The 121896-nt window shown below is 31.6% G+C and overlaps 1 protein-coding gene and 1 pseudogene across 2 annotated transcripts; both read right to left on the bottom strand.

Annotated features, from left to right (window-relative positions):
* Nucleotides 1-3243: 3243 nt before the first annotated feature.
* LOC146995095 (histone-lysine N-methyltransferase SETMAR pseudogene) lies at nt 3244-3690 on the bottom strand (annotated as a pseudogene).
* A 4415-nt stretch (nt 3691-8105) lies between these two features.
* On the bottom strand, nt 8106-71556 carry LOC118191744 (regulator of chromosome condensation-like). Of its 2 annotated transcripts, none has more exons than XM_035362587.2 (9): nt 71418-71556; nt 70572-70947; nt 61137-61330; nt 52352-52531; nt 43373-43592; nt 38709-38864; nt 36271-36384; nt 19434-19592; nt 8106-8653 (listed from the first exon to the last, which is right to left on the bottom strand). In XM_035362587.2, the coding sequence occupies exons 1-9, from the start codon at nt 71457-71459 to the stop codon at nt 8469-8471; spliced, it is 1626 nt and encodes a 541-aa protein (XP_035218478.1). In that variant the 5' UTR covers nt 71460-71556; the 3' UTR covers nt 8106-8468. The 2 variants fall into 2 exon arrangements, with proteins under 2 accessions (XP_035218478.1, XP_035218479.1); XM_035362588.2 differs by having other exon boundaries at nt 71372-71500.
* Between the last annotated feature and the right edge of the window lie 50340 nt (nt 71557-121896).

Below are 121896 nucleotides of genomic sequence, written 5' to 3'. Positions count from 1 at the left end.
ATTTAATTTATTAATGTGTTTGTACTATTATTTCACAGTCCTTTGGAAATACTTTTTGTGTTCTGAAAATGAATGTCTAATTTTTATTCTCTTTTCTCAGACAAATTCCAAAGAGGATATGAATTAAAGTCTTGATTGTGCAAAACACATCTTTGAAGCTAAATGTATTCTAAGTACAAAAAATGTAAACAAGATTTTGTCCCCCCCCCCAAATCAGTCATTTAAACTATTCCAACCGTTCAGGAAAACGATAAACATTGTGAACATAAAAATTTGCCCCTTTTTATGTATACTTCAATAAAAGGAAATGTGTTCCTTCTTTTAATATATATAAGAAAAGGAACCCATTTTCCTTTCTAAACATTTGAAAGTCGCCAACGCTTAAAAAATTATAAACTACGCCAAGGTAATAACCCGCCTTTAAAAAAAAAAAAAAAAAAATTACGCTACAACGCTTGGCAGTTTGCTTACGTAGAATCCGGTGTTTTCGATGGGTTCAAATGACGGATCCGACAATTCAATGCGCATGCATGGTTAATGTTGGTGCGAATATCTCAAGCGGCTAATCGCACCGCTGGTGCGAATAGCATCGGCCACTTTCAGCATGGTATGGCCGTATGATATCCAATTAAATTCATACTTTTATATTTGCTTTCTAGGTAACAGAGAAAGTTTTTTCACTTTTAAAGTGAGGTTTATCTATTATACGAAGACGTTTTTCAAATTACCACACGTTCATAGATAAAAATAATGATATAATCTTCTCAACTTCAGAAAGAATCTTGATGGTATAACGATTTAACTAAATAATGCTACTTCATCAATATGAAATATATATATATATAATAATTTTGATGCATAGTCGTACTGGCATAGTAGCAAGAAGAGACGAAGATGAGGAAACTAGATTCTAACAAATCACCAATCTTTATTATCAAGCATGTCCAATTAATTGGGCAGATACTTATTCAATCATAATTAAATAGGATAAATTGTTATGTACATTGCGAAAGAAAAGGGGGACTGTTCTATTTCTCCCGTTCTACTGCGCCGATTGACAAAATTCAAATTGCGTTTTTCATGTCTCTAAAAACGCGACTTAGGATATATATTAGATAGCATTGTTCTAACATAGCTATTTTGTCACAAAATCGGACTTTTTCTGAAATAACATTCCAATTTTTTTTCCATATTTCCATTCTACGTCTCAAATTATGCCTAGATATAAAACCACATTTGATGTTTCATCGCTTCCAACAAATATGCCAAATTTCAAAACGGGCCAATATATAAATTCACGTGTATCTTCGGAAATTTTGAATAAAAAATCGTAATTTTTTGCAGGTACGCTTAGAAATACGTCTACTTTAAGATGGTGGTAAAATTTTTATAGATTATAATTCAAAAATCTTTTTTAAAAATATATAACAATTATTTTAAAATTGCAAATTTTGAATGTATGAATTTGAAAATAGGTCAATGTGTACATGGATACTGAGTTTGTGCAATTCTTTGACGTGTTATTTTGGCTTTGTGTAGCGGCGATTTTAGCCCCAAAAATCGCTGCTACACAAAGCCAAAATAACAAGTCAAAGAATTGCACAAACTCGGTATCCATGTACAGCCAAGGGGTACTCGTAAATATACTTTTACCCTTTCCATATTACATAACACTTAGTGCAGATACCTCTTGTCCAATCAAAATCATTGTAAACCAAAACATTTTTAACTCAAACTGAAATATTTGGCTTCCTCCCTTTGGACTGCGGTGTCCACTTTCCCTTAAGCTCTCCATCTGGCAAAATGCTTTGTTGCTTCGCTTCTCAAACCCCTACGTCATTCCTTAAAAAAAAAAAAAAAAAAAAAAAAAAAAGAAAGAAAGAAAGAAAGAACACTGCGGGGGGGGGGGAAAGACAGTTTTGTATCTCCTGTTCTACTATGCCGATTGACGAAATTCAAATTGCGTTTTACATGTCTCGAAAGTGCACCTTAAGTTATATATTAGATTTATATAGAATTTCTCTAACGTAGACATTTTGATACAAAAATCGAACTTTTTCTGAAATAACATACCATTTTTTTTCATATTTTGATTCTACGTCTCAAATTGTGCCTAAATATTAAATTTTGTAATTTTAGTTGAAAAACTTATGGAGAAATTAAAAAATTTAGCTTGGCGAATTTTTATCGGTTTGTGCCAAGAATAATTCACTGGGCGAAGTTCTTAATTTATAGCAAACTATTTTCCTTTCCGTTTTCTTCATTGTCGACAAGCGGGAAAAAAAGAGATCATTCATACTTTCAAATAATTTTAATAAAGTGTCTAAACCACATTTTCGTTATTATCACTTATAAATATGCCAAATTTCAAAACACGCCAAAATGTAAGTTCACGTATATCTTAGGAAATTTTGAATAACAAACTCTAATTTTTTGTAGTTATGCTTAGAAATACATCTATTTTAAGATGATGTTAAAATTTCTCAGATTATAATTCAAACTGTTTTTCGAAAAATTTATATATTTATTTAAAAATACGAATTTTAAAAGTAAATTACAAAAAAAAAGGGCGAAATTTATTTGGAATGTACTTAAATTTCGAAACGTGAAAGAAAGAAATAAGTTTAATAAAAAAAAGAGATATTAATAAACATATACATCATACATTAACATATGAAAAATTAAATAATACTTTAAAAGTGCTTGGACACTTTATAGATATCTAAATTATTTTTTAGGTTTTAGATTTTCTAGGTTATAATTCAAAATATTTTTCAAAAAATGTATAATATTTAAAAATAGAAATTTTAAAATAAATTATAAAAAATAGATGGATTTTATTTGGAATGAACGTAAATTTCAAAATGTGAAAGGAAGAATAAAATAAGTTTAATAATAAAAAAAAAGAGACATTAATAAATATATATCAAACTCAATTAACATTGAGGAGCTAAATCGTTGAGAGATAATTTAAGAAAAAACTATTCATGCGATTTTTACAAAACTTTGCATAAATTATCGAAATATGGAAAAAAAATTCGCATGTCATTTCAGATTCAAAATATTGTATAATAAGTGACAGAAATGGAACTTTATTTTTCAACCTATATCTTTAAAGTATCATAACTCAACTCAAAAACAATTTTATTAATCAAAATAAGCACCAGCCGAATCAATGCATTTTTGCCAATGAGATATATGCCAGTAGAATAAAATTCTAGAGTTCTGGACGTGATAAAGTTGTCAAAGGCATTTTTGACCTCGTCTTGGTTTCCGAAGCATTTCTTCTGCAGAATGTTTGAAAAAGTGGTAATCGGTCAGCAAGAGGTCAGGCGAATATGGGGGAAGAGGGAGATTCTTGTATCCCAATTCGTCCGATTTCTGTAGGGTCAGTTGCAAGACGCGCAGCTGAGCATCATCATGGAGAAGAACTGGCCACTTACTGTTGACCAATGCTGAGCACATGCGTTGCAATTTTTGGTGCATTTTGTTCATTTGCTGACAGTACTTATCTGCTAAAATTGTTTCACACAGACTTAGGAAGCTGTGGTGGATGAGACTGGCCTCAGACCACCAAACAGTCACCACAATTTTCTTTTGGTGCAAATTTGGCTTTGGAAAGTGTTGTGGTATCTGACCACGGTCTAACCACTGAGCTGAATATTGCCAGTTGTTGGACAGAATCCACATTTCATCGCACGTAACAATTTGATACAGAAAAAGGTTATTTTTGTTGCAGAGAAGAAGAGCACTTCAAAACGGCGATTTTTTAAATTTTCGCTCAATTCTTTAGGCACCCACTTATTGAGCTTGACTTTCTTATATGATTCAAGTGATCAGAAATCGTTGTTTTGCGTACACCAAGCTCCTCCACAAGCTCTAGAACAGTTGTGCACGGGTTTGTTTCAACTCAACTAAAGTCTTCAAATCATCGTCATCAACAGCTGAAGAGCGTCCACAATGCTCTTGATCTTCCAGATCAAATTCTCCACAACGAAACTTTTGGTATCACCCTTGAACTATAGATTCATTAACTTTTCTCACCCCATACTTTGCTGACATTTTGAGCCGTTTGTGCTGTGCTGTGGCCTAGCTTGTACTCATAAAAGTAAATTTGTAGAAAATTCCGTTTTGACATCTAAACAAAAACCCCTAGTAAATATTTTTGAAAATAATTTTGGAACAAAATGATTATTATAGAAATATAGAGCTTCAAAATGATATATACACCAATGTAATTCAAAATATTTTTGTTGCTAAAAAAATGCAGGAAAAATAAACAATTGCAAAAACCTGCATTATTTTCCGGACAACCTGATACAATGTGTTAAAAAAAAGGTCGAAAAATTCCCAGATCTTGAAATTAAAACTTTTTTATAGAAACTGATTTTAAAATAGCCAAATTTAGAACCATTTAATAAAAGAATTTACAGCTCCAAAATCGAAAAGTTGTTTAAGAGCTCTTCATTAAAAAAAAAAAAAAAAAAAAAAAAAAAAAAAAAAAAAAAGAAAGAAAGAAAAGAAATAATTTAGAAATGCTTATCTTTCACTTCTACTCAGAAACTCGAGTATCCCACCATTTATATTGGAAATAGGAGCAAATTATAACCTATGAACCCATTCAAAAGATAACCATATTTGTTAAATCATCGTTAAACATATTCCTTTAAAATGCTAATTCACACTCAAAACGGCAATCGTAAAAACAGACAGAAATTTCAGATAATTAAAATAAAGGACCTTCAGCCGATTTGGGCTAAATTTAATCCAGAAGTGCAAAAATACATTGGTGATAGATCAGGAGATTTAGTAGGGATATGAGTGCAGGGTATGGCCTTGATACCCGTTTCTTGCTCCATTTTCCCCAGGAAATCAACAATAGATTTTGATGGGTTGCTTTGCCTTGATGCAGTTCTACTAATTGATTACTGTGTGTAAAGAGAAGATATTTCATATGTGAAAATGAGGTATAAAATATGTTTTTGATAATATGTGAAGTTGATCTTAACATTTCTCTCCACTCTCTTTATTTTTAATTTGCCGTTATATGAAAACCCGGCAACAATCATAAATCTCTCAGAAAAACCTTCTTCAGATACCTTGAACACCCTGTTTTAAGATTTTTTTCTCATCTTTGATGATAATAAATGGATCTCTTTTTATTGCAGCCATTTAAGTACACCTAAGATTAGTCTATTGTGACAACATTTTTCCATTTTTGTCTGGATAAATGTTTCTCATAAAGAATTCTGCAGTGCATTCTATGATATGCTGTGCAGAAAGACGATGCACTTTAGGTTTTTTTCCCACGTTTTCAAGATTCAAATTATCATTAGTCACTTTGTTTACAGTTGGCACTGAGCATTTTAATGATTTTGCAACCTTTGTCTTGGAGGATTTTCTTTTAACATTAAAAATCTTACTTTTGCAACAATTGAAATATTCTGTTTTTTCCTCAGATGACTATCTGGAACAATTTTTCCACTTGAAGCTAAATTATCACATTTTTTCCTTTGGTTATTGACAACATTACCTGTTGCAGCTTTAGATAAAAAAAAAAAAAAAGAGGAGGAGAGAGAGAGAGAAGAAAAACATGGCCTTTCACAACATTTTTTTATAAGCTAGATACAAATAATTTTCTTCGGAATGAACACAAACATAGCCTTCCACCCATTGCTTCTTTAAAAGCGACATTTTGCATGAAAACAAAACTCTCAAGCAACAGACGACAATTTACACTGTCAAAAATATAGCTACAGTTAAAAGAAGAAATTCCAAGCAGTTCCCCCCCCCAGCAAAGCAAAATTGTCTAAAAAATGTACAAACAACTTCTGTAATACATTCCTTTATCACAGATGATTGTTCATTTATACTTCACAACAGTACTTTATGCACTAGTTCATAATATAAAACAGATGAAAATCATTACATAAAAAAATATTAAACATATAAAAACTTAATTGAATTTTAAGATACATGGACAAAGAAGAGCATACAAAGTTGATGTCCTAAGTGGAAAACGACGAGAAAGATCTTATAGTTTCAATGTGAAATTTCCCTCCACAAAAATATCATAGTATGTATAAGACTCTGTAAGGGCCATCTTCTTTCATCTTTTCTTTGTCTCAAAGGCTATTAGATTCTGATTGAGATTCACTAGATCTCAGTTTCTCTCATAATTCGTCCACTGTGATTCGTTGCTATCTCAATTTTGTGATCCTCTAGTAATTTCTTCCTATCCCCTTTGATAACTTCCTAGCCCACATTTTATCTAGAAACACAATAATAATAATAATAAAAAACTAAATTTCAAAGTGTCTGCTTGCACTTCACGCCATAATTTTGTGCAGGCGAATGTCATGGTCCTGTACATGACTTCCTGTCAAATTTTGATAAATAGAGTTAAGCAATGTAAAATACTAAAACGATTTTCCCAGGTGTCAAGTGTTAATTATGTGGTATAAATTACCTCAAAACATTTTTGAAAATTGCATGTTGCCAACTTACTGGTGATTGTTAAATCCACAAGAGTGAATGAAGTTTAACTAAACTTGAGACGTCATTCCTTTCCAACATTATAATGTATATACATTATCTAAATGTTGTCGATAAAATTAAGGTATATAAAGGGATTAGAGTATGGAAATTTTTGAACAGGAATAGACTGGATATTAAACCAGAAGCTTTTAATTTTTGAATGAAAACCTAGCTATGTAAAATATTACAATTTGTAATAATCACAATGTACAAAGATTACAGTATAAGTAATATCATAATTTTCATTTGTTTCTTGTGTTTCTTTCATTCAACTTGGAAAATTTGGAGAACAATTTTTTTCCCAAAACTTTGATGATTAGGTCAGGGTATTCGAATATGATAAAGAACACCAGGGCTATCAGAAAGAGGGATGCCTGTGTGGATGACTTTTTAACAGGTACCTGTTTCATACGGGAAAGAAAAACCATGAAAATCAACATGCAGGAAACCCATTCACATGGGTTGAAACTACAGTATTCAGTGGTCTTAACCACTCGGCCTCAAGTAGTGCTAAAAAATTTGGAATATGAATATTTCTTACAAAGTCCTCAGTTTCTCATACTGTGGCATAAAAGCATCGCATAAGGAACTAAATTGTGTTTTTATTAAACTGGGGGAAAACTGTGAAAGCACTCTGCAGCCAGCCGTCTTAGTTGTCAAAACAAGATTAAGATTAAACTATTAGCATTCAGTGGCTTTATCTATTTGTAGTATCTCATACAAATAAAATTGTTTACTTGTTTCATTTTATATCTGCCAATTTGAAGAGAGAATCATGATTTCTGTAAAATATTCACAAAGGGATAAAGTAAACTGTACTCAGAAAACCAAATAAATCTGAACATTTTGAAGCATGAGAGAGCTCAGTTATCATATGAAAATGGAAAATTAGACAAATATTTTTATATACATAGCTTTTCTTTTCCATGCTAATACAGAATTTGAAACCTGTGTTTTGTAAGATCTATTGCATTCTTAAACTTGGCAATCAGGAAAATTGAAATTTTTTTTAAATCTTTAAGTTTTGAAATTTAAAGTCATCTTAAGTATCAGAGTAGGAAATAATAATAATAATAAAAAAACTTACGCAATTTCAATATACTACTTTTACTTTAAAAATTTTAAAATATTAATTATTTATTTAAAACGTTATCATACCAATATATTTTTAACTTAAATAAGTTTTGAATTTGCAAAATGAAAAATTTGAATTTTTCATTTTTTCATCAATGAATTTATTGATTCATTGATGAAAAAATGAAAAATTCAAATTCTCAACATAAAAGAAGTGATTTTTGATGCAATAAATGTGAGAGTAATCTAAATTCTGTCTAGAGTTTGCATTTAAAATAAGGATTTGACAGTTCATAGAAAATGGATCGAGTATATTTTGAACTGGAATAAATAATTTTTGTGTAAATCATGAAACACTTGCCAAATTTAGCAGGTATGCCATTTTATCTGATATACCTTTAACATACATCCTATGGTCTACTATAGGTGTATTTCCTATGTTTATCAAACAGCAGAAAATAAATGAGATTAGAATGCATGAATGACACTGCAAGCACTCAGATACACTTTTTTAATTCTTTTACACTTAATTTACGAAAATGCTGTTTGAAATCACATAAAACTGACTTTTATATAAAAATAATTTACATTTTCAGATGCAATTAAAATAATGAAAAACAGCTTATGGGACTTGAATTTTATATAATTCTTGTAAGCTGATATTAAAATGCTCCTTTTATAGTATTCTGAGTAAACTGTACATATGTTCCAAAGATGAATTCTGGTAAAAACAGTTAGTAAACAAGGCTTGGCAAAAATAATTTATACATGACAATCTCAAAATTTTCAAATATTTCTTAAAATTTTGTTACAGTTTTCTTAAAACTCAAAAGATTAAATAATAGGTTTTAAACTGCTTATTGCTTTTCTTCAGCATTATTTTTAGGACAAGCTAATATGAGTGTATGTTGTCCACCTCCAGACACTTTAATTACTTTCCAAGAAGTTAAGTTTCCTTCAATACGTCGAGGTACATGACAATCATCATCATTTCCATGTCCTAGTTGATGGTTGGTTCCCATACCCCAAGAAAATGCAGAACCTATATAAAAGAGATTAACTCGATGAAAAAATTAACGCAAAGGATTATAAAATCATTATGCATACATACCATTTAATTATAAAAAGTAAAACATAAAATTTTTCGAAGTGAAATCTGAAATTTACTGAAATGAATCAAAATGCAGTCAGTACTTCATATGAAATATGCAGTATTTATATATAAAATATCTAATGTGGACACCACATAACTTTCTTGTATGGTCTATTCAATTATAGACATTTTTTGCTGCAATTAATTTAAACATATTTCTTCGATTTCATTAGAGATATATTAATTGTGTTCTATCTTGTATTTGTATCTATCCAACAATGTTCATTCTATCTTGAATAGCCTCTAAAAAACATGGTGGCATCTTCGTCTTTTTTTCTTGGTCCCTTTCATCCTTTTTTAACAGATTTGATTCCCCCTTTCAGACAGACAGACATGTTTGAGCACTAATCTGTTCGAATATAAACACAAAAACAAAATTCTGGACCAAATCATCACTTGTGATGAAAAGTGGATTTACTTCAACAGCACAGGCTGAAAAGGGGGTTGATCTGCGCCCGGTGAGCCCCCCTGGCTGTGCCGCAATGCTCAAGTTGACTAACAAAAAGATCATGTCTTGCATCTGGTAGGATTGCCATGGAATTATCCACAAAGATGATCTGGAATAAGATAAAACCTTTGACAGCAATGATGTACAGTGAGATGCTAGTCAACGTTGATGCTGCTATTAACGAAAAACATTGAATTGAGTTCAGGCACAAAAAGGTAATGATCTATCAAGATAATACAAGACCACATGTGTCTGCATTCACCGGCTAGACTCTGTACAGATTCGAATGGAATCTTTAGACAAACTCACCATATAGCTCTGACATTGTGCCTTCGGACTTCTACCTCTTTCCATACCTGCACCAACTTCTTGCTGGCGCTATCTTCCATTCTGCAAAGGACATCTGAAATGAGGTTGATCTGTTTTTTTTTTTTTTTTTTTTTTTTTTTTTTTTTGACTTGCGACCACCAAGTTTATGGGCCAAATGCTTTGAAAAACTACCAAAACATCGGTTGAAAATCACAGATTTGGGTGGGGATTACTATCCACACTAAATTGACTGCTTTCATGCTTTTCTTCCTAACTTTATTTATTAAGAAAGTTTTTTTTGGCAGAAAGCGTTCATTATACCAGATGCCATGATTTGTTTGAGTACTTTACACTGTGAACCAATTTCAGAAAACAAAACAGTAGAGCAATCCAACATATGGAAAAATAAAAGCAAATAAAAATTTGATCCAAAAAATATGTAATAGAAGTAAAATAAATACAAGAGTTATTTCTTAAAATTTGTAAATATATTATATACTTCATATTGCGGTTCAGAAAATACAAACATGCGTTCTCTGCAGATATTGAAAAGGCCTTTCTCCAGATTGGAATCTCTGAAATTGACAGAGATGTATTGCGGTTTTTATACCTTGATAATAATTACATTTTGAAACATTGTAGAATGACACCCTTTCCTTTCGGTGTTTCATGTAGCCCTTTCATTCTGGCGTGCACTATAAAAAAAGAATATAAAGAAAAATAGATTTAGAAAATCCAGATATTTTTGAGATGTTGAACTGTTTGATCTACTTAGATGATGTTTTCTATGGGGCAGATTCCGTGGAACAGGCTTTTAAGTTAAGTACTAGAGCCTATTGCATGCTTAAAGATGCCGGAATGAATTTGCATCAGTTTAATACAGAGAAACTCAAAAAACATTGGGATGATTGTGGAGTAATTAAATCAGAAAGTGAAATAAATAGCTCCTTAAAAGTATTAGGGCTTAACTGGTGTACGAGATTAATGTACTGATGATGTAATTTCCTTGAACATAGATAACTTGTGTGAAACATTAAATAGTTGTAGAAACACCACAAAAAGAAATATATTAAAGATGACTGCTACTATTTTCAATCCAGTAGGTTTCTTGGCGCCATTTGTATTATGTGCAAAACTGATAATGCAAAACCTTTGGCACTTGGGTTTAGAATTTGACGACGAAGTTCCAACTGACTGTAAACAATTGTGGTCCAAATGGAGCCGTGAAATCGAAAAATTAAAGAAATTTGAAATAATTTGAGAATATTTCCCCGGCAAATTAAATCAAAATAAAGACATCAAACAGCATTTATTTTGTGATGCATCTATTAAAGCGTACGCAGTTGCATATTTTAGATCGGTTGAAGAAGGGCAGGTAGGATTCATTATAGCAAAATCTAGAATTGCAACAATAAAACAAAAACTCGCACTACCAAGGCAAGAGTTGTTAGGAACATTAACATCGGCAAGACTTGCTAAAAATTTAAAAGAGCTGTTTTCAATTCATGAAGAAAATATCTATCTGTAGACTGATAGTATTAAAGTGGTTCACTGGATTCATAGTGTTCCTGAACAATGGAAAATGTTTGTAAAAAATCAAGTATCTGAAATACAATCATTAACTTGCCCAAATAACTGGAGACACTGTAATGGGAAGTCCAATCCAGCGGACATTTTATCTCGAGGATGTTCAGACGAATATTTGTTGTCTTCCAGATTATGTCAGTTTGGACCAGACTGGTTAGTTGAATCAACGAGTGCTTGGCCTAGTAAATTTATTGCGACAACGGAATTTTCTGATGCTGAATTAGAGCGAAAAAAGTGTATAAATGATACCACAATACTACCATCTATTATTGCAGAAAAATCTAATTCTCTGTAGGATCTTGAAAAATATAGTAAATTAATTAGAGCTATTAGAGTGACTGCATGGATATTTAGATTTATCCACAATCTGAAAAATAAAACTGACAAGAAAACAGGACCCTTGATTGCAGAAGAACTCTTTGTCGTAGAATTACATTTGATAAAAGAAGTTCAATATGAAAATTTTTCTGATGAAATTAATAGTTTAAAGTCCGGACAGTTAATTTTAAAAAAATCAAAAATTTATGAACTGAATCCTTTTCTAAGTGAGGAAGGAGTTTTGTTAGTAGGAGGAAGACTACAAAAATCAAAAGTTTTTATGAACAGCATCCTATAATTATTCCTTCAAAAACTCATTTTACAAATCTTCTGATACGAGATGCACATGAACGAGTTCTTTACACAGGTGTAGCTAGTACTCTCATGTTCCTCCGTGAAAAATATTGGATAATTAGATCCAGACAAAATGTGAAACGTATCATAAGAAACTGTGAACTGTGTCGGCGTTAAAACTCCAGACCTATGCGACAAATCATAGCGCCATTACCCCCATCTAGGATTGAAAAAGCAAATCCTTTTGATGTTACAGGACTGGATTATGCAGGCCCACTTTTTGTGAAAAATGAAGATACAAAGTATTATATCCTATTATTTACCTGCGCAGTCAGTAACTAAAGGCATTCATCTTAAACTAACAAAAGATCTCACAACTAAATCTTTCCTACTTGCTTTTCGTCAATTCATATCAAGAAGAGGGCTGTGCTCTTTAATATACTCAGATAACATGCATACATTCAAGGCAGCTGATGCAATGCTCAGAAAGATGTGGCAGGTATTAAGCCATTCCGATGTCAAGAATTATTATGCAGCAAAGGGCATTCAATGGAGGTATATCATCGAAAGAGGAGCCTGGTGGGGTGGTGGATTTTACGAGAGATTTGTATGATCCGTCAAAATAATATTAAGAAAAATTCTTGGTAGTATATCACTGCTACCTGAAGAATTGGAAACTGTACTGACTGAAATTGACGCAGTGATAAATCGTCGACCCTTTACTTACGTCCAAGATAATGAGTCCCAAGTTCTGTTACCTGCTCATTTTCTGCTAGGGCAGAAACTTGCTATTTTGCCTCCTGTCAAATACACTCAAAGTATGCAGAAATTTTTTTAAAAGCTCTTTTATATTGTGAAAAATTATTAAATAACTTTTGGAAAATCTTTTATAAAGATTATTTGTTGAATCTGAAATCTGCAAATTGTGTGAACAATTACCGTGCAAAACACGACTTGAGTGTGAACGATATCGTCATAATACACGATGAACATTTACCACATAACATGTGGAGATTAGGAAAGGTTTTCAAAATTTTTACTGGTAGAGATGGACTAATTCACAGTTGTGAAAAAGGCATTATAAAGAGACCTTTACAGTTATTAGTTAAGATAGAATGCTAAGAGTATTAATATTGTGTGATAGTATATTTCCTACTGAAAATGTAATCTTAATGCTATTTAAAGTATTGTATATTTAATATTTAAAGAAATGTATATATTAGAAAATTTTAAGGTTGTAGAAATATATAAGTGTATTTAAAATTTAATTTAATTCTGAAAAAAAAAAAAAAAAAAGAGAGAGAGAGGTTTTTTGTAACAATTCTAGTATTTTCGTTAGATAATTGAAATGTTATTTGCTTAATATTATCCTGAGTTATATAAATTCTTGATTTAAATTCCTGATGCTTGAACAGGAATGTTATAACAATAATCCTTGATGAATGAAAATTTACTTGATATTCTTGAAACGTATGGTAAGTTTATATGTTCTTGATGTTTATGTGACATTTCTTGATTAAAAAAACTTGAATTTGTATTGAAATGTATAATGATTCTAGAAAATAATTCTTGAGAATGTTAATGTATCGCTGATAATCTTGATTATTCTGAACTACTGTTCAGCCGGGCCCAGTGTGTAAGAAATTTTACGTGGCAATATATTTTAATCACCAAAGAGGGCATAAATCTTTCATGATAAATACTTCTTGTTCTTGGATCTGGCACTACCAGTTGAATGCGTGTTAGACTTGAATAAACTTGCAAGTTTTGAAACCTGATTCGTAATGTTCACTTATCTTTGTGATGTTATGTGTAATTTGAATTAATGTTTCTTGAACCAGGATAACTTGCAATCTTGACGGTTATTATATTACTTTATATACCAGAGGTCGCCACCCTGCGGCTCTTTGAAGGATCATTTGCGGCTCTCAATAAATGTACCAGAGTTCCTTTTCAATTTTGTGTTATTCTATTAAAAAAAAAATTATTGTTCCGTATGTGTTTCAAAACGTCTTTTAAATTACTGACAACAAATATGAAAGACTAAGTGCAATGCTGTAACCAGTTTCATTTCCGTCCAAGTTAAGAATGATATGACTCATTGAAAACTGCACGAACGAACATAAACAGTAGCGTAACAGTTCTGTTCATTGGATTTTCTTCCCCTTCAACTGCATCGGGAATTATGAGAAACATATGGGAGTCAAGGCCTTGTCCAGCCGATTACTTCTCAATGAATGATGATCTACGTAATCGACCGACTCCAGACCGATTTTCAATTTGTAAACTTTCATTGCCATGGACAGTTGACATTGTGCTCTGGATTAAACAATTTGTATCACTCTTGCTACGGATATAATTTGCAATCTGGAATTTTTGGTAAGTTAACTATAATTTGTTTCATAGTATGTAACACGTGTTATTGTTTTAATAACACAAAACTTGTATTTTCTAAATTTCTTTCTTTATTTCTAGTTCTTTTAAAAATATGACAGAGAATGAAAATAAATAAATTAAAAAAAATACGAGCAAGAAAATAGAAGTTTTAAAGCATTATGTGTTATTTATAATTTTATAGTAAAAAATTATAAAGCTAGCAATTTACGTCAGCATTCTGAAACCAATCATCCTCAGTTTTCTACTCAGTATCCACAAAATTCCAAATTAAGATCAGATAAACTTGCTTCTTTAAAATCAAATTTAAATACACAACAGTCTATTTTGATGACCTTTAGCAATCAAGCTAATAATGTGACTGAAGCCAGTTTTGTTATTACCTGGAATACTGCTCGTGCAAAACGCCCGTATGGAAAGAGAGAGAGAGAGTTTATTAAAAAAAAAAAAAAAAAAAAAAAACTTGGAAGATGTACTTAAAGTTTTAGATCCAAATAATGCAGCATTGCACATTGCACAAAGTTGTTTCGCAAATTCCCATCTCGAGACACACAACCAAACGACGCATAACTGCAATTAATACATCTCTTGAATATAATTTTAAAATGATTTGAAGAACTGTATTGCATTCAGCTTAGCCCTTGACGAATCGACAGATCTTCACAGATCTTCTGCAATTGGCAGTTTTCATCCGTTTTGTTTCACCTAACTTCGTTGCTAAAGAAGAATTATTAGATTTAGTAGCACTTCAAGAGTCAACTCGCTGTGTCAATATTAAAAATGCATTAGATTCCATATTTAAAACTTTTGATGTGCCTCTTAATAAACTTGTAAGCATTGCAACCGATGGAGCTCCAACAATGCTGGGTAAAAAAATCGGTCTTATTGGGCTTTTAAGAGCTCAAATTCCATAATTCACACCAATTCACTGCATAATTCCCCGAGAACATACGATGATGAGTGGTTACAAACTTAATATTTTTGACTGATGTCATGGAACATTTGCAAACACTGAATTTACAATTGCAGGGAAAAGATAAAATAATATCTGACCTCTTTAGTTTTCAAAGTAAATTACAATTTTTTAAAAAAAGGACATTAAAAATAAAACATTTTGTCATTTTCCTCAAATTAAAAAAATTTTGTCCGATATTAAACAACAAAAACTCAACGAGTATATAAAAAAGCTAAAAGGAATATTGGCGGAATTCCAAAATAGATTTCAAGACTTGAAATATTTTAAACATCTCTAGATTTTTTTCTGAATCCATTTGAAATTAACATAATTCAAGGTGAGTTTTCCATTTTCCATATAATTATGACCCAAAAAGCATCTGGAGAATTAGAATTAATAGAGGCGCAAGAAGATAAAGCTTTACATTTAAAATATACGTCGAGGCCGATTACTGAATTTTGGAAATTTGTACTAGAATCGAAGCATCCTGAATTAAAAAAAGCTGCTTGTTGAATTATTTCAATATTCGGAACAACGCACTTATGTGAATCATTTTATTCCACTTTAAAATTCGTGAAATCCAAACACCGATCAGTATTAACTCACCAGCATCTCAAAGAATTACTGAGAAGTGCTGTCACCAATTATTCACCAAATTTCAAGAAAATTAAATTCAATTAAAGAATTATCAAGAGAAGTAAAATAAATGTGTTGAATTTTTAATATTTAAATTCAATACACATATTTTGTACTTTTATTTCTATGTTTTCAATAAATATAATTTCTGTAAAAAAATTTTTAATACCTTTTTTGCATACCTTTTAAATATGTATTTAATTGCAGCTCACGAAAAATCTCAAATTTTGGCCACCCCTGTTATATACATTACATAGCTAGATACTCTTGGTCATAGTAGGTTCACATGGTTATAATTTAAAACTTTTTTTTATTCCTAAAAAATATATATTAAAAAGCACTACAGCAGTTACAATTTATGATTTTAATTCCAAAATGACATTAATATAATAATTAAAAGTTACAAAATGCTTATGTCTTCTAGCAACAAAATGTTTATGCGTTTTTTCAATTCAGAAATTTTCCAAATATTTTATCTAATTTACATAAATTTCCTTCTTTTTAGCATCTTTTCTATTTGCTTCACTAAACAAATCAATGTTCCCACTAGTTTTTGCTTTATCTCCTAATATGTTAATGTTTAAAAAATATACCCTTTAAGAATAATTTTCTCTCCTTATAAGAGTAATTTCTTCTTCAATGAGTTTCCTCAACATTTTAAAATTTTCAGATTAATTAAAGATTATTATGTCTTATTCTAAAGAACTGACTCTACTTAGAATGTATTGAAGAAACTGTTGATTCTATTTCTTTAATATGAGAATTGAGAATAAATATGAAATGATATAAGGTCAAGATTGGCATTAGAAACAGAGTGGCAGAATTTTTAGAATTTAGTGAAGCACCGAGCAGCAAAACTTAGGAACAGCAAAATTTTTAAAATTTAGGGCAGGGACTGAGGTAGACATAGTGCACTGATACATATAAATATTTTAATAGATCATCGGTTTTCAACTTCTTTGCTGTTTATAATTGCTTGTGTCAAGATGAGAAAATAAAAGGAAGATAAACAAGTTAAGAGAAAGACTTCTGGGATCAAAATGAGATAATTCAAATAATTTTGTTTTGACTGTTCTTCCAAAAATAAAAACAAGTATGCTATAACAAGCCCATTGCATGTTAATACCATGAAGACACTTTTCATTTCATCATATTTTTCTGGAAACTGTAGATTTATAGATCTTGCTTTCAAATCCCTCTAAGCCTTTCGAAGTGCAAGGTCTAAAATTCAAAAGAAAACATAATAACAACCAATTCTGTAAGAGCAAAATGCTAGAAAATGTTTTTGGGAAAAAAAATCTGATGTTTACACCACGATTTCCTTGTACGGAATATTAAATTATACACATTTTTCCTGCATTTCATTTAAACTTATTGAATTAAATCTACTTTGTTAACAGCACATAAACTACAATCCAATAAATATGCTTTCTTAAATTAACTATATTAATTTACCATAACGATACTGTGGCGCTAGATTCACTTAACAGTGTTGCATACCATTCATTTTATAACTCAGAATCCACAAAATTTATATCATCTGAAGAATTATCTAATTGTTGCCACATGTTCTATTCAAATACTATAATAAATCTAAAGCGATGTATAAAAGAAATTAAACAATTTTCAAAGACTACTCAGCGCTGCTTACCTAATGCACATGCGCTACTCATAAACATTCTCCTCTGTCTGAAACAGACTGGCAACAGTGTATTTTCCTCTAATACACTTATTTTCTCGAATTTCATTAGAGATGTATTTCTCATTCAATTAATTCAGTTCTCACTTCGCGGCAAGGCAAAAAGAAATAAAAACACAAAATATCTCCAGTAAAAATTTAAAGATATAAAAAAACATAAATCGCCAAATACAGTTAAAATAATTTAAAAAAAAAATTACAACTAAAATTACAGTTTCTACACATAAACAAGCAATTCAGCCAGGGTGTAAGAAGACAGATTTTTCGGTGCACATAACTGAAAGTTTACATTTGGTCTCACTTCGCAAAAAGACACTGAAGGCGTAGAAATTGACTTCATTTGTTGTGAACGTTATGCTGAGTCAATATGTGGGATAATTTAATAACTTACATGATAATTCCAGAATGGATTAAGCATAATTTAATTTTCAATAATAAAAGAAGACGTTACTTTGTTGTTACGAAGCTTAGTTTCTCTAGATTGGCGACAAATCCACTATTCTGCTAAGTTTCAAATGTAAACAAATATAGCTGCTATGGCAAACTAAAATTAGGCTTAGCTAGCTGCACTTAAACAACTTTTCAATTGTTGATAATTCTACAGCTATAACATGCAGGTTAACTAAAGGCATAAGAACCTTAACTGGAAAATAAGAACATAATTCACTCATTTTTAAAGCAAAAAATGCACAATTTACATATAATGGACACATGCAACATATAAAAGAAAAAGAAACTGAGCTCCTGAAGCCGAGTAACAGAGTGAGTATATATATGTATATAAACTTTTGGTGTGGCCGTTTGCTACCAAAAAAGACGTGTACATCTATATGCACATAACGGTGCATATAGATGTACATACCATTTATTCACCGAATTTTAAAAAAAATTAAATTCAATTAAAGATACATTATAACAATCATTATAACAATACATTATAACAATCCTATATACAAAATTTCAACTTGAGGCTACCCATTTTTGAGTTATATGAGATACATACATACATACGTATGTAAAGACACCACGAAAAATTGTCTTCAGAGTACATTTTAAATCAGTTTTATAAATTTTTTGGGAGAAAGAGTCCTTTATTCTGTCCTTACATACAGATGTCATGCAAAAACATCGTTAAATTGCACTCGATAGCGGTCAGAATGGATATTTTCATTGAAATATGATACCAGAAATTTTTCGTGATTACAATACTTCCTTTTTATTTCATACAAGGAAGTAAAAAATGGCAGCCATAAAAAATAAATACAAATAAAAATTAGCTAGAAATGTCAGACAACTTATTTTTGTAAATATTTAGAATAAAAATCAGGTTATTGAAAAATATACACGCATAAAATGTTATAAGAGGGTTTACACGTATTTAATTATATGCTTGAATGAAACCATACTGTAGCACTACATAAGGGTTTCCCCAATTTTCTTATCACATAAGAGTGAAACCACATTATACGAGTGATACTGTACTTACTCACCTAAAACATCATAGCTACACTAAATCTGAGACAGGCATTTGTCTCAAATAAAAAATGGGAAGCAAACCAAAATTTAAATATAATAAATTAAATATTAACCCTTTCCAGATGGGCATCCCACACAAACCTCTTACAGTCCGGCACCCTACTCATGCACCACTGTAGATTGCTCTCACAGGACGGGTGATGCATACATGCATTTTAAGCTGATCTGTTTTTAAACACAACTACATGGCATCCTGTGTCCTTTTGAACTGAACACAGTTTTAAGATCTGTTGGAGGGAAGGAGAGGAAGCTAATGTAAACAAACATAGCTGGTCTCTTTAACTGGCCACTTACAACCAGACTTTCCACATTTGAACAATTAACATTCAAAAGTTAATGTAAAATTGCATTGCTGGCTTTAAGTACTAACAGTAAATAATTTGATCTAAATTTTAGTTGGTACAAATGAACTTAATTGTATTAAAATTTGATTAAAAGGTTAGTACCTAACACGGCAATCAACTTTTGTGATATGTAATAAACATTCATGTACCTTGGTTTGAGACAGCAAAGGACACACAGTTTCCACAAGATATGTCAGTACACTTTTCATTTTCTAATGTTGAAACTATTGTTGGATTGGATTTTTCATCACAATTTTCACCAAGTCCTAGTCTTCCATAATCATGACGCCCAAGAGCATAAACTAGACCTAAGTGGAGAAAATTATGACTACAATAACATATATTTTACAGGAAAAGTATGATAAAATAATTCATTAATATTTCTTTATCAAAGCGACTGATCAAAAATAAAATAATTATATTAATAAGTAAAACATTTTTATTAAAATTGCTTCAGAATTCACATTGTTTTATCTCAGAAATTCTGAAATGCAGCGACAACTGATAATTAAAATTTATTTTTAACTCCTTCTGATACTTCAGAAAATTAAGCTGTAACTAAAAGCATATATACTTGTATTAACAGCAAATAAAAAAATAAAAATCTGAAAGCTTTCAGATTTATACTACACCCAAAGGAGCACTTTTTTCATTTCATTCACACATACACATTTTGAAATATTAAATGGCTTATCTTAAGAATTTCCGATAGACAGTCTCACCCGATGGTGATAAAAATGCTTTTCTCTCATACGGTATCGCCAATGCTCACATTTAAATTACTGAGTTAACAAAATATGAAATAGGCAATAAAACAAATTCCACATTCGGGCTTCCAGGTTGCTCATATTTCAAATTTGATGGCTGCAGTGTTGAAATGGTTTTTCACAATGTGAGAAAGATACATACATTCATGCAGATTCCCCATTATTTAATTTCTTTAACTATAACACACGGTGATACTATTTCGTGGCAACAATCTGCAAAGTGATATAACACTTTTAGTAATTCAACACAAAATGCCATTTCAAGACTAATAGCCCTTCTGAGCTATAGCCCCTTTGGGCTAAAAAAATATTTTTATCTTTTGGCAACTCAGACCACAATTTATATATGCACTTATGAAAGCACACAAGCTAAGTTTAGCGAAAATGTAAATATTTAGTAACGAGTTTCCTTTTCCTAAAGAATAATACATTTAATTTTTTTTATAATGTATGCAAAAGTTTCTCTTTCTTAAAAAAAAAAAAAAAAAAAAAAAAAAAAAAAAAACTATACAATCATTACAAAAGAATATACAGTCAAGTCATTAATCCGGACTCGTCACGACTTCAGCGATTCCGGACTATCGATTTTTCCGCATTATAGATCATCAGTTTAAATCTGGTAAGATGGCATGCAGAAATTATAAAATTAAAAATATAAAACCGTAATTTATGAAATAAAGAACAATTATGATCTAAAGGGTATCAAAATTTACACACACACACACACACACACACACAAAAAAAAAAAAAAAAAAGCTTAATATTTATTTGTTTACTTTATTAAACATTTCTTTCAATGTAAGTTGTTTAAGTTGCTTCATTTTATGTGATAATACTTTTTCTTTTAATTCTATAAACAGACATAATTTCTTCTTCAGTTACGAAGTTCCGTTTGTTGAAGTCCTATAATTGCTGTGTCGAGAATACCGACTAATTTGTCAATCGAAATTTTTTTGTTTTCAATAACCTCTGTGTCACTTTCTTCACTATCGGAAGAAAATTATAATGACGAGGAATTTGATTTAAATCATATCAAAGAGAGTACATCGAGATGAAATACTACATTTCAAAGGAATTATAAGCCAAATAAAATAAAAACATCTGCCCCGAAGATAAGGATAGTGCTGACAGATCAACTTCCAATTCATTGCGCGCCGCGACGTTTCCCCCCCTCGCCGCAGAGCAGCGTGAAATTGATAAACAGATTTCGGAATGGTTAGATAAACAAAGGAATATGCCTTTATCCATTTTTTTGCAGCAATTCCACTTTTTGTTTAATGGACTGCTAAACATAGTTTCACTTTGTAGATCCTTTACATATCAGTAAATATATATCGGAAATTCTATTTGACATAATCGAAAGTTCAAGCTTACTTTTATAAAATTGCTCTAACAGTCTTCAAAAAATAAGCCGGATCCAATTCGAAGATTAAGGAACAACACAATCTGCAACATTAACTGAATTAGATAATTTGAGCTTAGCTTATACCCTCCGTTATACATTAAACGCACATGCGTAAACGTATTATGCGCATGCGCACACGCATATTCACAGTCGTAAAGGTCTTACGCGCATGCGTCGCGCAGAAAGTTTGTAGCTTTGAGGTCCGGATTATAGGTGTCTGAATTAACGACTTTTGACTGTATACTAAAAATTAAGGAAACGTCTCTTATCTGATTCAAGAATCAGGAAAACGGGAGTTTGTTTAATCTCATATTCTATTAGTTAATAAAAATTAATATGACATATTTTATATATATATGTGTGTTTGTGTGATAAAAAAAGAATTTTACAATATTGATGGTGTAGAATGTAGAAGGTTGAATCTGTAATGAAGGGCAAGAATTTTGATAGTCATATTTGTAGAATGCTAAGCCATAACGAACAAGAAACTGGCAACCAAGGCAGATTTATTTTCAGTAAGCATGCTGCAGCCGCAAACAACTTAGCACATTATTTTTGCCTATTTTCAAAATGTTTACATTTATGATAGATTTGCAATAAGGAAAGAGCAGCAGATAGCAGTCCAGCTAGTGAAAAGCAAGTGCATTATGTTCAGGATGAAATTTTAAATCAGACCGAGTTAGTTCTGGTTCTCACTACATTCAATAATTGCTGTAAAATTATTATTGGCTGTTTGAGTTTTAGTTCCGTTTACATCATCAGAATTATGTAAGTCATATGACATGGATTAATTTTAAAATAGCGCACTGCAAAGAGATATTACTATTTTTAGAATAGAGAAAAGAAATTAATTCACGTTGCTAATTTAAATTATTTTAAACTAGCAATAGCACCTTAATTCTCTTTTGATACATTCACATATATAACAGATCAGGCCTTGTCTTTTAAAAAATCTGGAAGTAACGCTATTTCTTTTTGTCAGAAATTCCTTTTGCACAACATCTCTTTTCAAAAAATATAAAATACATATCCATGGGAAGATCTTTTTGGGGATCAAATATCAGACAGGCAAATTTATCCTTATCTATGGACACAATTTCCGATTTTTCATGGGACATTTTTAAGGTCTGAGATCTAGTCTTCATTTACAATTTAGTCAAAACTCAGTAAATTCTTTAACTCATGCATATAAAAACAACGTTAAAAGCATTACAAATAAATCATGGAAAAACATTAAAAGTACATTATACAAAAATGAATTTCTGGTACTTACAAATTTTAGTCTGATATTTTCATCAAACAGTGCTTCCTTTTGTTAAAAACCAATATGTTAAGAAAATAACTTCACATGCTCAATTTCAGAATAAAATGAGTTACTAGGTTATTTATAATATAAATGTGATTTGGCGAAGCAATTCGAAATAATTTTCTCGCACCTACACTTGAAGCACATTGTTCAATCTTGCACCAGTGACAAAGAAAGTGAATTTACTCGGTGGAAGAGCTGAAGTAATGTAGGTTAATGAGCAGATAGCTAACCTTCAAAGCACTGGTTAAATCACTTAAATGATAAACATTGGCCTTTGAAAGCACTCATGAAATAATTTTGGTAGTTCAGGTACATTTTATTTTCCTTCACTTCTCACACATTGGTTTAGATTTAACTGAAATTGACAGGTAAGGTTTATTGCGTTAAAAATTTAAGACTTGAGTTGGCAATTTCCAACAGTTCAACAGATGACATCAAGATCATTAAAAAAGTACAGGTAATTATGTAAATATGAGAGACGAAATGTAACCACAAGGAAGGGGCGATGCTAACCACTTATGGGTTTTTCAAATGAAGTGTTTGTTGTTCCTGAAAAATAATTAAAACGATACACACAGTGGATACATGCAAGAAAAAGCTTAGAGTCAACAAATTTCAGAAGTGGGATGCCAATGTCATACTTGAATGCTATTGAAGGTCTGATGCAAAAATGGAAAAGGCAAATATTTCATTCTATTTTTAAAGCTTTCAAATGTATCTAAAACTTTTTTTTTCTTGGCAAAGGATATAAAAATGACTTAACTTGCGTAAGAAGTTGGGCCGAAGGTTCCACCAGACAGCACAGTGGTTACGATTAAAAACATCATCACTAATAGTACAAATTTTGATTGACTAATTGTAAAACAAGATTATTGAGGAAAGACTTAAGAAGAAAATGAAAGATTACAATTAATTGCAGAATAGGCAAAACAAAGACTGCAAGAATTTCAAGAGCGTGAAAAACAAATACAATTAGAAACTAAAGATATGATTAATAAATTTCTGGTGAAATTTTTTTGGGGCTTAACTTAAAATGACTTAAAATTTCATTAGGGAAAACAAAAGAATTTTGAATTGTAAAAACTAAAATTTTTAAATGAAAATAAAATATACTCTAAACATCATTGAAAAGTAATATAACCACACCAAAAAACTAGAAATGTACTGATTTGAAAAGTCTTATGCAAAAATTCGATTTAACGGATGGAGACGTATCTTCATTCTTAATAATATTCGAACGTCAAGCCAAATAGGTGGTGTAAATGAAGAACAAGCTAATGAATACGAATTTGTTAAGAACTTATAATTAAAGCATTTTAAGTTAAGCCCCAAAAAATTTCACCAGAAATTTATTAATCACATTAGGGATTAAAAAATACATGGGCAGATTTTGATTTCAAAATTTGTATCTTGATGAATGGTTAGCAGGGTTAAAAATAAATTATTTCAATCCTTTAAAAGAATTAGTTATGGTAATTAATTGAAAAAAAGGGGGGTTGCAAATTCTAAGAGGGAACTTTTTATTAATACGTACATAAATGGTACGTATGGTCTAAATATGTAAAGGTCAGGAATAAAAATAAGCAATGAAATTAAAAGCAGTTCTAAGTTATGGTCTTGGGATGATTCTATAAACATTCCGTGAGTGATAAATTATCGCAACTTGAGTGGATTTGATTCAAATAAAAATCAGAAAACAGAGATATGATGAGAAGACATAAATACTATGAAAAAGATATTGCACCTATGCATAAATACAGTCATAATAAAAAAATTATTTAATTTCTTCTCTTCAGAATAATCATGGTACACCTAAATATTTTGCATGTAATCTTTTTGGTCATATTCAAAGGACTGTCAGTATCCCTGTAAAATATGTGGAATGAAGGGGCATAAAAAAAATACTGCACTTAAAATACAAAGAAATTCCAGTAAATGTGCATGACCTTGATGATTCTTCTGTAGCAGCTGATATATACTTGAAGAATGCTTCAATTAATAATTCTCATATTATGTCTTTTTTGTTTAACACATGAGCATCAACATGTCTTCTTAGAGAAAGTTGCCAAAAGTCTGGGAATAAATATTTCATCTTGCAGAAAAGAGTATTTGGTTTTGGAAATCAAAACTATCTGATAAAAAGTCTTGGCACAGCATTTGCAGATTTAAAAATTGATGACATAATGACAAAAGATATTCCAGTATTAATAGAGCCAGATTCAACTCCCCTAGTTGATTTATTGATTGGACGAACATTCACAAATTTACCATATACAGTACAAAGTCTTTAATCCGGACTCGTCAGGACTTAGGCGATTCCAGATTATAGATCATCAATTTAAATCTGGTAAGCTGACACGCAGAAATTATACAATTAAAAATATGAAACCGTAATTTATGAAATAAAGAGCAATTATGATCTAAAGGATATCAAAATTTACACACACACAAAAAAAAAAAAAAAAAAAAAAAAAAAGCTTAATATTTATTTGTTTACTTTATTAAACATTTCTTTTAATGTAAGTTGTTTAAGTTGCTTCGTTTTATGTGCTAATACTTTCTCTTTAATTCTATAAACAGACATAATTTCTTGTTCAGTTACAAAGTTCCACTGTTCAAGCCCTGTAATTGCTGTGCCGCGAATACCGACTAACTTGTCAATCGAAATTTTTTTGTTTTCACTAACCTCTCTGTCACTTTCTTCACGCACTTTATCCATTTTTTGCAGCAATTCCACTTTTTGTTTGATGGACATCGAAACATGCTTTCGCTTTGTAGATCCTTTGGCAGCTCCAGAATCGGAAACTCTTTTTGACATAATCGAAATCTCCAAAATCAAAAACTCTTTTTGAATTTATGAAAAATCAAGCTTACTTTTTATAAAATTGCTCTAACAGTCTGCAAAAAATAATAAGCCAGATCCAATTAGAAGATTAAGGAACAGCGCAATCTGCAACATTAACTGAAATAGATAATTAGATAATTTTAGCCTAGCTTATACCGTCTGTTATACATTAAACGCACATGCGTAAACGCATGCGAAGAAAGTTTGTTGCTTTGAGGTCTGGATTATAGATCATTCCGGATTAAAGACTTTGTACTGCATCGCATATGCTAAAGTTGATGATACTTTGCATATCGGCTATGCAAAAGATTATTCATTTGTTGGGTTAGACTGCACTGAAGAAAGTTCATGTCTTAAATTAAATAAAGAAAATATTAAAAAAATAGGGTAATCTTTGTAAAGGTTAAAAAAAAAAAAAAACTAAACTTTTTAATACTGAAAAATCTGAAAGCTTTCAGATTTTACATTACATCAAAAAGGGGCGGTTTTTAATGCTTTATGGGCTACCTTTATTTTTTAAATATCTTGTTCTTTGCCCTTAAACCATACAATGCAGTTTAACAGCAATATTGCAAAATAATTTTAAAATGAGCATATATTTAGAATTTCCTATACACAGTCTCGTACGCTGGAGATAATTCCCCCCCTCGTATAGTGTTGCCATTGCTCACTTTGAAATTGTTGAGTTTGTTAATCAAAAATTCGTTAAAGTTTTACAAAATCTGAACTAGACAATAAAGCAAATTCCAAATTTGGGCTTCCGGATGCCCATATTCGGATGGAAACATACGTTATTCAAAATATGATATCTCTAGGTACTGTTGTTTTATCACAATGTGAGAAACATACATACATTTATGCAAATTCTTCATTTATTTAATTTGTTTAAATATAATACAGCGCTGTAATATTTGGTGGCAACAGTTTGAAAAGTGAACCGACATTTACAGTTTTCAACGCAATATGTCAAAGCGAAATTACTAGCTCTTCTGGGCTGACGACACCTTTTAGATTAATAAATAATGGATTAGCTATGATTCAGGGAAATGAGGGAAATTTTAATTCTTTTTTGGAAATAAAGGAAGGTAAAACTATTTTACCGACTGTCAATATTGAAAACAACATTTAAAGAAATTAAAACATAGGAAAAGCGGAGTTAGTATTTCCAAAGAATTAATAAATGTCATTATGAATAGGAAAGAAGTTAGCAATGAAATAAAAAAAAGTGGCAGGATGAAATAGAAATTCAGAGTGCTGTACGAAAATTCAAAACCGAGGCAAAAATGGAACCTAGAAAGAATTTTGTTCTTAATAATGCATACAAACACCCATTTGAAGAGATTGATCACAGGAAGAACTTCAAAGCAACCAAGAACTTAGCACGAACAAGCCAACAACTTGAAAGAATGAGATTACAAAGTCACTGCTAAGACATCACTTAAAGATAAATTTGAAGAGTACAAAGCAAGATATCTCCTAGGAATATTAAAAATATGGAAAAACATAAATGAAGAAGAGAAGAACAGATAGTGAAAATGAAACAAACTAAAGAATGCTTCAAATTGGACATAACAGAAAAATGAGCTTTTGAGAAAGAAAGCAGAAGAGCAAAGGAAAACCTTAGAGACAGACTTCTAATTAGAAGTGTTGCTTAGTAAGCTGAAGAAGAAAAGTTGAGCAATGGCAAAGAAAAAAAAAGGACAAATTCAAACTTACAAAGAAAGGCTGGACGAGCAGATTAATGCATAACTAGTTGTTCTTGAAATGCACCAAAAACTGGATGTAGCAGAGGAGCAAAAAGCGAAGCTTTTCAACAAAGCTAAATCAGAAATGACAACAGAACACAAGAAGGTTAAAAAAGAGTTGAATAAAGCTAAAGACAGTCATAGAAATCAAGAATCAAGTAGTACAGGCTTTTGCCAACCAAAGCGATATTCTAAAACCAAAAGAAGAAGCCCCATTGCAAAAAGCTAAAAGCTGAAAATCAATCAGTAAAGCTACTTGCAAATGGGTTTTTGTTTCTTTTCTCTTAGCAACTGCTTTAAGAATAATCTAAATCAAATGTTCTTTTCACTGACAAATTACTGCATTTCTACAAAATGTTTTAGAATTTAAGGCCAAAACAAAGATGCCAGCTTTTGATGAAAACCATCAGTAATATGTACAGCAATAATTAATTGACCAGCAATACTTGACATGACACTCAAGTGCTTCCCAGACTGCAGGGAAATTATTCAGTAGCACAAACACAATAACATATAAAAGGCACATTATTTACAGTTTTGCACAAGAAGCTAAGCATAAAAAAATTAAGACACGTGCTACCATTATCAACTCTGCTGCTATTGAAATTTTGAAGTAAATGTGGCCACTCTTCACTGTAACTGGCATACATTTTTGAAGAACATTCTGTTGCTTTTAAAACATGTTAAATATATTTAATACAACAGTTTTTAATTAAAAAAATATGCAAAAATCAGAGACATGTGGTTACAACTTCAAAAACTGAAAATATGTTTTAATGTACCATTTGGCACGGTTCTGTTCAGTGTTGGCTGAAGGATTACAACTCCAGGAGAGAGTGCAAGTGACAGTGGACAGGTACACCTGGTGGCTAACAAAGGTAAGCAAGTATCCATTCCGCATCCGCCACTTATCTAGAGGCATCAACTTCCTGCAGCTGCAAAAGTTTGCTTTAGGTGTTAATTGCAAACTACTTCAAAACTACATGGCCTAACAAAAGCTTAAGACAGTGCATAAAAATGAGCATTAAAGGTGCCGTGCTAAAAGAAATGAAATTTTTACAATTATCACAATTTTCCAACGCAAATTTCTTTATTGGTAACACAGCTTGTTGATGGCTGACAGAAATAACAAACACATAGCACATTCATTCAAACACCTTCAAACCATTTTTCAAACATTTAGACCCAATGAATCTATTTCGTTCACCAGTCTAACACAGGGTTCTTTCTTGCATCTCCAAAATTATGAAAAAGGTAGCTGTAAGTTCACTCACACTTGTCTTTTTCATAGCCATAATCCTTCCCTTAACAGGATTTAGTATTTACAGTATCTGCAGAAAAAACCAAAAAACATGACTACTTTGTTCGCAATTCTGTGCTTAAGAATGGTAATGATCACTTGTCAAATTCAATTCACATTACTATATTATTTTAAATATATCTCCTCTTGATTGGGGGACAACTGTCAATCAATAATCAATCCATCACACTACTGCACTTACATTTTTAATACCTTCCCCATCCAAGCTTCAGATACTGGTCAAGAACTAGTCAATCATTAATCAAACTTGAAGTTTACATATGAATGCACATACATCTCTGAATTTCTCCTCTCCCAAAACCATGAGCTTTAGATGCTCTCTAATTTTGAATATAAAGATAGCCAATGCTGGTGTGCTTATGGCCCACAACAAATTCTGTTGTGCAAGCTTGCCATTTTCCACAGCAATTTTCGCAAGATCTTGAATTCCACAATATTGGATAGAAACCAGTTTCAGAAAATCTTTTAATGCGATGTGTGTTCAAGGGAGTTAGTTTCATTTTGTTTTATTGCAGATGTATTGCTACTGACAGTGCTCCAAGCATATGCATAAGTTTTCCCTGTCCCTTACATTTCCACTAATCTGTTTGTGCTTTCAGTTTCTTGTAATCAGTAAAAATTTTTAAGCTTTCAGATGTGATTTAAATGCAGTTAACTAAAAACTTTTTACTTCTTTACTGAAATTTTACATATTCAATATTTTTGTCTCATGATGTTTTTTAGCATTATGTTTCTTAAATACAGTGACCATCTCTCTACAAATTAAACACTTTAATTTTGAATTCAGCATTGTGAAAAAATACTCTTTTTTCCAACGATCATTAAATTTCCTGTTTCATAAACAACTTTTCTTTTTTTAGAATTCATCCTTTCAGTTTCCGTTTTGTTCCAGTTCAAAACCGTAGTAAAAATACAAATATTTAATAACTTTTTTAAACTTAAACCCGACACTTGAAAACTTATAATAGCTTTTATCAATTTAACATTTTATTAAATTCTTACTAATTTTTTATTTCACTTGCATTAGTACAAATATACTCACTTGAATAAATTTTTATACTTTTTTTTGGATGTCTTCAGATGTCACTTTTATTTAACTATCAGCTCCATAAATAAAAAGCTTCACAAATGTGACCTACAACACTGGTTCGACAACTATTTTGCACATGCTCAAAAAGATATTAAGACTATCCAGCCAGTCCTACTTTGACAACTACTTTGTGCATGCACAAAATTGTATTAAGGGTGGATGGATAGCCAGCCTCTGTAAAGTAAACTTTGAGTATATTTTTCTCTCCTCAGTCTAACGAAGCCACTCCCGCATTGATGAAGCTTTCGTTCTTAACATACACATTCTCTGACAAAAATTCACTTGAAATAATAACTTTGCTCATGCAGTGGATAATGAAATGACAACAGACCCAAGCATGCGTAAAACTAGTGGCTCGAGTCAGCCTCAACTTCCAGCTTCCATACACAACCAAGATTACCCTTTGAATTTGAAATTACCTACTGGTGCAATTTATATTACTTTTTTTTAATGTGTTATATCTACAGTTAATTTAAAATTTAATTTTTGATCATTATTTCAGATTTTCATTTAATATTTATTCTACACATGGAATGAAAATAAAAGTTTCAAGAGATATCTAAAATTGCCTGGTGGGTCACAGAATTTAAGATGATGGGCAACATGTGATCCATGTGCTTGCCAGCCTGCTTTAAACTGCCAATGTTTTCTGAAGAATTTCAAGAACTATTTTGAGCAAACCTATTTCCCACCATTTAGGTTACCATGAGTTGTGGTGCTGTTTGAGTACAAAAACAATGTCCACAAAACCAAGTAACTTGACAGAATTTTGACATTTCTTACCCAATACAGTGATGAGGGACAGACATTTTTAGCAGGGTTCGTACAAATTTCTGCACGTGGAAATTAAATACTTTTAAGGACTATTAACGGAAAAAAAAAAATAAATAAAAAATAAGAAAATAAATAAAATAAAATAAAATAATGGACCTTTCAGCAAACTGGAACTGAATAAATTCAATTAAATATATTATCTATGCCTTAACTCCACTTCTGTAATATCATCCTAAGAATAAAATAGATCCATAAGTAGGATGCATTATTATTAAACATAATTATAAAACAAATTTGAGAACAAAATCAGTTTCATAAAATTTATCATGCAGCATTAGATATTTTACTCTTAAAATAGTTGGACATATTTGAAAGAAGCTTAGTGATAATTTTATTTATGCTTTACTAACAGCTATCTTTATGTTGTTTTTTTCTTTTATGTCTCATTTCGTCACATACTTCCTCAGTCTAGAGGTTCAATAAATAGTAGGCAGATTTTATGTCAAACGGCATATGTTAAAATGAGAAGCAAAATCATTATCAACTTGACTCCTAACAGAATATTTGCTGTTGCCACCACTGATGCTTGCCTAGAGAGAGACGTGCTGATGAGAACAGATCTGAATGCCTGATCTAGACACGGCTGCCAAGTTTTGAAAGTTAGCCATGCTCTATCCATACTTGCCAACCTATGACACTCAAAAATCAGGAGTTTTTTTAAGAAATCAGGAGATTTTTCACAATGTTAAAAAGACTTTTTAAATGATAAAAATATAGTTTTTAATAATGAATTAACTTTAAGTAGTAACTAACTCTTAAATGCAAGCAACACAAATACCTTATACACATAAAAAATTTTTTATTACACGCATCGTTTAAGAAAAAAGACACTTTAATCAGTTTTTGTACAAATGTTATAAACAGTGGCAGATTTTGCTCTCTTTAAGAAACTTCATCATTGTGCCACGTAGGCCTGCTTTCGCTAATAATAGTTTTTCTAATGTGCCATCTCTAATATTAGATCTAAATTTAGTCCTCGTTTCCGCAACAACACTGAGAATCCTCTCACACTCTGCATTACTATAGGGAACTGTCAAGATGGCCAACACAATTCTAGACAGTTCACTATATTTTAAAATTCCATCAGCACCTTTCAGTTTTGCAATTAAACTCCACTGGGTGTCAATCGTAGCTGATTTTATAACTTCATCCAAGTTTTCTAATTGTAAACTGCTGTTATGCAGCTGTTGGAACTGTTTCAATTTTTCCTTCCTTTTAGAACTCCTTTCAAGATAATAATAAATATCAACAATGTGTTCATCCACATTTACTGGTAAAGAAGTTGCCCCTTTTTCAGCTGCTAAATTTAAGAGGTGACAGGTGCACCTCATAATCTGAAAATCTGAATTTTCCTTTCTTAAGATGCCTGCAACACCAACCTTCCAAGCCTACCAATATTGGTGCATTATCGGCACCAAGTGCTAAGCAATTATTCAGAGTGCCTGCAGTTTTCTTTTAAAGTTTTAATAATTAGCTGTGCTATATTAAAGCCTGTCAAATGTCCTTCTAAAGGGGGAACAAAAAGTAAACTGCACTCAATTTCTGAAGACTGTGGATCAAAAAAGAAACAACAATTAGATACAGTTTTGAATCGGTATTATTGCTTCCATCAGTAGAGAGGCAGACCGGAGCTGTTTTAATGCAATCAATAACTGAAGATTTATTTTTCAAACCCATTTCTTTAACAATTGCACCTGTTTTGATTCTTGCACCTTGAGTATTTCTTAGCAATTTCACTATCGGGAAACATTTTTCTAAATAAAGCTGCAGCGTGATCCGATGCATTCAGTGGCAGGTTGTGCTCCAGTAAAAAGTCAGAGAACAGACATTCTGCATTAATAACTTTTTGGTCCTTTGTTTCCGAAGAAAAATTTAATTTTTCGTTTTTTTCAAAACAACTCATGTTATCCTTGTGTTTTTGTGTACGCACATGTTTGAGAACATCCGCCCTTCCAACATACAAAATCGAAAAATCGCAACGACAGGCGGTACACATCGCAAATTTATTACATTTCCTTGAGGAAATAATGGAAGGAAAGTCAACTGTGTACGATTTTTGAAACGTACACAAGTATTTCACCTTTCTCGCAGACGTAACAAAAGATGATAATTTCTAAAACTATTTCCCTAAGGCTCACACAACTCAGGACAAAATGAACGAAATAACTAAAAAGAACGTCCAAATGACAACTTGCTTTGTCCTCATTGGCTAATATATGCCAGCTGACACGCAGTGGAGCTCGAAGCCCATTGGAGAACTGGAGAATGACGTTTCTGAATACGTATAATGCTCTCACTCACAAAGCAGAAGCTATCTGATTCGCAAGGTTTTGTTTTAGGTATAATGTAGAGAAAATTCAATTGCTTTCAGACGTCCAAAAGCACTTTTTTTATTCATATAACAAAGTATTAAGCCAAGTTGCATAAAAATCGTGAGAAATTTTAAGAATAAGAAAAAGTCGGGAGAAATATATTGTAAATCGGGTTGGCGGGAGAGCGGTCGAAAATCAGGAGTCTCCCGCCTAAATCGGGAGAGTTGGCAACTCTGTCTATCTGTTTTGATGCAGTGTTGTAGCTTCATGTAGAGTTCCTGGGGTTGCAATCCATTTAATAGACTTTAACGGTTAAAGGATATTAAAATTAAAAAAAGCCACTAAAGCAACAAAAGGGATAAGCTGTTTTGCATTATTTTAAATCTCACTCGCTGCAAGTAATAAATTTTAAATTTAATTAATTTTACATTTTTGTGCTGTATCATGTAATGATTAATGAAAGGCAATAACTCACTTTAACATGTTGATATTTTAAGGGTTAGCACTTAATTAGAAATAACTAAATTAGGTTGTTAGCTACCCTTAGTCATTATAGATTTATACGGCCACTATTACATATTATTTAATTTTAAAAATATTTGTTTTAAAAGCACTGTTAAAATTGAAAAATTAATTTTTCAGAAAAAATTGATGCATATTCTGAGAAAAATGGAAAAATTTTTACCATAAAAATTTTTTAAAAAGCTACTTTTAATTAATTACATAGCTATTTTGCTTTTGCTAACTGTTTCATAAATTGCGCTTTATAGTATTTGTTACCTTGTTTATTTTTTAGATTCAAAATATTCTAAAACTAAGTCGCCAAAATGGAAAGCAATCACAGAGAAATATTTATAATATCACAGGGAAAAAAATGTTTTATTTTTATGTTATTTTTTTTTAATATAACTTCAATATGTTATCATTATTTTAATAAAATTTATAAAAATTTATAAATGTTATTAATGTTTTAACAAATCATTAAAAAAATCCCAGTCTCCAAATTAAAAATTTTCTATAGAAATTGATCTTAAAATCGCCAAAATGTTGACAAGTTGCCAAATTTAGAACTGTTTATTAAAAAAATTCATATCCCCAAAAGCGAAAGGTTATTTGAGAGCTGTCCATTAGAAAAAATGAAATAATTTCGAAATGCTTATGTTTCATTTCTTGCGCAGAAACTTGAGTATTGCACTGTTTACATTAGAAATAGGAATGAATTATAACCTATAAACTATTCAAAAGATAATCATATTTGTCAGTGAATCGCCAAAAATATTCCTCCAAAATGCTAATTTACACCCAAAATGGCAATCATAAAAACAGACAGAAATTTCAGTTGATTACAATTAAGGACCTTTTGCTGATTTTGGCCTAAATTAAGAACTGTATGAACCCTGTTTTAAGCAGTCAGTGATGGGTGAAGAGACATCGATTCATCATGTAGCCCCAGAATCAAAACAGCAGTCAATGGAAAGAAGACATACAAGATCTCCAAAAAGGTGAATATTCAAAACATTAATGTCAATCCAGAAAACTTGTGTATTGTGTTTTGGGATATGAGAGGGATTCTGGTAGTTGAATTTCTTCCTAAAGGTGAATCCGTTAATGTTGCTTGATACTGTGAGACTTCAAAAAGGTGTGTAATTCAAAAGAAAAGGAAAAGAGTGCTTAGTTAAAGAATTGGCTGGCTTCATGACAATGCTTAGCTCAATGCTGATGGTACGCAGACTGAGGAATTTAGTTGGCAGCAGTTCAATCATCTCCCCGACAGGCCACACTTGGTACCGTCTGACTACCATTTCTTCCTGCAGATGAAGCATCACCTGGAAGTCAGCTCTTTCAAAATAAGGACAATAAAAACACTGTGAAGAATGGTTGTCATCACCGGTAGAAACTTTCTTTGAGGAAGGTATTAGTAAGATGATCTCAACATCAACAGAAACTATGCAGAAAAATAGCTCAAGAAATGACCTTTAATGTGAAAACAACACTGGCTTGAAAAAACATTTGTGTCTCTTTTTCTACGAAGTTAAACTTACTTCCTGGATATGCCTCATATTTGGCATATCTTGAGAGAGGAGGCAGATGAAAATGATATAACAAAAAGAATGCATATGAAAATGGTGACATCTATTAAGATGAATGCATGAATACGTAAACACCAACGATGACTCAAAAATATCTGGCAAAAATGTAAAGGCAAGTAGAGGGGACAAAAATAAACAGATTTTATCATGAAATATGTATACAGAAAAGGTGCTGTTGAGTAGTAGGTATAAGACATTTCCTGGCATAAATTGCCATTTCCTGACTGGATTTTGATCATAAGGTATTGCTACAAAAACGTGGAACTCCCCTACATGCATTTTATATCTTGGGGTGTGGAGAGAGAAAAAATGGAGCAACTGCTCCATTTTCAACTGATACACTGATTTATAAGAAAATACAGCTATGAAACAGAATAATATGTTATTAGTTTATTTTGGTTAAAAAATAGGGATAGTTGATGATGACTGTATGTATTCTTCTGTTTTGAATTCAGACATATTCCACAGACCATTTTGTATTAAAATCTTCACAGAATTACATGCTGAACCTCAAATCTGTTTGGGATCAAATTTGCTTTATGATCCTTTTTCTTTAATAATGCTCTTTACAAAATTTTATGATATACCTTAGATATCAGCAATCTTAATCTATAATATGTTTTCAATCTTCAAAATGCTAATAATTGGTCCATTTTCCTCCGAAAAAAAATCTCGTAAAAACTGTATGAAAATTAATTCATAAAAAGTAAAAATAGACCTTCTAGCAATTTTCCTACAGATGCTTTAACACATAAATAAAACTGCTTTTTGAAAAACCACTTTTTAAAAAAATTATTTATGATTACTGTCAAATACAAAAATTATTTTTGAAAGAGATACTGTTGTCACATAAATATTTCTTAATTTGTTGATATAATAGAAAATAACAGAGGTATAACAAATAAATTGATAATAAAAAGATACATCGCTTCAACAGTAAAAAGAATAAAATTGAACAGCATCAAAAGTGTAATTTTAGTCAATGGATCTAATAGTTTGGCTAGGTATTATAATTTATCAGCTTTAAAATTAAAGGAAATAAGATCCTTAAATATGAATTTAGATTGGTCAAAACAAAAATTCCATGAACTTCTTGCTCAGCTTTCTGTCTGCGAGCACTGCATTAAATAAATAAGAAAATAAAATAAAATAAAAAAATTAAATTAAATTAAAAAATAAACCTAAGAATGAATCAATCAAAAGAAGAATATTTTCGGAATGTGGGCAGGGGATGAAAATTAATATACTATGCATTTACAGATACAAACCTTCAGAGTCTAGAGCTAGTGTATGATGCTGACCACCACTTATTTTCGACCATGATTTGCCATTAAAAGATGAGATTTGCTTCGGAATGTATATGACTCGTTGATTTGCATAACCTACAATAAAAGAAACAGCAGCTGACTTTCATACTTGCAAATAATGAGCACAAAGTAGATTGATTAATAAAAGAACTGAATATGGAAAAAAAAAGTTATGTAATTCGTAAGATATGAAAGCAAAAAATTCTATCTGAGCACTCAAAGATACAGAAATCAACCTGTTATGTACTAAATAAAAAACCACTACACTACAGCAGTTTAATTTTATTTTAACATAAAGATGTTAATACAGCCTAAATATAAGAATTCAGAACCAGAAGAATTATTGTTAACAGATTTTCTTTTTATGAACCAATTCTGCCATGGCAAATTTTCAAGGCCCATTTTCTTTCTTCTTTATATATTCATTCAAACTAATATTGCATTTTCCTCAAAAGAAAACTAACAGAAAAATTAATTAAATTACAAATTTAATTTAATGTTAACACTCTAAAAAGTACACATTGATAACTATATTGTCATTATTTCTATAATGAAAATATTTCTGTAGTGCACATTCTATCAGATCATATACATCACACATAAGTACACTGGCGTGCAAAAATTAAGAACGAGACAGAAAGCATAAACTAGCATAACTAGCATAAAGTGAAACAAGGCAACATAATGGGCTGAACGACCAATCAAGAGATAGTCTTGGGAGCAGTACAAATGTCACATGAATTAGGGGAAGAAGTGTTGGAAGAGAAGTTGCACATGGATGGTGTGTGCTCAACAATTTGGTGAACGCTATTAATAAAGCTAAGCTACAGTGATAAGTGTGACCAGTATAGCAGAGGAGTTCAGGCTCGCTCCCGGCAATGCTTTGCGAATATGGAAAGCATTTTAAATGGCAGGAATCTATTAGTTCAAGTGATCAGCAGTGGTCGCCCATGAACAACAATGGTGGTTGGTTACCAGTATCTTGTATTACTGATAAAAAGAGACAGGCAGAAGATATCACAACACACATATATAACAGAGTATTGAATGTCCAATATCACATTTTACCATGAACAGGAGATTGCACAAATGTGGTCTACATGCAGGATGACCAGTATGGTGTGTGCCATTGATGGCTGCTCATTGGAGATACCAGTTTTTGTGGTGCTAGGAACACAAGAAATGGAACATCAGGAGTTGAGTCAAGCACTCTTTATGGATGACAGCCAGTTTAGTCTGAAGAGTTATTCTGGACGTATATACATCTGGCGATAGAAGGGAACACCCTATATCAGGGATGGGCAAACTCCGGCCCGCCGGAAGGTTCTATCCGGCCCACGTTACATTTGAAAACTCATCATCCTTAAATTTTGGTGAACTTTCCTCTATACATTAAAAAAAAAAAAAAAAAAAAAGGGGGGGGGAAGGGCAGCCTGATTTTTCAAGTTTCAGCTTAATACTTGAACACTGATATACACTTACATTTATCTCTGCAGAATGAAATGTACGAAATTAAAGAACAAACTCAAATAATGAGAAACACTTATTTATGCCTTGTGCACATATACATCTAAATATGCAAAATTAAAAATATATAAACAATAAATTCTAACTTTAATTTGCAGTAGTCTCTTGAATCTCCATTTTAATTTAGATATTTCCTCTTTCTCCCCTAAAAATAGTAACGGATTATAACAAATTGCTCTAAATTATGTTATTTTAAAAATAATCCATGTCAAATGATTTTGGCATAATGCTAATGATGCAGGCATTTACATAAATCTTCAGCAAATAAGATTTTAAATTGAAATTTATTATTAACTATTAAATGCAAACCAAAATCAAATCGTTCAGAATTTTGCTTTCATCTTAAATATGATACATTCACTCTCTGCTTCTCTGTCTAGTTACATTACTGTTGCTGCTTTCCTTCTCACAGCAACATCTTGAAAAATGTAACAGGTTCTAAAACAACAAATTTGCTTACTGCACCTTTTTTATCCATGCTGATTCAAAAGTGTCTATCAATGAGAATAAAGAAATAATAAAATCAACCATGATTGCAACTACTTTTTCACATATGTCTATGTCAATAACTTCCATATTTCATATGTAGGAAAAAAAATACATAGCAAACTTTTAAACATATGTAAAGTTGCAGCAAGATAAAATAGTTAAGAGATTTAAGTTTACAGCTAAAATACACTATTTAATAATATTAACGTCCTTCACACTAGTTTGTAACAAGCTCATGGCAAATTCACACAAAGCTATAATGTCCTAAACTTGATCCATGTTTCTTTATCAACCTGTCTGCTAATCCATGTGGTCTATTAGCTTTAGCGAAAATTTTATTTTATCTATATAAATGTACAGAGGGAAAGAGAAGTGAGTCTTACCTAAATGATTGTAATTATTTAATCCAAATGCATAAATCAAACCAGACTGCTGAGCACGTAAAAATGTAGCATACGAACCAGTCCAAATGCTATCTATTAGAACAGGTCGTCGGGCAGATGCTGTAACAGGCACAGCACTGGGTTCCAATAAGACAGCTGGAATACAAAAAATATTCAATGGTAAAATAAATGTTAATTCATAAATCTGAAAAATGATAGATAGTAAATGACATTGGAACTGATATGTTATAGCAGTCTTAATGAGAAACAGATGATTTCTGATATATAAGGCACATCCGTAAAGTAACCGGACAGTTTTTTATAAATGGGAAAAAGATTATTATCCTTCATATAAATTTATCTCCTTCAAAATAATCGCCTGAAGAGTCTATACAATTTTTCCAATACATCTTCAGGTATTCAAAAAACTGTTTGCAACACATGCCTAACATTTTATTTAATATCTGATACGTTTTCCAGTCTCTGTCCTTTCATGACCATCTTAACACTCTGGCTGCTCATCGCGCGATTTCCATGGGCAACTCAAATATAGCAAAATCTGCTCATCCTGCGATTTCCGCGGGCATGTGTTTTTCGTCCTTTATTGAGGAGCGCATCCCGTTTTTTCCCCGTTTAACAACTGAAATAAATTATATACAGTAATAGACGTTTTGTTTATGCTTTGGCCAACAGATATTGTTAATTGTCCACTAAATTGAGGCGTTTGAAGTCACGTGGTATTACCGCTCAAACTCCACTTTTTTTTTACAGAATAGCTGCTAGAAAACATTCAGCGATTATCTTGATTATTTAATTAAATTATTGAATTATTAATTAGATTTATTTAATCTGGTGCAAAGACTGTGAAGTTGGACTTTGCCTTGAACCCTGTTTTAAACTCTATCATACTAAACTGCATTTCTAAGATATTTTTCCCTCAGTGCTTTATATTTTCTTAAATTTTATATATTTTACTTTTTTTATATTATGCAATAAATAGAAATTAACTGAAATTTCACTGAAATTTATTTAAAAAAAATTTTTTTTGGTGATAACATGCGAAATTGGTTTCTCTGCAACTTAGTTTCTCATGATAAAAATCTATATAAAAAAATATTTTCTAGAAAGGAAAAATGCATTTTTCAATTCTCCAATATATACAGATTTAAAATACGAGGAAAGAAAAAAGGGGGGAAGGAAAAACACTATTTTTGAAGCGATTTCGATCCACAAATTTGAGCAGTCAGAGGGTTAAGCTTTAGTAAAAAGTAAAAAATCAACGGGTGATAAACTGGGAGAATATGATGGGCAATTTATTAATGCAATTGAATACTTTGCAAGATACTGTTGTACAGACAATACTGTTCATGGATTACCATTACAGCGTAAAAGAAACCACTGGCAATAATCAAAATGTTCCTTCCCAACTCGCTTATGTTGTTTTTTAATCAAAAAGTATATCCCTGTAAAAATACTGATTAACTGATTGATTTTCTGAAATAAATTCATGGTGCCTATGTCCTTTATAATAAAGAAAGGTAATCAGTACCATAGCCTTTGATTTTGCCATCGGAGCTTTTTTTTGTACAGAAGATGGTCCTTTCCACTGTGCATTTTGTCTTTTGCTGAGTCATATTTGTAAACATCACGTCTCATCTCTCACTATCATACACAGGGTTCATAGCCACATTTTAGTTAAAAAAATAAGCACCTATAAGTACTTTTCAAGCACATTTTAAGAAAAAAATAAGCACCTGTCTAATTACATTATACACAACTGCATAACCTTAAAAATTAGACTTGTGATTTAAAATATGAGAAATGCAGTATTTATTAAGAGAGAATAAGCATTACCTCAACTATGGAAAATAATTACTTTTTTTTTTCTTTAATTTTAAATAACAGTTCAATTTACAGAACTAGTTTACAATGAGAGAAAAAAAAAACTATGCAGAACTAAATTATATTACAAGATTTAATGATGAAATTTCAGTTCAAAATGAGAAAATAAATAATAATATGGCATATTTATTGTATTCGCTTGGAACCTAATAATAAATACAATTTATTTTTCCACTCATATTGATATTTAAATAATTTAAATCTAAATTCTGAACATTTTCTAAATTTTAATTGTATATCAGTTTTCCCTTAACAGATATTGCAAGCAAAGTAATTTAAGTAAAAAAGAGTAACATTTCTGAAATCAGAAGACAGAAATTTGCTTAACAGTAAAAGCTTAACTAACCCGCATACTTGGAAATTGGCAAATATTCGGACAGTCGAGCGTAACTTAAAAAAGAGGAGCTGAAGGGGGTAGACTGTAGCTGCTCTTTAGATTTTTCCGCTAAATAAATGCTTTTGACATTTCGATATGTGCATCATATAAAAATAAACCAATGGAACTGAAAAATGTTCTGCTTAGCAAGCACAGTAAAACTCTCATAAACAAATCTCGGACAGAACATCAAAATTAATTATCTCTGCAAGATATCGCAAACGTTATTGCGCAATATGTGTGCCATAATTCTTTCCTATGTGATATTATGCAATCAGAATCAACAGCTGCCGGTACTGGGAGAATAAAGAATTAAATAACTGGGGTGTTTTTCATTCTAATTTTCAACAGACGGCGTTAAATTTCCAGAAAAGAATCATTCTTCGCTTAGGTTGGTAGACCACAGAACTTTTAGTCCTATTCAATCCAGATTGGAAAGTGATTAAAAAAAAAAAAAAAAAAAAAAAAAAAAAAAGTAAGTCCGTTGCTTGTTTTGCAGCGAACTGTAACAATTTCAATATTCAAGATTTTGCGGAGAAAGGGGAGAACCTTCCAATCCTCGTACTGTATAATGTATTGGCCAAAAAAATGAAATTCTTTTGACTATTCGATTACTTTCCCTTTATTTAAGCCATTCCGAATATTATTTCTTAGAAAGCTAATCTGTGTTAAAACACAATCATTTTTGGAAGTTTACTATACTTCAGCAGTTACTGCAACTATGTTATTATAAACATTCATACATACATATGCTCATAATATAAGCATAATGATCATAACGAACACGAATATGAACTGACCAAGCGGAACGAGAATGCAAATTATTAAGATCTTGATAGAAATTCAAACATGTATGATATTTGGGTGGGAGGAAAAGAATGCCGAATGTACCGGAATTTTCTACTGCTTTCGCAATTCTTTAACCAATAGAACGACAGGCACCTGCACCTGCCTGTACTCTTCGTGCACACCAAAGGTTATTATTAATGCAGAGAAAGGGGGAAAAGCTATTTCTGGGAGTATGATTCACCATCTGACATTCCATATTAGGAAGAAAAGTTGTTTATTTATTTTTGGCTTTGGTACTGCAAAAAATAGCGTGTTCATTAAAAAAAAAAAAAAAAAAAAAAAAAAAAAAAAAAAAAAAAAACCACTAAAAGCAAAAAATAAACTAAAACAAAAAAATAGCACTAAAAACAAAAAAATAAGGGCTTTATAGAAAAAGTAAGCACCTATAAGGGCTTTTATATTTTATTTTCAAATATAAGGACTTATAAGCACTTATAAGGACCGCTACGAACCCTGATACAGTTTATGAAATTGTTGTTTTGTCTCAATCAATTTTTCATAGCAAGCTTTAGAGCCTTCTTTTTGCTTTTCTGTCAAAATCCAAGGCATAAACACCACATTTTCCAGATTTTCAATTAACCTACAGATTCCTTTGCTTATTCCAAGCATGTTTGAAAGTTGCTGAGTTGTTACATATATATCTCAGCTTTAACCAAAGAGCCAATATTCTCCACATTTTCCTTATGCTCTAAAGTTGAAGGGTGCCATATCTTCGATTCATTTTCAATACTTTCGTCCCACTCATACACTTGTGTTCTTGACAACGATGCATCCCCATATACCATTCAAATCATCTCGAACATTTTGGTAGCAGATCTCGGTAAATGAAAATGACTTCACTGTTTTGATATACAAACTACAAAATAACCAGCTTAAACCGGCTTTAACAAGAATTGTAATGTCACTCTTTCTAAATATACATTTATTCCTTCACTTTATTTTATTTAATTTCTCCTGTTATTTTATGGGCACATGTAGTAATAAGCAATTCCTTTAATGTCTATGGTTTTCAATCTGCATATGTATACATAATTTATATTTCTTTAGCTCATGAAAATTTTCTCAGGTTTTTCATTCCTAAATATTTAGCATGCTCACTATTCTCAATCTTGTGTCTGACTGAAGGATCAGTGATATAGCAAAACAAATGCACAAATAAGGTTTGCCACAACTTAAGAGTCCTATCTAGCAGAGTTTATGTTCAGGCATCCCATCACCCCTGATATATGTTTGACATATTATTAGTAACAAATGCTGAACTTCAGCCATCAGAAAGTGTCCATTTAAGATGAATTTTGGGCACATTTTTATACGCTGTTTAATTAAATTGTTAACAATATCATATCAAATAAAATAAATCAGTCATCTTAAATTACTTCTGTGTGTACATTAAATAAATTGTGGACTGTAGACATTGAATGAACTGCTTCTGTATATAAATGATAACCATTAATTACTCACAAAAACTGCTACAACATAGAAGCCCCCTTGTTTTAAATATCTATAAAACATTTATGCATCAGACAATATCACTAACCTCTTCCTTTTCGACCTCCATGAAGGCAAGCTCGTTCAGGTAGTCTGCCTAACTGACCAGTTTCACCACAACCACAAGTATAAACAATACCTTTGTCTGACAGGCATACTATATGTTCATTTCCAGATGAAATCCTAACAATTTTAATATCTTTTAATAGTTTTACGGGTTTTATTTGCTTTGCACCATCTGCAGTTAAACCCATAGGTCCATCTCCACTCTGTAAAATCAAAATTGCTATATAAAAATAGTGTCATGTTACATAAAAGTTTGCATATGTATTTTAGATTTTATACTATTACACAGATTGTTAGGAAAAGATGACTACTTGCTTTATATCTCTAACTATTGATCCTAAATGCACATGTCCATTTACAAAGATTCTCAAATAAAATATAGAATTTCATGAAAATGATTTTAGCACAGGAAGGGGAAGGAGGCAAAAAGTCCAAATCATAAAAATATTCATTTCGAAATCTTAGTCAAATTCAATTTTTAATTTCCCTGATTAAGTATAAATTTTAGTTATTAAACTGAATAATTTACTGTGTTTACTACAAAATGCAAAGTAAGAATTAAAATTGTAAAAAATTATTATTGCAAAGAAATTGATTATTATTACTCACTTATTATTGGAAAGAAAATGAAAAAAAAAAAAAAAATGCATATGACAAGGGTAGCCAAAATGTATCACAATAGGAACCACATAGTAACGATCATGAAAGCTCATGAGCTGCAACTAGGCTTTCCTGCAGCCACAAAATGTATTTATATCACTTAAAAAAAAAAAAAAAAAAAAAAAACTTTTGAACTGATGAGAATTTTTCATTTTTTTATGCAATTAATATGGTTACATTTAAATGGAAATAAATACATCTTGTTTATTCATTTTTATGTTCAGAAAGATACAGCCCACGAAAATATAAATTTGAAACATATATTGTACAATTAAACAAAGCATTCCCTAGAGAGAAAAATCCAAGTTTTTTTTTTTTTTGGGGGGGGGGTTTCTTTATTCTTTTACATTTACAACAGTTGTTAGGTTTTATTAGAAGTAAACAGAAATTTATAGAATAAGTGTTGGTCTTTATGAATAAAATAATGTAAATTTTTTTCTTCCTTTGAGTAAAGCATAAATAAATTTTTAAAAACAGATTGAGTGTTGTGTATTATTTTTAAATCATATGCAGTCTTTTACAAAGAATAAAAATAGGATAGAAGAATATGGACAGCACACAATGCAGATAAACTGTTATTCAGTAAAGAAAAATCCTTTTAAAATAAGCTATCAGCTTTTTTAGGCTTTTGTATAAAAATTAATATCTTTTTTTAACCCATACAGCTGATATGAGGACCAAAACAGTGAGATCAAATCTAACTTTAGGCATTTAAATTAATTCACCAGATACGTACTGGATTAAAAGCTACATTTTTTACGGTACTTATGTATAAGCGAAAATTTCTTAGCACAGTTTGGGGAAATTTTACGGAGGTGAAAAGCAATGACATTTTGTTGTAAAACATTTATTATATACATACATACATACGAGGTAGGATTCAAAAGTTCCCGGACTGAGTCTATAACGTAAAAAACATTATGAATTAAACTGCAGAAACACATCCTCCTTCGAAATAAGACCCTTGTGCAACAATACACTTTTGCCAGCGGCTGTAAAGTTAATCGAAGCATGTCTGAAATCCATTTTTGGCCATGTCCTTTAATTCAGCCTGCGATGCACATTTCACTTCATCCGAAGAACCTGCAAGCGTCTTGCCAGTTTAGAAAATAGGAAGAAATCGCAGGTTGCGAGATCAAGTGAGTAAGGAGGAAAAAGCAAACAGCTGTTTTCATTTTTGCAAGAAAGTCATTGACGAGTAAAGATTGGTGAGCAGGAGTGTTGTCATGCAACGGCACCCATGACTGTTTAGCCCACATTTTTGGTCTCTTCTTCCGAATTGACTCATACAAATGATGCAGGATTTCGACGTAGAGTTCTTTGTTCACAGTGTGTCCTTCAGGGATAAATTCCAGATGCACAATGCCTTGGATATCAAAGAGTACCTCTAGCATGACTTTTCCTTCAGACTTGGTTTGCGGGTTGTACCAAAAACACAATTTCTCGTCTCCAGTAACAATTCTGCCAATCTTTGTCAATAACCGAGATTAAGTACCGCCGCAGACACCTTTTTGATGTTTTCATCAGTGCACAAAGTGATGGGACGGCCACAGGATTCATTGTCTTCAGCACTTTCCCTGCCGTCTCTGAAATGATGATGCCACTCAAAAGCTTGCATTCTCGATAACGTTTCACTTCCGTACACATGCTACACACGCTTCAACATTTCGAAAGTCTTTGTAGTAATCTTTCCCAAGCGAACACAAAATTCGATATTGATTCTCTGTTCAACTGACGCCATTTCTTTATATCGCCAGTTACTAAATGCACCTGCCTACAAAAAGCACTGTCGAAGCGAGCTTTTGACCATGTGATTTGGGACAAACCACTTCTAGAAAAGGTAAAGAATGTAGTAACACAAAAACATTCTTGTAGTCGCAATACTGCAGAAAAATTTTCTCATAATTTCGTTATAGACTCAGTCAGTAAAACTCATTCTAAACTCAGTCAGGGAACTTTTGAATCCTACAACGTATTAAGAGATAAATATTTTATGTTTCAACTATATATTTGTTTAAAAAAAAAACAATCAATAAACTTTTTTTGTTTTCTTCTTTCTGTGAAAATTTCATGTTAAAAAAAAAAAAAAAAAAAAAAAAAAAGAGCATATCTTTAGAATTTCCGATACACAGTCTCATGCGCTGGAGATAAAACTGTTTTTTCTGTATAATGTTCCCAATGCTCACTTTGAAATCCTTGATTTTGATAATCCAAAATTGGTTAAAGTTTTACAAAATACGAAATCGATAATAAAACAAATTCCAGATTTCAAATTTGGGCTTCCAGATGCCCATATTCGCAGTAGGATTAAGTCATTGGATGGCTCTATGTACCCTTTTTTTATCACAATGAGAGAAACCATTCATTAATTTCAAAATTCTTCATTATTTAATTTCTTCAAATATAATACAGGGCGACAATATTTGGTGGCAACAGTACGAAAAGTGAAACGGACATTCAGAGAGATTCGGCGCAAAACGAAAACAATAGTCCCTCAGGGACAAAGCTCCTTATATATATATTGGCGATGCTGATTATTAAAACTGAAGAAATGTCATATGCATAGTTGCCTGAAGAATTGTTATGTATGTGGTTATCAAAGTTTGGCAAATTCTGAAATTTTGATAAGGTAGCTGAGATAATATGCAAGTACCTTTCACCTCCAAGGTTGAACATTCGAATCTTTTATTCTTAAATTCCAGATCTTGAATCTTAGAGCTTTTCTTATTATTCGTATCTTTTGAAGCATAACCTAAAAATTATTAGATATTTAAAGTCAAACTCTGGAATGACTAGTTTTATTGGTTCCCAGTATGTATAGAGGAATTCACTAAAAAAGAATACGATTGGAATATCACTGGCAACTGATTCATCAGCATCATTTATGATGACCAAACACCGTTTCAGTTTGCATCCTACGAAATCTGCAGAGTTTTAAAGTAATTCATCAATGAAATTTCCCTAAATGATTCTCTAATTCTCTTGATCATTTTCTGGACATTGATAATACAGTAATTCATGACATGGTAAATAAATGCTGCACTGCTCACATATTACAAACAAATTTAGAAGCACTTATGTAGGAACACTGAGATGTAGAAACGTAGCAATGTTGTTTGGCAGAGAATGTAATATGGAAGCTTACCAAAAGAAGGTTTTGGTTTAGGTTCTCAAGATTTTAAGTTTCGAATAAGCTACGTCATCAGCGTTACACAAGCCATGTGACATAGATTAATCTAGAAATGGCGCAGTTCAGTTAGTATTATTTTAAGAAGTAAGAGAGGAAATCCCAAATTAAAAATGAGAAAGAAGTTATTGTCAAATTAAATTATAAAGCTGATTTACATATTTTTTATCTTCCATATATATCTACCAAACTATTTAGCCATAGCTGCCGAATTTTGAGCTGTCTTTCATATACACAGTATTCAAAATTAAAGGTACAGAAAGAAAACATGCACATGATTACTGTAATTAACTGACTTCAGAAATGGAGATTTAATAGTAAAACTTAATTCCTCAAATTTCTATGTACATGCACAAATGTTTGATGGAGGAGGCCTTTTCTGATATAGCAGATGTCTGCAAATTAATTTAGTTCCTAAGTTTTGTCACACAGGTGTCAGAATCAACCTTATTCCAGCTGTTAACTGCTGAGCCCATTAAGACCATAGCATGATTTACTGTCTCATCTTAAACAACTTCTTAGTAAAATATCTTTTACTCAGAAGAAAATTTAAAATAAAACTTTTTTTATTTAAATATCAGCCTAACAGTTATTCAACCCTTATATAAAAAATAAATATCCTCAGCTTGCAAGAAAATAAGAAACTACAGTTTAAGAAAAAAATAAAATATTACTTGCAAAACAAAGTGTGTTTGAAAGCTTCAGCTCAGGCCTGTGATTAGTCTGCCTTCAGTCTATTGACCATTCTCCACTTCATTCGCCAAATATTTGTGGCTATTGATTTACCTGATACTTTATAAAACTTGCCCAAATCTTGCATGAAACACGGTGAATGTCATGAAGGAGTATGAACACACAGATCACTGAAAAACCCTTGTGTACTTATATCCCCTCCATCTTCATAGCTCCACAGACACACACATGTACACTTATGTATTCGACTTTAAATATTTGCATAATGCTTTGGCAGCCTAATTAGAACCTCTGGTTTAGTACTTTTCTCTTAATTTTCAGACCACTGTGCATAATATATGCATCTCCCTCCTACCTTTTCATCTTGTTTCCTCTTTCATAGTGTTCATGAATTATGTTACATTTTCGGTGTAAGCCTGCTTGGATGGCAGACTAGCTAGACTGAATTCTAAATTTATTAGCAGTGCCCTCAAAATCTTCCAATCAATTTTTATAAATGCACTCCTATATTAATCTCTTGATAGCAGGACTTTAAAGCTGAATGTAAGTTTCCACTTAAGAATACATTTATTTTATTTAAAACTGAATGCAAATTTCCACTTGAGTTCTGCAGGGAATGGCATTTTGAAGTGAACAGCATTTGAATTGGAATCCGTAGGTGTATGGGAACAGTGCGAATTCAGAAACTTAAACCTTACACTACAGAAATGAACGTTTACAGCATTAAACTCAAACAGAAATTCAAAGTATATTACGTGAAATTTGTAGCGATCAGTTCGTGGTTTGTCTATTGGTCTAAATTTTTAGAAAAAGATGTATCAGGCGATGTGTCTTCAGAGATCAGGAAAATAATAAATATCAACAAATTAAAGAGAGAGGTATCAAAGCACCAGTTCTTAAACTGTGGTACAATTTTTACAATAAATAAATAAATAAATGTTCAAAATGAATGCAAAATTGTGCCCCTTTTAAAATTTTGTTTTAATCCTTATTATTCAAAAACAAATCTATTTTCTAAGTTTTTGACTTTTATGACTCTAGCTTTAATGTTGAAATGACGATTTTTCCAAAAGCTTCGAAGAATTTCCCGTCCAAGAATCAAAGTGGCACTCCAGTCGTAGTATACTTATTTATAATATTATTATAATTAAATAATATAAACTTAAAGGGTTTTATTCTTTGATTATATACACTCCATTTAGGATGCATTGATTTTTAATGGCGAAATGCTTTTATGGTGGTACATATATTTTTGTTTCATATTTATGTGGTACAAAATTTGAAAAGTTTGAGAACCCCTGCACCAGAGGCAGGACGATGGGTTCAAATGCACTGGGAGGCAATATTAAGGATTAAAAAAATTTAGAGGCACCAGGTGGCAAAAAAACTTGCGTTTGTGTTAACCTACTGTGATATTTGTTGTGGGCTAGAAAGAAAAAAGTTCGCCAAGCAACAAGCAGGAATACATCACAAGCTAAAGTGATTTTATCAGCTTCATTATTCCTTACCTTTTATGATGTTAAAGGGAGAAGTTTGTGCCCATTGGTCCTTTATTGCTCGATGCAACATTATCCAAGATTTGATGATGAAGGTGAAATATTTGCGAATCGAATAGAGGCAGTTGATAAAACGTGAATTAAAATTCTGACCAGAGTTGAAATTGTTATCAATCCACTGAAGAAGTCCATTCTCTGTGAAACTCTTAAATGCTCTTGGTGAAATATATGTGGACCTCTGTCTAGGATTATCAAGGAATTATCAGAAAATATGGAGTTTAGTGTCGACAAAAATGTAACAGCAGCATGATACTGCAATTGGTTGCAAAAATTTGAGAGGGAAAATGGGATATATTCTACAAAGAAAGAAAGATGTGACTTGTTTAGCAGTGAAGAATGAATTTTGAAGACATCAAAAAGTTGTGATAGTCCTTTAACCAAGCATGAGCTAGAAGATTTATCTCACGAAGCATAAAATAAATCCCCAGATTTTAAATTCTTCCCAAATTGAAAGAATTCCTGTGTGAACAATAGTTTTACTTCTTGAAAGAGGTTTCTTCAGCAATTACCCAAGCCATTCAAAGACTGAATGAAAATAGTGATTGATGCAACAGTGTTGAAACAAAGATTTAATAATGAAGGTGAAATATTTCCATGCTGAATAATGGAAATTGACAAAATGTGAATTAAAAACTTTCCCAGAATTAAAATCATTGTGTGGCCAGTGGAGATCAGTCAATCCATTCTCTTTGCAACCCCAAATTTTCAACATGCCCAACTAATGATGAATTAAATAATGATGTCTGCATAAGATTACCAAGAAATAATAACAAAACATATTTTCATGTAGAAAAAAAATGTATCTGCATTCTATTACTGTGAATAATTGTAAAATTGTGTAAAAATGACCTAATTTGCTTATGTAATTTGGAAGAAAACCTCATATCAGAAAGCTGTGATTGCTTTCCTAAGTACAACAAGGTTTATCTCACCACCAACAAAATCCCAGATTTCAAAATTTTACCCAACTCAAAAAGTCCCTGCATGGACAGTGATTTTTCCTTCTTGAAAGATGTTTCTTCAGCACTTTAGTCATTCAAGGACTGAATAATACTCTACAAGGAATAGCAAATCTTATGAGACATTGAATCACAACCTTTGCTGCAAAGCAATGGGGGTTAAACAGAAGGAATGTGAACAGAAACTGCCTGAAATAAAATTAGTCTGACAGGCAGGTCTGGGGGCAGGAGCTAGATTTGAAATTACTTTTTGTATTTGCATTTTGTGCTGTCCTGATGCTCATTATCTGCTCTGAAAATAAGAATTGGCTGAAACAGAGTTATTTGCAATCTTATTTGTTACTCTGATGATAAGTGAGTGGCAAACAGTTTGAAACTGATTAAATTATTACATGCATAAAATAATTTGCGAAATTAAATTAATGATTAAAAAAGGAATGTGTCATGCATGATTTCTACTGTAAAATGAAATTATAAAGGAAATATGCAGCTAAACTACTGGAAAGAGAAATCAGTATTTTTAAAAAGAAACAGCATACTGTCAGGAAAGGAGTGGGACAATTCTTTCCATATAAGAGATTCACAACAGTATATTTGGTGAACACAGTCACATTTTCAGGTGCTTGGATGGTTGCCCCATCCTGTGTAAAACTGTGTAGGGACCTTAACATAATGTTGAGGAGGAGAGGGAAATAGGAATAAGCCATTTCAGCCATGAAGTCAAACACACGAAGATATAACTCCAGAGTGAAATTGGTAGAGCGATTATGGCACATCATATGATAGGCAGGGGATGGATTAAAAAAATAAAAAAAAAAAAAAAAAAAAAAGAGAGAGAGATAGAAATAGCAAGCAGGAAAGAAAAACCCACCATAAATTCCAACGTCAAAATACAGAAAAAATCTTGAGAATCTAACTTGGTTACACCTACAGTTAGAAGTAGGTGTGAGGCAAACAGTCAGATGCAGTATAATACGTTCTTGGGAGGCTGAAAGGAGGACTGTAAAAACAGGCATTCAATGTGGGTGGAACTAATAAAAGAATCAAAGGTACTTTTGAATGAGTTGGCCAAAAATGTGTAAAATTAAAGAAAACAAAAACAAACTAAATTTGCAAGTAAGATAGTTAATGTGTAATAAAAATATTACCTATGCAGCAAGACTGCATCAGGATGTTTTATATTGAGAACATCTGTAATATCATAGTCCATGAGTGGGATGGATTTGTTGTTATAGTAAGACTAATCTTAATGAAATTTTTTTTAGCTATTCTTGCTGTGAATGCACTATGCGTTCAACATTTAATTCATCATGAATAGCAGAATTTCTCATAAATCATTTGCTTTTAGTAATTTGTCTTAATGTGACATTCTGAAGAGACTGTAGTCTATAAAATTGTGTATCACTAAGAAAATCCCAAACGGGGCAGGCATAGGTGATAGGTGATAATGGGACAGAACATGGTCTTGTACAGGATAAAATTATTGTCGAGATAGAACAGAGTTTTGAGAAATTAGGTTGGCGAGAGGAACGTAGGATTGCCTGAAATAAAGAGAGGCAGAATTGACACTGTTCTGACTACATTAAGTCGTTAAGAGCCATCTAGTGCGTGCACATGACAACTTTTAAAGCGAAAGTTGCTGCCCTGGTATGAACTGACGTATGTGGAAAGCACTTTTCTCCACGTTGCCGCTTTTTGCCCCAACGGACCAGTCTGAATGCAGCTTTAGAGTCAAGGAACTATGCCAATATAAAAAAAAGTGCCTAGCAACATGATTTAATGGAAAAGTACCTAGAAATTAATATCACAATAAAATTATTTTCTAGGTTTAAGCAGCAGTCCAAATAGTCATCAGCAAATGGCATTTATATATTTAAATAATAAATTATTTTATTGATAAAACTTACTCTGAAATTTCCCCAAATGTATACTTGACCAGATTCAGCCAAAGCTGCCGAATGAGAATCTCCTGCAGATATCTGTATCACTCTTTCTGGTATCTCTACTTTGCTAGGAATATATTCAGAACCTTCCTCTGTTGTGATTCGACCTAAAGCACCTTCATCATTACACCCAAAAGTTATGACCTAAAAAAAGTATATTATATAAGTAAACAAAAATATTTTGGCAATAAAAATTTGCACATTAATTTATTTTCCTTTTAAATTTCAAACAGTAAGACTTCTGTTTTAAGACAGTTGTGAAAATTTCAGGTAATGAAAAATGCAAATTAAAATCCTGATTAACTGGGGTAATATCACTTAAAATACCATTTAGTGATGAGATTGCTTGCTTTGCACTCACTGGTTGATATAGGTTAGAGAACAGGCAATGAGGTTCTCATTTGAGAACTCAAGCATGATGTGTTCAGACACACACAGAAGTAGTCCACCTTAGCACTTTACAAAATGGCCAAATTTTTAGACAAAATGGCTTTTTATGGGTAATCGGTGATAAAACTAAGCAATTTCAGGTGCTAAAAATAGAGGGCAAATAATAAAATCCCGAGCTGGGCTACATAAAAATCATACGAAATTTGAAAAATAAGATAAAACTGGGAGAAATACACAGTACAAAGTCCAAAATCTGGAACGATCTCATATAAATGCTTGTGAGACAATTGGAAGATGGGGACTCCCTAAAAAAAACACACCCTTTAAGTCTAAAAATGGAGAATGGAATAACAAAAGGAAACAGATGTGCTATAAATGGGATTTTCCCCCAGAATGAAATTCCTGCATGCCACTTTCAAACACCTGTTGACAAGGGAGTTGCACCATAATCAGTAACAGTGCATTGAATGACATTGTATTGATGGGTGCTATCTTTGTGGGTTCTAAATTCTGCTGCTTGGTACATTCCAAGATTCTAAAAATTTTGCTCCATGCCTAAATTTTACTGCATAGTACCTCTTAAATTCTGCTATCTGATTTTTGCACTTCTACATTCTGAGAACTAATGCGACTGGACTGGTTGCACCTGCTGTTGTGCTGCGAGCAGTTAGCATTTTTCTCTATGACCTAAACCAGGGTTTTTTAAACTTTTTTCAGTCATGACCCCTTTTTATTACTGAGATTTTTTCACGACCCCCCAGGACCTCATAATATTTACAAAAATTTTGTGAGACCCCCCATAAGTATTATGCAAATCCGACACACACGTGAGTGAAACTGTCAATTTTTTTACTTGTACTGTAATATACTATTGCAGTTTTACGCCCTTAACTTTAATTTCTAATTTTTAGATATAGAACAATCTGAAAATTTTAAATAAGTAACAGATGAAATGACAGCGTCACGTGCAAAGTAAGAAAAATGAACGTTTATATTATAAAAAGAATGCGCTGAAACATTTTCATTTTTTTTTCTTTGACTGTATTGTCTTATCTTTATCTATTTTCAGATACATTGTGTAAAAATATTTCAGTAAAGTTCATATCTATATTCAGTAAAGTTCATATCTCTGCATATTCAAGAACAAATTATTCATTAAATTTAAAGAACCAAAGTTTTCTTGCAGTAAAAATTTAATAGACACTATAATTAATTCCCTAAATGAAAACAAAACATCCTTATGATACTGCCAGTCAGTTAGATAATACTTTTAATATATCTCGATACTATACTGGATTCTAAGTGTGAGTATCTGAATTAAACGAGTTTGCTGTCGGTCTGAACTTGATGGAAACAAAAGCTGTAGAAATTTGTTAATAGCATATTAAGTTGTCTTCATTTCAACATCTATATCACATTTTCTCACTTTGCTTTGCTATATCCATGGAATATTTTTTTTTTTTTTTTTATCTTGGTGAAAAGACAGAGTGGTCAACATTTGACACAAGACGGCTACTGCCTTTAATGCTGTTCATCTTCTCCATGGAGGTTGTGAAAAAACTAAAAATGACTAGAAGATTTGTCAGCTGATAATGAACAGGAAGTAAATAAAACAATTGTTAAAGGATTAAGTGAAACAATAGACAAGTTTGAAACGATCTTCTGACAAGTCTTTGCAAACGAGTATTGAAATTGTGAACACTGAAGCTAAAATTGTATAGAGAACTGTTATTGAGAGTTGGAACATAATAAGTATTATAGCACAGCTGCAAAATGTGAACATAAGCCATTTGTGGCTTCAAATATTGAAAAAAAAAAAAAAAAAAAAAAAAAAAAAAAAAAAAACTACCTTTAAGAAACTAGGCACAAATCTAAAGAATATGAATGAAAAAGTTGTTGCAAACATTCAGATTTAAAGTATAACTAGATAATATTAGCCAGTTTCTAAATATGTTGGTTAGTAGAACTAGCCATTTGTTAAGTTCAAATTTTCAGGAACCACAAACAAATATATACTAATAAATAGGTTAAAAAAACTATTCATTAAATTAATCTTTACCACTTATAATACTCAAATTGACAAAAGACCAATTCTTCAGTGCCATAATATTCTAATGGTACATATCAAAGCTACTCTAGTTAAACCATTAACTTATTTAAAACTACAGTTTATTCAAAAGAAATAATTTAGCCAAAATTTTGGCTATAATAGTTTTAACTTCCAGTCAATATGAAGTGCAGTTTGCAAATCTTTTTGTCCAGATTGCAACTTTGAAAGCAGAATTCCCTTATCTTAAGATTAACTAAAGCAATCCTCTACAGCAGAGTTCTTAAGTAATTTTATTTCAGGGGTGAGGGGAATGCAGTTAGCCTTTTATTTAACTGTTAAGTATTTGGTTTTTGTTTATAAATATTAAAAACTACTTTTATTCAAATTTTGGTGTTCTTAAACATTTTCTACACTTCTTGTTGCTTAATTTTGTAGAGATTATTTTAATTTTCAAACAGTTATTTTAAATTTTGAAACCCTTTCCTTTAAATTCTTGTTTTCCACTCACAACTTCCTGACAGAATGCGATTTCAGTATAGTGTTTTATGTAAATGAAGTAGAACCAGTATTTAATAAGAAGTTCAGCCACTTAGAAGAGCTCAGAAGTTCTCAATACAGCATGTTCTGTCTTCGGGGTACATCGTTTCTTTAAGCTTATCTTACTATGTACAGCTGTAGTCTTATGTGTCTATTAGTATTCGATGGGTAATAAGTTTAATTATGGGCCAACTCGGTTAGTTATCTTTGCACAGCTTTAGCTAAGGTTTAGCTAGCTAGAATTAGTTTAGTTTCTTATTTTAAGTCTTAAGTTAAAGCCTGAGCCCCTTAAGTAAAGTGGAGGCTTTCCTGTAAGCCCGAGAGGGGCCGTCTTTTAGTATTTCTTTGAGTGAATAAAAGGGTATTTTAACCCTTCCTTGGATTTATATTTTATAGTTGTAAGTAGACCAGCGAATAGTCGCTACACACATCCCTAAAGCTCTAGTAGCCAAGGACATATAAATTAATTAGAACTTTAAAAAATCATCTAAATCTACAAACATAGAGGTAAAAATTTACGGTATCCCTTGGCGAATCGTTTCTTTTTTACACCAAGATCAGCGCCAGGAAGGATCAGCACCAATCTCAAGATGGCCGCTATACAAAACGAAAATAAGAAGTCAAACACTTATGTAAACACATCGACCTATTTTAACTTTAAAAAAAAAATCATAATTGCACAAACTAGGCATTGTGCATTGCCTTAACTTTGTCCATGTACATATCGATCTATTTTCACTCAAACAAAATCAGGAAGCTAAAACAAAGTTAAAACTATTATGGTAAATAGAAAAAAATTTGCCACTGTCTCAACACACAGAGACGAACAAATAACCAAAAATACAAAAACAGAGAGGAATAAATAACCAAAAAATACATATTTCCTAACATAAAAACATTAAACAACAAATCTTTTAACAAAAATTAACACACAGAGATGAATAAGTAAATGAGATGTCAATTTTTAACATATCTTTTTTTCACGTGCATATGTTTAGGCTTTCTACCACCATCCTCCAAGTAAGCAATTCAATTAAACAATTTGGCTCAATGATATCTATCAGCAATTAAACCAGCTTTCATGCAAAAATCAAGTGTCTTTCGTCCATGATCCAACCTATACAAAACCCTCAAATTCACAATTTCATCATAATCCAATCCATCAACATCATCCTCTTAGTCACCTCAGACATACTCAAATGATGGTACCCACAGCAAAATAATAGCACGTTCAAAATAAAAGACTATACCATGCACGTGCAACCACACACGCTAATTAAATAGAATGGTAAGAACCAAAAACACGGGTCCATGTGAAAGAGTTACTACAGTACAAAGTCCGAGATCCGGACTCGGGACTTCGGTGATTCTAGATTTGGGATTTTTCCGGATATTAGATCATCAGTCTAGTAAGATGGCATGTAGAAATTACAAGATTAAAAATATTAAATCGTGATTTATGAAATAATGAAGTATTTACGATCTAAAGGCTATCAAAATTTACAAAAAAAAAAAAAAAAAACTTAATACTTATTTGTTTACTTTATTAAACTTTTTTTTCAATGTAAGTTGTTTAAGTTGCTTCATTTTTTGTGCTAATACTTTGTCTTTAATTCTATAAACAGACATAATTTCTTGTTTATTTACAAAGTTCTATTGTTCAAGTTCTGTAACTGCTGTGTCGAGAATTCCGACTAACTTGTCAATCAAAATTTTTCGTTTTCAATAACCTCTCTGTCACTTTCAATACTATCAGCAGCGGTATTTTCTGGATCTAGAACCATACTACAAATTTCACTGTCCTTTGATTGAGTGATGACTGGGCATTGTCATAGCAATGAAAAACTTCTGTTATATCATCTTAATTTATTACCACTTCTCTACATTTCTTTACAAAATACACTAATTGGAAAATTTTCCTTTTGGTTTGCAATATTCGAAAACCTTCAAATTTGCGGCTGTCATCTTCATCATCCTCACCATGTTATAGGGTATCTGACCATAATTTATGCCAAGCATTTTTTAATGAATCTAAAGACGCATCATCCCACGATTTGCAATGCTCCACACAGCAGATTTTATGCTAAAATATTTCAGAAATTCTTGAATAGTCTTACCATTATTCGATAAATTTAACACGGATTTAAAAAATTCTACTTTATATTTACATCTCAGCAAGCACACTATTCCGATATCCATAGGCTGAATGATGGACGTAAAGTCCATCAGACTTTCTTCCTTTAAAAGGAGGAAAATCTTTCTTCCTTTAAAAGCACGAGGTCATGTATTTTTTCCATTACAAAATGTTTACACTTTTGCATTCATGGATCATTTGCACATACTAAAATTGTTAGCCTTGCTTTGGAATCTTTGACACCAGTTGGAGCCTTTTCTGTAGAGGTTTCCAAGGTATTTCGTGGTACATATTGCCAGAAAAAACCATTTTTATGAGAATTATAAATTTGTTCTGCGATATCTTTTCACTGTTAATGAGTTCAATGAATTCATCTGCAAATAGATCAGCAGCTTCAGTATTTTTCACCTGAAGTTTTTAATTGCCTTATACCAAGACAATTTTTAAATTTGATTAACCAAATATGTGCACTCAGTTTTTAGGTTCATTTCTTCATGAGATATTTTGGTTTGAGCCATTAGTATTGGACTTGTCAATGGCACGCCCTCGCTGCGACGCTGTCTGACCCAATCAAAATTGATGTCATGATAGTTGCTTTTAGCATACCAAATAATTAGTTGATTTTCCAATGCCATACTCCTCGCATAATTTTGAGATAGATATACCTTTATCCATTTTTTGCAGTAATTCCAAATTTTGTCTAATGGGCATCGAAACATGCTTTTCCTGTTGCAGCTCCAGAATTAGAAACTCTTTTCGACATAATTCAAAGTTCAAACTTTAATTTTCATAAAATTGCTGTATTAATAACAGCCAGCAAAAAATAATAAGCTGAATAAAATCAGAAAGTTAAGGAAGAGTGCAATCTGCTATATTAATTGAAATTTTTTGAAATCAGTAAAGTATAATTTTAGCCTAGCTTATTAGCACCTGCTATACATTATTCGCTATGTATCATGAGACAGACAATGAAAGTCAAGTTGTTCTGTTAAATTTTGTCTTGCTTCTATCGCAGACTGAGACAATTAAGCCTGAATTGTATTACCTTTAGTTATTTATTATACCTATGTCTATTTCTTGCATATGCTTAAGGCTTATCTGAGTCCTGAATAAATAAATTGCTACATATACTTAAGGCTTATCGGGGTCCGGCCCTAGATATCTCACTGCCTGATGCAGTCTCTGCGGGTCCTAAGTTCCACTCTTTTGTCATGTGACCAAACACATACGTCATTAAAACAGGTTTCGAAAATGGAAAAAAATTTGAGAAACTATTGTTATGAATTTCTTTTGTATTATTCCAAATAAGTAAACATCTATGAGTAAAAATAAATGATTTTTTGCATCGAGTCATACTGACCCAAACGATACATTAGGTATAAATTTAAAAATATTCCTTCGAAATACAAATAAACATAAATCCCTCTAGGAGTACATATTTATATTATTTACCAACAATGTCAAGAAGTTTCAAGAAAATATCCCTGTACTATATTTTTTTATGAACGTATAAATTTTATTTTGAGTCATATTGACTTGAACAGAACAGCAGGGTTAAATAATCTAATCTAAAATTACATTACAATGTTGTTAAATTTCTAATTTTAGAAATCTAGAAATGTAACAACATACGAAAGCTTGTTCATATACTGAAAATTTATGTATCCTTTTCAATGAATTAAAAAATATAACGGAATCAATATCTGTATTTGAATGAATTTATTAAACATATCCAGCTCACACACCTCGTGATTGTAAAAAAATAATGAAACACATGTTAAATTTATAGAAAATAAATTTGGATTATTTAGATAATTATTGGGCAAGCCTGTAAGAAAAGATGCCTTGGTGGCAGATAATCTACAGGAAAATGGTCTTTTATTTCAATCAAACCAACCCTCAGATAAAATTAATTTGGGGAACTTAAAATCAATTTCTCCCTAGTTTGAAATAACACTAAAAATTTTCATATGTATGGTGGCAACTTAACAGTATAAAAAATTCTGAAACTAATAAAAAATAAATTGTGCAGTGCATTGACACAAGAGAATTTAAATTTACTATTATCAGCCTGCACTGAAAGGCACACTTTAAAACTTTAAAGGAATTTTCAAGGAAGAAATTTTACCCAAAACTTACAGGAAATTAAATACAGTCAAAAGTCGTTAATCCGGACTCATAGGGACTTCGGCGATTCCGGATTATAGATAATCAAGTTTAAATCTGGTAAGATGGAATGCAGAAATTATACAATTAAAAATATGAAACCGTAATTTATGAAATAAAGAACAATTATAATCTAAAGGGTATCACAATTTACAAAAAAAAAAAAAAAAAAAAAAAAAAAAAAAACTTAATATTTATTTGTTTACTTTATTAAACATTTCTTTCAATGTAAGTTGTTTAAGTTGCTTCGTTTTATGTGATAACACTTTCTCTTTAATTCTATAAACAGACATAATTTCTTGTTCAGTTACAAAGTTCCGCTGTTCAAGTCCTATAATTGCTGTGTCGAGAATACCGACTAATTTGTCAATCGAAATTTTTTCGTTTTCAATAACCTCTGTGTCACTTTCTTCACTATCAGAAGCGAATTATAATGACGAGGAATTTGATTTAAATCATATCAAAGACAGAGTACATCAAGATGAAATACTACATTTAGTAAGGAATTATAAGCCAAATAAAATAAAAACATCTGCCCTGAAGATAAGGAGAGTGCTGACAGATTAACTTCCAATTCATTGCACGCTGCGGCGTCCCCCTTCAGAGTAGCGTGAAATTGATAAACAGATTTTGAAATGGTTAGAGAAACAAAGGATATGCCTTTATCCATTTTTTGCAGCAATTCCACTTTTTGTTTGATAGACTTCGAAACATACTTCCGCTTTGTAGATCCTTTGGGAGCTCCAGCATCGGAAATTCTATTTGACATAATCGAAAGTTCAAGCTTACTTTTATAAAATTGCTCTAACAGTCTGCAAAAAATAATAAGCCGGATCCAATTCAAAGATTAAGGAACAACGCAATCTGCAACATTAACTGAAATAGATAATTAGATAATTTTAGCTTATACCGTCCGTTATACATTAAATGTGCATGCGTAAACGCATTATGTGCATGCGCACACGCACAGCCGTAAAGGTCTTACGCGCATGCGTAAACGCCAAAAAGCGACGCATGCGCAGAAAGTTTGTAGCTTTGAGGTCCAGATTATAGATCATTCCGGATTATGGGTGTCCGAATTAACGACTTTTGACTGTATATATATCCCATTTTTGCAAATGTATTACTATTTTTGATAGGACTGCTGCAAGTAAGGGCACCTACAACACTGCACAAAATGCTTTGTGGTAACAACAGCATATTTTTTGATTGACTTAAGGAAGAAGTACATGATGGATTTATAGGAATTAAATACAAAATTATCTGTGTTTTCCTACAGGCTAGACATGCAAGCATTAGCTATAACTAGGTTAAATGCTAAAGCACAGGCTATTATTAACATTTATGATGATTAATGCCTTGTGGTTATGAAAAGTGTGATGCTTAAGCAATAGTGTGAAGGTATAGGTTATATACCAATAATTACATTATATTACATTCCATGATTGTATCAAATATGTGTTAGTACTTACTTCACCACTTTCAGTTAAACACACTGAATGCATTCCACCTGCTGCCACATCAATAACAGACTGAGATAATTCAAGAACAGTGGGTCTTTTTTTAACTTCAATGTCTTCACCAAGTCCCAGCTGACCAACATCATTTTCCCCAATTACAAACACTTTGCCTGATATTGTTTTTAGAGGAGGAATCTCCAGAAATACTGAAAATAAAATGTTTCAATTTTAAAATTTAAACAACTAAATCAGGGGGGATTGCAATCCCATTTTGAAATCCTGAAAACTGTGTAGTAAAGATGTTACATGATTTTTAATAATTACATCAATACAAAATAATGTTACAGAACAAAATTAGTTTGTATTTCCTAACATTATATCTAACAGTTGCTTACCTTTTGGTTAACACGTTGAGCGCGGCGCCTGACGACCGGCAGTGAACTTTCCGTGTGGCAGGCATCCGGAATTTTCGTTTGGCTGGCGTCGGTCCGCGGGACTGACAGTATTAAAGTTAAAAAATAAATATAGTCTCAATGAAATATGATCAAATTTAGTTTTAATGAAATGTATTGAAACATTCTAAACAAAAATGCGGCTTAGCTCGCTGCCGGCTGAACGGTAAGGACAGCAAATTTGGCGCCCCGCTCAACGTGTTAATCAATATTTTAATAATAACTACTGTGTTTAGCGAGCTTTCTTTTTGATGATGGTTTGATTTCTTGAAAACGCTGCACTAATACTTATATTTTTCTTTGCTAACAACTGAAAGTTCAGTAAGGCATTCTTACATTTTATCTTTTCACTTAACTCTTTAGATATTAGATTAGAACTTGAAGTATGCATATTAATAAGTGTTGGAGATGAGGGATTGCTAGAAAAAAGAGAATGGTCCATTAATTTGGTAAACTGTCCAGCAAACATTCTGTCATCATATCACTTTACATAATTAAATAAACTTTCCATAATGGATATAGTGAACAAGTTGAAAGTATGCCGAACAACAGATTTAATCAGTTTTATCAATACTGGGTATTTCTGCTTTTTATCTACTTTTAGCCTGAATTCTTCAGCTCCTACCCACCTTTTCTCAATAATCTAAAAGTTTTAAATTTATGTAATCTCTAAATGATATTTTTTCTAAAAGAAAATGTAAGAAAGATAAGTATATATTACACATAACCAGCAATTTCGAATTTCAGAAGCTTAACGAATCCAGAATTCTTGCTATATCCAGATCACAATCAACCTTGATAAATAAATAAAAAACAACCAGAATAAGTTTTTACAGGTATGTTTAATTACATAACAATTAAGCATTCAATTTGCTGCTTTTAAATTATTTTTAAATTTAGAAAATCTATTTTTCGCCTTTCAATTTTTAACCCTTTGGGTACATTTGACGAGTGAGATTCGTCATCTGCTTACTTGGGTGAAGTTACAGTGGATGAGTCTGACTCATCATCTGAATTTAAGAAACAAGCATTGATGTTTGTGGCATCCCCGCTAGTGGGTGCTGATCACAAACAATTGCCTGACATTTGTTTATGACATCTTACAGTTGCAAATAAGGTTAGTTCCACTTACCTTTATTATTACCTGTGTTTTCGATGTCTGAAATAAAAATTTTATTTTATGACTGCGAAAATAATAGTTCCAATGAAGTAGAGCTGTATGTTAACAGTGGTTACAGTGACTTGGATAGTGAAAATGATGAAAAGGATAAAGAATTGGAAAGTTGGTTCTTGTTCTACAAAAATATTTCTATTTTGTTTCATTTATACATTTATTTATATTTTGTAACTAAAATGCTGTTTCAAAAATATATTTATATCACCAATATAAGTATATTCTAAATAAAATGTATTACTTTTACATATTTTAATCCATATAGCGACAAATTAAATCTGTCCCATGGGCATTAAAATCCTCAAATAATTTAGTACTCCAAGGGTTAACAGCACTTTTAAATTCCAAAATTTAACTTGTAGGGAATTTATTTAATACAGAAAGTGAGTCTAATATGCAAGAGGTATCAAAAAAGTAAAATTCATTAGCAAATGAGACCTCCATAATGAACAATGGCAATGATGAATATACAATTTATTCCTCATCTACAAACAGAACCCAATTTTTGCAGGAATAAACTCTAAAGTAAATAGTGTCAAACTGATAGCATGAAGGCTGAATCTGGCCTCTGAAGCAATTTTACTTAGCCTATGAATGCATTTCAACTATGTATTTGTTAAAAATGTAATTCTTATTTACACTTTTAGAGACATAAAAAAAAAAAGCTCATCAAGATATTTTGCGGGTATCAGATTTATTACCTTCCTCGCATATAATTTAATAAAAAGGTGCAAGTTTTGTAGACAAAACCTATGTACGAGACTGTTACTGAAGGGGGGGGGAGAAAAAAAAAGGACAATGAATAGATTGAGGCATGTATTTATCATTACATAATATAATTTATAATGATTTTTATAAAGAAATGAAAAAAAGCAAATGTTTTGGAATAAAAATTTCTGGTAACAGCTTATTATTTGAAATGAGAAATACTGCCTAGCAGTTTTAAACTAATTCTTCTTTCAAAATGTTGCATGTAATGTAATTCAAAATGTTGCATGTCGGTGGATAAATTTTTGCAATTTTCAAAGAGATATATTCCTATTCCATTATTTAAAAAATTGTGAAATGCATAGTATTAAAAATTCTAAGTGCAAAATAAGCAACATTATTAATTACAAAGGGAAAAGTTCTCAGTCATTACTTCTACATGAAAAGAAGACTACAAATGAATACCCGAAAAAAGGTATGTACAGTTCCCAAAGTTTCTTAAATCATTGGTAAACAGAATAATCTGCCAATGCAGAAATCAATTCCATAGCCTCTATATACATCTGTATCAATAATAAATAAAATAATAAAACCAAAATTGGTTGATCTTTGGATTATGGTAACTTGGCGATTTTTTGGCGAAAATTTGGCGACCAACTCTGCTACAGCAACCCTCTATTTTTTTTTTTTGCCACCATTTTGTCTTCACGAAGTAAAGACATGTTTCTTTTCTTTTTATTTACTCAACACTTTTTCCAACAATCTACTAGCCGAATTACACTTATGCTAGAAATTTTATGTAACAAAACTGCTTAATCACGACAAATATTAACTGCAAAATTGGGAAAAAGTGCACAATCCCAAACTCCTTGCGCATTTTTCAGAATAGCACATACACGTAAACCATTTACACGTCGACTTATTTTTACTTAAAAAAAATCCCAGAATTGCACAAAAATGGCATTGCACACACTCTTAACTTTATCCATCCACACTGCTATTTTGTCATAAATTAAAAAAATTTGCACAAAAATGCAAAAAAATTCTGTGAATCTTTAAACTTGGTAAAAAGCACATATATGAAATTACCTGATCATGAAAAAGTATATATCCTTTCCAAGGATGAACATTTCCACGTATAAAATAAATAAAATATCCAAAAACTTTTACCTCTAAATTATCTATTATATTATAAATGTCACCAACGAATTCATACCGCAAACATTACAAATGGTTACAAATACTTAGTGTCAAATATTTAAATTATTTCCATGCACGTTTACTTTAACTGAAACGTATACCAAATTCCTACAAACATAAAATTCACAAAATAACTATCATTTAATTAAAATATCACTAAACCATGTACACGTCGACTTATTTTTACTTAAAAAAACATCCCAGAATTGCACAAAAATGGCATTGTGCACACTCTTCACTATATCCATGTACACTGCTTTTTTCTCATAAATTAGAAAAATTTCACAAAAATGCATGAAAATTTTGTGAATCTTTAAATCCGGTAAAAAGAACATATATGAAATTACCTGATCGCGGAAAAGTATATACCCTTTCCAAAGATGAACATTTCCACGTATAAAATAAATAAAATATCCAAAAACTTTTACCTCTAAATTATCTATTATATTATAAACGTCACCAACGAATTCATACCGCAAACATGACAAATGGTTATAAATACTTAGTGTCAAATATTTAAATTATTTCCATGCACGTTTACTTTCACTGAAACGTATACCAAATTCCTACAAACATATAATTCACAAAATAACTATCATTTAATTAAAATATAATTAAATTCAAGGTACAACTCTAATATACGCCCTAATTTCACCAAATGTGGCGATATGTGTTCTGCGCTGGTTTTTGGCATGATTGCGTGTTCTATGGCAACCCTGTTGACGTTGAAAAATCTTTCGCTGGAGCTCGTTGATTCGCCTCTGTTTTTGAGAAGATGGGAGATACTTGATAGATACTAGATCTGAGAAGATGGGAGATACAAGATAAAATGGTAGTTGTTGAATTGAAGTTCGGCAAAAGGAAATATCATTGTGGCTATCCTGTTGAGGGGTAGTGGGTATTTGGAAGTGTGGAAAGAGGGTCTGGGAGATTATTTTTAATGGCAGTGCATGATAGAAGTAGGGATTCATGATTTTATTTATTTGTGAACCATAGTATAAATTTTCTGGATAGTGTGTCTGGCTGTCATGTAAATACGATAGTGATTACGTGGCGGCATGTTAAAGGCGGTATGAAATTTATATTTCTGCTATTCGAAAACGCATTAATTCATGGTAAGTGCATCCTTGTTCTTATTTTGTAGAATGTTATGTTCATTGGTTCTTTAGTATGAATTTCTGTCGTTATTGTTGTTTTTTTAAATTGTTTGAAATTTATTTTAGTTTATTTTGTTGTTTAGTGTCTAGACTGTGCAATTCATAGATGTTTTTTATAGTTGAAACAGAACGCTGTGTACATGGTATTATTTGAAATTTATTGTTGTTATGTTATTTTATTAAAGCGAGGAGTGCGTAGATCGTAGATTCCTTCCTTGCCTAAATTGTGCAATTCGTAGAATTTTTTTAAAGTTTAAACAGGATGCTGTGTACATGGTATTCTTTGAAATTTATTGTTGTTATGTTAATTTATTAAAGCGAGGTGTGCGTAGTTTGTAGATTTGTTCGTTGCCTACATTGTGCCATTCGTAGATGTTTTTTTAAGTTAAAACATGTCGCTGTGTACATGGATTCTTGTCAAATATTTTTGGTTAGAAACTTTACGTTTTTGCTATCTAAATTTTTTGTTTTTGGATTTTTAGCTAAATTGTATGTTGAAAACATAGTTTTTGCATGTGCGAAAACCACATTTTTGGAGAACATTTCAGGCTAAAAGTTCGAAATGTAGACAAAAAATTTAGATAGTAATATGGCAACATGAAGTTTCTCGCCAAAAATATTTAGCGACTTGAGGGCGCATATCAGAGTAGTTCCAAATTCAAAAACACTACTTAAAATATAAATAAGCACATACATTAAATTAATAAAAATTAGCTTACAATCCTAATTACTTTAAACTAAATCATTGCTAATAACAATTTTCCAATAATACCATATTACTTTATTTACTCCTTACATTTAGAACAATGCATAAAAATAATATCCTCAAATTAAAAATACTAACTTACCTAATCTTCTTCAGAATCTTGATTATGTGGTGGATAAACTTTAATAAACTTCAGGATCTTTAAAATCATACTTATAGTTCACAGCAAGGTACCAGGTAAAATAAATAACTTAATAAAGCATCTTTACTTCTATTTCGCACAACCTTAAAAAAACACTTATTACTACCCCTTTCAATCCCACTAAATACCCATTTTGAATTCACTTTAGTTAGGGCCATGGGATCCAAAAATTAACCAACACTGTTTCACACAACACAGAATAAAGCTAAATACAAAATTTCCAGATTTTTTCCAGATTTCCCCCCTTCTCGGATTAAAGAACTGTAATTCGTCCATTAATGTCACATGACATATCTCATGATCTCTCATTTCCCTCACACAAAATAATGTGTAATCGGAACTGAGTACTTCTCACATTATTACCAAAGTCCTAGATAGTAACCTTTATCGCCTCCAAAATGTCCCATACTACCAGTTACCATATTCCAAAGATCAGCCCCAAAATTTATAATTTAAAAAGTTAAAAAACATAATGTTCTTCAGGTTTTGCTAAAGCACATGGCTCAATGCAAAACAATTTGTCGAACCCTGCATGAAAACTATTTAGCAGGAGATAAATGGAAATACATTGTGACCCTTTATAAAGCATGGGTTTATCTTAATAACTTGGGGAGAGGAAGACGGTTATTTATTATTGAAAAAAAAAAAAAAGAAAAAAGAAAAAAATGTACAAACCTAGTTCCATCGATGCAAAGAAGAGTTTCAGTTAAAGGGTAGAAATAAAAATAAGAGTGGGGAAAAAGTTAAATTCTACTCAACATACTATCAAAACAATTTAATATCTGATATTTACAGAAGAAATTCTATTTCTTTATGGCACTGACTTTCACGGAATTAATCCTAATGAAAACAAATCAACAAGTCACATTTCAAAAAGTACCTCTGCATTTTTGAAAAAATGAAGATTGATATGAATATTGCCTATATACCTTTTAAACATATTCATGGGAAGTAACCTGATGTTTCACCTATGGATTAATGTGGCTCTGGACTCTTGAAAGAAGAATGGAAATCAATATTACTAGACATTTTATGAAAAAAACTCCTATCATGGGAACCAAAATGCAAAAGGCTATCGGATCAAATACTTAAATATGCTCTTTATATTTTAAGCATTAATTAAATGGCCCGAAATCATTCCAGAAACATGCAAATACCCTCTGTATTTGCATCAATTATCTAGTACATTGGAGGAAAAAAAAAAAAAAAACACTGAAGTGGGGCTTCTGTAACAAGTTTTGCCATTAGCTTTAAATTTTGTTAATCGAGCTCTGTCTGCAGATCTTCATGACCCGTCATTCTGCATGTTTAAAGTAATTTAAAAAATTCAACACAGCATAAAGATATGATATGATGCTTGAATGCAAGGCCTGTAAAACTAGTAAATATTCAGAGTTAACTTTCTAAGGTGCAGAGGTATCACGGGAAAAGCAAAAGAAAAAAAAAAAAGGCTCATCAAGATATTTTGCGGGTATCAGATTTATTACCTTCCTTGCATATAATTTAATAAAAAGGTGCAAGTTTTGTTAAAACAAAAAATTAAATACCTTTAAAAACAAAAACACACACACAAGAGAAAAAAAGTACATATGATAACCTTTATAGATTTTTTACTATTAGATATAAAAATAGGAAGCAACTGATTATAGCTAGCCTTGCAGTCAATCTGCCTAAACATGTTAAGATTTTTCAGGTAATGATAAAATCCTATTTATGACAGAAAACATGAAGTGCATAGTTTTCAATCTGATGATGCATAAAAAATCTTTAACTTTGCTAATTTTTCCTTCGTACCAGGTACATCATATATGCAAATGTTATCTTATGGCCGGCTGAGTCATATATGAAATGCTGTTTAAATTCACTTTATAGCTGGGTGTATCACATATGAATTTTTAGATGGAAAATTTAATATTTTTTGTTACTACTAGATGTAGCTGTATGTTTATTACTATGAAATTTATTATTTAAGTGAAGTATGACGCATTAAACTTACTGAGTAAAAATTAAATCTTTGCAATGATTTTTGGCATTTTGTTTCAGAATGACAGCAAAGTTTGTAGGTTTTAAACAAGATTATAGCTCTTTAATGTGACAGTTGATATAAACATAAACATGTAGTTCTAGATGCTTCATAAGCAAAGTTTGTAGGTTTTAAACAAGATTATAGCTCTTTAATGTGACAGTTGATATAAACATAAACATGTAGTTCTAGATGCTTCATAACATTTTTTTTTCTGCAATATAGTGGGGTAGATGTTCAATCATATCAGAGGGTGTATTTATTCCTTTTAGATTCAATCTTCAGAGGGATAATTTGTATCATTTAGTGAACTACTTTTTATGACTAAATGGCAAAACAAAAACAGTATTTAACAGAAGAGGAGCATACATGAATGATAAATGAGTCTTTTTCTGACAATGATGACAGGAATGATATATGTGGTGCAGAATTGAAAAGTGACAGTTATAGCAATTCTAATACATATTAATTTAAGATAAGTCAAAAATTATGCATGCTGATTTTTTTATAAAAGAGATTTTTAATAATTTTTATTATTATTAATGTGTTAAATAAAATCTGTGATTGTTTATATATTTTTTCCACATATATTTATTTACGTCCAAAAATTATATTACTCTAGAATTGATTATTTTATAAAATTTTTATGGAAAACATACTGATAAAGTTTTAAAATTAGTTCTGATAACTATCTGAGAGCTCCTCTCATAATGAACCAAAATTTGAAATATCCAAAGTTAAGTTTAGCAATGCAAATTGCCCATCCCTAGTTTGGTGACTGATATGCCCAGCAGGAAAGCGTTATAAAAATGCACTTTTTATCAGTATGTAGAAGTAAATCATTTAAAAAAATTACCTTATATTATTAATTCAATAAATCAAATTTAATTATGCCTAGTATTATTTCTGTATGCTGTTATTTGCAATAAAAATCAGACGGTGGGGACGAAATTTTGTGATAACATTTAGATAGGAAATCTTTCTGTACATTTTTTACTCCTTTATTCAATCAATCATATACAGTTTTACACTTAAAGCTTGAGTATTTTTTTTTCCATATCATGTATAAAAGAAATATGAAAGAAAAAAAAAAATGTGGGGAAAGTGCAGAATCACCCGCTGCTTCGCACGTTTCTCAAAATCACCAACTTGAAAATAACAAGTCGAAGAATTGCACAAACTCGTTATCCATGTACACATCGACTTATTGTCACTTAAAAAAAATCAGAGAATTGCACAAACTTGGCATTGCGCACTTCCTTGACTTTGTCCACGTACACATCGATACACACCATATAAGTGGACGATTCTGCACTTTACCCAAAAATGTGGTTTAAAAATTACTTTTAAAACTGAAATTTTCCGCGAGTTACAATTTTATTCTACACAAAAATAGTCTTATCAGCTTGCAACAAGTGATATTTTGTTTGAGATATTTAATAAAACATTTTGCTGTGTGTAAAGGAGGAAAAAAAAACAACCCACAAATGTAACACAACTTTAAAAATTTGTTATGGTAAAAACTTTTTGAAGCTACTCAACTGCAATTTAAAGTATCCCCATATCCACTTTTTTTTTTTTTTTTTTCTTGTAGATGACTTTCTTCAGAAAATCTGCTTCCATTACATACCTGAACTTCATAAATAACCCAATTCTACATCAAGAATCCAAATATGTACAATCAAAAATCAATTCATTTTATGTGTATTTAGCATGCATTCAGATCATTAATTAAACAACTTACAATGTGTTATATAGAATTTATAACATATTAACAAGTTAAAGAAAAAAATTATTTTTTGAGGGTTAAAAACATTCTAATTACCTTTTGGTCGCTTTGCCTTTGATTTAGTAACTATTGTGACTTCTCTTGAAGTGCTGGGAACATCAAGCTTTTTTTCTTCCACAAACTTTCTTTTCTGTGATTGTTTTACATATGTTTTATTAGCTTCTTCAGATTTTGGTTCTATAATTTCATCTGGCACTGATTCTTGTGTTTCTTCAGCAGAAATTTCTTTATCTTTCGTAACATGTTTTTTCTCCAAGTCTTTGTCAGGATATCCATTCTGTAGCGAGGATGCTTTTTTAGCCCCTGTTCCTTTTTGGACAGTAGCTTTAGGTTTTAAACTAGATGATTTGGCCTTTGATTTCTGAGTTCTTTTAACCATATTGCCCAAATAAGTATGATTTACAAAACAAACCTAAAAGAGAATTAAAACTAATTAACTAAATGTAATTTAATATTACATTTAGTTACAGGGGCAACAAATATGTAACAAGTTTAAATCGTTGATATTTAACACAGCTAAAAATATATTAAACACTATATACAATGCAATGTGTAGATTTTGGAAAGAAATACAAACGCTCTAAAATATTTAATTTGCAAAAAATTACTATCCACATTTAAATTATAATTGAGGATACTGTGTACTTAAAATGATAACAAATATGAATGTTACTAAGCTTTACAATTGTTATAAAAATATATCACATGATATTCCCATATATTCAAAATAGGCTTAATATTAATTAATTTCACGGAATTTGTATAACATTAACACAAGACGAGAACATAACAATTTAAATACAGATCAAGTTAAGAATACAGGAAGATGTTCATACAATTTATCAGAATCAAACCGCATATATATGACGCTTAAAAACTAACCACGTCTTTTACGAATTGCACACGGTACCGCGCTGTAAACATTCAAAAGGCTACAGTGGTTGCCGTTTATAATTTTATAAATCAAGAAAATAAAAATATAAAATTTTGTCAAATTAACTAGGCTGCAATATTAAATTGCGTGAAATGCATTTTCTGGTTACTGATAAATTGCTAGAAAACAATCGCACAATAAAACCAGAAACGTATCCTGAATTGGTAAAAATATAATTACGGGTGCCCCTTGGCGATGATTGGCGGTACATGGACACCGAATTTGTGCAATTTTTTGACTTGTTATTTTGGCTTTGTGTAGCGGCGACTTTTGCGCCAGAAATTGCTGCTGCACAAATCCAAAATAACCGCAATTCTAGAACTTTAGGATCGGTATTACTGCCCCTTATATTCCACTTTAAAGCACAAATCCTCTAGAGGAGCAGTTACTTATTGATCCGTTGGCTTCTGGACTTCAGTAGCTCTGTTTGGGTGACGGTCCCTACGAGCTATTGATTCGCCTGTCTCGAATTTCATAGCATATACTAAAGCGCTTTTAGATTCTTCACTTTCGCCATTCGCAGGGCTTTCTGTATCTCAGCATCCCGGATGGCATCGATGAAGTACTGCAAGTATTGGCTTTCCCTAGCTTGGCAGTCCGAAAAGGGGAAATGAGATAGCCTTTCATCATCCTTGTCAAAGTTTTTCCGGGGTCTTCTTTTGGTAAGATTTCAACTGACGTCTGGCGTAGACTTTTAAGAACTTCTTTGCCATAGAGCAGCTCCGATACGTTGCATAGAGCTTCGAAATCTGGCCTCTTGTTTTGGGAATCCACTCCAATCTTGTTGGAAGTCTATCTTCTACGTCTGCTCTCATACAGTCGGCAAGATGGCAGGGCTTAGTGTCAGAATCCCATCACTTGCGTTTGCCACTAAAGAGAACTGAGTCTTGTACACTTGCCAAGAGGTTTTTTTTCTCTCATACGTGAATAGCTTTGGAGATGGTCGGGGAGACATAGGTACGAATTTAAAGACATCGGAATTGTGTCCAGCTGTCATTATGGACTTTTCCAAGCTTTCAACTTCCTTTGCTACAGCTGCAGAAACTCTGTATCCATTTGTTGTTCAGCAGCAGAAACTTTTTCTTCGATTTGTTGTTTGACAGGAGAAACTCTTGCTTCAGTTTTAAAAGCTTTATTTTTAACCATGCATATCCTGTCTTCCATAGCCTTAAACTATGGTAATAATTTCTGTTTCATTTCCTTTTGACCTGCTTCAATTTCTTCTTAGCCAGGTTCCATCCTCTGGTGATTTAACGGCCTCCCGCTTTTCTTTCTTCTTTAAGAGTCTTGACCGTCCGTTTCATATTCCGTACCTGAAATTCAGGAAAGGCTGTCACCAGCTGTCTCAGTTTCTCTTCCATCGCTTTTGTCACTATCATTCACTTCCATCCCTGACACAAAAATTGTTGCGTTCGTACCCGTTTGTAATGGACTGAATGCATATAGAACCGATGATTGCTTAACCCTTAGCCTGTCGAGTGATTTTCTGCGAATCCCTTTAAAACTGTCGCTAGTTTTGGACCGAACTTCCCGTAAAATGTCGCGAAAATAACCCTAAACCTCTGCAAATTGTCAAGCAGTTCTTTTGTTATTTCCCATCCCTCCCAGAATTTTACTTCAATGATTCCGCTAAGTGAGATTGATTACTATATATTGTTCGCATCTATGTGAGCTCTCAAAAGAATTGCAAAAGGCTAGACTCTCCGTGATGACCGTCTTAAGGGTCAGGGTACAGCTGCGAAACTTAAAAGTTTCCTTCCCTTAAACAATCTTATCTCTACATATCTTCTCTACATATAATAAAAGAAAGAGTCTGTCTGTGTGTGTGCCTTTCGTTCGCGCTGCGCGTAAGCTAATAGACCCACGGCTACGAAATCTGGTACATAGGTACATCTACACAAGAGCCAGTGCGAAGCGATTCGAATTTTTTTTATTTCATGTTTGGTGACGAAATCGTGTAATTTTGAAACATAATGGGCTATAGGAAAGCGAGATTTTACTCTACACACTCCATTTTTACATCGTCATGAAACGTAGGCACTTAGCTATTTTACGTACTTAAAATAAATTTCGTGTTTCAATAAATCGATTCAATACGAATTTATTTAACAAAGGGAGCTTAACACTTTTTCAATGGGATTTTTTCTAAAAAAGTTTATTTTTAAAAATGTACAGTTTATTTTTCTTTGATTTTTGGACACGTTAAACTTTCATCCTTGCGAATGCTTTTACAAAAAGAATTTTGGAAAAATGATAATATTTTGTATTTTTAAAAGATTTTTTAAATGAAACTTCCGAGTACACTTCTCACATCTCCCATCTTTAAAAATGTGATTTTGGCAACAATTTTCCTGTCTTATTGTTGTTGATAGATTTTTGATCAAATCGCATCATTTTGAATAGTTTCATTCTTTTAGAAATATGGGTTTGGCAACGTTGTTTCATCGTATTTCTTATGTCACTGTTTTTAAGAGATTGGTATATTTCATTTTCATTTTTATATAAATATATTTTTATTGATTTTTTTTTTGATAAAGTTGTTCTGTGGAGTAAAATTCTGCGCGGAATTTTGTTTTTTGAGTTGCTTTCATGTTATTTATTGCTTATTTCCCTGTTTATAAGATATTGAAAAGTTTTGCATGATTTTTGTTCTACGGAAAGTTGGTTAATTTTTTAATTAGGATAATTAATATTTGTATTAAGGGATATAGCTTATTTCATTGTAATTTTTTACCTTGAAAACATAAGATAAAATATCATTAATTATACTTTGCTTTTCAGAATTTTTTGTTTTTTGCATTCCTTTATTTTATTTATTGCTCATTTCACTGTTTTTAAGATATTGAAAAGTTTTGACTGATTTTTTTTAGGAAACAAAGTTCTTAACCTCCTTTATACCATTTGAGTTCTTAAGATTTTGCAAAGGGAATTTGGTTAATTTATTTATTAGGATAATTAATATTTGTATTAAGGGATATTGCTTATTTCATTGTAATTTTGTTATACGTAATAACTTTTTTATGAAGTTGTTCTGCAGAGTAAAATCCTACGCAGTTTTTAAATTTAACGTTTGGCGATTCCTTCAGCCATTTTTCCGGTACATTTAAAAGCCAGACGAAGGCTTGTAGCGAAGCTGCTAGTTTCAAATAAATTGGTTTTAAAATTTACCCGGTTATATTTTAAATTATAACGCATTTTTAACCTAAGTAACCTAAATCTGTATGTCACTGATTATCACCGGAATTTCAATGCAGACTGATTAAACTGCTATCACTAAAATTATATTCTCACAAATATCTGGTGCAACTTTCATTCCTTCTGAGATATTGCTGAAACATTTCGTATTATTTCCGATTTTCTGTATTTTTGTCATTAATTAAAAATCTTTAAAACCTTCAGCATTTTCTTATATTCTTCAACTGCATGCAACTAATAATTATTTTAAATAATTTCTTTTTTCCTTAATTGTTACGTAGTTTCCAGAGAGTAATAAGCGAAACATTTGGGTGTTTTTTAAGGGTGATAATATTAATATTAAATTTGCATTTTACTTTTTCATATACATTCAAGATATTCAGAAAGGGAATTAGAACTTGAGACCGTTTTCAGTGTATCATAAATTTATTGATTCAAAATAAAAATTCTTGCTTTCCTGTCCAAGAAACACTAGTAAATTTTATCTGAAATAGGAAAGATGAGACATATTAATAACAAACAAAGCAATTAATTTGGAAGTCAAAAAACAAAAATCAGCGTTATATTTTCAAATTTTCACAGGACTAGTTTCGATGGTTTTACCGAACCATCATCTTCAGCTGCAAAAGCGCCAATGAACGAGATAAGATATAATGAAAATTAGATTGTGAAAATTTGAAAATATAACGCTGATTTTAGTTGTTTGACTTTCAATTTAATGTTTGTTCGGCTTGTTATTATATCTTAATTAAACAAAGCAATGTTGTTACTTATTAGCTTACAATATAATTTATTCAGTATGGTATTTTTGTAAAGAAAGAGTGTTGCTGTACATTTGGTAAAGTATAAATAAGCCTTTCATTTAATAATTATAAAAGTTATTAATTATTTAATAATTAATCATAAGAATATGAATAATTAAATATTTTTTCGGAGATATATTTTCCGGCGATATTTTTTTTCTATATATTTTATTGTGTTTATTTTATTATATTTTCTATATATTTCTATATATTTTATTGTATATTTTATTTCTCTATATTTTCTATATATTTCTATATATTTTATTGTATATTTTATTTCTATATATTTTCTATATATTTCTATATATTTTATTGTTTATTGATATTTTGTTGTGTGCGTACGGGTTCGTTATGAAATGAATGCACAAGTCCGATGAAAAATGAACAAAAATTTATTATTATCACAACAGAAATGCTTAAATTTTCTCAAATTATCATGCAGTATCACAATATCTCACAGTAGTTATCTTTTAACTACTTAAATGTACAATAGAACGTAATTCAAAACAGCTAAAGAACGCTAATCCGCGAATTCGCTATAATCAACAACGGCAGTTTTCTAAACAACAACAAACTAAGCAACTACTACAAAATGAGATGTTTTCCTCCTTTTATAAGATTTTAAAATCACGCGCTAGAATTTTCCAGTACTTTCTCGAAATCAAAAAGAGATATTTATTTATTTAACGCACTCGCTCTTGTATTTTTAATTTTTCCGGCTTAGCTTTCTTTTAATATTCGTCACGCGCTGCACTGCGCGAGAAATAAAACCATTTAATTTATAATTGAACTAACATTAGCTTTTTTTTTAAATACCAAATTCGTAACACTGCCCCCTTCCCAAGGACTGCACGTCCCGGGCAGTACAATCCCTGGACAGGAAGCTAAACTTACAACTGTGGCATAAATGCAACTGAGGCATAAACATTACATTACAATATCAAACAATATAAACAATAAATGCAATAACTAACTTAAACAAATCAAATGCTATCAAATACTAAATACAAAACAAATACTAAATACAAATCAAATACTAAATGCAAATCAATTACTAAATACAAATCAAATACTAAATACACATTTATAAACAAAAAGGACCATGGTCTGATACTATTTACAATTATTTACATTACGTACTATGGCCATAGTAATGAGCTAACCTGTCGTAAGAGTTCGAAGATTCACGAATCCGAACCACGACGTCATTCGTGTTCAGCACTGTATATGGACCATCCAAAAGTGACTGTAATTTAGGACTCAGTCCTTTTCGTTGAATCGGGTTCCAGAACCACACCTTGTCTCCTTTGTTGGATCTATGTCTAGTAGCTCTTGTGTCGCATCTGGTCTTCATTTTCTCCGTCGCCAAGTTGACTCGCTTTCGTGCAGAACGATGCATCCTCTCAAACCGGGCCTGGGCATCTTGGATGTGTTCCTCAGGCGATGAAGGCGCCTCCGTAGGGCGACTAAACAGGCGGTCACAAGGCAGACGAAGGTCTTGACCGAAGAGCTTCTGAGATGGAGAATAGCTGGCAGTCTTGCGTTTCTTTTCGGCAGCTTCCCGAGCTCGATCTTTCGGACAAGGCGTCGACATTTCCAGGCAAGGATCCCTTTTGAGGATGGATAGTCATGCCATCAGATGCTGAAAGCAGCTTATTGTTTTTGAAATCTAAGGAAAAATTGTATTTCCTTAAAAAGTCCAATCCGAGTATGCATGGATCTGTAATATCCGCCACATATGCCGTGTGATGGTAGGCGGCACTTCCAAACGTGATGTTTACGTTTAACTTCCCAGTTATGTCGATCTTGTCACCAGACGCAGTCTGAAGGGTAACACAAGATGGCATCCAAATAAGTTTATCTTTAAACTGTTCAGCTAAATCTTTCCTAATGATGGTAACATTAGCTCCTGTGTCAATGATCATATTGCAAGGAACTCCATCCATATTCCCATTGATGGACAGTCCGTTATTGTTGCCACTCACTATAGAGATCTTAAGCGCTTTAAAACAGGGTTTTTCATTATCTGGCAACCTCCGTTCCTTGATATGGTCATTAATTTGTTTCCTGCGTCGTTGCTCAGAAATTGTCTCAATTTTCGTACCTTGGTGTGTTCTGCAATTCTTTCGTACGTGGCCTTCAGCTCCACAGTTCCAGCACTTTGATTTCTTGTCAGTCCTTTTCCTTCCTGTGACATTTAATTGTCTGTTTAAATCGTATGCCTTATTTTCCGTGCTCTGGGGAGTTCTGCAATTCCTTCGTAGGTGGCCTTCAACACCGCAATTCCAGCACTTTAGGGTCGGTTTCGTTTCACCACTATTTCGTCTTAAAGCATTCACTGGTCTTGTCAACTCATCCATTTTATTATCCGTGCCCTGGGGTGTTCTGCAATGCCGTCGTAGGTGACCTTCAGAACCACATCTCCAACATCTTACAGCCACTTTGTTCTCACTGCTACTCCGTATCAAAGCATCGACTTGTCTGGATAAATCATCTAAACGAGCCATCAATTGGTCCCCTGGGTCGTGGACCCTTGCACAGCTCTGACTGGGTAGCGATCCCTAAGAGTTGCTTGCTGGGCTGCCTCCAATTTCACGGCGTACAACAGAGCGCTTTTTACATCCTTTACATCTGCCATTCGCAGTGCTTTCTGTATTTCAGGGTCCCGGATGCCATCGATGAAATATTGCAGCGACAGAATTTCCCTCGTTTCTCTCGGGCACTCCGTAAATGCGAGGTGGGACAGCCTTTCAACATCCGTGGCGAGTTCCTGGAGTGATTCGGTGGGCTTCTGTTGACGGGATTTTAATTGAAGCCTGCTGTAGTCCTTTAAACACTTCTCCTCAAAGCGCAACTCCAAGGCGCCGGACAGAGCTTCGAAATCTAACCTTTTGTTTTAGGGAAGAGTCTGAAGGATATCCGCTGCGTCGGCTCTTAGAGAAGCGGCGAGATGACAGGCCTTAGCTTGGGAATCCCATCCATTCGCATCCGCAACGATAGAAAATTGTGTCCTATACACCTGCCAGGAGGTCTTCCCATCATATGTAGATAGTTTCAGAACGGAACGAGCAGGCATCGATAAAAATTTGAAACCTTCAGAATTGTTTCCTACCGTCGCTATGCACTTCTTTAGGCTGTCAACTTCTTTGGCGACGGCAGCAGAAACCCTATCATCAATTTGTTGTTCGACGGCAGAAACTCTCTCTTCTATATGTTCTTTTACAGAAGAAATTCTTTCTTCTACTTGTTCTTTTACCGAAGAAACTCTTTCTTCTATTTGTCCAACTTTAGTTTCAACCGCGTCTATTCTGCCTTCCATAGCCTCAAATTTATTTTCTATTACGCAGGTAATTTCTCTTTTCATTTCGTCCTGACCTGCTTTCATCTCATTTTTAAGAGATTTCATCTCTTCCTTAACGGATTCCTGGCCCAATTTCATTTCTCCTTTAACGGATTCCTGGCCCAACTTCATTTGTTCCTGTGCAGCTTTCATTTCTTCCTTGAGGGATTCCTGGCCCAATTTCATTTCTTCTTTAAATGAGGCAAAGGCTGATATTAAATGCCTTAATTGCTCTTCCATCGCTCTTGTTATTGGCATTCAAATCCCACTTCTGACACCAAAAATTGTTGTGTGCGTACGGGTTCGTTATGAAATGAATGCACAAGTCCGATGAAAAATGAACAAAAATTTATTATTATCACAACAGAAATGCTTAAATTTTCTCAAATTATCATGCAGTATCACAATATCTCACAGTAGTTATCTTTTAACTACTTAAATGTACAATAGAACGTAATTCAAAACAGCTAAAGAACGCTAATCCGCGAATTCGCTATAATCAACAACGGCAGTTTTCTAAACAACAACAAACTAAGCAACTACTACAAACTGAGATGTTTTCCTCCTTTTATAAGATTTTAAAATCACGCGCTAGAATTTTCCAGTACTTTCTCGAAATCAAAAAGAGATATTTATTTATTTAACGCACGCGCTCTTGTATTTTTAATTTTTCCGGCTTAGCTTTCTTTTAATATTCGTCACGCGCTGCACTGCGCGAGAAATAAAACCATTTAATTTATAATTGAACTAACATTAGCTTTTTTTTTAAATACCAATTTCGTAACAATATCTTAATTAAACAAAGCAATGTTGTTACTTATTAGCTTACAATATAATTTATTCAGTATGGTATTTTTGTAAAGAAAGAGTGTTGCTGTACATTTGGTAAAGTATAAATAAGCCTTTCATTTAATAATTATAAAAGTTATTAATTATTTAATAATTAATCATAAGAATATGAATAATTAAATATTTTTTCGGAGATATATTTTCCGGCGATATTTTTTTTCTAGGGCTCCCAGCATACATTTTTGAAGCATTATGCTCTAAATAAATGTCTTGTTTGAACATAGCATTTATTGTTGACAAATCTCCAACCAAAGGAAATACCTTACTAGGGAGGATATTCAAACAAAAATTTTTATTAGAATAAATATTTTCGTTATTTTAATACTACTAATAATATACAAACATTAGTTTAAGTTCACTATAGTTGAATGAATAAGATTGCTGGATGTTGGTAGTTTGTTGTTGGCAACCGAACAGTTTAGCTGCTTGCGGTCTTTATGATTTTCCCGATGCGTAACGTGAATTCAAGCTAATTTTATTTAGAAAATTGCCCACGAAGGTGTTCTCTTAAAGCAGAAAACCCATGACTTCTTAAAAACTGTAAAATATAATCTGTGGATATTTTCCGTTATACGATAACAAGAAGAAAATAATTTCCTATACGAAACATATGATCAGCGCTGTTATTGCGCGCCGTTTAATTAAACGCATCCATCTTATTCCTTACAATTAATTTTCCTTTTTCAAAGAAAGTTTGATTTCAGTAAAATGTACTATTTACAATGTGTCATTTTATTTTGCTCGATTTTTATGCAAATATTCAAATTCAGATAGATATTGCCTAAGTTCAGAAAGCCAACTAGTCTCCAAACGGTAAAATAGCTGAGCACCGGTAAATTCTAGCGGCTGCATGGGAGGGCTTAGGGGTTTTTCATAAGTACAATTGATTGTGAATTAACAGTTTGTTTCCCCCCCCCGAAAAAAAAATCTACCCTGAAGACTTCCTTTCCCTTAGACAAATAGGTCCTGTGGGCTTTATCATAATCCAAAATCTTAAGCGTATAAATCTTTTATCATATCCGATGATGACGATAAATTATTTTCTATCTGATGTGTCAAGTTAGCATAATTGTATGTTTCTAACGAAAATTGTTTGGCTCATGTTACCCTATAATGAAAAAAAGATTCAAATCGGTTTTTAGCTTAAAAGGTATTTTCATTATTAATTATATCACGAATTTTATCAATATCATTCTTAGTATTAATTGCAGGCATGTATTCAAGAATATAATATACACAAAGCTGTGTCTAATGATTACGGCTAATTTTTATATAAAATTTTATAGTATAAAAATTTAGGTTCATAGGTCAGCCATATTTGGGAAGAGTACTTGTGTATTATAAGGAAAGAGAGAGAGAAATTTAAGAATAAAAAAATTTACCACGAAGTAATATAAAAATGCAATAGAATACAAAAGAGTACAATACTATTTCATGTTTTGTGGATATACTTGAAGACAGAAACATGTTTCAGCTGTATTCGTTCATCGGAGAAAAACTTTTCATATGAAGCTATTTTTTTCAAATCTTTCACTGTACGAGTAATACAAAAGCAGTATAGGAATTTCTTTTCTTAATACCCAACCGAAGAGCTGAGGGGACGTACAATGATTAACATACAATGGGTGCCTTGAATTATTTTGCTTTACATGAAGTTTCCTTATATATGTAAAACAAAATAAACTTTCACCCATTCCAAGATTTCAAGAACTCACAGAGAGAGAGAGAGAGAGAAATATCTATAACAAATTTTATTGCTGTTTGACTGATTGCTTCGGGAACGTCTTCCAACTCAAGCTTTCTAGCTTCAAGCTATTCAAATACGAACGCTTCTCAGCAAAGCCATTTGGACCGCATCTGCTTTGTTAAAGAAAACCTTTTGGGGGTAAAATCATCCACTTCATCGGGTTTTTCAAACAAAGCAGTCAGTGGTCCTATTAACCTGCTGACCTAGAGAAATTTCTCAGAAACTTTTGTTCGAAAAAGACGAGTTTTATATTTTTAAGAATTTCCATTCTGACAGCAAGATTTTGTTATTTTTCATATATAGATGAAAAGAAACTAATTTGTTTTTAATAAAGAATAAAAAATTAATAAGCTTATTTAAATTTTTTACACAGCACCGAGTAAGGAGACGAAATTTAATTTTCTTTATAAATATTTTTCTCAGACAATACTTTAATGTTTTTCAAATTATGAGAATAGTGCGTTAGTGCATGCATTTTCAAATCAGATTTATTTAATTAATATATATGGATATACCGAACAAGCACACTTTCGCACACATACACTGTATATTACTACATACATAAAAATGAAATAAAATTTGAAAACAAGCAATTTAAAAACTACTGTATTGAAAAATTATTGAAAATTTGTTTTTACCTCATTTTTTTTTTTCGTTATATACATTTACTTCAGTTTTTTTATATGCATTTACTTAATTTTATTTTCTTATATGCATTTACTTAATTTTTGTTATATGCATTTACTTAATTTTTGTTATATGCATTTACTTAATTTTTGTTATATGCATCTGTTAGTTGTTTTTGAAAAATTTTTAGATTTTTTGAGTATGGCAAAGAAAACGAGACCTATCAGCTGAAGGCAATGAATGTCACCGTGGACGACTTTCTAAGTAAAACGTACTCATGTTCATGTTACACATAGGGGAAATCACAAAATTTAACCAGTTCGTTTGTTTGGGTTCGAATATGAGTCGAAATAGCGATAAGCAGATATCTTAGCCAGGAGGCCATTGATTGGGTTTGACAGATTTGGAAACCTAATAAATAGTATTTAATAAATATAATATTATTAAACGAATCGGATTTATATAAACCAAATAAAATTCTTATATCGAACACAACTAAAACTCGATATAACTTACACTCATAAACTGATGTGTAATAACACTGATAAATTAAAATACTAAACGGAATATACATTAATTCTACATAGATAATTTTTTGTAATGTATTTCGCTGGGAATGTCTGGCCGCAAAATCCTGATTATATATACCCTTATTTTAAGGTTGTCACATATCTGATGGTTTGACTTTTACCTCAAAACACAAAGAATCCACAAAATTCAGTAAAATTAATAACTTTATTTACCTGTTGAAAATTCTCTGAATCTTTTCAAATATAAAAGCACACGCGCCAAGCAGTTTGCTTTAAATAAATATATGCAGCAACGAGAAGATGCGCTTTTGACAGCAACTCGTTTCGAAAATGGAAAAATTTTCTAAATGTAAGAGATTTGTCGCTTAAATTAATTTTTCATTAAACAAAGAAACAAAATAGAATCGCATATTATTAAAAGAATTTTATTGATAATTCAGATTCTGAAAACAAGAACAATGTTGTTATAAAAAACAAAGAAAAAATAAACAACATACTTCATTCAACGGGGCCCAACTTTGGCGTATAAACTTTTCAACATAAAAATATTTGAAGCATGTTATGGATAAAGGTTTATTTGATTATGGCAAAGTACTCGATGGTTATTTGCCTAAGGTGAAGGATGCTTTCGTTCGAGGATTGCCTAACGGAAATTGGCTTGCATACATGTTACACATATGGAAAACTAAGAATATCATCCTGACAACCAGCCCGTTTGCCGGGATTCGAACCCCGGACAGAACCACCAGTTGTTCCGTTAGACTCCGCTCAGTCGCTGGTGGGCTGTCCGATAACGGAAAAGTTCAAAATTTCATATTAGAGGAAAAGTGGTAGCATAGTATAATTCGAAGTTATTGCCATTTCAATAATGTGAAGAGATTTCAAGAATGTTTAATTATTTTATTTAGCTTATGGCAAACTAAATAAAATAATTAAACATTCTTGGAATCGCTTCTCTTAACATACTGGTAGTTTGACCTGCATTCAAACCCCCGTGAACAAGCTGATTGCATGGGCGTTTTTATGGTTTTAAATTTTTGTAGTGCGAGATTGTTTCCCTTAGAAAATCTGTCACGAAAGCATACCCTCCCTTAGACAGATCGCCTTCACGTGCTTAATAATCTAACAAGCCAAACCAAACACAACCCGAGCGAGGACTCGTAGTCAAGGCACGTCATCATGAAAAGCTAACTAAAATTGGCTCATATTCACATTAAACATGGGCAGCAAAAATTCGCTAAAACTGGTATGCAGGCAATCCATTCGTCAGGATTTGAACCCGCTTCAAACTATTAGTATTCAACGATTTTACCGCTACTTCGTTGGCGGCCTTTTCTAGTATCTATAAGAAAAGTAATCGCAAAGACACAATCATTGCGTACCGACGGATGAATTAAGTTCGGAATTTAAAGAATAACTTTCATTCGCGCTATTGCTGTTAGCATTGACATTTGGACAGATGTTAATTTATTTTAAATTCTTTTAATGTAATTAATTCATATCTTTAAATAATTGATCTTCTGACTGTAATTTTTTGTGCGGAGTATATCTAACCCTTCCGTACACTAACTGTTTTAATTCATTTACACTCCATTAATTTTAAGAGATTTTATATCGATAGATTTCTTTCCAAAAATGTTTCAAGGATTACATATTTTTTCTTTAGATTTCAAAACATTTTGGATTTAAAATCTTAATAATAAAATTTTTAAAACAAACATTTCTAGAAATTCCTTCGGCGTATTCATTTATTCCATTTAGTTGCAGTTTCGAGTAGAATATCTTCCTTTCAACATTCATATAATTTTTATATGTCAGTTCGCCATTTCTACGGAGCATAGAGCCACACATACGAGTACAAAACTCAGGCATGCTGAAAGCACAGTTTTAACATTTAAGAATGTAAAAAGAAGAATATACCATTATAATAACGCGCATTTGAAATACGAAGGCAAACACGAAAGCTGGTTGCAACATTTTATATTTTTTCCTGACGAATCAGAAATTGTAATCATTTTTCAATACAAAAATAAAATATCTGATTCTATAACATATAGGCATAAAGGCGTCCTCCGTTACAATTCTTATTTTTTCTTGTTTCTACTAAAATTCGGCAATGTCCTTTAACAACGTCGGATCCTGTTTGACTTTCATTTGTATAAAGTACCACAAGGCAAACAGTTGTAAAACTATTTATCTTCTTTCGCAAACTTTTAGTCGGCACACAGATAATACATACCTGCTGTCTGACAAAGATACTTCACTCAAAGGAATTTTTCCTAAAGTGCTCTTTTCAAAGAGACTTCACACCCTATTAAGACTTTTGTGTCAACTGACAGCCGCCTGCAGAAAGGTAGGGGAAGGAAGACCAGATCGCGTCGTCTAAACACGTCTTAAGCAATCTTCGCAAAATTCAGGCTTCGTGTATACACGTCTTAAGCATTTTTCGTGCGATTTGAAATTCGTGTAAAGACGTCTTAAGCATTTTTAAAGAAATTCCAAAAACGTTTAAACACGTCTTAAGCAGTTAAAGGGTTAAGGAAATATAATTTTTCCTGAGACTTCAAAAACAACAAACTGCTTTTAGCATCTGAGGACATGACTATCCATCCTCAGAAGAGATCATCGCCTGGAAACGCCGACATCTCATGTGAAAGACCCTATTCAGGATGCTGCCGAAATCCTACTAGGGTCAGAGAGAAACAGACTACCGGGTATTCACCATCACAGATGCTCTCCGGTCGAGACCTTCGTCTGCCTTGTGACCGCAGTACGGATGCGCCTTCATCGCCTGAGGAACACATCCAAGATGTCCAGGCCCGTTTTGAAGTGATGCACCGTTCCGCACGAAAGCGAGTGAACTTGGCGACGGAGAAAGTGAAGACCAAATACAACGCGAGAGCTACTGGACATGGATTCAACAAAGGAGACAAGGTATGGTTGTGGAACTCGATTCGACGAAAAGGAGTCAGGCCTGAATTACAGTCACCTTGGGATGGTCCGCACACAGTCCTAAACAGGCTGAATAACCTCGTAGTTCGGATCCGTAAGTCTTCGAACTCTGAACCTAAAATCGTTCTTTCCGACAGGTTAGGTTAGCTCATTACTATGGCCATAGTACATAATGTAAATAATTGTAAATAGTGTAAGACCATGGTCCTTTTTGTTTCTAAATGTGTATTTAGTATTTGATTTGTATTTCGTATTTGATAGCATTTAATTTACTAATTCCGAAGTCAAACAACAAAAATCAGCGTTATATTTTCAAAATTTTCACAGGACTAGTTTCGATGGTTTTACCGAACCACCATCCTCAGCTACAAAACCGCAAATGAACAAGATAGGAAATAATGATTAGATAAGATAAGAAAGCCTGGACAAGAATAAGCAAGTGGCGCTATCTGTTGGTGAAACCAGAACTAAAACATAATTTCTTTAAAAAAGAAGTTCTGTTTTAGTTCTGGTTTCACCAAAAGATGGCGCCACTTGCTTGTCCAGGCTTTCTTCTTGTCCACGCACTTCCGTCTTAATGCCGCAGGGGGTACAGTTTCCTTCCCTTAAACAATCTTATCTCTACATATCTTCTCTACATATAATAAAAGAAAGAGTCTGTCTGTGTGTGTGTGCCTTTCGTTCGCTCTGCGCGTGAGCTAATAGACCCACGGCTACGAAATCTGGTACATAGGTACATCTACACAAGAGCCAGTGTACTTCGAAGCGATTTTTTCGAAATTCGAATTCGAATTTTTTTTATAAAATAAAAAAATTTCAAACATGAAATGTTGAAACACAAACATGAAACATGAATGTTGAAAATTTCAAACATGAAATGTTGTCACAAAACATGAAATGTGACGAAATCGTGTCATTTTGAAACATAATGGGCTATATGAACGCGAGATTTTACTCTACACACTCCATTTTCACATCGCCATGAAACGTAGGCACTTAGCTATTTTACGAACTTAAAATAAATTTCGTGTTTCAATAAATCGATTAAATACGAATTTATTTAACAAAGGGAGCTTAACACTTTTTCAATGGGATTTTTTCTAAAAAAGTTTATTTTTAAAAATGTACAGTTTATTTTTCTTTGATTTTTGAACACGTTAAACTTTCATCCTTGCGAATGCTTTCACAAAAAGAATTTTGGAAAAATGATGATATTTTGTATTTTTAAAAGATTTTTTAAATGAAGCTTGCGAGTACAGTTCTCACATCTCACATCTTTAAAAATGTGATTTTGGCAACAATTTTCCTGTCTTATTGTTGTTGATAGATTTTTGATGAAATCGCATCATTTTGAATAGTTTCATTCTTTTAGAAATATGGGTTTGGCAACAATTTTTCATCGTATTTCTTATGTCACTGTTTTTAAGAGATTGGCATATTTCATTATAATTTTTATATAAATATAATATATTTTTATTGATTTTTTTTTTTTTTTTTTTTTTTTTGATAAAGTTGTTCTGTGGAGTAAAATTCTACGCGGAATTTTATGTTTTTTGAGTTGTTTTCATGTTATTTTTTGCTGATTTCACTGTTTATAAGATATTGAGAAGTTTTGCATGATTTTTGTTCTTCTACGGAAAGTTGGTTAATTTTTTAATTAGGATAATTAATATTTGTATTAAGAGATATACCTTATTTCATTGTAATTTTTTCCCTTGAAAACATACGATAAAATATCATTAATTATACTTTGCTTTTCAGAATTTTTTGTTTTTTGCATTCCTTTATTTTATTAATTGCTCATTTCACTGTTTTTAAGATATTGAAAAGTTTTGACTGATTTTTTTAGGAAACAAAGTTCTTAACCTCCTTAATACCATTTGAGTTTTTAAGATTTTGCAACGGGAATTTGGTTAATTTATTTATTAGGATAATTAATATTTGTATTAAGGGATATTGCTTATTTCATTGTAATTTTGTTATACGTAATAACTTTTTTTTTATGAAGTTGTTCTGGAGAGTAAAATCCTACGCTGTTTTTAAATTTAACGTTTGGAGTTCCCTTCAGCCATTTTTCCGGTACATTTAAAAGCCAGACGAAGGCTCGCAGCGAAGCTGCTAGTTTTCAAATAAATTGGTTTTAAAATTTACCCGGTTAAATTTTAAATTATTACGCATTTTTAACCTAAGTAACCTAAATCTGTGTGTCACTGATTATCACCGGAATTTCAATGCAGACTGATTAAACTGCTATCACTAAAATTATATTCTGACAAACATCTGGTGCAACTTTAATTCCTTCAGAGGTATTGCTGAAACATTTCGTATTATTTCCGATTTTCTGTATTTTTGTCATTAATTAAAAATCTTTAAAACCTTCAGCATTTTCTTATATTCTTCAACTGCATGCAACTAATAATTATTTTAAATAATTTCTTTTTTCCTTAATTATTCCGTAGTTTTAAGAGAGTAATAAACGAAACATTTGGGTGTTTTTTAAGGGTGATAATATTAATATTAAATTTGCATTTTACATTTTCATATACATTCAAGATATTCAGAAAGGAAATTATAACTTGAAACCGTTTTCAGTGTATCATAAATTTATTGATTCAAATTAAAAATTCTTGCTTTCCTGTCCAAGAAACACTAGTAAATTTTATCTGAAATAGGAAAGATGAGACATATTAATAACAAACAAAGCAATTAATTTGGAAGTCAAAGAACAAAAAATCAGCGTTATATTTTCAAATTTTCACAGGACTAGTTTCGATGGTTTTACCGAACCATCATCTTCAGCTGCAAAAGCGCAAATGAACGAGATAAGATATAATGAAAATTAGATTGTGAAAATTTGAAAATATAACGCTGATTTTTGTTGTTTGACTTCCCATTTAATGTTTGTTCGGCTTGTTATTGTATCTTAATTAAACAAAGCAATGTTGTTACTTATTAGCTTACAATATAATTTATTCAATATGGTATTTTTGTAAAGAAAGAGTGTTGCTGTACATTTAGTAAAGTATAAATAAGCATTTCATTTAATAATTATAAAAGTTATTAATTATATAATAATTAATCATAAGAATATGAATAATTAAATATTTTTTCGGAGATATATTTTCCGGCGATATTTTTTTCTAGGGATCCCAGCATACATTTTTGAAGCATTATGCTCTAAATAAATATCTTATTTGAACATAGCATTTATTGTTGACAAATCTCAAACCAAAGGAAATACCTTACTAGGGAGGATATTCAAACAAAAATTTTTATTAGAATAAATATTTTCGTTATTTTAATACTACTAATAATATACAAACATTAGTTTAAGTTCACTATAGTTGAGTGAATAAGATTGTGGATGTTGGTAATTTGTTGTTGGCAACCGAACAGTTTAGCTGCTTGTGGTCTTTATGATTTTCCCGATGCGTAACGTGAATTCAAGCCAATTTTATTTAGGAAATTGCCCACGAATGTGTTCTCTTAAAGCAGATAACCCATGACTTCTTAAAAACTGTAAAATATATTCTGTGGATATTTTCCGTTATACGATAACACGAAGAAAATGATTTCCTATACGAAACATATGATCAGCGCTGTTATTGCCCGCCGTTTAATTAAATTCATCCATCTTATTCCTTACAATTAATTTTCCTTTTACAAAGAAAGTTTGATTTCAGTAAAATGTACTATTTACAATGTGTCATTTTATTTTACTCGTTTTTTATGCAAATATTCAAATTCAGATATATATCGCGTTAAGTTCAGAAAGCCAACTAGTCTTCAAGCGGTAAGATAGCTGAGCACCCGTAAATTCTAGCGGCTGCATGGGAGGTTTAGGTGTTTTTCATAAGTACAATTGATTGTTAATTAACAGTTTGTTTCCCGCAAAAAAAAAAAAAAAAAAAAAAAAAAAAAAATCTACTCTGAAGACTTCCTTTCCCTTAGACAAATAGGTCCTGTGTGCTTTATCATAATCCAAAATCTTAAGCGTAAAAAACTTTTATCATAGCCGTTGATGACGATAAAATATTTTCTATCTGATGTGTCAAGTTAGCATAATTGTATATTTCTAACGAAAATTGTTTGGCTGATGTTACCCTATAATGAAAAAAAGATTCAAATCGGTTTTTAGCTTAAACAGTATTTTCATTATTAATTATATCACGAATTTTATCAATAGTATTCTTAGTATTAATTGCAGGCATGTATTCAAGAATATAATATACACAAAGCTGTGTCTAATGATTACGGCTAATTTTTATATAAAATTTTATAGTATAAAAATTTAGGTTCATAGGTCAGCCATATTTGAAAGAGTACTTGTGTATTATAAGAAAAGAGAGAGAGAAATTTAAGAATCAAAAAATTTACCACGAAGTAATATAAAAATGCAATAGAATACAGAAGAGTACAATACTATTTCATGTTTTGTGGATATACTTGAAGACAGAAACATGTTTCAGCTATATTCGTTCATCGGAGAAAAACTTTTCATATGAAGCTATTTTTTTTCAAATCTTTCACTATACAAGTAATACAAAAGCAGTATAGGAATTTCTTTTCTTAATACCCAACCGAAGAGCTGAGGGGACGTACAATGATTAACATACAATGGGTGCCTTGAATTATTTTGCTTTACATGCAGTTTCCTTATATATGTAAAACAAAATAAATTTTCACCCATTCCAAGATTTCAAGAACTCACACACAGAGAGAGAGAGAGAAATATCTACAACAAATTTTATTGCTGTCTGAATGATTGCTTCGGGAACAATTAGTCTTGCAACTCAAGCTTTCAAGCTTCAAGCTATTCAAATACGAACGCTTCTCAGCAAAGCCATTTGGACCGCATCTGCTTTGTTAAAGAAAACCTTTTGGGGTAAAATCATCCACTTCATCGGGTTTTTCAAACAAAGCAGTCAGTGGTCCTGTTACAACCTGCTGACCTAGAGAAATTTCTCAGAAACTTTTATTCGAAAAAAACGAGTTTTATATTTTTAAGAATTTCCATTCTGACAGCAAGATTTTGTTATTTTTCATATATAGATGAAAAGAAACTACTTTGTTTTTAATAAAGAAGAAAAAAATTAATAAGCTTATTTAAATTTTTTACACAGCACCGAGTAAGGAGACGAAATTTAATTTTCTTTATAAATATTTTTCTCAGACAATACTTTAGTGTTTTTCAAATTACGAGAATAGCGCGTTAGTGCATGCATTTTCAAACCAGATTTATTTAATTAATATATATGGATACGCCGAACAAGCACACTTTCGCACACATACACTGTATTTTAGTACATACATAAAAATGAAATAAAATTTGAAAACAAGCAATTTAAAAACTACTGTATTGAAAAATTATTGAAAATTTGTTTTTACCTCATTTTTTTTTTTTTTTTCGTTATATACATTTACTTCAGTTCTTTTATATGCATTTACTTAATTTTATTTTCTTATATGCATCTGTTAGTCTTTTTGAAAAATTTTTAGATTTTTTGAGTATGGCAAAGGAAACGAGATCTATCAGCCGAAGGCAATGAATGTCTCCATGGACGACTTTCTAAGTAAAACGTACTCATGTTCATGTTACATATAGGGGAAATCACAAAATTCAACCAGTTCGTTTGTTTGGGTTCGAATATGAGTCGAAATAGCGATAATCAGATATCTTAGCCAGGAGGGCATTGATTGGGTTTGACAGATTTGGAAACTTAATAAATAGTATTTAATAAATATAATATTATTAAACGAATCGGATTTATATAAACCAAATAAAATTCTTATATCGAACACAACTAAAACTCGATATAACTTACACTGATAAACTGATGTGTAATAACACTGATAAATTGAAATACTAAACGGAATATACATTAATTCTACATAGATAATTTTTTGTAATGTATTTCGCTGGGAATGTCTGGCCGCAAAATCCTGATTATATATACCCTTATTTTAAGGTTATCACATATCTGATGGTTTGACTTTTACCTCAAAACACAAAGAATCCACAAAATTCAGTAAAATTAATAACTTTATTTCCCTGTTGAAAATTCTCTGAATCTTTTCAAATATAAAAGGACACGCGCCAAACAGTTTGCTTTAAATAAATACATGCAGCAACGAGAAGATGCGCTTTTGACAGCAACTCGTTTCGAAAATCGAAAATTTTTCTAAATGTAAGAGATTTGTCGCTTAAATTAATTTTTCATTAAACAAACAAAAAAAAAAAAAAAAAAAAAAAAAAAAAAAATAGAATCGCATATTATTAAAAGAATTTTATTGATAATTCAGATTCTGAAAACAAGAACCTTGTTGTTATAAAAAAACAAAGAAAAAATAAACAACATATTTCATTCAACGGGGGCCAAATTTGGCGCATGAACTTTTCAACATAAAAATATTTGAAGTATGTTATGGATAAAGGTTTATTTGATTATGGCAAAGTACTCATTGGTTATTTGCCTAAGGTGAAGGATGCTTTCGTTCGAGGATTGCCTAACGGAAATTGGCTTGCATACATGTTACACATATGGAAAACTAAGAATATCATCCTGGCAACCAGCCCGTTTGCCGGGATTCGAACCCCGGACAGAACCACCAGTTGTTCCGTTAGACTCCGCTCAGTCGCTGGTGGGCTGTCCAATAACGGAAAAGTTCAAAATTTCATATTAGAGGAAAAGTGGTAGCATAGTATAATTCGAAGTTATTGCCATTTTAGTAATGTGAAGAAATTTCAAGAATGTTTAATTATTTTATTTAGCTTATGACAAACTAAATAAAATAATTAGAAATTCTTGAAATCGCTTCTCTTAACATACTGGTAGTTTGACTTGCATTCCAACCCCCGTGAACAAGCTGATTGCATGGGCGTTTTTATGGTTTTAACTTTTTGTAGTGCGAGATTGTTTCCCTTAGAAAATCTGTCACGAAAGCATACCTCCCCTTAGACAGATCGCCTTCACGTGCTTAATAATCTAACAAGCCAAACCAAACACAACCCGAGTGAGAACTCGTAGTCAAGGCACGTCATCATGAAAAGCTAACTAAAATTGGCTCATATTCACATTAAACATGGGCAGCAAAAATTCGCTAAAACTGGTATGCAGGCAATCCATTCGTCAGGATTTGAACCCGCTTCAAACTATTAGTATTCAACGATTTTACCGCTACTTCGTTGGCGGCCTTTTGTAGTACCTATAAGAAAAGTAATCGCAAAGGCACAATTATTGCATACCTACGGATGAATAAAGTTCGGAATTTAAAGAATAACTTTCATTCGTGCTATTGCTGTTAGCATTGACATTTGGACAGATATTAATTTATTTTAAATTCTTTTAATGTAATTAATTTATATCTTTAAATAATTGATCTTCTGACTGTAAATTTTTGTGCGGAGTATATCTAACCCTTACGTACACTAACTGTTTTAATTAATTTACACTCCATTAATTTTAAGAGATTTTATATCGATAGATTTCTTTCTAAAAATGTTTCAAGGATTACATATTTTTTTCTTTAGATTTCAAACATTTTGGATTTAAAATCTTAATAATAAAATTTTTAAAACAAATATTTCTAGAAATTCCTTCGGCATATTCATTTATTCCATTTAATGAAGTTTCGAGTAGAATATCTTCCTTTCAACATTCATATAATTTTTATATGTCAGTTCGCCATTTCTACGAAGCATAGAGCCACACATACGAGTACAAAACTCAGGCATGCTGAAAGCACAGTTTTAACATTTAAGAATGTAAAAAGAAGAATATACCATTATAATATCGCGCATTTGAAATACGAAGGCAAACAAGAAAGCTGGTTGCAACATTTTATATTTTTTTCCTGACGAATCAGAAAATGTAATCATTTTTCAATACAAAAATAAAATATTTGATTCTATAACATATAGGCATAAAGGGGGTCCTCCGTTACAATTCTTATTTTTTCTTGTTTCTACTAAAATTCGGCAATGTCCTTTAACAACGTCGGATCCTGTTTGACTTTCATTTGTATAAAGTACCACAAGGCAAACAGTTGTAAAACGATTTATCTTCTTTCGCAAACTTTTAGTCGGCACACAGATAATACATACCTGCTGTATGACAAAGATACTTCACTCTAAGGACTTTTTCCTAAAGTGCTCTTTTCAAAGACACTTCACACCCTATTAAGAACTTTGTGTCAACTGACAGCCGCCTGCAGAAAGGTAGGGGAAGGAAGACCAGATCGCGTCGTCTAAACACGTCTTAGGCAATCTTCGCGAAATTCGGGCTTCGTGTATACACGTCTTAAGCATTTTTCGTGCGATTTGAAATTCGTGTAAAGACGTCTTAAGCATTTTTAAAGGAATTTCAAAAACGTTTAAACACGTCTTAAGCAGTTAAAGGGTTAATGGAATTTATTTTCTCAAAGAAGCACTTTACATTTCGAGAACTTTGCACAAAAGTACTCGTGCAGCCGTTATCAGCACCACAGAGCACAACCAGTAGTTACCACTTCAAATTACTAAGAATTTTGAACACAACGCAATGCAAAGCACATCTAGAGAGCGAAGCTCGCACAGAGATCTCTCAATAATCCGAAGTTTACGTTGAACTGAAAAACAGAGAACTGATGCTCTCTCCGGTCTTATATAGTTTTCCTCCAGCCACTGGGAAATCTCTAGTACCTCTCAATTCTCGAAATTACTGGAAGACGCATGCGATTAAAGTTACACATAGGGGACGCATACAGTTACAGTTGCAAATAGGAATCATTAGCAGTTATTCAGTTACAGTACCAATTGTAGTTATAAAGGGACCGTACCAAAATGTCGTCAAATAGTGGCCAAATTTGCCGACTTTTAGAGATTTCTTTCCATTGACAAAAATTAGTCACCAAAACTATGCTCACTGTTAAATAGACTTATCCTTGTACTCTTATTTTACCAATAAGGTTTCACTTTTAAAATTAGCAACAGTATTAAAGAGTGTTATAATAACAACAGCAGAATTTTTTAATAAGACCAAATGAATTGTTTTCCCTTCATTTCTTATTGGAAAAATTTGTTTGGTATACGTCTAAGGATCTGAAACGGATTAATGGCGTATACCAAGGTATCCCTGCAATGTTGGGAAAGAAGGGAAAAGAAGAAGAAAAGAAGGGAAAAAGGAAAGGGAAGAGAAGTCAAAAAGAACGGAAGACGTCCATGGAATATCAAATGTAGTCTGCCGTAGTATATTGGTAGAAATCTTTAAATAAAGTATATGCCTTAGTGTGTTAAAATACATAACGAAAAAAAATTAAATGAAATAAATAAGAAAATAAAAATGAAAAAATAAAAGAAAAGAAAAATTGCTTATGCGATTTTTAGAAATTACAGCTGCAAGAATGGAGTTTGTTTCTGATACATTTAAACAATATTCCGTACAGTACAGCATCAATTAGACGAACTCCGGTTCGCTAAGCTCTCTAGTTTTTAAGTTAGGCTAACACAATCGTGGCCGAAATTCGACAGGAGGGCTTCTGCTTGTATTTCTGATACCTCTGATTCTGACAGAACTATCATTATTCTTTTTATTACTCAAATAGCAGTAGACTCAAATATAAAATAAAAAAAGAAGAAAAAAAAAAAAAAGGCACTGTATAGGTATTTACATTACAAATACAAGAAATGCTAGCAAGTTTGATTAAATAAAAGCCCTTTATAAAGCCTTTCGCAAAGATGTTACTCCTCTTAGCTGGGTACCTTCATGTGATTTGCCATTCCAAATAACCTAATATAATCTTACAAAATAATAATTGGGACTTTATAAACGTTCTTATAGGACTTTATCGAAAATTTTGAACTAAAAAAATGCGTTTAGTTTCTAACGTCGTAAATTTTGTATTTCGTGTATTTTTTTTTTTTTTTTTTTCCTTTTTTTATTTTTTATGGAAGGTTTTAAACGCACTATTTTTATAAACAAGTTTCTGAATTTCTACAAAACTTTCGGCTAACTAATTTTCATTTAATTAATCTTATGTACTTTAGGACAAGTATTCGTAATAATAAAAATATCTACTACAGTTTTATTTTTTCATTTACTTACTTTTGACATAACCTTATAGTTACACTTAAAACTATGGTTTTGTTATTTATGACAATTCAGTCCTACGAGCAACAACAGATGGAGCCACGTTTACAGCGAACAATGACTTGTTTTGCAAATCAGGTCTTCAAATTATTGTTAATATTATCAATTGTTACTTTCGTAACTAAGCAATATTAACATTTCGTGTTAAGGCACAGCTTTAGTATTAGTCCTTTTTGGCGAGAAATTTGTTTGGCGACATTTTGGAGCGATAAATGAAAAATTATGATAACCTTGGTAACCCTAAATACTGAGCTTCAAACATGCCGCCATTTCTGTCCACGTAACTCTACGAATTTGATAGGTATCAGAGCTTTGATGGCAGGAGGGATAAATTGTGTGTTTTTCTTAAAGTTACTTTTGTGTTAGGAAAGCACAACATTTAAAATATTTTTTAAAAATCCAAATTTTTTGATAGTTAAAACTGGTGCTTTTAATATTACATCACATGAGTCGTGACATTTTTTCATATGTCAACTCTGCATATTATTATAAACGCCACCCCCCTCCTCAAGGGAAAAAAAAACACATTTTCAGTAGCATGAGGTAAACTCTTGGTGTTTCCTTTGCTAAGGAGATCAAAATTACCATGGTCTAAAAATACTTGTATATCTCATATTAGAACTATAGGGATGTGTAATTGCATGAATTCATAGGTTCAAATCAGGTTTCATTATTGCTTTTATAACATTTTCATAATTTGTCTGACTATAAAAAATATAATGTTGCTTAGATTATGGAATATATTGCTTATAATTTAGAGTTCTCAAATTTTGTAAATCTTACAACCTAACAGCTGTATATGAATAACCTTCACTGAGTATTATTACTTTCATTAATAGTATGTTGACATAACAGTCGACTTTTTATTTTAAATTTTCTGCAAATTTTCTACATTACTCAAACATTTTATCTAACAGAAATCTGAATTTTTTGTAATAAAAACTCTATAATAAAAGTACAATTTATATATAAAAATTTGACTACATGGCAAGCACTTAGATACTGATTTCAATGTCTTTAAATGTTATTATCATAAAGTTTAGATATATTCTTATTAAGTTAAGATATACTTTTATTCTGTTATAAAGTTTAGATGTACAGAACAGAAGGCACACTTTATACTTACGACTCGGTCAACCACTTGTGGCAAGATAACTTATGATAACAATTAAGTTCAAATGTAAAATTTAAATTCAAATAAATTTGTAGCCCAAAGGCTGCACAAATCAATTTAATGCAAAGTTGGTTAAAAACTTAACTGGCATGGAATTCAACTATCAGCAATTATAATGCAAGGCTGAAGACTACAAATCTTTTCTTATCTAGCAACCTATTAATGTGGCCTCAAAAGGCAAAACACGGTTTGTTTTACAAAATAAAAACTTCATTTGGATTCTGGTGAGAAAACGGATGGAGGAAATTGACAGTAAAGATCCCAAGAATAAAATAACTCTGGTTACAAAATAAAGGAACATTACAATATACTTTGTTCCTTGATTAATTATTCAGTACATGAGATAGTGTAATGCATTTTTGTTTGCATCACATACAAATTATTTAGTTTATTTAAATGCTTTCCAAAACTGACAGGATTTTGCAAACATACTGACCATATTTTTTGACCTATAGATGCAACACTTCTTCTCTTCAGAAGTAAGATTTAGAATTAAGAAATAAGAAAATAAGAGAGAATTATGAATAGAAAATAAATACATATGCTGCCTAGCAGAAGAAGGATGCCTTCATAAAGTACTTTTTAAGAGAAACTGGCTCAGATTCACATTACATCTACGGAAAACTACTAAAACTCTCATATAGCCAGCCTGAACTACCACTGTTCGGTGGCTATCACTCCACCATTAGTGGATTCCAATGATTGTTCGAATTTTTCACAGAAATCATCATTTACGATGATTGTTGTATTATTACCATTGGTACAAAATTTACTCATTATGATAATTTAATTTTAGCTTTTAAATTATGATCATAAATTACTTGTAATAAATTGAGGGATTAAAAAATACACATTTCTTAATATTTTTACCATTTACAATATTTAATCATAAAAAATATTTCTAACACTGGTACAAAACTTGCCCATTATAATTGAATTTGATTTCCTTCACTTTGAAATATTTTTTTTTTCTTTTAATAACAGAATCTAAGAAACTAAAGTAACATATACTAGTTTGAAATGCATTTATTAACCTTTTGTAAATTTCATTATTCATAAACATAAAAATTAACCTTTTGCAAATTTAAAATATTAGCTAAGTACTAATATAATAAAACATAAATATGAACTAGCTACTTAAAATATTAATGTTTAATACATTATATTTTGTAATTAAAAATATTAACATTTTGTAAATTTCATTACTCATAACATAATAATTGTCATAAATTCATTTACAGTAGTGTTTCAAGAATTTATCATAGCAGTACTAGAAATATTGAAAATTAGAGAAAGACTGTTTATTCTGATTAAGAGCTTATTTTTTAGGATTGTTATTTAGTCTAGATCGGGTTTTGTTGACAATCCGCCATTTTAATTCCTCTTTCCCGAAAAATTGTATAGATAAATTTTTTCCCTTGGATTTCATTGTTAGGAAAGGTCAAAATTTTCAAATGCATGGTAAGTACAATAATAATAAAAACACAAGTTATCTAACGATAACTAAAGGTGTAACCATCTTTAGAATCTGCATTCACGTTGCCAATTTTGGAAAGGCATTCTTAAAAACTTTTTTTATTATAACGACTTTAAACATAAACATTGGTGACTTCACATGAATCAATTTCTTGGCGAGTTTAGCAAACATTTGGTGGGAATTCCGGTCCCGATAACAAAACAGTACCAAAATTTCTTAAACTTTTCTTATATTCATAAACTAAAATTATATACTTACACGCAAGTTGAAGAATTTGTTCATCACTGTAAAAAAAAAGGTCGTTCTTTACTGGCAAAAGTTTTGTAAAGTTACAGAAATAAAAAAGTTACACAAGAATTTCCCGTAATGTGAACAGCTTCAAAGCGATCTGTGGCAACTACAGATGAATTGCCTGTAGCATTACAGATAATGTTTCAGAAGCCGCGCGGAAGAATCACGTGACTGACTGGAGATCAGCCAATCAGGAGAAAAGTGTTTGAAAGCTAGTCGCAGAAAAAAACCTGGCTGAATGTCTGTTGGTTGTATAACGGAGGTAAGTAAGAAAAATTTTACAATTACTGTTTGAAATATTTTTTGTTCATTTTATGCAGATTATTCTTATGCACTGGTATATGTATTGAGTAAGTATTTAAACGTTTAAGCTTTGCTATTAATTAATATCAGTGTTCGTAATGTCTAATGAGTTGAAAGAGTACAAAATATATATTCCAAATGCAGATCTAATAGTAGTATTTTGTCATTGTGCATCCGATAAATTACTCCTTAAATTGAACGTATTATTTATAACTAATTATTCCAAAATTTAATCACTGTTGTGGTATTTAATTGAAACAGTAATGTGGTTGTTGAAAACAAAATTAATCAAACATTACAAACAAAAGAAAACAAAATTAGCGTTCGTTTGCAATCGTCTGACCAAAGAACGTTTGACATCTTTTTCCCGGCAGGCCTTGCGAGAAAACTTTATGTAAACATTTAGAATTCTGAATGCAATGTATACTTATTAGCTTTAGTTTATTCTTTTTCTACGGTTACCTGATTAATTATACTTGGTTTATAATTCAGTCTAATATGTTTATGTACGAGATGTATTATGAATTAAAATTACAAAAACTTGAACAACACGGTCTTGCGAGAATCTCCTTTATTCTTTAGTGTAATAATATTATTTTTTCAGTAGTATTAATTTCTTACTATAATGTTATAATTCCAGAATGAAGTAATTATATTAATTAAAAATATGTCGCATCATACTTTTCGTAATGTTTTGTTTTTCTAATTAGATGCAACTTAATTATTCCATATATTTTAATATACCAATATCAAAAGGGAAAAGATGGAAATGACCTAAAATATATTTTCTAAAAATTTGTTAAACTAGTTGTAAACGAAAACTCAAATTTTGTACATTATTTCCAAAAATATCATTTCATTAACATTTTAGAAATGACAAAATTTATTATATTGTATATATAACTACCATTGCATACTTATAAGTTTTTAAACATTTAATGTAGAATTTATATTTATGTTTATTTTATTTTGCACAGTTTTAATACAGTTTTGAAGTACAGTGTCTCACAAAAGTGATGGGACACTTGTGCTTTACAAAAGGAAACTGTAATAAAATAAATTAAAAAAACATGTAAAAATTTTTTGTGGATGTGTTTCACACTTAAATTTAGTAACAATTATTACATAACATACTTTTTCTCAAAATATTAAAATAATAATTTAATAAAAATACAATTGTATAGAACGGAGCAAAAAATGGCTCATATAAGTGATGGGACACCATTAGATACTACTACGTACTACAATAAAAATATTTTTTTGGGTTTTTATTTTTACTCAAAAGCAATTAGCAATAATTTATAAAATCGTCTGCAGTCTTTCTCTTCAGTTTGTTCTGGAATTTTTGTGTTTTTTAGCTCTGTGCAGCCATGAATGCTAAACGGAAAGAAACTTTGCCTGACATTCGAAAGTTAGTTATTAATTTGCATATTGAACGTGAAAAATCTATTAGAGAAACTGCTGAAACAGTTAACATGAATCATTCAACAGTTTTCAATATCATTAAACGATATAAAAAGAATCATATGATTCAGGATAAAAGAAGACCTGGCCGACCATTAAAGCTATCCAATGGAATAAAGCGAATTATTGTTCAAAATATTAAAAAAAAAATCGAAGAATGAGTGCTCCTAAAGTTGCTGCTGATTTACAAGCATTATATGGAATAATTGTTAATCCTGAGAGTATTAGAAGAGCAATTCGATATGCTGGATATCACGGTAGAGCAGCTAGGAAAAAATTCTTCGTAAGTGAAAAGAATAGAAAACTCAGACTGGCTTTTGCAAAATCTAACATAAATAAGAACTCTGATTACTGGAATGAAGTTATATTTGCTGATGAGAGTAAATTTAATATATTTGGTTCTGACGGTAGAATCTTGGTGTAGAGAAAATCCAGGAAAGAATTTCGCAAACAGAACCCGAAAACATGGTGGAGGAGGAGTTATGGTATGGGGGTGTATGTCGTCCGCTGGAGTTGGTAATCTTGTTTTTATTGACAGTATAATAGATCAGTACAAGTATATTGACATTTTAAATCAAAATTTGAAATCTTCAGCACGAAAATTGACCCTTCAGAAAGATCTTAAATTCTACCAGGACAATGACCCCAAGCACACTGCTTTGAACGCTAGACTCTGGCTGCTGTATAACTGTCCTGAAATAATAAAAACACCACACAATCTCCAAACTTAAATCCCATAGAGAATATTTGGCAAGAATTAGAATCAAGAATTCGCAAACACACCATTTCTTCAAATCAACAATTAAAATCATTGCTTCAAGAAGAATGGGGTAAAATCACTCCAGAAATCGCAAAAAAATTAGTCGAATCCATCCCAAGAAGATTAAATCACGTTTTAAAAGTAAAAGGAAATCCAACAAAATATTAAAACATTTTAAGAAGTAAAATTTTTGGATAAATATTTGATGGGAAAGTAAGTGTCCCATCACTTATGTGAGCCATTTTTTGCTCCGTTCTAAACAATTGTATTTTTATTAACTTACTATTTTAATATTTTGAGAAAATGTATGTTATGTAATAATTGTTACTAAATTTAAGTATGAAACACACCCACAAAAAATTTTTACATGTTTTTTAAATTTATTTTACTAGTTTCCTTTCGTAAAGCACAAGTGTCCCATCACTTTTGTGAGACACTGTAGATAGTCTTGTTACTAGGATAGCATAAATCTGCTAATACAAGTTTAATACATTTTTTGACAAATTTTTCTCTCATTCATGTAGTATAAGGGCCTACCAGCGTCCGAGCGATAAAGTCGCTGAACGCTGGTAGTTCGAATCCTGCGAACGGGCTATCTGCATAGGTGTTTTCGTTGTTTTGCCCATGTGTAACGCATATATGAGCCAATTTCCTTTAGAAAGTCCTCCACGAAGGCATCCCTCCCCTTAGGCAGATAGCCCTCGAGGCTTTGCCGTAATTAAATAACCTACCTAATCATGTAGTATAATATATAAATCATAAAATAAGTTTTCTTAAAAATAAATTATGATTGTTTATTGGGATTTAAAACAATTCTGTATCTGTATGCTAGTATTAAAAAAAAAAAAAAAATAAAAATAAATTTTTAATGAAGCAATTGATTTTAGCATGGAAATGCAAGCTATTTTTCCTTACAAAGCCGTCCGTGAATATATACTTCCCTTTAGGCTGATAGCCTTTGCATGCTTTACCATATTCTATCAATCCAAATTATGCAAATATGCAAAAGTTTTTACTTTCTTTGAAAGTTAATGCAGGAAATAAAATTCAATGCATTTGTAAACTACATTAGTTCATAGCTTGGCATTTTAATTGCCCAATGATTTACTATTCCAAAGTAATGCAGAATTCAGGTATCGTTCAAATAAAAGAAAATTATGAAGGTCTGATTTTTAGAAGTATATATGAAGATTTATTTTTTTAATATTATTTTAAGTTAACCAAATTAAGAAAATTAAAGAAATAATATTGTGATACTAGTAGTTTATCCACGATTACTTTTTATTTGTTATATTCCTACTGTGATTGTGTCCTTTGGAAATTAAATTATTCCCCTAATTTTCCCCTCTCAATTTTCGGAAGATAAAATTAGTAAAAATAAGTGGGAATATGGCATCAAGAGCATTAGATATCCTCATTTTCTTGAAGCTGTTCAATATTATTATTTCATCTATGATACGCCATGCGCCCAAAATCCACTAGCAAATCAGTTAGTAAGATGAAAACGACCACTACGCGGACGAAAAACTTAAGAGTAACTCGTTTCGTGAGCGGCTTAGAAGACAAGCATTACCTGAATCATTAAAAGAATTTCAGAATCCTGTGCTAAAAGAAAGCTAGGGGGAAAATGTTGCCTGAGTCCTAGTGATTCATTTGGACCAATATGTAATATTGGTTTAGAAATTTAAGGTAATAAATGTAATATTTTTTTAATGCTAGAGCAGTTCGAGAAATTTATTCAAGTTATGAATTCTGAATATAAGTATAACTAATTAGTTATTTTATGAGGAATGCTGGTTAAATTTAAAAAGTGATTGACTGGGGTAGTTTGTCGTAATGAGACGGTTCACTGTAATCCAATTTTTTTAAGAAGTTAAGCTGTTTTTAATTACTTAAGATATTATAAAGAAATATAATTAAAAGTGTTATATAAGCACATGTTTAAAACATTATTAAAATAATTTTTATAAGCTTTTTAAGAGCATAATTATGATTTTAAAAGATTTTTTTTTTCTTTATTTAGGAGACATGGTTTACTTGTGCAAAGAGGGAAAAACCATTAATTTTTTCCAAGCAGTCGAAACGAATTTTTATGAAATGTTATATTGTGTTATTTTTTAATTATTTCTTTTTCATGTTTCATATAAAGTTTATGAATTAAGTAATAAATTATTTTTACTTCTTTATTTTAATTAGCATATTATTTGCTTCATAGTGTTTCACAATAAAATTATAAATTCAATAAACTTTCTTAATTAACATGCTGTAATATATATATATTTATAGGGCATAAAGTTTGTTTTCTGCTGTCATATGTATATTTCATAATTTTTTATGCAAATCTCGAAATTTATAATAGCTAGGAATACTTTTTAATATCACTTTCTAAATGCTAAATATTAAGCTTAGATTAATTACATATCATGTTTGTAAAATTATTGGTAAAATTAAAATGCATTAAATTTTAAGCTAAACTGAAGTATTAATTTTTTAAACAAATTTGTTAAAGGCATAATTTTATTAAGAATTTTAATGGAAGCGAGGCTTTAAAAATAAGGTCAGTTGGTGAAGTTTTATGCTTATTCAAAAAGCATGACGTTAGGTTTTTAATGGAAGACTTCTATCTGTTAATTCAAAGGAAATTATTTGAAGGTAAGGTAAAAAAGTTATGCATTTACCATCTATTATTTCAAACAATAGCAGACTGTTGACCAACACTGAGTGCAGATAAGAATAAAAAGATTAGTTGGACATTGTAATTCAAGCGTATGAAGAAAATTTCGAATTCCTTGTAGTAACAAAATGAAGTTCATTGCTATGTTGAATTCTTTGATTTACAGAAAATATAATTTTTTTCTAAAAATATCATTTTTTTCTAAAAAATGATATTTAGGAGAGAGTATAATATTTTTGAAACATAAAAAACAGCTGTTCTAAGTTCTTCATAGAAATATTTCACAAAATGTCTTTTACTGTAATAATATGATCATATCAACATGCAACACTTTATTCATATAAGTTAGATCTAAAGCAATATGTGTCTATTTTAGCTAAAATTACTAAAAAGGAAGTTATAGAACATATCTTATTAATTGACACTAAAACATGCAAATAAAACATACTTTTTTTTTCCAGCTATTTTACAGGACAAATATAAATTCCAGATGCCTTTCCATTATTTTATGTTGTAGAGACATTAGGATTTTTTGGAAAAGCCGGAGAGATGAAAAAGATGCAACATCTTCGCCGGGAATCGAACCGCGGACCTCTGGAATACCTGCCCAGTGTGCAGAGCCACTGCACCAAGAAGGTGGGAGAAATCCCTTATATAAACCCCCTTTTAAAGGGCGACTGGGGTTTTTAGGGAACCCAATCGCCAAATCCTGGGTGTGGAGAATCGTCATCCAACACCCTTTTAGTTCGGGCGCCACTGTAGAGACAATAGGATTTTTTGGGAAAGCCGGAGAGATGAAAAATATGCAACGCTTTCGCCGGGAATCGAACCGCGGACCTCTAGAATACCGGCTCATTGTGCAGAACTACTATACCGCGATGGCACGCCAAGAAGGTAGGAGAAATACCTTATCATGTAAAGGATATACTACATGTGATTTAATGTAAGGAGTAGCATAACAATTTGAATTTTTAAATTAATCAAAGTGATAATATGAAAGGCCTTTCAATAATATCCGACATAAGTTTATCTTCATAAAACAAAAATACTCTGCAACAGAATAAGTTACGTTTTGAAAAAGAACATTAAATGCTACTGAAAACACATTTTTTAAATTAATGCTATTCTGAGGTCAAATTGGCTAATTTAAAATACCAAACTATTATGTATATACAGATATCATTCTTTTACTCAAAACATGTTACATAATTACTTAATGTGATATTAGAGGGAAATAATCTGAAATCTTTACAGATACAACCATTGGAATTTTACATAAGAAAAGTATCTTCTACTCACATAATAACTTGCTGTAATAATACAAGCAAATAACCTGTAACGGTTACAGATATATCTGTTGAGATTTTCCATGTTCTTTTTACATACTTATTTGCTGTAACATTACACGAAAATAATCTGTAACCATTACAGATATATCGTTTGGGATTTTACATGAGAAAAATATGTTCTACTTCCATAACTATATCCTGTGATATTACAAGAAAAAGATCTGTAACCATTACAGGCAAAATTCTTGTAAAGTTACAAAGAATACACCTGTTTCTGTTACTCAAATAACTCATGGCATCCCAGTTTCCATGAGTTTTCTTAGTAACCCTACAGATTTTTTTTACAGTGATTCTAGGATCTGCGTCCCCTCAGCAAGTCCTATACCTGACCTCACTACTCTGTTGATATTCAAAATATAATATTCAACTTTGATATTAAAAAGGTCCCGGACCTTGATCGAATTACCAAAAACATGTTAAACAATTTACGTTCCAACACTATCCCTAAATTCACTGGAATTGTCAATGACTGTCTAACTCTAAGTTATTTTCCCAATCCTTGGAAAAGTGCCAAACTCTTTGTTCTCGCCAAACCTGGAAAGGACAACACCAAAATGGAGAATATTCACACCCATAAAAGTTTGTTTCCCAATTTCAGCAAAATTTACGCACGCATTATCCTAAAAAGAATGGATCCATATCTTCAGCTACTTCTTTCCGATTATTATGAATTCAGGAAGCAACTTTCTGCTAAGTGCCGATAGTCAGGCTGACTGAGTTTATCGCGGAGGCTCTGCGCTATAAGAAATGCACAATACTCCTTATGCTAGATATGGCGATAGCATTCGAGCGTGAGTAGCTGTAAAATGGGAGTTCTGCGCCAGAGGGTCGGGGACGTGGCCAAGGGCAACATCAACAGTGGCATCATATAGGGGGCGTAGCCAATAACGTCACGAGTAGAGTTGAGTTTTTTTAGGCTGATGGTTGAGTCGTAGACCTCCTGTTGCTAAAAGTTTTAATTTAAATTTAGCTTTTCAAAACTGGCAACGGGAAGATTGGGTACAAATGCTCATAGCACCCTCTAGGGACGAAAAAAGAAAATAATATATTTGGGAAATTTTTAAATTATTTAAATGATTCTCTGAAAACAATATATGAGAAAGAAAAAGCAACTTACCTTTAAAGAAAATCTCATAAAAATAAAATTATATTTGAAAAAAAAAAAATTTTTTTTTTGGATTGTTCACACCACTACCCGACGTTATAAACGTCGGAACGATTTTTTTTAATTAACCATCTTTTATATTTTTATGACCATGTGCATAGGAATGCACTCCATTATTCAGATTACGTTTATCATCAAAAGCAGAAAGAGCTAGTTTATTGATAGCAATGGGGTAAAAAGATGATGATTTTCACTTTGAATATTATACTATAATTTTCTGCTATATATAGACTCCTCTAGACATTCTCTATTATTTTTAAATTTTCATTTAATTATGTTACTATTTATACCTTTTACTACTTTCTTTTCACTTTCCTTCAACAGTAAAAAATACATTTTCGAACTCAGGCCTGTAAATTCCGATATCGGTTCTGAATTCATTTCGTCCTTGAAACACCCAATTTTCTTTTTATTATTGATATTGAATAAAGGATTACTCTTCGGATTATCTGATGCATCATACATTCGTATGTGTAAACTTGATATGCATCTTCAGTATCTTGATATACATCTTCAGTTGAAATCTGATACGTGAGAGAATCCGTATTTGTAAAGAGGAACTTTACTCTCTCTCCATGCTGTCTTTTGATATGATTGTAAGGAAAGTTATACATGTAGTATTTACTAAGCTCTAATATTACAAATCCTACACAAATGGGTCTATTTAAATTAACACAGTTTTTCAATATTTGTACTCCAACCAAGTCATTGTCAAAAATTTTGAAATTATGAAAGGTGCTACTAACTTCTTTGCTTTTTTCCAGTACTGACTAATTAAATATCAACATGTTTCCTCACGTTTTCGATCGTTTTACCGTATATACTAATATTCATTAATTAAAAAAAATCTTTTTCATACCCTGCCTGTGCATTTTTACGCTTATCTGTGTTAAATTGCAGCCATGCCTTTTGATTAAATTTTAATAATTTATGTACATGTAATAATTTTAAACCTAACGAAAGATATAATTGTAAATTTTTATGATGAATAACATAATTTAATTTAGTGTTTAAACTGGTAACTAATTTAATATCCGACAAGAATTTGCTATTTTTTAAAGCACTGACTGCATAAGGTGAAAGATGATGAGCTTCAATTTTCATTTTTTCTGAAGCCAGTGGATACAAAATTTCCATAGGGTAAGGGTTGTCTCATGGCCCAACCATATAAATTGTTTGCATCTAAATAAAAGATATATTTATTTTCTTTAGATGAATTGAAATGACTAAGGTATTTATTGTTTGCAATAGCCTTACGCTGAGTAATCATAGACAGTCCTCCGCCAATTCCCTGAAATATAAATAAGTGCATGTTGATATCTGTTAATAATTTCAAAGGTTAATTGGTCATTTTCAAGCAATTCTTTCTTAGCGTGCTTTTGTGGTGTAGTGGTTCTGCACGTTGGGCCGGCATTCCAGAGGTCCGTGGTTCGATTCCCAGCGAAGGCGTTGCTAACTTTTCATCTTGCCTGCTTCCAAAAAAATCCTAATGTCTCTAGAGTTCTTTTTCTTCACGCAATAAAATTTCAGGTACATCTGAACAAAATGGATTTCTAATCCAATTTTCTTTTTCATAATCCTAGAGAAAATAAGTGTTGAAATTATTTATCAATGAAAAACACTGATTTTAATGCTAATTCTTCTTTTATTTTTTAATTATTGCATTATTTTATCTCTAATGGTAAACAAATTAACACTTTGTCCTTGTAATCCTAAATTTAATTTGCAAAAAAATTTGCATCTGAAATTTTGAATCACAGAGGAAATTCTTAGGCTTAACAAGTAACTAGCTTCCAAAGCTTTTTGAAGTAACAAAACCTTCATTATCGCGTGCTATTTTTGAACGATAATTTCTTCTTCAAATATTCCTCAGATTTATCCTTTAAACTGGCATGCTTAGATTGAAGATGTGTTTTAAGAAACGACGGTTTCTTACTTTGATTGGATGATTTGAAATAACACATTGCGCTTGAGGGTCTATTTCATCTCCATTCCGAGTAAACCAAAATGATAAATAATTTTTGTTACATTTTTTATGAACAACCTTTCTTTTCAACATTCCTAGTGCTATTAGATTGTCCTGGATGATCACTTTTCCTATGGATAATCACTTTTCCGCTTAGTCAATCCTAGCCATTTTTCCATTTTGAAAATCTAGGTTTGTTTTATTATCTTTTCACAAATATTTAAGTGCACAATATATTTCGTGTTCTTCAAAAACAAACGACTTCTCAAATTGCGTAGAAAAGTAAAGAATACAAAGCAACAAGAAGGCAAAATACCTGCAGTTAGAGGTAGCAATATCGACGTAAAAAAAAAATGATTCCAATTGAAAATAGAAGATATATGAGCCTGGAAATGGTGTCGACATAAAGCGTAGACATGCTAATAAATCGACCAAAGTTAAAAGAATTAATGTGATACTATTGTCTTTTTATAAGAACTTATTTTTATTTCCTATTAAATATTCTCATTTCTATCACTCCTTTTAAATCGCCCACCAGCGGCCGAGCGGTAAAGTCGCTGAACACTGGTAGTTCGGTCCGAGGTTCGAATCCCGCGAACGGGCTGGCTGCATGGGTGTTTTCGTGGTTTTCCCCATGTGTAACGTGTATACGAGCCAGTTTCCCTTAGAAAGTCCTCCACGAAAGGCATCCCTCCTCTTAGGCAGATAGCCCTAGTGTGCTTTGCCATAATTAAATACACCACCTACACCACCACACCTTTTAAATCACCATTTATGACGAATTTTGTTGTCTATGGCTAAAAGAATAGTGAAGATAAAAGGTATAACGTTGCTACTTAAACAGTATGTTGATGTATTTAATTTTTGAATTTAATAATTAAAAATACTTTGTTTTTTTTGCTACCACCTATTTTTATTTTGCGTGCCACCGGTTGAGAATTCCTGTTTTAGAGTGTACTCGTTCTGTTTAGAGGAACTCAAGAAAATTTATTTCAACAATATTCAGTTGTATTTTCTACAATGTTATATATACTCTATACTTACTTTTTATATCTCAAACTTATAATATTTTTCTTTCGAAATTTTTTTTCCGTGAATTTCCTTTTTCTGCTTTCTTTAGGTGCCTTATGCCCTAGAGATATTTATCAAAACATAACGAACAATAATAATAAGGATAACTCAAAGGGAGAAATTGAAATTTATATTTATTTTCTATCTGAAATCTAAACATGGATACTTGCAAGAAATTTCTTTGGTTACACTGCTCAATTCATAGCTATATTCATAGCTAAATGTTAAATTTTCAAACTATTTATTTCAGATCCTTTTAATATATTCAATGAATCACTAAATAACTTACTTAAATTAAAAACAACAAATTTTAGGAAATTTTCCAAGTTTTCAAGCGAAACTTTCGAGGTGGAACAAAATGTGAGAATAAATAAAAATAAGAATTTTTTTATTTATTAAATTTTTATTCGATACGTGCAGAATAAAACATGTATATTTATTTGTAAACAATTATAAACTTCTTTACTTTTCACTACAACTTGACGGCATTTCTATTATGATAAAGTTTTTAGCCTTGGGAAAAAATTACGAGAAATTACCTTCATCACGGACTGTGGATACATATTGGTCAATTGAGTTTTCTCAGACTGATGAAAATGACTGATTTATGTTGTTCTTATCTTCCGGTTAAGGTTTTTATGCCTTTAGAAATCTGAATGCAGTATTTTTAGAATTATTAACAATTTAAAAGTTGTTTAAGTGCCGCTAAGCCTAATTATTTTTGCAATGGCTGCAATGTTTGTATACATTTGAAACAGCAGAATAGTAGATTTGTTACCAATCTAGAGAAAGTAAGCTTCGCGAAAACAAAGATAACGCCTTCTTTTATCATTGTTAATTAAATCATGCTTAATCTATTCTGAAATTTATTCGAGGAAATAAGTGTTTAAGAATTACTTCGTAATTTTTAATACGGATATTTTGAGTTTTTATGAATTTTGCCTTGTCGCGAAGTGAAAACTGAATTAATTGAATGATAAATACTTAATCATCTGTGAAAAACTGTTTCTTTTTTTGTTTTGTTTGCTTAGTTTCTTTTATACATCGTTTTAGATTTATTATAGTATTTGAATAGGATATGTGGCAACGATTAAATGATTCTTAAGATGATATAAATTTTGAGCATTCTGAGTTAAAAATGAATGAAATGTAACGCTGTTGAGTGAACCTAGGGCCAGAGTGTCGCTATGGTAAACAAATATAGTGAATTTTGAAAGAGTGCATTTATTTTATTGTAGTTTATGCGTTATCGGCGAAATTGATTTAATCCAATAAGTTTAAACGAAATGCAAGAAGAAAAGCGTATAATTTAATATTCCGTTCAAGGAGGTCATGTGGTGTACACATCAGCTTTTTGAGATTTGTAACCTGAAGACATCGAGTAAGATTTTAGATGAAGGAAATATATGAAATATTTTAATCCAAGCTGCGATTCCCAGAATGACAATTTAACTTAAAAAAGTTTAAAAGAAACAAACGTGTCGATGGTAAGTTTATTCCTTTCTTGCAGCATTTTATGGAGAATATTTAAATGTACAATTAAGTGAATAAATAATGCTAAATCTGTTATCCATGTATCTGTGTCTCTGTTCTTGCACTATGAAAAAACGACGGCACTTAGAGACTTTAAATTTTTAATATACTTAGTCTTTCACCTGAACATTGGCAACTCAAAGCCTGAATTTTGAATTCCGAATCTGTATTTGATTTATTCTATATTTTGTACAAATTTGACGAATTTTTGTTTAACAAGCTCAGAGGTCTGAAAGCTAGAAGTGACAACATTGCTCGAAATAAAATAGCTTGATCTTTCAGTTCTAATTAAAAAATTCAGCTATTCGAAAGCAATATATTGTCACTCCCTCAAATAGAATACTTTACCTCCGTGCAGATGTGTTTTGTCGTTCAATTAAGCGGAAGATGTTTAACTTTCAACTTTATATTCTTTTTGTTGCTGAGTAGCATAGTAGTCCTTATGTAGTGGTTGAGTCAAGTGGTTGAAAAGCAATGAACGCAGTTTTTATATGTTTTCCATTTTTATAATTTGATTGATTTAAATAAAAATGCAATTAAATCATGAGATGTCTAATTGGAAATATTAAGTATTTTTACGAAATGGCACTAGCTCGACTAATTAAAATCATGATAAACTTCTTTATTATGTTCATCCTTTTAAGTGGTTAGTTTTTAAAGCGAATGTTAATAATAATAATAATAATAATAAAAAAAAAAAAAAAAAAAAAAAAAAAAAAGATGTAATACTCTCTATCTGACATTGGTTTTAAATATTTTGTGATTTTACTCTTGGATTTTATGTGGCGTAAGTGCCAATAAAGCTGTTCTTAATAATACAGCAAAAAAGAAATGTGTTAGCAGGAGTGAAACTAAGAGAGATTGATAATCTGCAATGCTCAGCGGGGGCATAATAAACCTTAACAACTCCTTTGGTGAGATGTTTTTCTGTCTTTCTTTCCTTCTATTTTTTTTTTAAATTTGTATTATCAAAATTTTCATTTCATTTCTTAAATCAAAAATATGTTTTAATACAGCTCCTCAATATAGCTATTTCGTCTCGCTATACTAAATAATTTCTCTGTACCAACCGACAGTACTTTTAACCAGTGCAACAAAATCAGCAAAGTTTACTGTTTTAGTTATTGATTCAATTCCGTTCCGTATTTACAACAAATATCTAAAATATATTCGCGGGTCTGATAAAATTACTTCGGAGGCAGCCAGTTTGGGACCCCTGTATTACAGTACAGAATGAAGTGCATACGAGTTTATTAAAAGTAAGACTTTAGTTCAGTAACAGAATGCACACTATAGTATTACACATTCTATTCCATCTGCCGCCTACGCAAGAGCATTACGTGCAGATAACCGAACAGATGGTCTTCTCCAGAGCAAACAGTGGAATATGCAACGAACATCAGAACCTCTTAACGTGATAGGTTTTCCATGCGGGCCAGGCCTGATTCGCAGGTGGGACAGGGAGTGCTTGACATTCCGTGATTATGGGCGTGCTGGAGCTCTCCCCTGATTAGAGGACATAATCCTTGACAGCTGATGGGGTCCATGACGACATATGGTTTCGGAAATGCTTTGCAGCTCCCGCTTAATGGGATAACAAATGATGCTGTTATTATTCATGCCTCGTAATCAAACAGTACACATAAAAATAGGTTCTCATTTAAATTTCCGTTTAAATGATTTTCTTCCAATATTCCCAATTAAATATTTATTAAAGTTATTTAAATTCATTATTTTGCTAGTGTAAATTTTTTATTTCAACACAAGTGCTCGAGTAAGATTGATTTTAAACGGAATTTATTTCAACATCAAGTAATTTACTACATAAGTACATTGTTTATCAGAATCGAATTAGACTAAAACAATGCTCGGGTAACTGATTTTCATGTTCAGATATGTGCTTTTACCCGTAAAGTATAAATAGGAATCTGTTTTCGAAAGCTACGTATTTTGCCTTTATATCATGGATGCAATTATATTTTGATGCCCTATATCTACCCTAAATAAATCTCCCAATTCTCAAAATCTAGAAAACGAAGCAGACTGCTTTTAATTGAAAAGACATTTTCTTGGCTAACACATCTGAAAAGTCATATGTTAGCCAATAATTTTGAATACCTTAAAAACAAGATAGCAGTTTTTTTTAAGACAGATAAAAGTACTTTAAAAAGTATTCTAATATAAAAGTATGCTTACATTTAACTACCTCGAAAATATGATCTTAAACTGACGAATGACTGAGTATCCTGGACTGGAACATTTTGACAAATTAATCACACTAAATTAAGTAAGCTAAAAATATCACCATAACAAAGTTTCATTTAATTCAAAACTATTTACAATACAATCAAAATAGTCGACTTGCAAATAAAAATGCATATTTATTAGAAGCAAAATAAAAAATAAAAAATTTCTTTCCCAGATAATTTCACTGTGATGTGAACTTTCTAATGCATTGTATTTCGTGGCTAAAATTCTTAAATTTTTTATTTTGTATTGTTTTAAAAAAGATAACAGATAATAATATTTTAATCATTTCAAAGTAGAAAATTAACTTTCCGTATTATATAAGATAAATGCAGTGTTGAAATATAATTTTTACATCTTTTTTTAATAACGCAGATGTGCATTCGATTCGCGATTCATTTACTGTTTGAAGAATGGGATAAGCTTTGACTCACCACATTTAAACTAATGTTCTTTGCATACGGGTTCGCAATAGATTGAATGCATACAGAATTGAAGATAGCATCGTAAAATTTGTTTTACCAAACGGAACATTTCCCAGTTCTGGAAATTTCCACAAAAATACTCGTCCAACTCTTCCCCATGTCACAGGGTACAATCAGTGACTACACTTCATACTACTAAGACGGTTAAGCACAACGCAATGCAAAGCGCATCTAAAGAGCGAAGCTCATACGGAGATATCTCAGTACTTCGAACTAACGCTGAACTAAACAACAGCTATTCAAAAACGTATGCTCTACCCGGTCATTTTCTCTCAGCCACCAAAAGATTTCTAGTACGTTCCACTTCTCGAATTTACTGGAACGCGTATGAGGGTCGGATACGGTTATAGCTACATATAGAATCAATTACAATAACCATTACAGTTAAACAGACATTAGGCCAAAATGTCGCGAAATTGTAGCCAAGTTTGGCGACTTTTGGCCATTTCCTGCCCGACTTGGCGACAGAATCAGCAACTTGGCGATGTCTCGCTACTTTAGCAAGATAGGCATTTATTCAATATTAAGTAGGCTTATAAGGTATTTCTCCCACTTCCCTAGCGTGCCTTCGGGGTGTAACGGTAGTATGCTGGTATTCCAGAGGTCCGTGGTTCGATTCCCGGCGAAGGCGGTTGCATATTTTTCACCTTTTATGCTTCCAATTAACCTAATGACTCTACAAGTGGCGCCCGAACTAAAAGGGTTGTGGATGATGATTCTCCGCACCCAGGATTTGTCGACTAGGTCCCCTAACCCTAGTCGCCCTTTAAAAAGGGAAGTATATAAGGTATTTCTCCCACTTCCCTAGCGTGCCTTCATGGTGTAACGGTAGCACTCTGGGCCGGTATTCCAGAGGTCTGTGGTTCGATTCCCGGTGAAGGCGGTTGCATATTTTTCATCTTTTCTGCTTCCAATTAAACTAATGATTCTACAGACTTGCCCTTGTTTTCTTACTTTTCCAGCAGAACTTCTCTTCTTTAGATTTTTCATGTTACATTGTACAAAATAAAATACTACAATTTCACTAATTATATATATGTACAAAATTCGTAACAATAATAATGTGCTGTGACACTTTTAAAGTAATAATATTAATCTGCTTAAAATGAATGCACGCTTTTAAGTTATAAAATACTCCTTCTATTCCAGGGGTTCGTCCCTAAGAGCACATTGTAGAAATCTGTTGGGCGGCGGGCACCATTTACTTTTCAAAGTGAATTTATAGTTGGATTGAGTTAGTAATACATGCACATAGAAAAAGAGACTCTTCGCAGTTCGCTTTGTGCTGGTATCTGTGTTGGACGCAATTTCTATTTCATTAAAAATGAGAAAACTTTCACATAGAATTTTATTGAAAACTAACACATTTTTATTGTGATCGCACAGCGGCGGGCGCAAGTTAAACGGTTTGCGGGCGCCAAATGGTGCCCGCGGGCATAGGGTTGGGAACCCCTGCTCTATCCCATATTAATAAAAGCAAATGGATATTTAAACCGGAATCATTTGCGAATGCAGCTGTGAAATTATGTTGTAGCTCAAAATTGAGAAGCCTTCAATCAAAATCAATGTTTCATGGCATCTGTCATTGGTTTTGACACATCTTTCAATTTTTAAGTTAACCTGTAAGGATCCTAAGTTTTACTAACGTTTATTTTGTTTTAAATCTTTACTATCACGTCTTATTTTCTACTTCCGGCCAGAATTAAAAGCTTTAACTTATTTATGCAAATTTGTCTTGCTAACGCCAAGTACTTAAGTTGTGGCTTTTTGCCAAGCAAGGGAGAGGAAGGAGTTGTTAGAAGCAGGCCGCTTGCCATAGTAGTTTTACTCGGTTGCTGGTTGCCTTCAAGGCCAGAGGTTTAGTCCTTATGATAATCTCAAACGTATCGTAGTTTTAGCAGCTCTCTATACTACATACGGATTTTTTGTTAAATAACGGCCAATCTTAAAGTTAGGCACTTGTATATTAATCCAAATTTAGTTTTAGTTAGAGTTTTAGTTAAAAATTTTTATATTCTTACGTTCAGACCACAAGTGGTTGGTCTCTGTATTCCGAAGTTTCGGAAATCGCTGTAAAGATAGAAAAATAAAGGGTTTTGTATACCCTTCCTGTGTGTATTGTCTACTTCACAAATTATTGAACATAGCTTGAGTAAGCTCCCTGTTCCGAGTCAGGACAGTTCATGTTTCCAAAGCAAGTAAAGAGGAATACAAGTCTTGATAAATCTAATTTTCACGAATAATAATTTTATTTTCTAATTTCATTTTCTGATTGGAATCAATTTCTTTATTTTCGTTGAATAGTAACCTATTATAAATATTATAAAAGTAAGATTAAAAAAAATAATACTTTTATACTTTTATAATATATAAATTATTATAAAAGTAAGATTAAAAAAAATGTTTTCAAGGAAAGATCGTGTTGCGATTTTCCAGTTCTTGATGCATCAAAAGAAAAACGAAATATTGCAGAAAGATGCAATTACTTTAGCTGCCGATCAATTTAAGTACAACAGTATGACTATATCAAGAATTTGGAGACGTGCAATCCAATGTTTATTCTTTGTAAAAATAGAACTGTAGACATAAATGCAAAACTTCAAAACTCTTGTTTTTTTTTTTTTTTTTTTTTTTTTTTTTAAATTTCTTACGGAAATCATTCTAAAAGTGCCTATCGTACGGATCTTCTCCACCTGTTTGCTCTCTATCCTAAATATAGATCAAAATCATGCACGACATTTTGAATTCATTAGGGCGCTACTTCTAAAAGGAAGTTTGCTGAAAAATAAATAAAGGAGAACTACGAAGTCACTCTGAAATTCTGAGATATAGCTAAATGATACAAGTTAAGCGTTCCATTTCTTAGGTGTATTCAAAGTAGCATTCAACGTTAATGTCTTTTTGTAGACGAATTTTCCAAAGATTAAAACTATCGATTTCTTGGAATCGATAAAAATACGCTTTTATAGCTTTATCAGTTCCATCTTCGAAATGAAAATGATGGTCACTTAAGTTTTGATTTAGATTGAAAAATAGCCAAAGACAACTCACTGCAAGATCATGAGAATAGGGTGGTATCACTCTGCTGTGTTCTTGTTCAAGAAATTCGTCTGTTACTCTTGCTGAATGAGCAGAGGCATCATTCTATCATTCTGGTAAACCATGAGCCCCCTAATTTTCACTTCTTGTAGATAACGCTATAGTGGTTAACCAGTTAGCTGTAACTATCTCGTGTCCTTCTAACTTGATGGCCTTGACCAGTCCCGTACTTTTGAAGAAAACTTATTCCTTTTTTCATTGTTCGCTATCTTTTCACCATTTTTGATTGGGAGCCATCTTCAAAGACTCATACTTTACTTTCTTAACGTGTTGGGTCTTAAGAAAAATGTATGTACGTTTCATCAACAGTCTGATTTTAGAAATAATGCGGTGTCCACCATTATTAAGTAATTTTAGGATTTATTAATTCTGACACCCTCAAGATTTTGGTATTCTGTTGACTTACGGCGATTTAATAAGAAACTAATTGTTTCATATGCAATTCTTTATAAACAGTTTTATGTATAGCTGCGAATTCAATGTTAAATTCCTTCTGTATCAGTTGGCAAGTCATAATCATTTATTAAAATTTTTCGTATGGCCGACACATTTGCTGGGACTAGCTGAAAATTCTGTAATCGTCTGAATATAGTGACAGGAACTTCATTTCTATGTGATAACAGTAAACGTTAAAGACACTCGTTTTGATTTAGCCTCACTTTAAATCATAGAAAATAGTAGCGCCATAATACTCTCGCATCAGTTTCGTTTTCCTTTCTTTCAAAATTTATTTTAATGTAGATAAATTGGAATTATTGGCCCAAATTTCCATCTACGGACATTAAAGGGCTCAAATTTACTTATCTAACAAGTAGTTGTTTTTAAGCACATATTGTCTGCCCTGTCTAAAAAATTTCGGAGTTACCTAAGTGTTGAATAGATATGTTAGCTACTGTACTTAAAGAGAAATGCCTTTAATTTCTCCCAACATTTTGAGAAAACATTTAATAAGCTATTAGTACAAGCTGTTAAGCAACTGTAGCTAACTGTATGGATTAGGATCCAGTCAAATGAAAAATCAGGCACTGGAACATGTTTCTGGTTATGAATTTAAGAGGCATCATAAAAAATTCCTAACGCATTCCATAACTTATGGACCATTAAGTTACGCTATGCTATCACGGACTTAATACTCACCCTTTTTGGCAAATGTTACTACTGCGAGAAAATAAGGCGTTTAGTATATCTTCCATACGCATCATGCATAATTAGTGTTACGATTTTCAAAAACGTTGTTCAGAATAAAATGCTTTATCCAATAACATAAAACTTGTACAGACATTAGGATATTAGGATATTTCGAAGCAGGAGACAATGAAAAATGAGTAACACCCTCACCGGGACTCGAACCTTGGACCTCTCGAATACGAGTCGTGTGTGCTGGCCATTACATCCCGAAGGCATGCTAAGAAGGCGGGAGAAATACCTTATATACTCCCTCTTTTAAAGGGCGACTGGGGATTAGGGGACCCAATCGACAAATTCTGGTGGTGGAGAATCGTCATCCACCATCCATTTAGTTCGGCCGCCACTGTAGAGACATTAGGTTATTTCGAAGCACGTGAGATGAAAAATGAGCAATGCCCTCGCCGGGACTCGAACTTTGGACCTCTCGAATATGCGCCGAGTATGCTGGCCATTACACCACGAAGGCATGCTAAGAAGGGAGGAGAAATACCTTATAACTGTTATAAAATTAAAATATATCTTACACATGGTTCGCCACTGATCCTTGCAATGAAATAAACGAGATATCATGTAATAAGTTGTACCACTGTATGGAACAAAATGTTTTTTGTTTTATCAAAATTCGTTAAGTATTTAAAAAGTTATAAACAGTTTTCAAGAAGGAGTTAATTCTTACCCACTCAGGAGATTACTTAAGGAGACGAAAATGTTACATCATAATTAAAAAGTCATAAAAACGAAATGAATGTAAATTATAATTCTCAAATAAATTAAATTTTCTGAGAAATATTCACCTATTAGAAAATTAAACTAAGCTTATTTAAACCTAAGAGCTCAGAACATCTTTGATAAGATAATATTAAGCATATTCTGTGATATAACTGGGACAGTCCTATATCTCCCGATCTACTGGGCCGATTGACAAAATTCAAATTGCGTTCTTCATGTCTCGAAAGCGCGACTTAGGATATATATTAGATTTATATATAGCACTATTCTAACATAGGTATTTTGACACAAAATCGGACTTTTTCTGAAATAACATACCAATTTTTTTACATACTTCGATTCTACCACTCAAATTACGCCTAAATATGAAATTTTGTAAAATTTGGAGCGAAATTTATGGAGAAATTCGCAAATTTATGTTGGCACTTTTTTGTCAGTTTGCGCCAAGAATACTTCACTTGGCGAACTTCTTAATATATGGCAACCTAGTTTCCTTAGGAAAAAAAGTCACCATCGTTCCTTTTTTCCAAATAATATTCTTTATATTATATTTTTAATTATAACTTATTATTTTAAGTAATTTTTTCTTTTTCGAATTTTATTTTAATTGTTTAAGTTGCACGGTTTTTTTTTTTTTTTTTTCGAATAACTGTTTTAAAAATTTCTATTTACCTATTCGAACTGCGTAAATAAAGGTGCAGTGTTTATTTTTTTTAAATAGTTTTCTTTATATATATTTTTCGTCATAGCTATTATTTTAGGTCATTTTTAAATTTTTATACTTTTATTTTAATTGTTTGTGTTGCATTGTCTCTTCAGATAATTGTTTTAAAATTTTCTATTTATTCCTTCGAACTGAGCATTTTAAATATATTTATTAATATCAATTTTCCAGAATTTGATTTTATTTATTTGAACTGCGTTTTTTTCGGAAGAATACTTTGTAACCCAGACTACGATGCGTTTGAAAACTGCATACTATATTAAAAGAGAAAATACAGTAAAGCACAGTTTTACACGCCTTTCAATGTTCCGTTCAGAAAAAAAATATATATAAATAAGAGAGATGTATAACCGATATTTTAACTTAGGATGACTTGCATACACTGCTTTAAACAGTTTTATCATTGTGCCCATTGTTTTACACAATTTTATCCTACATTTGGTTTCTTAAAATGTTATTCATATTTTAGTCAAATATTTTATTTTTGAAATCGCAAGAATCAAATATCATAAGATTGAAAAGTTTTAAATTTAAAAAAATACGAATACTAAATTTTACGAAAAAATTTATTTTTCTTCTCTGTTTCTTTAAGCATTCTGAAAGTATATTGAAAAGTATCCAACTTTTCGACACATTTTGGTATTTCTGACAATCATTTTAAATAAAGTTATCGCCTTCCATTTCATAAAGGCCCACAAACGGCCGAGCGGTAAAGTTGCTGAACACTGGTAGTTCACTCCGGGGTTCGAACCCCGGTAAACGGGCTTGTTGCATGGGAGTTTTCGTGGATTTTCTCATGTGTACCGCGTATGACAGCTGGTTTCCCTTAGAAAGTTCTTCACGAAGTATTTCGTCAGAGCCTTTATCAGTCTTTAGAGGCTAAACATTTTGAAGGTATGAGATGAAAGGAAAGACTGGTTTCATCAAAAGGTTTTGGTTTATTTTATTATGACAAAGAACACTACGGCTATCTGCCTAAGGGGAGGGATGCCTTCCTGGAGGACTTTCTAAGGGAAACTGGCTCGCATACACGTTACACATGGTGAAAACCACGAAAACGCCCATGCAGCCAGCCCGTTCGCGGGATTCGAATCTCGGACCGAACTACCAGTGTTCAGCGACTTTACCGCTCGGCCGCTGTTTCATCAGGAAGGGAAAAAAAATCTTTAAGTGACATCCACATACATCACTGGATAAACTCCTGAATCTTCAAATAATTCGACTGAGGAAATCATGGGATTCGCCATTTATGATACGATATGATGTTCTATAACGTAATTTACACAACCATATAGTTTAAAACCAGTCACTCTTCACTTTAATCTGCAATGATATCGTTTTGTCTTTTCTGTTAACACAAGCTCAATTGATGGTATTTGCTGGTGTACTCGTCCAAGTGTTTTCTCTTTGAACACCTAAATTCTTTGAAGTATCCTGAAAGTATATTCGAAAGCGTACAACGTTTTGAACATCTTGGTACGTCTGACAGCCAAATTTCCCTGCAAATTTTTGCTTATTTTTCTCCCTAATTTTCTTCTTTCCTTCTACAGTTATTTTCAGTGCTCACACAAGAAAATTAAGATTTTTCGACTGCTAGACTTCCATACATTTTGCATTCTTGTCAATTTTTTAAAATATCAATTATATGAATTGCGTTTGAGCTAAAGACAGCTTTTCATTTTCTAGTCATTTTAGCTATAAATAAAGTTTAAAGCGAAGTCCAAAGGATAAATATTTTAATTAAAAGATTTTTGCTAAATGACAAAGAAATAAAACATTCCAGCAGGGTTTATTCTGTACCACAGAGTAACCCGATTCTTATATCGGCTGAAACAATCTAAATCATATTAAAGATCATGTTTTTTTATACAATTTATAACGCGAGAGAAAAATTAGCTTCTTAAAACATGCTTTCTAAGAGGATTAATATAAAAATTTATATTTATATATATATTTTTTAAAGTTAGGACTTGAACCAAACTGTCAGACTTTTAAAGCTTATTTTACATGGTGGTTATTATTAAAGTTCCACTTTGAAATGGTCATAAAAGGAAAACTACCAGACCAAATGTTATCAAACTTGGGAATCGTGTAAAGGAGGTTATGAGAATTTATTTTCGGCGGAAAAAAAAAAAAAAAGAGTTCAAAAACTCACCATCAGGGGGAAAATGGCGCTGTATACAATATTGTTAAATGAAATAAGACACGAAAACATCTGTTTAAAATGTGTTTAATATTTTCCGAAACGTGTTACAAAGCATGTTCAATGTAGCGTCCAGCATTTTCCGAAAGCAAGTTAAATCATGTTACTGCATTCTCAACAGCATCTCTTAGCATATCAGTTTTGGTTTGGTTTATTTTACGGCAAAGCACTCGAGGGCTATCTGCCTTAAGGGAGGGATGCCTTTGTGGAGGACTTTTTAAGGGTAACTGGCTCGTATACACGTTACACATAGCATATCAGGAGGAATGTTATCAGTGTATCACATTTTTCATTTCTGCCAAATTGTTTAGATTATCACCATAAACAGTGCTTTTGAGATAACCTCATAGACAAA

This window comes from Stegodyphus dumicola, chromosome 10, assembly GCF_044657685.1.
Source record: "Stegodyphus dumicola isolate Sdum_Otavi_A_Nest chromosome 10, ASM4465768v1".
NCBI classification, from domain to species: Eukaryota; Metazoa; Arthropoda; class Arachnida; order Araneae; family Eresidae; genus Stegodyphus; species Stegodyphus dumicola.
Note: the sequence above shows the minus strand (reverse complement) of the source record. Positions and strands in the feature narration are given on the sequence as shown.

Bases quoted from the DNA above. Each gene is read 5' to 3' on its own strand.
- LOC118191744 (XM_035362587.2), bottom strand. From the start codon at position 71,459: ATGTTTACAGCGCGGTACCGTGTGCAATTCGTAAAAGACGTG. The intron at 52,532-61,136 runs GTAAGTACTAAC...TACTTTTTTTAG, and splicing joins GTTTAACTGAAAGTGGTGAA to GTCATAACTTTTGGGTGTAA. The intron at 36,385-38,708 runs GTAAGACTCACT...CTTTTATTGTAG, and splicing joins AAATAATTACAATCATTTAG to GTTATGCAAATCAACGAGTC.